We start from the raw sequence: 141,932 nt of genomic DNA, 5'->3' as shown, positions 1-141,932 counted from the left end.
TCATGAACCTCATTCCATAGTTCATCTGGCACTCTATCAGATCTAGGCCCTTAAGTCTATTTCTCACTTCCACTGTATAATCATAAGGGATTTGATTTAGGTCATACCTGAATGGTCTAGTGGTTTTCCCTACGTTCTTCAATTTCAGTCTGAATTTGGCAATAAGGAGTTCATGATCTGAGCCACAGTCAGCTCATGCTCTTATTTTTGTTGACTGTATAGAGCTTCTCCATCTTTGGCTACAAAGAATATAATCAATCTGATTTTGGTGTTGACCATCTGGTAATGTCCATGTGTAGAGTCTTCTCTTGTGTTGTTGGAAGAGGGTGTTTGCTATGACCAGTGCATTTTCTTGGCAAAACTCTATTAGCCTTTTCCCTGCTTCATTCCACATTCCAAGGCCAAATTTGCCTGTTACTCCAGGTGTTTCTTGACTTCCTACTTTTGCATTCCAGTCCCCTATAATGAAAAGGACATGTTTTTTGGGTGTTAGTTCTAAAAGGTCTTGTAGGTCTTCATAAAACCGTTCAACTTCAGCTTCTTCAGCATTACTGGTTGGGGCATACATTTGGATAACTGTGATATTGAATGCTTTGCCTTGGAGACGAACAGAGATCATCCTGTCGTTTTTGAGATTGCATCCAAGTACTGCATTTTGGACTCTTTTGTTGACCATGATGGCTACTCCATTTCTTCTGAGGCATTCCTGCCTACAGTAGTAGATATAATGTCATCTGAGTTAAATTCACCCATTCCAGTCCATTTTAATTTGCTGATTCCTAGAATGTCAATGTTCACTCTTGCCATCTCTTGTTTGACCACTTCCAATTTGCCTTGATTCATGGACCTGACACTCCAGGTTGCTATGCAATATTGCTCTTTACAGCATCGGACCTTGCTTCTATCACCAGTCACATCCACAGCTGGGTATTGTTTTTGCTTTGGCTCCATCCCTTCATTCTTTCTAGAATTATTTTCCCACTGATCTCCAGTATCATATTGGGCAGCTACTGATCTGGGGAGTTCCTCTTTCAGTATTCTATCGTTTTGCCTTTCATACTGTTCATGGGGTCCTCAAGGCAAGAATACTGAAGTGGTTTGCCATTCCTTTCCCCAGTGGACCATATTCTGTCAGAATGTTCTGTTTTTTTCAGTTGATCTATATTTCTGTCTTTGTGCCAATACCATCCTGTCTTGATGACTGTGGCTTTGTAGCAGAGCCTGGAGTCAGGCAAGTTGATTCCTCCAGTTCCATTCTTCTTACTCAAGATTGCTTTGGTTTTCAAGATTTTCTGTATTTCCATACAAATTGTGAAATTATTTGTTCTAGTTCTGTGAAAAATACCATTTGTAGCTGGATAGGGGTTGCATTGAATCTAGATTGCTTTGGGTAGTATGCTCATTTTCACTATATTGATTCTTCCAATCCATGAACATGGTATATTTCTCCATTTATTTCTGTCCTCTTTGATTTCTTTCACCAGTGTTTTATAGTTTTCTATATGTAGGTCTTTTGTTTCTTTAGGTAGATTTAGATTTATTCCTAAGTATTTTATTCTTTTGGTTGCAATGGTGAATAGAATTGTTTCCTTAATTTCTGTTTCTGTTTTCCCAATATTAGTGTATAGGAATGCAAGGTATTTCTGTGTGTTGATTTTATATCCTGCAACTTTACTAATTTCATTGAATAGCTCTAGTAATTTTCTGGTGTTGTCTTTAGGGTTTTCTATGTAGAGGATCATGTCATCTGCAAACAGTGAGAATTTTACTTCTTCTTCCCCAATCTGGATTCCTTTTATTTCTTTTTCTGCTGATTGCTGCGGCCCAAACTTCCAAAACTATGTTGAATAGTAGTGGTGAAAGTGGGCACCCTTGTCTTTTTCCTGACTTTAGGGGAAATGCTTTCAACTTTTCACCATTGAGGATAATGTTTGCTGTGAGTTTGTCATATATAGATTTTATTATGTTGAAGTATGTTCCTTCTATTCCTGCTTTCTGGAGAGTTTTTATCATAAATGGATGTTGAATTTTGTTAAAGGCCTTCTCTGCATCTATTGAGATAATCATATGGTTTTTATTTTTCAATTTGTTAATGTGGTGAATTACATTGATTGATTTGCGGATATTAAAGAACCCTGGCATCCCTGGGATAAAGCCCACTTGGTCATGGTGTATGACCTTTTTAATGTGTTGTTGGATTCTGATTGCTAGAATTTTGTTGAGGATTTTTGTATCTATGTTCATCAGTGATATTGGCCTGTAGTTTTCTTTTTTTGTGGCATCTTTGTCAGGTTTTGGTATTAGGGTGATGATGGTGGCCTCATAGAATGAGTTTGGAAGTTTACCTTTCTCTGCAATTTTCTGGAAGAGTGTGAGTAGGATAGGTGTTAGCTCTTCTCTAAATTTTTGGTAGAATTCACCTGGGCTTTTCTTTGCTGGAAGATTTCTGATTACAGTTTCAATTTCCGTGCTTGTGATGGGTCTGTTAAGATTTTCTATTTCTTCCTGGTTCAGTTTTGGAAAATTGTACTTTTCTAAGAATTTGTCCATTTCTTCCACGTTGTCCATTTTATTGGCATATAATTGCTGATAGTAGTCTCTTATGATCCTTTGTATTTCTCTGTTGTCTGTTGTGATCTCTCCATTTTCATTTCTAATTTTATTGATTTGATTTTTCTCTTTGTTTCTTGATGAGTCTGGCTAATGGTTTGTCAATTTTATTTATCCTTTCAAAGAACCAGCTTTTGGCTTTGTTGATTTTTGCTATGGTCTCTTTTGTTTCTTTTGCATTTATTTCTGTCCTAATTTTTAAGATTTCTTTCCTTCTACTAACTCTGGGGTTCTCCATTTCTTCCTTTTCTAGTTGCTTTAGGTGTAGAGTTAGGTTATTTATTTGACTTCTTTCTTGTTTCTTGAGGTATGCCATGTATTGCTATGAACTTTCCTCTTAGCACTGCTTTTATAGTGTCCCACAGCTTTTGAGTTGTTGTGTTTTCATTTTCATTCGTTTCTATGCATATTTTGATTTCTTTTTGATTTCTTCTGTGATTTGTTGGTTATTCAGCAGCGTGTTGTCCAGCCTCCACATGTTGGAATTTTTAATCGTTTTTCTCCTGTAGTTGAGATCTAATCTTACTGCATTGTCATCAGAAAAGATGCTTGGAATTATTTCAATTTTTTTGAATTTACCAAGGCTAGATTTATGACTCAGAATGTGATCTATCCTGGAGAACGTTCCGTGTGCACTTGAGAAAAGGTGAAATTCATTGTTTTGGGGTGAAATGTCCTGTAGATATCAATTAGGTCTAGCTGACCTATTGTATCATTTAAAGTTTGTGTTTCCTTGTGAATTTTCTGTTTAGTTGATCTGTCCATAGGTGTGAGTGGGGTATTAAGGTCTCCCACTATTATTGTGTTATTGTTAATTTCCCCTCTCATGCTTGTTAGCATTTGTCTTACATATTGCGGTGCTCCTATGTTGGGTGCCTATGTATTTATAGTTGTTATATCTTCTTCTTGGATTGATCCTTTGATCATTATGTAGTATCCTTCTCTGTCTCTTTTCACAGCCTTTGTTTTAAAGTCTATTTTATCGGATGTAAGTATTGCTATTCCTGCTTTCTTTTGGTCTCTATTTGTGTGGAGTACCTCTTTCCAGCCCTTCACTTTCATTCTGTATGTGTCCCTTGTTTTGAGGTGGGTCTCTTGTAGACAACATATATAGGAGTCTTGTTTTTTTATCCATTCAGCCAGTCTTTGTCTTTTGGTTGGGGCGTTCAACCCATTTACGTTTAAGGTAATTATTGATAAGTATGACCCCATTGCCATTTACTTTATTGTTTTGGGTTCGAGTTTATACACCCTTTTTGTGTTTCCTGTCTAGAGAAGATCCTTTAGCGTTTGTTGGAGAGCTGGTTTGGTGGTGCTGAATTCTCTCAGCTTTTGCTTGTCTGTAAAGCTTTTGATTTCTCCTTCATATTTGAATGAGATCCTTGCTGGGTACAGTAATCTGGGCTGTAGGTTATTTTCTTTCATCACTTTAAGTATGTCTTGCCATTCCCTCCTGGCCTGAAGAGTTTCTATTGAAAGATCAGCTGTTATCCTTATGGGAATCCCCTTGTGTGTTATTTTTCCCTTGCTGCTTTTAATATTTGTTCTTCGTGTTTGATCTTTGTTAATTTGATTAATATGTGTCTTGGGGTGTTTCGCCTTGGGGTTATCCTGTTTGGGACTCTCTGGGTTTCTTGGACTTGCATGATTATTTCCTTCCCCATTTTAGGGAAATTTTCAACTATTATCTCCTCAAGTATTTTCTCATGGTCTTTCTTTTTGTCTTCTTCTGGGACTCCTATGATTTGAATGTTGGGGTGTTTCATATTTTCCTGGAGGTCTCTGAGATTGTCCTCATTTCTTTTTCCCTCTCTGATTCATTTATTTCTACCATTCTATTTTTTACCTCACTAATCCTATCTTCTGCCTCCATTATTCTACTATTTGTTGCCTCCAGGATGTCTTTGATCTCATTTATTGCATTATTCATTATATATTGACTCTTTTTTATTTTTTCTAGGTCCTTGTTAAACCTTTCTTGCATCTTCTCAATCCTTGTCTCCAGGCTATCTATCTGTGATTCCATTTTGTTTTCAAGTTTTGGGGTCATTTTCACTATCATTATTCGGAATTCTTTATCAGGTAGATTCCCTATCTCTTCCTCTTTTGTTTGGTTTGGTGGGCATTTCTCCTGTTCCTTTACCTGCTGGGTATTCCTCTGTCTCTTCATCTTGTTTATATTGCTGTGTTTGGGGTGGCCTTTCTGTATTCTGGCAGTTTGTGGAGTTCTCTTTATTGTGGAGCTTCCTTGCTGTGGGTGGGGTTGTATGGGTGGCTTGTCAAAGTCTCCTGGTTAGGGAAACTTGTGTTGGTGTTCTGGTGGGTGGAGCCAGATTTCTTCTCTCTGGAGAGCAATGAGGTGTCCAGTAGTGAGTTATGAGATGTCAGTGGGTTTCGAGTGACTTTGGGCAGCCTGTATATTGAAGCTCAGGGCTGTGTTCCTGTGTTGCTGGAGAATTTGCCTTGCTCTGGAACTTGTTGGCCCTCAGGAGGTGCTTGGTTTCAGTGTAAGTATGGAGGCACTTGATGAGCTTCTGTCAATTAATGTTCCCTGGGGTCAGGAGTTCTCTGGTGTTCTCAGGATTCAGACTTAAACCTCCTGCTTCTGGTTTTCAGTCTTATTTTTATAGTAGCCTCAAGCCTTCTCCATCTATACTGCACCATTGATAAATCATCTAGGTTGCCTCTGCACGGCCCACTAGCTCCTCTGCATTTGGGTTGCAGGAAATCAGACGACCATCGGGTCTCCATCTGGGGCACCCTTGGCATGCCTCCTCCAATCCCAGGGGCTGCACCAGCTCCATAAACAGGGTAATTTTTTATGGGGAAAGAAGAAATTTTTGAAAACCCATTTCGGTGACCATCATGGGAAGAAGGGCTAGTTCAAATTTATCCTGAAATGATGCTGCTTATCCTTTTATTATTGTAAAGCAACAGTCACGTATATTAAATCATCAGAGGTCTTTAAAATCCCTCTTGTTTTAACCAAAGGTCTCTTCATTATACACAAGCACAGAATTTGAATTGCTTTCGCAGAGATAGACTTTGCTTTATTTCAAAGTTTCAGTCAATTTAAAAAATAGCCTTTTGATTTTTGTGAGACCTCATAAAATAAATTGCCTTCCCTTGTGGCTCAGCTGGTAAAGAATCTGCCTGCAATTCTGCAACTGCAGAGATACCAGTTTAATTCCTGGGTTGGGAAGATCTGCTGGAGAAATGATAGGCTACCCAATCCAGTCTTCTTGGGCTTCCCTGGTGGCTCAGCTGGTAAAGAATCTGCTTGCAATGTGGGAGACCTGGGTTCGATCCAAGGGTTGGGAAGACCCCCTGGAGAAGGGAAAGGCTACCCACTTCAGCATTCTGGCTTGGAGAACTCCATGGACTCTGTATTCCATGGAACATTGAGAAGGCACTTCTTGACAATTCAAGATGAAAAGCTGGGGTCTCTCCCTAAGACAGCGGAGCATTTTGACTTTTCCAGTGCTCAATGGGGGAAAACATGGTGTGTATGAGACTCGTAATGCTATCATTTCATGAGTAGGCAATGTATTCTCTTGTCTCTTTTCTGATTTTAGGAGCATCAAGCCAATGATTGGAGGAGGAAATATCACAGAGATCACTGAATTTATCCTTTTGGGGTTCTCAGATTTTCCCAGAATCATAGTAGTGCTCTTTGTCATATTCCTGGTGATATACATTTTGACCCTGACTTGGAACCTGTCACTCCTCATCTTAATAAGAATGGACTCCCACCTCCACACCCCCATGTACTTCTTTCTCAGTAACCTGTCCTTCATGGACATCTGCTATGTGACCTCCACAGCCCCCAAGATGCTCTATGACTTCTTCCAGGAGCGGCAAACTATCACCTTAGTGGGTTGCGCTGTTCAGTACTTCGTGTTCTCCACCATGGGGCTGAGCGAGTCTTGGCTCATGACCGCCATGGCTTATGACCGATATGCCGCCATTTGTAACCCGCTCCTCTATTCGTCAGTCATGTCGCCCGCTCTCTGCGGTCGGATGGTGCTGGGATCCTACTTGGCTGGACTCTCGGCTTCTATATCCCAACTGTGTTTCATGCTCCAGCTCCAGTTCTGTGGGCCTAATGTCATCAACCACTTCTTCTGTGACCTGCCCCAGCTGTTAGTTCTCTCCTGCACTGACACATTCTCTGTACAACTCTTTACTGCTTTATTGACAATGATCTTTGGGGTAATAAATGTTTCCATTATCATGATATCCTATGTCTGCATTGTCATCTCCATCATGAAGATCACGACAGCAAGTGGCAGGTCCAAGGCTTTCAGCACCTGTGCCTCTCACCTGACAGCAGTCACTCTCTTCTATACTTCTGGTATGTTTGTCTACTTGAGTTCCAGCTCCGGTGGTCCCTCCAGCTTTGACAGATTCGCGTCGGTCTTCTACACTGTGATGATTCCCATGTTGAATCCTTTGATTTACAGTCTGAGGAACAAAGAAATCAAAGATGCCTTGAAGAGGTTGCAAAAGAAGAGAGGGTGTTGCTAAAGTCATAGGTTGAGATTTTTGACAGATTTGTCTTTTTAGAATCATCTTAACCCTCAATAATATTCCTATGGATGGACTATAAAATTCCTGGTGCCTTTGACAAAGAGGGCTTAATTTGATATGCAACATGCCAATATGGACCAACAGCTGATTCGTTGCCACATGAACACGGTATCTTTACGTCTTGGAGGTTCATAGTTTTCATCCTACATGAGGAGTGGCCTCAACATTTATTAATATATATGTAAGTATTTGTGAAACATTAAGGTTTAGAACCTTGCTGCTTCTTTTTTGTTTGTGAGAGGGAGCCCTGTTCCATCCCAGCCTTCTGACCCTGAAGGAGAGATCTGACAGAGGCCCCAGGACTGAGGAAACCTTGTCCCTCAAATATTTGGATGTAGCATAATCCAGACGTGGTGCTCACTGATGCCCATTCTGGGCGTCTGACAAAAATGAAATGGAACACAGAGGAGAAATGTGTCTTTCGACAGAAACAAGGTATACAATTGGCTTAGTTGTGCCTCCTGGGAAGATCAGTCTGAGATAGTTTATGCTTGTGCAAAGCTTCTTTGGGGGCTTAATATCTACTAAAATTTTGATTACATCCTAGTTTCCACCAGCTGTAATCTAAGGAAGGAGCAGGTGATTTGAATCATAAAGAGAAATGGAATGACGCACGTGGTCCCTTCAGTACCATTTACTTATGAGTCTGATGATGTAATTTCTTGCAACTGGTATCCAGTGGGGATTTCTGATGGGAGATGATATTCAAAACCCATGTCACAGCCAATAGCAATTTCTGCCACTGTGGGACTCAAACTTTTCTTTCTCTTCCACCCTGCTTAGCCTGGAAAAATACTCTGTTTGACATAGCCAATGGGATCGGATCACCCAACTATTTCTGACCTCAAAAGGATCTATTAAAATTTGATGTGAGGAGACTTGTGTGGGAAATTATTGTAATAATAGCACTACTGAATATTCAATATTGCAGGGAGTAAAAACAAATATGGAAATTGGTATACGTCTTTTCCTCCCGTGTGTGTGCCGTGTTTTATCTCCTAGAGATTTATGGCTACACGGGGTGATATGTTGGTTGGAGTAGAATTGATAGTGTGGCTTAATGCTGTTTATTCCCAGAAATCCTCAGGGGCCAGGAGACAAAATAGTGGGATGGGCAGGGTTCCATCAGTTTCATTGTTGAAGAAAGATATAAAGATTTTGGTCATTGAGGTCTCATTCAAAAGAGGAACACCAGGTGTAGCAGCATTCACTATTGATTTGAAACTTGAACAAACTGATATAAACTAGATGTCATTTACATTTACATATTACCCTTGGAGATTCACTGGGCTCTTAATGAATGTTTGGGAGGTCTCATTTTCAATGAGCTGCATGAACTATTCTGTTTAATTAAGGACTGTAAATGCAGGTGTATTTGAAGTCTTTGCCAAATCTTCCATGAGTTTACACATGTATAAGATTTAGAAAGGGGGGATTGTTGAAACTCTGGTGGGTGGGGCTTATCCTATGATAAGGAACCTGTAATACGAATAAAGGATGTTTTGCCCTCCCATTCGGGTATTTGTGGTTGCTGTTTATTCGCTAAGTCGTGTCTGACTCTGCAACCCCATGCACTGCAGCATGCCAGGCTTCCCTGTCCTTCACTATCTCCCAGAGTTTACTCAAACTCTTGTTCATTGAGTTGGTGATGCCATCCAACCATCTCATTCTTTGTTGCTCCTTTCTCCTCCTGCCCTCAATCTTTCCCAGCATCAGATATATATAGGTTTTTCTGAAGCATTGATGTAAGAGTCTGTTCTTAAGGGGCCATGATGACTTCCTTAGGAGACAGAACTCTGTTAGATGTTGGTGCATGGAAATGCAACTAATTTCTGTACATCAATTTTATATCTTGTATGTTTACTGAATTTATTGATTACTTATGCCAGTTTTTCAGGGGAGTCTTCAAGATTTTCTCTGGGTGGAATTATATCATCTGCAGTTAATGACAAGTTTACTTCCTCCTTCATCCTTCAGATCACACTGTTGTAATTCTGACTATAGCACCCCACCCCAATACTCTTGCCTGGAAAATCCTAGGGACAGAGGAGGTAGGCTGCAGTCCATGGGGTCCCAGAGTCAGACATGACTGAACTACTTCACTTTCACTTTTCACTTTCATGCACTGGAGAAGGAAATGGCAACCCACTCCAATATTCTTGCCTGGAGAATCTCAGGGACGGGGGAGCCTGGTGGGCTGCTGTCTATGGGGTTGCACAGAGTCGGACATGACTGAAGTGACTTAGCAGCAGCAGCAGCAGTTACCATTTATCTTGTGTTATATATTTGCATATGTTTTCATGTTACTATTAAGTTGGTCAAAAAGTTCAGTCGTGTTTTACTGTAATGTCTGGAGTTTTCTCCAGTCTTGTATAACTATGCCAACTCCACACACTTGCTTCCCCTCGCAACTGATACCTTAAGCTTGTATGTCTTCTCTGGTTCTTGCAGCTTACCAGGTTGGCTACTGACAACCTTTCTTTCATTTTGCAGTGTAGCAATATAGCTCAAGTTGTGGTTTTTCCCTTGTCCCTAGAGCATGGTCCAGGTTTCTGAGTGTGTTTGTTGTTTACCAAAGTTCATTCTCCTGTCACACCTGAGAATGTGCACAATGAGCTGATGCAGTTGGGGAACACGTGTGTTAGAACTTGGGGCGTTGAGTTCACTTCAGACCAGATGTGAGCATCCTTAGATGAAGTTCTCAGTCATGGTTGGGCTTCCTGCAGGAGTCATGAAAACAGCAGAAAACAAATCCTTTTAATGATATTCTTATCTTCCTCTTTCCCTATCTCTTCCCTCCCCCAGTCACGAAGATCCTGCTTTAGGACTTTGGGTGCTGTGACAGAGAAACACATTCCTCTACAGAACTCTGCAGACGTACAATCACCCTACCCCTCTGCTTCCTGGGAGACACTGTTGCCAGCTAGTTCAGCTCAGTGCTCTGTTGCCTTGTTGGATGGGTGGCAAGGTCCTGCTTCTTCCAATGGACACAAAGTCTTTTTTTCCCCTGCTCCAATGGAGTCAGGGTTCCCCAGTGGCTCAGTGGTAAAGAATCTGCTTTCAATGCAGAAGCTGCAGGAGACTCAGATTCATTCTCTGGGTTGGGAAGATCTCCTGGAGGAGGGCATGACAACCCACTCCAGTACTCTTGCTTGGAGAATCCCAAGGACAGAGGAGCTTGGCGGGCTACAGTCCATGCGATGGCAAAGAGTCAGACAGGACTGAAGTGACTCAGCACATTAGCAGAGCACACATCAGCACACCAACGGAATACTAAAATCTCTCCTTGGGAACGCTGGACTTCTGCAAAGTCTCTCTCATCCATGGATGTCAGACCAACCCTATCATTCTTGCAGTTTTCCCCAATCACAGCCAAGAGGGGTCAGGGCCAGTTGGCTGGCTGTTGGTTCTGCAGCCATGCCAAAATCTGTACGCCTATTATTCGACGCACAGGTGGGAAGGACTCTGCTCAGGTCTGTTGGCATATAGTGCTGGATCCCACAACTCCTCAAAGGCGCTTTTATTCGCGGATGGTGGTGGTGGTCTAGTCACTAAGTAACGTCTGACTCTTGCGACCCCACGGATGTAGCCCACCCACCAGGTTCCTCTGTCCATAGGATTTCCCAGGCAAGGATGCTGGAACAGGTAGCTGTAGGGAGAGGGCAATTTACCCAAGGTGGCGTGGTCAGGCTCTCGCTCCACGTTTTGCAACAGCTGAGCTCCTTTACAGCACTGCGCATGCGCTCAGGAGGTACTGGCTTGGTCGGGAGCGGCTTTGTGCTGTAGGCACCTGCGGGCTCCACCCAAAACCTGCCGCATTACTGCTGTGTTCCCGCCGTGTCCGTTGGGTCAGCCAGAGAGGAGAGAGTGCAGCGTGTCTACCGCTGCGGCTGCTGATCAAACAGGCGAGAGTAACCGTACCTGCAGTTCCTAGGGCACCTCGAGTCTCTCTCCAGCCTCTCAGCTCTCACCTTGCCTGCCCTGGGTCCAGCGAACAGTGCTGACAGTGAGGACAGCAAGACAACCGGCATCAGGAGCAGGAGCAGCGACAGAGCCGCCGTTCCCTTCTCTAGGGCTCTTCCCGACCCGGGGTCAGCCGCGTTTCCCGTGTTTCCTGCATCGCGGGGGGATCCTTCGCTGCTGAGCCACCAGGGGAGAGAGACGCTGCTTTTCCATTGCTGAAAGGGGGAATAAAAAGAAGGAATGTCATGACACAATAATGCCGACTCACTCTGTTGTTTTGTAAGTTTTTAAAGCTTCAAATATGCTGTATTAAAAAACGCGAAACTTTCGACAAGATAGCAGATTTTACCCTGGCATCGTTTTTGTTTACATTATTTATTTTTTAATTGAATGATAATTCCTTTACAGAATTTTGCTGTTTCCTGTCAAGTCTCAACATAAATCAGCCATAGGTACACATATATTCCTTCCCTCTTGAACCTCCCTCCCATCTCCCGCCCCATCCCACCCCTCTAGGTTGATGCAGAGCGGTGTTTGAGTTCCCTGAGGCATACAGGACATTCTCTTTGACGATCTATTTTCCGTACGGTAATGTAAGTTTCCATGTTACATTACCCTGGCATTTTGCTCATTCCCAATTACATTGCACTGAAACGACGTGCAAAACTTGCATATAGTGAACTATCCTTATTACGACTGAAGTGAGAGATAATGAGGGTCCATCTGTCAGGAAATTTGAGTAATTTCTAATGTCACTCTACTGATTGTATGGACTAAAGCATCTTATGTGGCAGAAAGTGGCGCTTTGTAAATTCTCTACAGACTTCCTCTATTTAGAGAGGGAATAGCACTGAGTAGACGTGAGCTGAGGAATAATCAGGAGAACTTCAATAATTTAAAAAACAAAACAAAACGAAACATTAACTAATGCTACTCAAACCAAAAAAAAATTTAAAAAGATGTAGTGTGTGTGAGAGTTAAACTCACTTCTTAGGAAGGGAAATTTTATAAAATTATCAGTTGAATAAACAAGAAAGTTAGGGTCTCACTGGATTAGCAGTGAGCACTGCTGTATAGCAAGGGCTGGAAGGAGTATTTATGGAACCTATGGAATTCACTGGGGCATATCATGATGTTTCTGGGCCTAGAGAAGGGTTGACAGGCAATTGTGGAAACCAAAAGCTATGGCGAGCAAGGTAACTCAGGGCTCAGCCTCTTTAGGAATGTAGGGATGGTCTAACCCTCTAGATAAGCAACCTCAGTTCAGTTCAGTCACTCAGTCGTATCTGACTCTTTGTGACCCCATGAATTGCAGCATGCCAGGCCTCCCTGTCCATCACCAACTCCCAGAGTTCACTCAGACTCATGTCCATCAAGTCTGTGATGCCATCCAGCCATCTCATCCTCTGTCGTCCCCTTCTCCTCCTGCCCCCAATCTCTCCCAGCATCAGAGTCTTTTCCAATGAGTCAACTCTTCGCATGAGGTGGCCAAAATACTGGAGTTTCAGCTTTAGCATCATTCCTTCCAAAGAAATCCCAGGGCAGATCTCCTTCAGAATGGACTGGTTGGATCTCCTTGCAGTCCAAGGGACTCTCAAGAGTCTTCTCCAACATCACAATTCAAAAGCATCAATTCTTCAGTGCTCAGCCTTCTTCACAGTCCAACTCTCACATCCATACATGACCACAGGAAAAACCATAGCCTTGACTAGACGGACCTTAGTCGGCAAAGTAATGTCTCTGCTTTTGAATATACTATATAGGTTGGTCATAATTTTTCTTCCAAGGAGTAAGCGTCTTTTAATTTCATGGCTGCAGTCACCATCTGCAGTGATTTTGGAGCCCCCAAAAATAAAGTCTGAGACTGTTTCCACTATTTCCCCATCTATTTGCCATGAAGTGATGGGACCAGATGCCATGATCTTCGTTTTCTGAATGTTGAGCTTTAAGCCAACTTTTTCACTCTCCTCTTTCACTTTCTTCAAGAGGCTTTTTAGCTCCTCTTCACTTTCTGCCATAAGGGTGGTGTCATCTGCATATCTGAGGTGATTGATATTTCTCCCGGCAATCTTGATTCCAGCTTGTGTTTCTTCCAGTCCAGCGTTTCTCATGATGTACTCTGCATAGAAGTTAAATAAGCAGGGTGACAATATACAGCCTTGACATACTCCTTTTCCTATTTGGAACCAGTCTGTTGTTCCATGTCCAGTTCTAACTGTTGCTTCCTGACCTGCATACAGATTTCTCAAGAGGCAGGTCAGGTGGTCTGGTATTCCCATCTCTTTCAGAATTTTCCGCAGTTGATTGTGATCCACACAGTCAAAGGCTTTGGCATAGATAATAAAGCAGAAATAGATGTTTTTCTGGAACTCTCTTGCTTTTTCCATGATCCAGCAGATGTTGGCAATTTGATCTCTCGTTCCTCTGCCTTTTCTAAAACCAGCTTGAACATCAGGGAGTTCACGGTTCACATATTGCTGAAGCCTGGCTTGGAGAATTTTGAGCATTACTTTACTAGCATGTGAGATCAGCGCAATTGTGCGGTAGTTTGAGCATTCTTTGGCATTGCCTTTCTTTGGGATTGCAATGAAAACTGACCTTTTCCAGTCCTGTGGCCACTGCTGAGTTTTCCAAATTTGCTGGCATATTGAGTGCAGCACTTTCACAGCATCATCTTTCAGGATTTGAAACAGCTCAACTGGAATTCCATCACCTCCACTATCTTTGTTCGTAGTGATGCTTTCTAAGGCCCACTTGACTTCACATTCCAGGATGTCTGGCTCTAGATGAGTGCTCACACTGTTGTGATTATCTGGGTCGTGAAGATCTTTCTTGTACAGTTCTTCTGTGTATTCTTGCCACCTCTTCTTAATGTCATCTGCTTCTGTTAAGTCCATACCATTTCTGTCCTTTATCGAGCCCAGCTTTGCATGCAACCCCACGTCCAAGGAGCGGTGGCTGCACGGGCACAGGAGGGCCTAGAGGAGCCATCCCACTTTGAAAGTCAGGAAGGGCTGTGGTGAGGCGATACCCCTCATCAAGGTAAGGAGCAGTGGCTTCGCTTTGCTGGAACAGCCATGAAGAGATACCCCATGCCCAAGGTAAGAGAAATCCAAGTAAGATGGTAGGTGTTGCAAGAGGGCATCAGAGGGCAGACACACTAAAACCATACTCACAGAAAACTAGTCAATCTAATCACACTAGGACCACAGCCTTGTTAGCTCAATGAACCAAGCCATGCCCTCGGGGCAACCCAAGACGAGTGAGTCATGGTGGAGAGGACTGACAGAATGTGGTCCACTGGAGAAGGGAATGGCAAGCCACTTCAGTATTCTTGCCTTGAGAACCCCATGAACAGTAGGAAAAGGCAAAATGATAGGATACCAAAAGAGGAACTCCCCAGGTCAGTAGGTGCCCAATATGCTACTGGAGATCAGTGGAGAAATAACTCCAGAAAGAATGAAGGGATGGAGCCCAAGCAAAAACAATACCCAGCTGTGGATGTGACTGGTGATAGAAGTAAGGTCCGATGCTGTAAAGAGCAATATTGCATAGCAACCTGGAATGTCAGGTCCAAGAATCAAGGCAAATTGGAAGTGGTCAAACAAGAAATGGCAAGAGTGAACGTCAACATTCTAGGAATCAGCAAACTAAAATGGACTGGAATGGGTGAATTTAACTCAGATGACCATTATATCTACTACTGCAGGCAGGAATCCCTCAGAAGAAATGGAGTAGCCATCATGGTCAACAAAAGAGTCCCAAATGCAGTACTTGGATGCAATCTCAAAAACGACAGAATGATCTCTGTTCATCTCCAAGGCAAACCATTCAATATCACAGTTATCCAAGTCTATGCCCCAACCAGTAACACTGAAGAAGCTGAAATTGAATGGTTCTATGAAGACCTACAAGACCTTTTAGAACTAACACCCCAAAAAGACGTCCTTTTCATTATAGTGGACTGGAATGCAAAAATAGGAAGTCAAGAAACACCTGGAGTAACAGGCAAATTTGGCCTTGGACTGCAGAATGAAGCAGGGCGAAGACTAATAGAGTTTTGCCAAGAAATGCACGGGCCATAGCAAATACCCTCTTCCAACAACACAAGAGAAGACTCTACACATGGACATCACCAGATGCTCAACACCGAAAACAGATTGATTATATTCTTTGTAGCCAAAGATGGAGAAGCTCTATACAGTCAACAAAAACGAGACCAGGAGCTGACTGTGGCTCAGATCATGAGCTCCTTATTACCAAATTCAGACTGAAATGGAAGAAAGTAGGGAAAACCGCTAGACCATTCAGGTATGACCTAAATCAAATCCCTTATGATTATACAGTGGAAGTGAGAAATAGATTTAAAGGCCTAGATCCGATAGATAGAGTGCCTGATGAACTATGGAATGAGGTTCGTGACATTGTACAGGAGACAGGGATCAAGACCATCCCCATGGAAAAGAAATGCAAAAAAGCCAAATGGCTGTCTGGGGAGGCCTTACAAATAGCTGTGAAAAGAAGAGAGGTGAAAAGCAAAGGAGAAAAGGAAAGATAGAAGCATCTGAATGCAGAATTCCAAAGAATAGCAAGAAGAGATAAGCAAGCCTTCTTCGGGGATAAATGCAAAGATATGGAGGAAAGCAACAGAATGGGAAAGACTAGAGATCTTTTCAAGACAATTAGAGATACCAAGGGAACATTTCATGCAAAGATGGGCCCGATAAAGATAAGCAACCTAGACCATCTGAAATAATGGCTAAGAGTGCAGGAAATCTGAAACTGGTTGAGGAGGGATAAGATTCATTATATGGAACCTCAGATCTAGCTGCTGGGGTAAGGAAGGTTACTTGCTTCTTAGCCCTATTGACTGTACCTCCCCTCTTGGGAGGAAGGGATGGCATCTCGTTCCTGACAAAGTAGAGCCTCCGTATTGTAACAGTGGAACTGGACACTGTCAGAGGCTGGGCTGGATGACTCACAAGCTGGAATCAAGATTGCTTGAAGTATCAACAATCTCAGGTATCCAGATGATACAACTCCAACGGCAGAAAGCAAAGAGGAACTCAGGAGCTTCTTGAGGGCGAATGAGGGAGTGAAAAAGCTGGCCTAAAACTCAATATTAAAAAAAATTTAAAATCATGACCTCCAGTCCCATGACTTCATGGCAAATAGAGGAGGAAAAAGTGGAAACAGTGACAGATTTTATTTTCTTGGGTTCCAAAATCAATGCGGACTATGACTGCAGCCACAAAATTAAAAGATGCTTGCTCCTCAGAAGAAAGGTTATGACAAACCCAGACAGTGTATTATCACTTTGCTGACAAAGGTCCATAGAGTCAAAGCTATGATTTTTCTAGTAGTCATGTACGAATGTGAGAAATGGATCATAAAGAAGGCTGAACACCAAAGAATTTGAACTGTGGTATTGGAGAAGACTCTTGAGAGTACCTTGGACAGCAAGGAGATTAAACCAGTCACTCCTAAAGGAAATCAACACTGAGTATTCACTGAAAGGACTGATGCTGAAGCTCCAATACTTTGGCCACCTGAAAGGAAGAGCCGACTCTTTTCAGACCCTGTTGCTGGGAAAGACTGAGGGCAAGAAGAGAAGGGAGTAGCAGAGGATGAGATGGCTAGATAACATCACTGACTCAATGGTCATGAGTTTGAGCAAACTCTAGGAGACAGTGAAGGACAGGGAAACCTGGTGTGCTGCAGTCCATGGGGTAGCAAAGAGTCAGACATGACTTAACGACTGAACTACAGGAGGTATGAACAGATATGAGCAGTGAAAGTGAAAGTCACTCAGTCATGTCTGACTCTGTGACCCCATGGACTATACAGTCCACGGAATTCTCCAGGCCAGAACACTGGAGTGGGAAGCCGTTCCCTTCTCCAGGGGATCTTCCCAACCCAGGGATCAAACGCAGATCCCCCACATTGAAGGAGGATGAGCAGTGAAATTGTTATCAATTTCAGATAGCTCACTTCAGATATGCTGGGATGCACCTATTTCTGGTTTGTTAGTTTTTGTTATAGACCCAGTTGTTGCTGTTGCAGCCAGCCTGCAAGGCTTCTAATGCATCTCACTTGGGCAGGGCCTCACTCCCTCTGTGTGTGCACGCTCAGTCGCTTCAGTAGTGTCCCAGCTCTTCGCGACCCTGTGGGAGGTAGCCCGCAGGCTTCTCCCTCCGTGGGGTTCTCCAGGCAGGAATACCGGAGTGGGCTGCCATGCCCTCCTCCAGGGGGCGGCCCCCACCCAGGGCCCCAACCCTCCTCTGTCTGCTGCGCCTCTTCGTTGCAGGCGGGTTCTTTACCGCTGAGCCACCAGGGGAGCCCTGCTCACTCCCGCTATTCCACACAAAATGGTGACTGTGTCTGTGACCTAGGAGAGAATAAATATCTAAGTAATTGTTCTGCCGCCTTGTTCTGTTATTAGAACAGGTACGAATACATTCTCCAGCAAGAGCCATCTTGTCTTGTTGCAGTGAACAGTGTTAGGGCAAGGAGAGAGAGAAAAGGGACCCATCATATGGCAGGTACACAAGCTTAAAACTAGAAGCCATGTTTAAACAATCAGCGCAAACCCCAGTGGGATTCACTCACTAGAGAGGAAAGTAGAAGCAGAGAAATTCCTTTGAAAATCCACCAAGTAGCAAGTAACAACCAGGAGGAATTTGTAGGACCTGTAAGCATTTCTCACAGCTCTCTATAAGTACTTGGAAAGGCGAGCCAGGTAAAGCACTGGACACAGGTTGGATACATTTGTGCCTTCTAAATCTGGGTATTAAAAGTGAATAGGCAATATAACCTCTGGGTTATAGAGGTTATAGAGCCAATTAGCAATGCTGTCATAGTTTATTACACACAGTGACTCAGACATACATATACATTCCCCCAAACTCCCCTCCTATCCGGGCTTGCAACCATTCTATTGATTAAGTAACTGAGACACAACGAGATTAAGTCAAAGAATCAAGGTCACAGAGCTTGTAAGTAACTAAGTCAGAATTCAATCCAAGCAGTTCCACCCAGAGACGGAGAACATAATCACCACAACTACACTGAATGACTCTTCTGATAAGGCGTGCAAATGTTGGATGACCATACAGTTTGGTTTGCCTGGGCCAATGCTGCTTAATGCTTATTGTCCCTATATGATTATTAGTAACTCCTGCTCATGACCAAGGTGATCCAGTTTTGATAGTGAATAATAAGATCACCCTGCATTGAGAGCCCCTTTCAGATCTCATGACTAAAAATCTAGAAAGGAAAATTGGAGCTTGATTCCATAAGGTTGTGAGGTGTCTGTGCTAATACGGAGGAACGGAATCAGCTGGGATCATTTCTCCATTTCTTCCTCCATCCAGCACTCTAGAGAATAATTAACTGAGAGTGTTGTTTTTTTGTTAATTTCTTCCTCCTTCTTCACACTGGACCCTAAGGAAACATTTAAGGGAATCTTGAGCTGGAAGCGCCTCTCTTACAGCAATGATTAGCAGGAGCCAAGGCTGAAAGCATGGAGCCTAGGGAAGCCAACCTCTCCATCCAGAATTTTCATACTCCATTCATGTCCTCTGATTCCTGAAAGAACTCTGCATGTCTGGGCATCTAGAGTGTCATCAAGATACAGGTCCAAGAAAAGGCAGCTGTAGCAGCAGCATCTCCTAGATTCTGCCAAGACACGCCTGGCAGAAAATCTACAAGAATATCTGGGTGGGTAACATCAGAATGGGACCATCTGGCATGTTCTGTTTTCCTTCTTGCAACCTTGCTCTCCTATGCACTCAACCCAGAGACTTCGCATACCCAGGTGCAGTGGCTGTTTTTATTTTTTCACAGTAACCATGCTTCTTCTCCCTTATCCCAATGGGATTATTTGAATTATAACAGAAACTGAGGTGTTTAAGCCAAAGGAAGAGCGTCTGATGTGGGATATCAGATATTAGCAAGTGGGTGGTGAGAGCAAGGTAGGATAAGACGCCTCCAAGCTGGGCTGAGGAGCCCCAAGCTGTCACCACCAAATACTCCGTCTTCCCTTGTCGAAGATTTTCAGTTAGTAGATACTTTGGGGGGCATAATCATTATGGTTGTTCATTATTAATGTAATAACTCCAGTTTTGGAGAGCTTACTGTGTGACCAGCACTCTGTAGGTGGTTTAGTTGCTAAGTCGTGTCCGACTCTTGAGACCCCATGGACTGTAGCCCGCCAGGCTCCTCTGTCGATGGGATTCTCCAGGCAAGAATACTGGGGTGGGTTGTCATTTATTTCTCCAGGGGATCTTCCTGACCCAGGAATCGAACCTGGGTCTCCTGCACCGCAGGAAAATTCTTTACCAACTGAGCTACGAGGGAAGCCCAGCACTCTACTACATGTTTTTAAAAACTAATTGTATTTGTCTATTGGCCGTGCTGGGTCTTTGTTGCTGTAGGGCTTTCTCTAGTTGTGGTGAGTGGGGGCTACTCTCTAGCTGCCACGTGCGGGCTCCTTGTTGCAGAGGCTTCTCTCGTGGAATACGGGCTCTAGGGCGCATAGGCTCAGAAATTGTGGCGTGGGCTCGGTAGCTGTGGCCCGTGGGCTCAGAAGTTGCAGCTCCCAGGCTCTGGAGCACAGGCTCAATAGTTGCGGTGCAGAGGCTTAGCTGCTCTCCAGCGTGTAGAATCTTCCTGGACCAGAGATCACACTCATGTTCCCTGCGTTGGCCCGTGGATTCCTTACCACTGAGTCACCAGGAAAGCCCTGTATAACATACCTAGTAGGTTTTCACAAGCCCCCTGCGTAGTGATAAATTCTCCCTGACAGATGAAGAAATAGAGCCACAGAGATAAAGTGATCTTCCAAAAATCACGAAGTTGGTAAACGATGGAGCCAAATGTACTGTGCTTCTCCCTAATTCCGCTTATATTCATCAGAGAAAGTTGAAACTGTTCTTAGTCTGAAAGAGAGTAGCCAGAGGGGCTCGAGGGGCTTCCCTGGTGCCTCAGTTGGTAAAGTATCGGCCTGCAATGGTTCGATTCCAGGGTTGGAAAGATCTGCTGGAAAAGGGATAGGCTACCCAGTCCAATATTCTTGTGCTTCCCTTGTGGCTCAGCTGATAAAGAGTCTGCTGGCAGGGCAGAAGGCCTGGATTCGATCCTTGGGTTGGGATGATCCCCTATAGAAGGGAAAGGTTACCCACTCCAGTATTCTGGCCTGGAGAATTCCATGGAGTGTATAGTCCATGGGGGCACAAAGAGTCAGACAAGATTGAGCGACTTTCACTTCCAGAGGGCTTACTGTGATTTTATTCCAAAGCAATTTGATGGTGTTATTTTGCATAAATATACAATTTTACCCACCTTTAAAAATATCAAAAATTATTCTTGGCTGCCATATTTGCAGACCTGAGGGGTATTAATCATTGCAATAGCTGATGTGGGAAATGACTTACTTTAGCTCGAGTTTATACTGGGCCAGTGTGGCTTTTTGACCCAACTCTTCTGATTTTCTTTGTTTATACTTTTAAAATGATCTTGAAACAGTAAACAACTTATAAATTTAATTAGACAGTGCTATAAAAATGGCTAGAAAATTAAGATAGAGACACAAAGTTTTATTTATTTACTTGTGTTATTATTTTTTATTAAAGTGTAGTTGATTTATAATGTGTTAGCAAAACAATTCAGCAAAATGATTCAGTTATACACATAGACAAGCTCTTCGCCATTATGGTTTATTATGGGATAGTGAATATATTCCCTGTGCCACACAGTGGGGCCTTATCTATCTATTCTTTGTGCGCAGTAGCTTGTATCTGCTGGTTTATACCCCCACCCCCCTTTGGTAACCATAAGACTGTTTTCTATGTCTGACTCTGTTTCAGTTTCATAAAAGAATTCATTTGAATCATATTTTAGACTCCATATATAGGTGATATCACATGGTATTTGTCCCTCTCTTTCTGACTTACTTCATTTAGTATAAAAATTGTAGGGAAGGAGGCACAAAATTTGCAGAATAGTATGATTTTTAAATTGCCAGCCCTGGAGCCAGCCTACCTGAGTGGGTTTCCAAGTCTGCGGCTTATGAGCATTGGGGTCCTGCACAAATTCCTAACTTTGTGTGTCTCATGTTAAAACAGAGTTGTAGTGAGGATTAAATGGGTTAATATGTGTCTTAAAAGAATGACTGGGACAGTAAGTGTTCAGTAAGTATCTACTATCATTATCATTAATGAAGACAGAGACAAAAAGGTAGATATTTATGATACTGTGGCTCAGAAGGCAAAGAATCCTGCAGTGCAGGAGACCCAGGTTCAGTCCCTGGGTCAGGAAGATCCCTTGGAGAGGGGAATGACAACCCACTCCAGTACTCTTGCCTGGAGGATTCCATGGACGGAGGAGCTCAGCGGGCTAAAGACCATGGGATTGCAGAGTCAGACACAACTGAGCGACCAGCACTAACACTACCATTCTAAAAGCTATCGTTGATTTTCTAAGTCTGTCAATATCTGGACTCTTCTCATAATTAAAATGAGCATACCTCATTTGACATTGCCTAAGGATTTCAGTAAGAATCAACATTTATTTCACAGTTTGAAGGCTCTTGTTTCTAACTTCATTTAGAGTCACTAAGAGTCAGACACAACTGAGCGACTTCACTTTCACTCTTCACTTTCATGCATCGGAGAAGGAAATGGCAACCCACTCCAGTATTCTTGCCTAGAGAATCTGAAGGATGGGGGAGCCTGGTGGGCTGTCATCTATGGGGTCACACAGAGTCAGACATGACTGAAGTGACTTAGCAGCAGCAGCAGCAGGCTTAAAGGGTACAATATACCCTCTACCTCAAATATGAGGACTCAGTGAGCTAAATATACCTCATTGTGAGTCTTCATGTAAGTGGGTCAGTTTGTTCTTTGAATTTTCTCAGTACGGGCTTCTCTCCTCTTTCTTCCTCTGCCCTTTCCTCCCTTCCTCTGCCCTTCTTCCCTCCCTTCCTCCCTTTCTTCCTTCTCTTTCCCTTCCCTGAGTGCAAGGAATAATAAAGAGAAAATAGCTATGAAAGACAGGACACACTTTCTTTGCTACCTTAAGAAAGGCTACCTTAGGCCCATCCCATGCCCGACTCTTTGCAACCCCCTGGACTGTAGCCCACCAGGCTCTTCAGTCCGTGGGAGGAGGTGGGAGGAGGTCGCCGTTCCCTTCTCCAGGGCATCTTCCTGACCCAGGGATCGAACCCGGGTCTCCTGCATGGCAGGCAGATGCTTTACCCTCTGAGCCACCAGGGAAGCTCGAGAGTCCCATCATAAATCAACCTCCTTGAGAACAACACCCTCAGATTCCAAGAGCTTATGCTAGTCTCAAGATTTCTGAATCCCCTGGTTCCCAAGGCTGGTTTAGCAAAGGTCAAAAGGACAAGTAGTAGCTGCCCACATAAACACTCTGGGTATTTTTCCCACCTTAACTCCATCTATCATCTTAGACAAAATCAAATTCTGCTTCTCATTCTATAATAGACATTTTCCCTACATATATAATTTCCCCTTATAATGGACTGATGATATTTCAGTGAATAAAGGAGCCTTTTAAAATCCTTATTTGTCCCACAAGTGTGATGCTTTCCAATGTTAAAGAAAATCTATCATGGTTTTACATCATTTGAAGATTTATGCACCAATGGACATAATGATAACATATTATTTGGAAGCATCAGGTTCTTACAAAAGCCATGGGATTCCTTCAACAAATGTGTGCCCTCGAGTATCTGAGCCGCTGGAGGTTCTACAAAAAATAGGATTATGGTTTTGCTTTCCTAAGATAGAGCTAAATTCTTACATTTAAAGTGGATACCCAACAAGGACCTACTGTACAGCTCAGGGAACTCTGCGCAGTGTTACGTGCCATCCTGGATGGGCTTGGGGGAGAATGGATGCATGTATATGCATGGCTGAGTCCCTTTGCTGATCACCTGAAAGTTCCATGACATTGTTAATCCACTATATCTTAATACAAAGTAAAAAGCTTAAAGTTTGAAAAAAAAAAAACAAAACCCCAACAGTTCACTGTCTTATGCACACTGAAGTGTGACTACACATTGAAATCTTTTGTAGAGTTTTAGCAAATACTGATATTTGGCTTCCAGCCCCCGAGATGCTGAATTAATCGGTTTGATCAATGGGGCTTTAGAAAGTGTGCCAGATGGTTCTAATGGACAGCCACAGCTGAAGCTCTGCTTTAGAGGAATTATTTTCAGTCTGGGAAGACTGAGCTGCAGAAAGACTAGAGAGAAGCCTGTGCATGTCAGTCCCTGCCCTGCCTTTTTTTTTATTACAATTTATTGTTTGACTCCTGAATAGTTTACAAATATGTAATTAATTTCCAATTATGTTATTTATCATAATTTTATTACTGATTTCAAATTAACCACACTGTAGTCTGAGTCTTATCTGTGTGACCAGCCTTTTAAAATTTGCACTTTAAAAGTTTCTCCCAGGGACTTCATTGGCGGTCCAGTGGCTAAGACGCCACGCTCCCAACACAGGGGGCCTGGGTTTGACCCCTGGTCAGGGGACTAGAGCCCACGTACTGCAACTCAGACCCGGTACAGCCAAATTAATAAAAATAAATACTGAAAAAACTTTCTCACAAACCAAATGGATACTTCAAAATGATATTAAGAAGATATTATGTATTGACTCTGCTTTGTACACTACTTTATCTTCAGCAGTTACCGTATGTAAACAGACCTAATTTAACTTCAAACAAATCTTATAAGTTATTTATTATTTTTATAATAAATAAGTTATTACATTATATAAAGTTACATTATTATAAAGTTATTACATTATAAGTTATATAATTATTTTTCTAGCTTTCTGAAGAAGTCAATTAAGTAGAAGGAGACCAATCTGTTTGGAGTCATAAAGCTCACAGTTGGCAGAGTCACACTCCAGAACACCTATGTAGTATCTAAGACCGTGTTTTTAGTCACTAAACTAAATACAGGAGTTATAATCTCATTAATAATATCCTAAAATTTCCCAAGTATCTTTTAAGAAGAAGTGAAGTCACTCAGTCGTGTCCGACTCTTTGCGACCCCATGGACTATAGTCTACAAGGCTCCTCTGTCTATGGAATTTTCCAGGCAAGAATACTGGAGTGGGTTGCCATTTCCTTCTCCAGGGGATCTTTCCCATCCAGGGATCAAACCCAGGTCTCCTGCATTGCAGGCAGACGCTTTACTGTCTGAGCCACCAAATCACCCATCTTTTAAGAAGGGCTTTCCAAACGTTACTATAGGTTCTTTTGTCTTTGTGATAGGTAGGTGGGTTAATATTGAAAAGTGCAACATACTCTTTTTAAATTTAAAAAAGTTAATTGGAGCATAGCTGCTCCACGATGCGGTTTTCATTTCTGCTGCACAGCAGGTCTCAGCCGTCTGTGTCCATACATCCCTTCCTCCTGAGTCTCCCCAGCCATCTGCTACCCCGCCCTGCTGGGCCATCACAGCGCCAGGCTGAGCTCCCTGGGCTGCCCTCTTGTACACGTGGGAACTCTGGCACACAGAACGATCAGTTAGGGGCAAAGTTAACCAGGGTTATTGCTTTTAAAATTGTTCACTATTTCCCTCGATTCTGTGTTCGGTGTGGGTTGAAGGCAGTTTCTTCCCATGGACACTGGGGTAACAATTGACTTAAAGATTTATCCTTTTCCTACAGATCTGAGGAACCGCCCCCCCCCCCCCCACAAGGGCGATGGCTGGAGGAAGGAACAGTACAACAATCACAGAGTTCATTCTCTTGGGGTTCTCTGAGTTTCCACAGCTCACTGCTGTCCTCTTTTCAATATTCCTAGGGATCTACCTGGCGACAGTGTCTTGGAACCTGGGGCTCATCGTCCTCATCAGGATGGACTCCCGTTTGCACACGCCTATGTACTTTTTCCTCAGTAACCTGTCCTTGCTGGACACTTGCTATGTTTCCACCATAGCTCCTAGAATGCTCTCAGACTTCTTCAGGAAGCATAAGCTCATCTCCTTTCTGGGGTGCGCCGTGCAGTACCTCTTGTTCTCTAGCCTGGGTCTGACTGAGTGCTGTCTGCTGGCAGCCATGGCTTATGATCGCTACGTCGCCATCTGCAGCCCTCTGCTCTACACAGCAACCATGTCCCCTTCTCTCTGCGTGCAGATGGTGGCAGGATCTTGTATAACTGGATTCCTTGGCTCATTCGTTCAGTTGTGTGCCTTACTTCAGCTCCACTTCTGTGGACCAAACATCATCAACCATTTCTTCTGCGACCTGCCCCAACTGCTAGCCTTATCCTGCTCGGACACCTTGTTCTTTCAAGTCATGACATCTGTGCTCACAGTCATCTTTGGGCTCATGTCTGTCTTGGTTATCATGATATCCTATGGCTACATTGTCGCCACCATTGTGAAGATCACTTCAGCTGAAGGCCGGTCCAAAGCCTTCAGCACTTGTGCCTCCCACATGACAGCAGTGGTCCTCTTCTTCGGCTCGGGCATCTTTGTTTACATGTACCCGGATTCTGGCGGCTCCTCGAGCCAGAACAAACTGGCGTCTGTCTTGTACACTGTTATAATCCCCATGCTAAATCCATTGATCTATAGCTTGCGGAACAAGGAAATCAAAGATGCCCTAAACGTGTGGAAGAAGAAACTCTTTTCCTGGTGTTACTGACTACGGGATTTATTTCAGCTGCACGCTGTAGGAGAAATGTCAGCTAAAACATTGATCCACAACTCTCCTAACTGCAGAGTGAGTTATAATTACTATCGTCTTCTGATGTCAACCCACGGCTGGCGCAAGGAGAGGACAACACATGAGAAGTATCTGGAAGTTCATTATCTCCATGCTTCATCAGTGATGGCCTAATATATCAATAGGCCAAGAAGTTCTGGTGATGTGACTCTTCCCCTTCAATGTCCCATCCCTTAGCAGGTACTACCTCACGGACCAATGGTGCCAGTGGACCAAGTCGATCAAGGCTGCCAGGAGACCAGCAAGCCTCCCCACAGCATCTCACTTTAGGCAGGACAAGAATCACTATCAGTACTGAGCTCTTTGAAGAAAGAATTTCCTAACTCATTCTGTTACTTCTCTCATTTAACCTATTCTTCTGAAAATCATGAATTCATCACTTCATTTATGGACTTGTTTAAAGCAAAAGTAAACATAAGAGAGCAAAGATTTGTTAACTTCATACAAAAATACATTTGTTGCAACAAGAGTGCTCAACAGGTCTGTCATATTTGAGATTTGGTTGATCAGTTGGCTTGTTAGAGACACTTAGACAATTTTTTAATCTGTTATTGCTATACAGTCATCTCTGTTCTTCCTTCTTCACTGTGTAACTGGAAAAGGGAATCAGAACATGGCCCTTTGCTGGTGAGATGATCCAGTGCCTGATTTCGGCACATCCAACAATGTCTTTATGTTACTTTTCTTGTTGCTTTTGCTTTTTGAGTGGACCAAGTCTCCACTAGGAAGTTGTTTTTCCCATAATTAACAAGTGGAAAGTGGTTTGTAAAATTAGCTATAAGAAGCTGATACATGAGAAAAGTCTGGTAGATGCACTCTGGTGCTTGAGAAAGTCTAGATTCTTCTATTTCCCTCATAACGATGGTTGGAACTGTTACAAGGTGCAGAGAAATACTCAAGTACTGAGGCTGGGACAGAGAGCACTCTTGTTTATTTTCTGGTAGGATTCTGATTTGCATAATCTTTAGGCCAGAAATAAAAAATATAATTCAGGAGACTATTCTTGGTAAAAGGCATTCTGTTCATTTTTCCTTTTATGTTCAGAAGGGAAAATTCAAAATCCCAGGGAATATTCATGTGGTAAGAACTAAAAGCAAGTGTTGGACACCTGTAGGCAGTACAGCTTGAAGTTTCTGCTTCTAGGACTCCATGTTCCTGAGTCCCAGAAAATTCCGTGTTCCTGAGTTACAGTTATTGGATAGGATTTTGTCAAGGCAAGCTAGATATATAGGATGGTGGACATAGGTTTGATCTAATGTCTTTTTCAGCACTAACATCTATTAGTATCCCATTCAGATTTTCCTCAGCTTTAGCCTAATGACCAAGACTGGACTGGGGTTGAGACTAGACCAGAGTTGACAAAGAAAAGTAACTCCTGAAATGCCACATATTTTCCCCAGTTGGATCCTTAACATTTTTATGGCCAAATATAATTATGATCTCTGATACACCTGCTTAAAATCAATGTCACAGCCAGCAGAGAAGTTTCATTATGTAAAATTTCAAATTGCTTCAACTGCAAAAAACATGATCTTCATGAAAGAGTGATAAGGTCCTTAAATAAGAGGAGCCTATTTACACAGAATACCTGTGTAAATACCTTTTATTCTGCCCTTCAAATTACCAAAAGACATAGGTGTTTAGGACATAGAATCCCCGTGCAGGAATTTCTCAAGAATGATAAAGGTTCTGAGATTAATCAATCATGACAGAGGCTGAGTAATCAGATGAATTCCTAAGCAGTACTCTGTTCTTCTTTTTCTGAAACTACATGAGATGAACATTTTTTGTCTTGATGATCTTTTTAAAGAAACCAGGATAGTTTTCATAAATTTGTACTAGGGGAAAATAAAAGACGCCTGCTCCTTGGAAGGAAAGCTATGACAAACCTAGACAGTATATTAAAAAGCAGAGACATCATTTTGCCAACAAAGGTCTGTAATAGTCAAAGCTATGGTTTTTCCAGTAGTCATGTACTGATTTGAGAGTTGGAGCTTAAAGAAAGCTGGGCACTGAATAATTGATGCTTTTGAACTCTGGTGCTAGGCAAGACTCTTGAGAGTCCCTTGGTGGACTGCAAGGACATCAAATCAGTATTGCTTAAAGGAAATCCATACTGAATATCCACTGGAAGGATTGCTGCTGAAGCTGAAGTTCCAATACTTCCTTCTCCAGGAGATCTTCCTGACCCAAGGATTGAACTTGCTCTCCTGCATTGCAGGTGGATTCTTTACTGAAAACGGAGAGAAAGGCAAATCGAAACTACAGTGAGGTACCACCAGTCAGAATGGCCATCATTAAAAAGTCTACAAATAACAAATGCTGAGAAGGATGTTGATAAAAGGGACCCCCTCCTGTATTGTTGATGGGAATGTAAGTTTGTGCAGCCACTGGGAAAAGAGTATGGGGTGTCCTCAGAAAACTAAAACTAGAATTACCACATGATCCAGAAATCTCCCCCCTGGGCATATATCCAGACAAAATTATAAGTAAAAGAGATACATGGACTCCTATGTGCGTAGCAGCCCTATACACAATAGCCACGGCATGGAAACAACCTAATTCCCATCAACAGAGGACCAGGTGAAGAAGACGTGGTGCAGATACAGCCTGGAATAGCACTCGCCATGAAAAGAACAGAGCAGCGCCACTTGCAGAAACATGTGGGCAACCAGAGAGCACCACCCTAAGCAAAGTCAGTCAGGAGTAATGCCCTGTGATGTCACTGATATGTGGAGTCTAAATGTGACACAGATGAGCCTATCTATGAAACAGAACTAAAGAGCCTCTGGATGAAAGTGAAAAAGGACAGTGAAAAAGCTGGCTTAAAACTCAACATTCAAAAATGAAGATCATGGCATCCGGTCCCATTACTTCATGGCAAAGAGATGGGTAAGCAATGGAAATAGTGACAGACTTTATTTTCTTGGACTCCAAAATCACTGCAGACAGTGACTACAGCCATGGGATTTAAAGATTGCTCCTTGGAAGAAAAGCTATGACCAACCTACACATCATATTAAAAAGAAGAGACATTACTTTGCCAACAAAGGTCCGTCTAGTTAAAGCTATGGTTTTTCCAGTAGTCATGTATGGATGTGAGAGTTGGACCATAAAGAAGACTGAGAGCCAAAGAGCTGATGCTTCTGAACTGTGGTGTTGGAGAAGACTCTTGAGAGTCCCTTGGACTGCAAAGAGATCTAACCAGTCCATCCTAAAGGAGATCAGTCCTGAATATTCATTGGAAGGACTGAGGCTGAAGTTGAAGCTCCAATACTTTGGCCACCTGATGTGAAGAACTGACTCATTGGCAAAGGCCCTGATGCTGGAAAACATTGAAGGTGGGAGGAGAAGGGGACAACAGAGGATGAGATGGTTGGATGACATCACCGACTCAATGGACATGAGTTTGAGCAAGCTCCGTGAGATGGTGAAGGACAGGGAGGCCTGGAGTCCTGCAGTCCATGGGGTTACAAGGCATGCATGCTAAGTCGCTTCAGTTGTGTCTGACTGTCTGCAACACTATGGATTGCAGCCTGCCAGGCTCCTCTGTCCATGGCATTCTCCAGGCAAGAATACTGGAGTGGGTTGCTGTGCCCTCCGCCAGGAGATCTTCCCGACCCAGGGGTGGAACCCACGTCCCTCAGGTCTGCCTGCATTGGCAGGTGGGTTCTCTACCACTAGCATTACCTGGGAAGCTCACTTTAGCACAGAGAACTAAATTCAAAATCCTATGAGAAACCATAATGAATATTCCAAAAATGTATATGTATATATAACAGAATTGCTTTGCTGTACAGAAGTAATTAACACAGCAGTGTAAATCAACTATATTTCAATAAGTGAAATGTATGAGTTTCAGACCCTTACAGTCTATGCTTAGCCTAGCACCTTGGGCGTGGACTCCCCAGAGAGAGACTTCACAAGCACTTTGTCCAGCCCAGCAGCACTGACCAGCTCCTCTCCTTGGTGAATGAGGTGCAGAGTTCTCACAGAGCCTTAGGGAGTGGATAATGGGAGATCACTTGTGAGCTCCCCTAGAAAGTCAGTGGTATTATTAGCAGCTGCTTCTGGTGCCAGGATTTTGTGCTTTTTTTATTGCACTCTTCTGCGTTCTTCTAGCTTCCCTTGTATTTATTTTAAATTAAGTTGAAAAGAATCAAGGGCAGAGAAGTGCCTGAGAAGGGTAGAGTGGAGCTAGAAAAACAAGCCCCTGAAGCCTTGCTTACTGTCTACCCGCTGGCTGCTGTACTGTGCTTAGACAGGATGTTCAGATTCCTTTTAGCCGTTCAAAAGTTGCCAAGAGCATCTTCTGACTATGTCTTATAAATTCACCAGAGAGATTTATATTTGGAGTTGATGAAAATAACCTCTGATACATAGTTGAAGAGAAGCCTCCAAAGCATGCAAAGCAGGACCACGAAGGCTCATTCCATGAACACACATGCCTTGTGACTGCAGTAATAAAGGTGCTCTCTTATTTAGATCATTCTGTCTGATCTCACCATTGGGAGAGAGGACTGTCCCATCCAGAATGGATGGATAAAGATAAAAAGGAAGTCCGTGACATGGGTATATTCATAAACAGAAGCAAGACTTGACAGGTAGCCTTGGAAAGTAAATAGCAGAAAGGGAGTTACTGATGGAGCCACACCCTGATGAGATTGCAGGTGAATAGCTTTATCCTTGGAAGGGAAGACAAATTATTTATTTGAAATAGGCATGACTGTTGTAAGAATGAGTACCGGTACTGATAAACTTAGGGGCCAGAATAAGCCTAAGGGACTTGATTGTCATGGAAAACAATGGTAAAGGCAACCATTAAGAGCAATACATGTGCTCCAGTCTGGAACTGCAGAATTAAGACTCCGTACACCGTCTGCAGCAGCGCCGGTTGTTCCAGGTTTTCCCTGACGCTGTCTCCGTCACCACAGGTACTTGGGGGAAAAATACAAAACCCTGAACTCCATAAGCATGTGTTACTCTCCTTTATTCTCACAGCTGTGACACTTGTGTCTCTTTGTGGGGGATCAAGGACACATGTCATCCCAAATAATAGACGAGGGACCGCGCTTAGAGACCGCAGCACACTGTCCAAAATTACAGTGGGAATGCAAGGAGACCTCCAGTGTGCACAGGGGATCTTTTCTTGAGTGATGGAAATGTTCTAAAAGTGGATTGTGGGGAGGATGCCAGTCTACTAAAATTATTACACACTTAAAATGGATGGATTTATGATTTGTGAGCTATACGTTAACAAAACTCTTGAAAATAAAAATAAAATGAGAAGAAAAAAAAATAAATTTCTTGAAGCAAGACCTGGTTAAAAGACTGTGACAATGTCCTGTTCTATTCTGAACCACAGAAATGAGCTTAGAATAAGTCTTCAGTCAGCAGGCCCGACAGGTATTCACACATTCTTCTGTTTAGCCAGCATTTAGTGGACACTTCCTAACGGGCTAAGCGATGAGAGAGAATGGGTAATCACACTGGGGCTTCCCTGGGGCCTCGGTGGAGAGGAATCCACCTGCCAGTGCAGGAGACTTGCAGGAGACCAGGCTTCGATCCCTGGGTTGGAAAGATTCCCTGGAGAAGGAAATGGCAATCCACTCTACTATTCTTGCCTGGAAAATCTCATGGAGCCTGGTGTGCAGTCACAAAGAGTCAGACATAAGTGAGTGACTAAACAGCAACAACTTCCCCAGGAATTTCACTCTCTAGTAGGAGACATGATGTAAAAATAAATAATTTCAATGTGATGTAATAAAATGCAAAATTAACAGTACATGTAAAGAATGTGACATTTTTGAATCCTGCCTGTGATGTTCAAGGAGTTCATGATCTGAGCCACAGTCAGCTCCTGGTCTTGTTTTTGTTGACTGTATAGAGCTTTTCCATCTTTGGCTGCAAAGAATATAATCAATCTGATCTCCATATTGACCATCTGGGGATGTCCACATGTAGAGTCTTCTCTTGAGTCACTGGAGAGGGTGTTTGCTATGAGCAGTGCGTTCTCTTGGCAAAACTCTGTTAGCCTTTGCCCTGCTTCTTCCAAGCCCAAACTCGCCTGTTATTCGAGGGATCTGACCTCCTGCTTTTGCATTCCGGTCCCCTATGATGAAAAGAACAACTCTTTTGGGTGTTAGTTCTAGAAGGTCTCGTAGATCTTCATAGAACCATTCAACTTCAGCTTCTTCAGCGTTACTGGTTGGAGCATAGACTTGGGTTTCCATGATATTGAATGGGTTGCCTTGGAAACGAACAGAGATCATTGTGTCATTTTTTGAGATGGCATCCAAGTACTGCATTTCAGAATCTTTTGTTGACTGTGATGGCCACTCCATTTCCTCTAAGGGATTCCTGCCCACAGTAGTAGATATAATGATCATCTGAGTTAAATTCACCCATTCCAGTCCATCCTAGTTCACTGATTCCTAAAATGCCAATGTTCACTCTTGCCATCTCCTGTTTGACCATTTCCAATTTGCCTTGATTCATGGACCTAACATTCCAGGTTCCTATGCAATATTGCTCTTTACAGCATCGGACTTTACTTCCATTACCAGTCACACCCACAACTGGGCGTTGTTTTCACTTTGGCTCTGTCTCTTCATTCTTTCGGAGAAGGCAATGGCGCCCCACTCTAGTACTCTTGCCTGGAAAATCCCATGGATGGAGGAGCCTGGTAGGTTGCAGTCCATGAGGTCGTTAAGAGTTGGACACAACTGAGCGACTTCACTTTCACTTTTCACTTTCATGCATTGGAGAAGGAAATGGAAAGCCACTCCAGTGTTCTTGCCTGGAGAATCCCAGGGACAGAGGCGCCTGGTGGGAGGCCGTCTATGGGGTTGCACAGAGTTGGACACGACTGGGGCAACTTAGCAGCAGCAGCAGCAGCTTCATTCTTTCTGGAGTTATTTCTCCACTCTTCTCCTTATTGAAAAATTCAGATTTAAAATGAAGAAAATAGGAAAACCACTAGACCATTCAGGTATGATCGAAATCAAATCCCTTACAGATTATACAGTGGAAGTGAGAAATAGATTCAAGGGATTAGATCTGACAGAGTGCTTGAAGAACTATGGACAGAGGTTCGTGACATTGTACAGGAAACAGGGAGCAAGACCATCCCCAAGGAAAAGAAATGGAAAAAGGCAAAATGGCTGTCTGAGGGTGCCTTACAAATAGCTGAGAAAAGAAGAGAAGCAAAAGGCAAAGGAGAAAAAGAAAGATATACTCATTTAAATGCAAAGTTCCAAAGAGTAGCAAGGAGAGATAAGAAAGCCTTCCTCAGTGACTACTGCAAAGAAATAGAGGAAAACAATAGACTAGGAAAGACTAGAGATCTCTTCAAGAAAATTAGAGGTACCAAGGGAACATTTCATGCAAAGATGGGCTCAGTAAAGGAGAGAAATGGTATGGACCTAACAGAAGCATTTTAAGTATATTAAGAAGAGGTGTCAAGAATACAAAGAAGAACTATGCAAGAAAGATATTCATGACCCAGATAACCATGATGGTGTGATCACTCACCTAGAGCCCAACATCCTGAAGTGTGAAGTCAAGTGGGCCTTAGTAAGCATCACTAGGAACAAAGCTAGTGGAGGTGATGGAATTCCAGTTGAGCTATTTCAAATCCTGAAAGATGATGCTGTGAAAGTGCTGCACTCAATATGCCAGCAAATTTGGAAAACTCAGCAGTGGTCACAGGACTGGAAAAGGCCAGTTTTCATTTCAATCTCAAAGAAAGGCAATGCCAAAGAATATTCAAACTACCACACAATTGCACTGATCTCACACACTAGCAAAGTAATGCTCAAAATTCTCCAAGCTACATCCATACCATCTTCCATAGTGTCTGTATCAATTTACAGGGGTAGGACGGGGAGGGAGATAGGAGGGAGTTTCAAAAGGGAGGGATATATGTATACCTATGGCTGATTCATGTTGAGATTTGACAGAAAACATCAAAATTCTGTAAAGCTATTATCCTTCAATAAAAAATAAATTAATTAAAAAAATTTTTTTCCAAGCTAGGCTTCAACAGTACATAAATCATAAACTTCCATATGTTCAAGCTGGATTTAGAAAAGGCATAGAAACCAGAGATAGAATTTCCAACATGTTTTGGGTCATTGAAAAAGCAAGAGAGTTCCAGAAAAACATCTACTTCTGTTTTATTGACTATGCCAAAGCCTTTGACTATGTAGACCATAACAAACTTTGGAAAATTCTTCAAGAGATGGGAATACCAGAACACCTTACCTGCCTCTTGAGAAATGTGTATTCAGGTCAAGAAGTAACAGTTTGAATGGGACATGGAACAACAGACTGGTTCCAAATTGGGAAAGGAGAAAGTCAAAGCTGTATATTGTCATCCTGCTTATTTAACTTATATGCAGAGTACATCATGAGAACTGCCAGGCTGGATGAAGCACAAGCTAGAATCAAGACTGCCAGGAAAAATAGCAATAACCTCAGACACATAGATGACACCATCCTTATGGCAGAAAGCAAAGAACTTAAGAGCCTCTTGTTGAAAGTGAAAGAGGAGAGTGAAAAAGTTGGCTTAAAGCTCGACATTCAGAAAATGAAGATCATGGCATCTGGTCCCATCACTTCATGGGAAATAGATGGGAAAACAGTGGAAACAGTGGCTGACTTTATTTTTGGGGGCTCCAAAATCACTGCAGATAGTGACAGCAGCCATGAAATTAAAAGATCCTTGCTCCTTGGAAGGAAAGTTTTGACCAACCTAGACAACATATTAAAAAGCAGACATTACTTTGCCAGCAAAGGTCCATCTAGTCAAGGCTATGGTTTTTCCAGTAGTCATGTATGGATATGAGAGTTGGGTCATAAAGAAAGCTGAGTGCTGAAGAACTGATGCTTTTGAACTGTGGTGTTGGCAAAGACTCTTGAGGGTCCCTTGGACTGCAAGGAGATCCAACTAACTTGACCTTGGTTGATCAACTTAACTTGATCCTCTAGTCAATCCTAGAGGAAATCGGTCCTGAATAGTCTTTGGAAGGACTGAAGCCGAAGCTGAAGCTGAAACTCCAATACTTTGGCCACGTGACGCAAAGTGCTGGTTCACTGGAAAAGACCCTGATGCTGGGACAGATTGAAGGCAGGAGGAGAAGGGGATGACAGAGGATGAGATGGTTGGATGGAATCCAAGAGTCAATGGACATGAGTTTGAGTGAGCTCACCTGTCAGAATAGCTCTTATAAAAAAAAGGCAACAAATATCAAGTGTTGATGAAGATGTGGAGAAAAGGGAACCTTTGTGCCCTGTTGGTGGGAACATAAGTTGGTGAAATCCACTATGGAAAACATATGATGGTTCCTCAAAATATTAAAAACAGATCTACCAAAAGATCTAGCAATTCCACTTCTGGGCATTTTTATGAAGAAAACAAAAACATAAAGTCAAACTGTTGCATGCATCTCAAAGTTCATGGCAGCATTATTTACAGTAGCCAAGATATGGAAGCAAGCTAAGAGTCCATCAACATATAGGATATATTGAATATACTGGATATATCCCAAATATTGGATATATTAGATATATCTAAAATGTAATGGATAAAAATGTGACATATATATGCAAATATGTGTAATGGAATAGTACTCAGTCACAAAAAAGATGAACCTTTCATTTCACGACAACCTGAACGGACCTAGAGGGTATTACACTTAGTGGAATAAGTCAGGGGAAGACAAATACTATATAATTTCACTTACTTATAAAACCTAAAAAAAAAAACAAATGAACAAATGTAAGAAAACAAACAAAAAAAAGACTCATAGATACAGAGAACAAGTTGGTGGTTTCCATAGGAGGGGGATGAACCGAATAGATGAGGGAGATTAAGAAGTGTAAACTTTCAGCTATAAAATAAGTGTCATGCTGTGTAATGTGCAGCGTTAGGAATGTAGGCTTTAACATTGTAATGACTTTGCATGGTGACAGGCGGTAACTAGGCTTCTAGCGGTGATCATTTTGCAGTGTTTAAAAGAGCAAATTATTATGTTGTACAACTGAAACTAAAATAATATTGTAAATCAATTATATTTCAATAAATAGTAAAGAGAAATATTATACAATATTCATGTTTATGGTGATGATTGTAAATCACTTAAATATGCATTATAACAAGCTGAGTAAGACATATATATACATATAATATTCTGAAAACACAATGTTCAGAAAAGACAGCAGAAATCCATCCATAAAGAAAGGTTTTAGATTAAGGTGATGCAAGATGCATTCCTATTCTAGTGATTCATTGGCTTAAAAAAGCTTTCTAAGCTTGAATCACCCGTGAAGAGGAGGTGGAATCAGCAGGAGAATCTGCCATGATCTCCACTGCCACATGCGCCAGGGAACAGTTGCCTGGACAGGTTAATCAGCCGTCCTCTTTCCACTTTGGATCCTAAGGCGGCGTTTAAGAGAACGCCCGGTGAAAGCGCCTCTCTTATCAAGGCTGGCCAGGAGACTGCACGGACAAAGAAGTCTGGAGGGGGATGGTCCTCCCGTAGGAATGTTCCTTTAGAAGACGGTTGATAATAAGTGTTCAATGCCTTTCTTAGGAATCTAGGGCTTAGAAAGTGTCCAGACCAGGAAGGGGCAGCGAGTTCTGCCAGATTTCCCAGATGCCAGTGAAATAAACAGCCACCAGTGGCCACCCGTTCTTCACAAACATCTGGGTGGGAATTGTGGTCACTGGCAGCCTGGGGCACAGGGTAATGGTGCTCAGTGACCCCGACTCCTGGTTTGGAAGCCTTCTTCCTTTACAGAGCCATGTCTTCCACTATCGGCCTGTCTCTCTCTCTGCTTCAAACTTGCTCAGAGCTCAGGTCCTTTCTACTAGGAAGTAATATGTTTCCCTTCAATGGAGAATTTTAACAGAAACAAGACCATGTAGCTAACTGAATAATATCTTGCATTGGGAACTTGCTGTTGTCTGGAGAGTTTACTGTAACTTCTTTTACTACCTGATGCCCAATGCCATGTCTTGAAAAGTTGGTGTTTGCCAAGAGCTGCATGAGGACGTCCCTGGTGGTCCGGGGTTTAAGACTCCATGCCTCTCTATGGGGGGCTGTGAGTTCCATTCCTGGCTGGGGAACTAAGATCCTGTGCCACAGGGCATGGCCAAAAAAAAAAGCTGCGTGCGTGTGTTAAGTAATAATTAATTCACTTAGGCCTGGGTTCGATCCCTGGGTTGGGAAGATCCCCTGGAGAAGGGAATGGCAACCCACTCCAGTATCTGTGTCTGGAGAATTCCATGGACAGAGGAGCTTGGTGGGCTACAGTCCATGGGGTCGCAAAGAGTCGGAGAGGACTGAGCGGCTGACACTTCCACTGCAATGTAATGAAAACGATGGCTTTCCATCCCTAGCACTGCAGCTCAGTAGCAAGGATTTTGGAGTCTACAAGACTTGGTGCAAACTCACAGCACTGCCACTCACTAGCTGCCCGACCTTGGACAAGTTACTTGGCTTCTCCACACCTAGTCTTCCCGAAAGTGTATTAAAGAAACAGGCCCAGGGGGTTGGGTGAGAGTAAATGAGGTGTGAGTGGATAAGTGACCGTTTACCATCAGTTCAGTTCAGTCGCTCAGTCGTGTCCGACTCTTCGCGACCCCATGAATTGCAGCACGCCAGGCCTCCCTGTCCATCACCATCTCCCGAGTTCACTCAGACTCCTAACCTTTATGCTTTAAACAAGTCACGGTAGCGTAGCAGTTAGGCAGGCAGGCAGTCTAGGGTCTGGAGGTCAGGAGTTGGAATCCCCGTCCATTTAACATAATAAAAGGTAAAGTGCACCACGAGGTAATGTACTTCTAGCCCAAAGAAAGACTCTTGAGCTCTCAGCGATCCTGCGTTATTCTTGTCCTGTCTAAAACGCTGGCATCGAGGATAGCTGCGCAGTCCTACTGTCCACTAGCCCACAGCGTTCATGGTATGCTTGGAAATAATCAGCGGGAGTGGCTTCCGATATGCTTAGGCACCTTTTTAGTTCTTCCTTCTTCAGAATCCCCGATCGGTATTCCAACTGGAAAAATTTATTTGTTTCTAATCTGACAACGTTTTTTCCTCCTCTTCTGTCCTTAGCACACATAGGAAACTGATCACTTTGTGATCAGTCACCATTTCTTAAGACACTGGCTTAGCAAGACCAACTTGCTTGTGTCTCAAACAACCATTTACATGATTTCTTATTTCTTCTGGTTGTTTAGAACATGAAAAAAAATATCAGGGAGAGTGACAGTATTCAGGGAATGTTTATTTCTCCTCTAAGGAAAAAATCTTTGTTGTCATTGTTCATTCGCCAAGTCTTGTCTGACTCTTTGCGACCCCATGGACTGCGGCATGCCACGCTTCCTTGTCTTTCACTGTCTCCCAGAGTTTGCTCAAATTCATGTCCACTGAGTCAGTGACGTCGCCTTTAAGAAAGGCTTTTTAAACAGTAAGTTTAATTATGATTAACAACAATAATAAGAACCCACAGTATCAACTTAAATGATAGTAACGTACAATAACTTTTACCAAGGCTCACTAAATCATTCTACAAAGCCTAGTTGAAAAATAAAATGGCTTACTCAATTAAAAACTAGTCTATAATGATACCAAATATTTTATTTGATTGACTTCTTTTTCCGGAATAGACTGATTGTCTACAGGTTTTAGAGCAATGACTTCACAGCTACAAAATGTTATCATCAACCCTATTCACTTCAGAAAATGCTGGTGAATTTTTATTGGGAGTATTTGATTCTCAGTGGATGCCTATAGAGAATGAGACTTCTAAACTCATCTAATTAACAGTAGAAGCGAGAATAGAAATGAAATATTTGTTGCTGGACACATAAGATTTTACCTCATTTTCAAAAAAGGTAATTCCTAAGTCATTTGAAATAGTTAAGTACATTTTATGAGCTTAAAATACATGTGATGATTATATCATAAAATAATAGAAAAACTCAACTACATCAATTTCTGCACATTCAGTGTTGTCTAGGGACCAATATTTATGGTTAGGGGGCAAAAGTGCATGAAAATATCTGTGGTCTTCAGGAAATTAAAGCCTAGCTTGGGAAATCATTGTATGTTATCTATTTGTCATTAAAAAAGCAAGATAAAAAATTCCTGGAGTTTTAATATAAATTGAGTCATGGAGAAGAGGTAAATAAAGGAACATTTATTGAAAGACTATTCTGTCCAAGATAATTTAATAATAATATTTATTAGTAACCAAAATAAAGCAATTTTCTACCCTGTTCCAAGAACTGTGTAGGGAACTATAGGTATATGAACTCATGCTATCTTTCCTGTGACCCTACTACCACTCATGATATCCATGCAGGATAATGGAGCTATGTTTTCAGGTACATTGCTGTGATATAATCATAGGAAACAACTTTTGTGAACTTACAATGAGTTAGAGAACCAAAAATAAAATGAGGAGAAAACCGAATATATATGTATATATAGTATTTATTTTTAATTTGGATTTTTATGTATTCTGCCAGTTTATAGAAATGCATATTTATATATTGATATAACATATTGACATATTGAGCTCATAGCATGTAAACTTTTCGAATGCATATTAGTTCTAAGAGTTTTTGGTAGACTCTAGACACATCTCCTCATTCCCCGTTAACTGAAGGCACATCCTAGTTTCTTGTTTGGAGAATATAATTCCCATTTCAGAGAGTAAGCAATTTTTGTACACAGTTTCAGAAGGGATAGTTGAATAAATTGCAAGTCCAGAAATATTTGTTATTGCTACATTGCTTGGCTCAGCCACTGAACCAAACCTCAGGGTGGTACACTGTTACGTTAGTGGACACCAGTGAGTCACAACGCCTTATTCCCATGCCCTTGTATAGTCCCCTTCCACAGTGAGTCACTGCTTGGCCATGTGACTGACTTTGATCAAGACAGCATCACCACATTTGACACAAGAGGAGGCCTGATGAGTGCTTGTCCTTGGGACTGGCTCTCTTGGAATCCTGAGGTCACACTCAGAAGAGTCTAGGGTGAAAGGCACGTGGAGAGAGAATCTCAGCCATCTCAACCATTCAGTCATCCCCGGTGAGCCCCAAAACATGTGAGGTCATCTCAGACCATCCAGGCCATTGATGAATGCAGCCACATTAGAGTTCCAAGTGAAACCCACAGATGCGCCAAGAAAAACCGTGAGAGATGATGAACTGTTGGTGTTCAAGTCAATAAGCTTGAAGCGGTTTGTTACACATCAGTGCATAACTGACACATTAGATATTTTTTGCTGCTGTTTAGTAGGTAAGTCCTGTCTGATCCTTCGGCGACACTGGGGACTGTAGCCCCCAGGCTGCCCTGTCTCTAGGACTTCCCAGCGAGAATACTGGAGTGGGTTGCGATTCCTTCTCCAGCAGATCTTCCTGACCCAGGGATTGAACCCACGTCTCCTGCACCGCAGGTGGATTCTCTTACCACTGAGCCACCAGGGAAGTCCATATTAGGTGTTAAAGGAATATTAAAAATACATTTCGTCTTGCCTAAAAGCACAGTTTAAGGCGTATTGGGAAAACTCGTAAAAATAAGAACAACGAGATTCTTACTGAACTAGGAAAATGTGAAGGGGCTGAGGGAGCATAGAAGAAGGAGCTTCACATTCATAAGAGGGACAGATTACCAGAGGAGGCAGGAAAGATACGCTTACCTTTTTACACTGTGTATTTCCCTCTTCATATTCAGTCACCTCCTTTCTTGCATTCCTCCTTGAAAATACGTGAAGAGCAATAGTGAACCAGCCCAGGAGCCATTTCAAATACTTCTTTGATCTTCCTTTTACTGTTTCCCAAATGATGGCCTTACTTGGCGCCTGGCAGAGGTTAGATATTCAACAACATCAGATTATTTGCTGAATAGAGAAACATTTTCTGTGACTTATAAATAGTTAATTAATTTGGGCTTTGCCATTAAAAGGAAATAAAAACACCTAGTTCATGGGATGTAAACTTTATTTTGGTAATATAACATTTTCTTGTATCAAATTAAGAGAGAAACAAAGCAAGAATACGAGACTGACTTTGTTTCTTGACTGAATGTTAAGCTACTCTTGGTAAGTGTATTAATACTAAGCAGATGAGTAATTTATTCTGCTCTTTGTTCTCCAAAATCTTAGAAATGGCATTTCCATGTTGAGTGACTGCTCATCCACTTTGATTTTCAAACTTCTAAGCTGTTTCCCCATAAATTTTATTTTCATATGGGATTCTGAAAACACTGTATATGCAGCGAGTTTCCATAATAAAAGAATCCTGGAAGAATGGTAAGCTTGCCCTTTAAAAGGCTCACTCTGCTGATCTCAAGCCGCCCTGTGACGTCGCAGGTGGCAGGGTTGCACCAGGGCTGCTTGGCCAGTCCACCCAATTCCCATGCTTTCAGGTAAGCGAGGAAGCAGTATTTATTCTGTTCTGAACCTCTTATTCTTAATCACAACCAATGATTCTGATTGCTATATGTTTGGTCTTGAATTAACAATGGGGAGAGAATGCAGATAACAAATGGAAGCGACATAAAAATAATTGAGGAATGAATATGAAGTTTCTACGTACTTTTCTAGTTACGTAAGCTTTCTCTGCTTCTGGGAGTTTTAATCATTATCATCATCATCATTATCTAAAACTTTACTTCGTTTTCTCTTGCCACGGAATTAGAAGACGTATGTTACAATACTTTATCATTTCTGGGCTCCCCTGGTGGTTCAGATGGTGAAGAATCTGCCTGCAGTGTGGGAGACCTGAGTTTCCTGGATTGGGAAGATTCCCCTGGAGAAGGGAATGGCAACTCACTCCAGTGTTCTTGCCTGGAGAATCCCATGGACAGAGGAGCCTGGCAGGCTACATTTCATGGGGTTGCAAAGAGTTGGACACAAGGGAGTGACTTTCACGTTATCATTTCTACCTTGTCGTTAAAAAACTTTTTATTTAAAATGCGTCAATAATACAATGAAAAACTACACAGAGCGAAGTAAGTCAAAAAGAGAAAAATAAGTATCCTACACTAATGCATACACGTGGAATCTAGAAAAACGGTAGAGATGATCTTATTCGCAAAGCAGAGACAGAGACACAGATGTACAGAACAAATGTATGGATACCAAGAGGGAAAGGAGGGATGGGAGGAGTTGGGAGACTGGGCTTGGCATACATACGTCATTGACACTGTGCAAAAAGCGCATGTGACTAATGGGAACCTCCTGCACAGCGCAGCGAGCGCCACTCACGGCTCTGGAGTGACCTCCATGGGAAGGAAAAGAGGGGCCGGGTGTCCATGGATGACTGATTCACTTCGCTGCACAGGAGAAATTAACACGACATTGTAAAGCAATTACGCTTCAATGAGAATTAATTAAAAATAAAACTAAAACAAAGCAAAAAACCGATCAACTTCACTGAAAGTATTTTCTAAAATTTCAAACATAATCTTATGGCCTCAAGATCTCCAGAGTACCAGACCCTTCAGGACAAAGATGGCAACATAAACCATAGAAATACCCCAGTAACTAGTGTTCCCAAAGAAATCTTTGTTTAACTTCTTGAGATATAAACATGTTATAAACGCAGCTGGCGCGCTCATCCGATCTCTACTGAAGGTGTTCTAAAGACATCAACTTATGATTCAGGGCTTACTGCAGGGACATAGTCTGGATCTCGTGCTCTCACTGGGGACATTGATGGACGGTATTGAGTCAACACGATTTTCCCTTTCCTAGTATTCAAATGACCCTCTTTCAGGAGTAAAAACAATGTCTTAGAATATTAGGTTACTTTTCTTTCAGTGTGTTTCTACCATGACTACTGCTCCCTTATGTGGAAAGCATGGTCCCTATCGTATAAGGAGAACCGCTAAAATTACCTCGTTTTACGATGAGGAAACTGATGGCACAGAGAAGCGGTGACAGCGTAGGGGCAGAGCCTGGAGTGACCCAAGTGCTTCACTCAAGCTTAATAATCTTAGATTATAATATTTATTAAGATTGTCAGTGTTTCTTTGGTTATTTATAGAAACAGCTTAGCAAAGGAAAATCATCTGTTATTTTCTCCCAAGTTAATGTAATAATGAAACACAGTAAAAATGTCATTTTATTTTTTAGTTCATCATAAAGGTCTTTTGAAGACATAACTATGAAAACCATCAAAACGATCTCAGAGTGAAAAAGTGAGGAATGTTTTTCTTATCACTTATCAAAATATTCTATTAAATTAAATAAAATATAGTCATAAGCAGTTATAAAATGTGCAGGACTGGACACATAGTACATGGACTATTAGCTTAAAAATTGGGCAGAACAGCAACTCTATAAACAACCTCATGATGGAAGTGACTTTACTCAGTGGAGAAACCATTCAGTTAATTGTGTTGGGAGAGTTTGGAAAAACAAAACAAAAATTATCTCATAATTATACTTGACACTGTGTACTAAAATACTCCAGAAATTTTAAAAATACAAGCGAATTCAAAGAAAATATTAAAGACTTTTGGATTGTGTAAAACAATATTTTTTGTGTGTAATACCAAAGTCAGGTACCATAAATATCATAGAAAATTGAGTGAAAAAAGGGAAAGTGTTAGTCGCTTAGTGGTGTTTGACTCTGCGATTTCATGAATTGTAGCCCACCAGGCTCCTCTGTCCATGGGATTTTCCTGGCAAGACTACTGGAGTGGGTTGCCATTTCCTCCTCCAGGGGATCTTCCCAACCAAGAAGTTGAACCCAGATCCCCTGCATTGAAGGCTGATTCTTTACTGTCTGAGCCACAATTGAGCACCTAAAAATAAAAGAAATCCATATAGCAAAATCCAACATAAAAAATATTGATATTAAATGATACACTTGGAAAAGATTTAGGAAAATATATGAGGGAGAAAGGATTATGATCCTTGATATGTTAAAAGCTCCTACAAATCAAGAATAACCTACTAAACAAATGGGTAAAACATAGATACAAGCAAGTCAATGAAGTGAATGCAAATAAAAACAATGAGAATGTTTTTAACCTGCAAGATTGTCAAGGAGTAAAGCTAAATAATTATGGGCAGTGTTGAATGGGATGGTAAGATATTGAAAGGTTGTTGTTGAATCACGATGCCAGGATTCTTGGCCCCTGGAGGAGAAGAATTCAATCCAGGGCCAGAGACGAGGTTTGATCTCTCAGAGCTTTTGTGTAATAAAGTGTTACTAAAGTATAAAGGGGATAGAGAAAGCTTCTGACGTAGGCATCAGAAGGGGGCAGAAAGAGTACCCCCTAGTTAGTGTTAGCAATGAAGTTATATACTCTCCAATGAATCCAAAGAATGTCTGGAGGTTGTAAAGACCTCACCAGACCTACTCCCATAATTTACATTTTAAGATAACAGAATTAGCCAGAAGGTTTAATCCAGAGACTGTCCTCATGCAGAATACATTATTGGTATATAATCCTTGTAAAGAGCAGGTCTACTCCCATAATTTATAGAATTACGGAAGGTTTAATCCAGAGACTGTCCTCAGGCAGGATACATTATTGGTATATAATCCTAAGGAATGTAGAGAAGGAAAAGAATGTTTGTCCTTTCTTCCTCCTTGAGAATTCCAGACCCCTCTCTCCTTGGGGACCCCTAGACTTCTTATCAACCTGCCTAGGAAATGACTCTCTCAACATTTTATCATAAAATCTTGAATTTGTGTAAACTAGTACCAGTTTTGGAGAAGGAAATGGAAACCCACTCCAATACTCTTGCCTGGCAAATCCCATGGACAGGGGAGCCTGGTGGGCTGCCGTCTCTGGGATCACACAGAGTCGGACACGACTGAAGCGACTTAGCAGCAGCAGCCGCAGTACCAGTTTTCAGACAACAGTCTGGCAACATCTGTGTGTTTATGTGTGCACATGTATGTGCAGAAAAAAGTGCAAAAATATATCACAAACTATCAAGCGTGCTGCGAAATGGGGTCCTCAATGTATTTTTTCACTAATTTTATAGTTTCTTATATTGACTATGAATAATCTTTGTCCAAAAATATGAAACTTTATCCAAAACAAACAGATTTCATGATATTAAAATAGACAATCTTTACAACCCAAGAATCTTTCTGCAGTTTGAAGAAACTTCAAGACAATGGCTGCAGGAAGGAACAATACAACAGTCACCAAATTTATCCTCTTGGGATTTTCGGATTCTCCCAAGTTTAAGATTGCTCTCTTTGCCGTGTTCATGGGGACTTACGTCTTGACAGCGGCCTGGAACCTGGGTCTCATCATCCTGATTAGGACGGACTCCCACCTACACACACCCATGTACGTCTTCTCAGCAACTGACCCTTCTTAGATTCCTGCTCTGTCACTTCCACAACCCCCGGAATGCTCTCAGACTTCTTCAGGAAGCCTGAACTCACCTCCTTTCCGGGGTGCGCCATGCAGCACCTCTTGTTCTCTCGCCTGGGTCTGGCTGTCTCCTGGCGGCCCTGGTTTATGCTCGCTATGTCGCCATCTGCAGCCCTCTGCTCTGCACAGCGACCATGTCCCCCCTCTCTGTGTGCAGATGGTGGCAGGATCGTGTATAGCTGGATCCCTTGGCTCACTCATTCAGTTGTGTGCCTTACTTCAGCTCCATTTCTGTGGACCGAATGTTATCCATCACTTCTTCTGTGACCTGCCTCAATGATTAGTCCTCTCCTGCTCCGAAACTTTCTTGCTACAAGTGATAAAATTCGTGATAGCAGCGATTTTTGCTGTGATCTCCATCTTAATCATCATGGTATCTTACAGTTACGTCATTGCCACCATCCTGAAGATCAGCTCTGTTGAAGGCAGGGCCAAGGCCTTCAACACCTGGGCTTCCCACCTGAGAGCAGCGACCTTTATCTTTGGATCAGGCCTCTTCGTCTACACACACCCCAGAGCCGGCAATTCTCTGGGCTATGACAAGATAGCCTCGGTCTTCTAGACGGTGGTGATCCCCATGTTGAATCCTTTGATTTACAGTCTAAGGAACAAGGAAATCAAAGACGCTCTAAAAGGTGTAAGAAGAAGGGAACGTTTTCCCACTGTCACGGTTAACTAAAGGTCTGGGAGCCTCATGACCTCTCGACCAGAAGCTTCCAGACTATGCAAAGGAAATGAATGTAACATTATTCAGCAGGGTTTCAAGTGAGTCAGTCCATCTAAATCCACACTGGCTCAGTGCCGTGCAAATCCTGCAGTTTCTTTCAGTCTTGATCATTGACTCTCCTTTCTTACACCAGCAATGACTTCACAAAGCACTTAATGTATTAATTTTTATGTCCATATAACCTTCAATTTCTCAGTATTTGACCCTTGCATACTCTTTCAGAATTTCAGACTGCAGGCTGGAGGGGGTGGGAGTAAATACAAGGTCAGGAGAAAATTTTTCTCATACACAACATTGCAAGTAGAACAATGACTTTGTCACAGCCTGCAAACTCTCCAGGCGCCCACGCGACTCCAGGTGATGAAAACACGGATGCGGAGAGAAGCACAGCTTTACACTTTGACATAACTTGCGTGCCATGGAACACACCGTGAGCAGTGTAGGCTAGAATTTGTTTTCTGGGTTACTGTTTTTAGCACCTAACGTCAACAGTTGAATGAACAAGGGGATTTCCATGCTACTATGCTGACCCGGGAGAGCTAAAATACAAAGAAAAGAAGTGATCTTTTGAATTCTGAAGTACATTGACAAGATTCTTTTCAATATACTTTCAAAACTGAAAGTCGCTCAGTCGTGTCCGACTCTTTGCGACCCCATGGACTATCCAGCCCAGGGATTCTCCAGGCCAGAATCCTGGAGTGGATAACCTTACCTCCTCCGGGGAAGCCTCCCAACCCAGGGATGGAACCCAGGTTTCCCACATGCAGGCTGATTCTTTACCAACTGAGCCGCGAGCGAAGCCCAATTGAAAAGATTGCGTTTCTGTTAGTATGGTAGATGGAATGGTATAGATGTACCCACCACTGTAAAACAACTAAAGACATCGGACAGAATGGCTTTAGAAAATACTTTTAAATACACTTATGAGCAGGCAAGGAAAGAAAAGGAAATCTCCAACTTTCAAATGTAAAGAACAGTCAGGAATGCTGAGAGTGAAGGCAGCCCTGCATATGACTTTCCCTTTGGGGAATTTGCTGAACTCTCGTGATATTTGGCTTGTCCGTTTGTTTTTACTTTCTACTGGCGTATAGCCAGCCGGTGAGGAAGACTGTGATAGTTCCAGGTGAACAGCAGACGCACTGAGCCATGCATTCGCATGTGTCCATTCTCCTCCGAACTCTCCTCCCACCCAGGCTGCCAGATAACACGGAGCACAGTTTCCTGCGTTAGACGGTAGGTCCTGGGTTATCCCTTTCAAATACGTTCCCCAGTGTGTACATGTCCATCCCAAGCTCCCTAACTATCCCTCCCCCCATCCGCCCTTTCCCTGGCAACCGTGAATTCTTTCTCTAAGTCTGTGAGTCTCTTTCTGTTTTGTACGAATGCTCATTTGTATCATGTATTTTTAGATTATGCATGTAAGAAACGTCATATGATATTTTTCCTTCTCTGTCTGACATACTTCTTCATTCAGTGTGACAGTCCATGTCACTACAAACTGGCCTGTGTTTCGATAAACACACAAGAGAGACTTGGGGAGAGAGAGAGAGACCAAGCCCAAACTCTCAGGGAGCATTTAATTGGAGACCCAGACATCCATACGAGAGTCCAGCAGACTAGACTTTGGTACGAGAGGAAATTAAGGGGAAAAAAAAAATTCCTATCTCAGGAAAAAGAGATCTTAACTTTCTGAGGCTTTGTAATCACACACTCTCAGGGAGGTTCGTGGTCTGAATTTACACAACCAGTGTAGATAAAGGAACCTTACCTGAGAATTAATTTTAGAGCAACCTCAGCTTGTTAGTACCCCCAAGTACCAACCAAAAGCAAATGCAAATTCTCTCAGGATTCTTAGGAGAAAATCTGAAACCGAAGCTCAGATAATTCTCCCAAACAACTTTCTGAAGAAAAGCAGGTCGCACCAATCTTAAAGTACAGAAAGAAATAAGACCTAATGGTCGGTCATGTCAAAACTGTGAAGTCAGGAACGGCAACTGTATCAATACACAGATAAATTATAGACGGCTGGTCAAGGATAGGAAGGGGAACTGAAAATATCTTTAAAGATCAGGAGAATGAGGCTAACTGAGGATTTCTGCGTCTGGCAATGTGCTGAATTATATGCTAGAATGACCCTCGTAAGTAAAACAACTGAAATGCTGAATTTGAAATAAAATCATCTTTTAAATGAACTTCCAGTTAACTTCATGAAAAGGAGGAATAAGCTAAGCCCTCAGATGAAGTGAAACCAGGAACCCAGGAAAGTAAACAAGCACTAAAAATAGCTTTCACCCTGGAGAGCCCGCTGAGAGCTGGCCCTGACTTCTGCCACGGAGACTGCGAGGCTGCTGAGGATTCAGAAGACTCAGCTCACGTCCCGGTGAACTGGAAGGCTACACCCTCAGGATAAAGTGGCAAGGATCCCACAGGTTACGTTCAAGAACAAAGAGAGCAGTTCAGGGGGAAAATAAAGCACAAGCACAGACCTCTATACAGAGTCAGACCCCTAACACTGAGAGCTGGCGGGGGGAGAATAGTCCCTGTGAAACAGATCTGCAGGACCTTCAGATGCTGGCACTATGGGTAAAGAGGATAAGTCTGGTAGGACTAGCCACGGCCAAACACAGACTCAGTATCAGTCAGACTCCCCAGGTGGCGCAGCGGGAAAGAATCCGCTTGTCAATGCGGGAGGCGCAAGAGATGCAAGTTCGATCCCTGGGTCAGGAAGATCCCCTGGAGGAGCAAATGGCAACATGTTTAAGGACTCTTGCCTGGAAAAATTTATGGACAGGGGAGCCTGGCAGACTGCAGCCCAATAAACAGAACTGCAACATCTTCAGATACTGGCCTTCTTGGTAAAGAGGATAAGGCAGTTAGGACTAGCCACGGTGAGACACAGATGAAATCTCCCCTCAAAAGAGATAGTCCCTCTTCAAAGGGAGAAATACTGAGAACAGATCAGAGACCCGGTGACTCTGAGCACTGAAAGCTGGGGGATTAAAAGGCAGAGAATTGCCATCTGCCGCAACATGGGAGGAGCACGAGGGCACGTGCTGAGCGGGGAAGTCAGAGAAAGACAAGCACATGCGGTCTCACTGCGGGGACTCTAAAACAAGCGCCTGCAGACACAGACAGTAGAGCGGTGCTGCTGAGGCGGGGAGCGGGAGGGGGCAAACGGGCACAGAGAATTGAAGAGTGCGAAATTCCACTTGCAAAGTAAATAAACTATGGGGTGCAGAGCACAGCATCTGGAGGAGGGCATGGTGACCCTCTCCAGTGTCCTCGCCTGCAGAATCCTGCGGGCAGAGGAGCCTCGCGGGCTACAGTCCATGGGGTGGCAAAGGGTCAGACACAGCTGAGCAGCTGGGGAGAGAGAGGGGAGAGAGAGAGAGAGAGAGAGAGAGAGCGCGCGCGCAGCCCGGTGACTATATGACTGCACTGTATGTTTAAAGTATTGTTAACAGAATAGATCTTCAGAGTTTCCATCACAGATTTCCCCGGCGGCCCGGTGGTAAAGAGCCCACCTGCCAGTGCAGCAGACATGGGTTTGAGCCCTGGTCCGGGAAGATTGCACACGCCACGGGGCAACGGAGCCCGCGTGCCACAGCCACTGACGTCCACGCACCCTGGAGCCTGCTCTGCAACGAGAGAAGCCGCTGCAGTGGGGAGCCGGCGGACCCCAGCTGGAGAGTGGCATCCACTCGCTGCAGCTGGACGGAGCCCACACAGCAGCAAAGACCCCAGACACTGAACGGGAAATGAGTTAAAACCATTAAAAAAGCTTTCATCATAAGAAAATGAAACTGTAGCTATGTGGTCTTCGATGTTAACTGGGCGCTGGGGTGAGCCCTTCGCCACGTATGCAAACGCTGAATCCTTATGCTGTACCACCGAAACGAGTATGTTATGTCAATGATGCTTCCAAAAAGAGCGAAAGGGGGTTGGTATATCCATGCAGGGGAATGTTATTTGGCCACAAAAAGGAGTGAGGCACTGACATTCGCTACCACGTAGATGAACCTTGGAAACACCGTGACAAGTTGAGAGAACCGCTACCACGGACCACGTGCTGCGTGGTTCTGTTTCAGTGAGATTTTCGGAACGAGCAGATTTATAAGACAGAAAATAGATTATGGGGAAATAATCTAATAATAATAATAATAATAATAATAGTGGTTGCCTAGGGATAAGGGGATGGAGAGGAATGGGAGGTGAATCCTAGTGAATATACGTGAAAATATTTGATGAAAATTAGATTGTGGGGATGGTTGGAAATCTCAGTGGATATACTGAAAGTCACTGAACTGAATGCTTTAAAAGGATGAATTTTATAATATGGGAAATAGACCTCAGTAAGGCTGCATTTGTTTGCTTGTTTTTTAAAGAAAGAGGCTGGGAAGTACGGGTGACCAAAGGCGGCCTTCTTGGGAAGACACTCTTTCTGTGGTGGGTATTCCTTAAAGATTTGGTAACAAAAGAGAAAAAGCGAGTGAGCAGGGAAATTAAAGGTCCTAAGGAAAATTTTTAAATCAAGCAAAATGCTAACCTATCTCTGTTTCTGAGTAAAGCGACCGTACAAAAGAAATTGCCCTTCTGAGTCAGTAAGATCTGGAGAGGGAAATGGCTGCCCACTCCAGAATTCTTGTCTGGAGAATCCCATGGACAGAGGAGCCTGGAGGGCTAGGCTTCGCCAAGGGATCTTCCCTACCCAGGGATCGAACCCGCGCTTTCCGAATTGATTGGCAGGTGGATTCTTCACTGCTTGAGCCACCCCGGAGATGTCCGGTTAGGCTTTCATTAACCAGTAGAGGGCGATCCATCGCAAGACTCTGCTGTCACGGAGGCCTTGACGCAAGACCGGGAGAGCCGCAGACTGACCTGGACCAGAGAGTGGGGATACTGACATCAGTGTAACTGCTTGCAGTTTGTATCCACAGACGTTTGGTCTTCGTGACAGCTTGGCTTTGAAGCCCTCGTTTGACAGATGAAAAAGCAGGACCTCAGCACATGTTTGCAAAGATGAGCCAGGAAACGGGCCGCAGACGAGGGACAGGGCATGCGTGTGCAACTACGTCATCCAAGGGAACGGAACTTTTCATTAATTCTTACTGGAGTATAGTTGCTTTGCAATGTCTTGTTAGCGTCTGTGTACAGCCACGTGAATCCGATGTGGCTTCCCTAGTAGCTCAGCTGGTAAAGAATCTGCCGGCAATGCAGGAGACCCCAGTTCGATTCCTGGGTTGGGAAGATCTCCTGGAGACGGGATAGGCTACCCACTCCAGTGTTCTTCGGCTTCCCAGCTGGTTCAGCTGTTAGAGAATCCGCCTGTAATGTGGGATACCTGGGTTTGATCCCTGCACTGGGAAAATCCCCTGGAGAAGGGAATGGCTACCCACTCCAATATTCTGGCCTAGAGAATTCCACTGACTGTATAGTCCATGCGGTCGCAAAGAGTCAGACACCACTGAGCAACTTTCACTTTCTAAACAGGAACATCTATATGTATATCTATGTATATGTATAAACCCAAGGCGACAGAATACTACCCCTTCTCCCACAGTGCTCCAAACAGGATACTGTTTCTCCCAATAGTCGCCACTTCAGCTGGAATTATCTCTTCAAATATCTGGGCACGCCGTGTCTGAGACAGGCTAAACACATCCGCCTCTGCTTTGTGTCTAGGAGACAGTTATGCTTCTCTTGAATACTTCCGCTTCACCCCAAGGGTCCACAGCCTCTCAGTCTCTTACAGCTGTGGATGCAGGTAAGAAAACTCTCACTACGAGAAAATTTCTCCTTGAACAAAGCAGCAAGACCTATCTAAGCAGCTTTAACCTAATACCTCTCATCTGCAAAAGGGATGTTGAAGCATCTCCCACCCTCCTTCATAAGATGCAAGAAGGGGAGACACTACTTGAAGAGGTGTGCGCCTGCTCAGTTGCTTAGTCATGCTCAACTCTTGGCGACCCCATAGACTCCAGCCCACCAGGCTCCTCTGTCCATGGGGATTCTCTAGACAATACTGGAATGGGTTGCCATATGGTGGGTAGAGCTGAAAAAAAACAAAAAAACCAATATCTTCTCCCACCCTGTTCAGCAGGAAGACGATAAGCAAAGACCCCAAGGACACTGTGCCCGGGGTCTGACCCACAGAACTGAGAGGTAATGTGCTAGGCCTATAATTTTAAGGTGCTAAGTTTGTGTTAATTCATTTACACAACAATGAGAAACGAATGTTTTCATTTAATTTTAGTTTGCTTCTCTGGAAAACTACCCACCTCTGAGCTTTGCAGCTGATACCCTGATGAAGCTTTAAAAGTTCCCGTGTAGAAAGATTGTCCTTTTCAATTCAGAAAACAGTCTCCGAGCATCTGCTTGGCGCCGGCACTGGGATGCAGGGAGGCTTAAACCCCGAGGGGCCTCAGAGAGAAGTAATACAGGCAGACACGCAGCTGTTATCTGAGTCAGAAAGCGGGTGCCACGCGGGATTAACAAGTAGCAGCTCTGGGAGTTTAGCACAAGGAGAATCCACACCCAGTCAAAGGTAACAAGAAAGGCTGCCTGGGGCTGGCTGCGGGGAATAAGACAGCCGGTCAGCAAAAGACTTGGGAAGGATTCTATGCAGCTGCGAACACCTTTGTGGGGGTGTAGACCTCATTTATTTTTCATTTTTAGATTTGATTTATTTTTGCTGCTTCTGCTAAGTCGCTTCAGTCGTGTCTGACTCTGTGAGACCCCATAGACGGCAGCCCACCAGGCTCCCCCGTCCCTGGGATTCTCCAGGCAAGAACGCTGGAGTGGGTTGCCATGTCCTTCTCCAATGCATGAAAGGGAAAAGTGAAGGTGAGGTCGCTCAGCCGTGATTTATTTTTGTTGGAGTCTAATTGCTTTGCAGTGTGGTGTTCCCTTCTGCCGCACGATGAAGTGAGTCAGCTGCATGTATTCCTGTGCATCCTGGCTTCCCTCCCCCCACCCCCCATCCCACCCTGCAGGTCATCCCAGAGCACTGACCAGAGCTCCCTGAGCTTTTCAGAAGGTCCCCACCAGCTGTCCACATTAAACAAGGCAGTGTACGCACGTCAGTCCTCATCTCCCAACTCGTCCCAACCTCCCCTCCCCCTCTGTTTCCGAATGTTTGTTCTGTACATCTGAGTCTCTATTCCCACCCGGCAAATAGGTTCGTCTGTACTCATTAAAGAAAGGTGGCACCTTTTGAACTCTGGTGCTGGAGAAGACTCTTGAGAGTCCCTTGGACTGCAAAGAGATCCAACCAGGCCATCCTAAAGAAAATCAGTCCTGAATATTCATTGGAAGGACTGATGCTGAAGCTGAAACTCCAATGCTTTGGCCACCTGACGTGAAGAGCTGACTCACTGGAAAAGACCCTGATGCTGGGAGACACTGAGGGCCGGAGGAGAAGGGGACGACAAAGGATGAGATGGTTGGATGGCATCACCGACTCCATGGACATGAGTTTGAGTAAACTCTGGGAGTTGTGATGGACGGGGAGGCCTGGGGTGCTGCAGTCCATGGGGTCACAAAGAGTAGTACACAACTGAGCCACTGAACTGAACTGTACTCATTTAAATAGCTGATCTCATCAGCACCCCACGACTGAGAATAGCACAGGGGAAAAAAGAAGAAAATCACAGGGGTGGTCGTAGGAGCACGTAGAGCCAGAGCGATGGGCTGAAGAACCCAGGAGGGTTTGAGGAACAAGAAGTCCTCACGCGTAGGCTCGCTGTGGGTTTCCCAGTAGAAAAGCAGGAAGTTTTGGTCAAGGGGAATTTAGGCTTTGAGATTAGAAAACTTAGTGGTCTCCCATTATGGTGAGGTCTAGGTTGGGGCTGCCACATGGTGCTGCTGGGTGGCCTAGAGATGGAAGTCAGTGGAGATCTAGGGGTCAAGACAGAGTGCAGCTAGACAAAACCATCTGACTTATGTTTCTGGTTGTCCTTGACCAGCTCAGTTCAGTCGCTCAGTCCTGTCTGACTCTTTGCAGTCCCGTGGATGGCAGCACACCAGAATCTGTTGTCCTTCACTATCTCCCTGAGTTTGCTCAAACTCATGTCCATCCAGTCAGTGATGCCATCCAACCATCTCATCCTCTGTTGTTCCCCTCTCCTCCTGCCTTCAATTTTTCCCAGCATCGGGGTCTTTTCCAATGAGTCAGCTCTTTCCATCAGATGGTCAAAGTGTTGGAGCTTCAGCTACAGCATCAGTCCTTCCAGTGAATATTTGGGTGTTATTTCCTTTAGGATGGACTGGTTGGATCTCCTTGCAGTCCAAGGGACTCTCAAGAGTCTTCTCTAACACCACAGTTTGAAGGCATCAGTTCTTCGGTGCTTAGCCTTTTTTTAGGGTCCACCTCTCACATCCATATGCGACTACTGGAAAAACCATAGCTTTGACTAGATGGACCTTTGTCAGCAAAGTGATGCCTTTGCTTTTTAATAGGCTCTCTAGGTTCTGGTAGAGAGAATGAAGACCAATTCTAGATTTTCAAGACCAATGAATGATTCAGTAAAATAAATAGACACTTGATGTCCCACTGTCTCCTCATTTCCTCTCCCTCTCCAAACCATCAACATCCACGTAGCCTAAAATGTTCCCTATTCATCTGGGTTTTTTATGGCTTCATAGACAAGGCCTTTCCCACCATCTGGGCTCCAGCTGGAGAGCCCTCTCCAGAGAACATCTATCAGCCTGACTGCCCGAATCCAATCCCAGCTGTCTTTGCTCCTTGAAATTCAGCCCACTGACAAACTGCTACTTTTAAACTCAAGCAAATTCAGAGAGGTTGTACGTTTGCCAAGCAACATCAGCTCTGGGTCATTTTAAGTTCTGTTTTTAAGGGACAGCTCCACGTGGCAATACACAGTTAACCGGATGCGTGATTTCTAGTGGCTCCATGCTTGTGTGAATTCTGCGTCCCAGAAAAACTTCTTTAGGGAAGTCTGGGGGTGGGCTCTCTCAGCAGGGGATACCACAGCAATGTGGCTTCCCAGAAGAGCCTCCATCCTTGCCAGCGCTCCAAACAGGATCAGAGCCTCTAAGAGAACAGACAGTAGACGCTGTGTGTGTCTGAAGGGCTACATCTGCCTGACGCATGGAGCTGGGAAACTATTTTCTAGGTTTTACCATGCTGGTTTATAGGTTTTACCATGCCGGTTTATAGGTCTATTCTAAGACTGCAAAATGGATTTCAGAGAGTACCTTCTCCCTTTACCCCGGATCCCCCCAAAATAAACTTCTATGTTATTTTGGGGGCTTCCTGGTGGCTCAGCTGTAAAGAGCCTGCTTGCCAATGAATGACATGCAAGAGACTGTAGGCTCAATCCCTGGGTCCAGAAGAGCCCCTAGAGAAGGAGATGGGAACCTGCCCCAGTGTTCTTAGCTGGAAATTTCCAGGGACAGAGGAGCCTGGCAGGCTATAGTTCATGGGGATGCAAAGAGTCGGACACAGCTGAGGAGGCCCACACGCACGCATGCATGTTATTTTCAATGAGCTAAAACAGTTATGGGCGAAGGCAGACAAGACCAGTTTTAAGCAAAAACATAAAGTCCTACCATGGTGTCCTCTGTGCCGCCTCTTCCCTGTTTAAGCCCCTCCCTTCCTGATTCTGGGTTCCCTGTTCCTCCCATCTTGCTTGCCTCTGTGGTTCTCATCCAGCCTTTCTGTGTCTCTCATGGTTGGAGGCACAGGCTTAAATTTTGGTTCTGCTCATGACTAGCTGTTCTATGAGCAGCCACGACTGAGGCCCACTGCTGCAGAGAATTCCTCTCCAAGGTCTTTCCTTCAGTCTGCAAATCTATTCCAGTTTCTCCACCTTGAGAATTCTTTCCCTTGACATTGCCAGCTGTGGCTCCTGCTTTCCCATTCCTTTCTCTTCTCTTGCCGCTAAACTGGGATCTCATTCATTTCCACACGTGGCTTTACTCAAAGCCCCTCTGGAACCCCACTCTAGACACCCCATCTGGGATTGATAGGCTCCTATTGAGACTGTGCTTGGAAGATCACCACTTTCTTCTTGCCCCATCCAAAGGCCTTTCATTTATATTTTTTCTTTGACTTCCAGGACAGGTTCCCCAAGCATCACTGGGTGGTAAGGGCTTTGAGGATCAGGCTAAGAAACTTGAATGTCATCAAGCTATTAATGAACAGCAGTACTGATGAATATTCTTGGGCAAGGCATGACATGATTGGACCTGTGTTTAGGGAGGACCTTCTTCAGGTTAAGGAGGAAAGGGTGAACTAGAGAGAGTCTGAAGGGAAAAAGAAGGCAGTTGGAAGACTTTGGTAGACCATGAACAATCAGGTTCAAATGGTCTGACAAAAAGGGGCTGGTACGGAGATGCCTTGAAAGAAGAATTTGCTTCTATTGATGATCTGCTTATTCTGCAAGTATCAAAAAAGAAAAAGAGTCCTTTCTGAAATTTTGCCTTGACAAGGAGGGAGGGAGATAGGCAGGGATTTTTTAAAAACGCCACACTCTTCCAGTATTTCATCCTTATACCCTTCACTCTGCAACGAGGAGTAAAAGGCTAGAGGGGTTTGGGGATTTTATTCACATATCTTTTTAATCTAGAAAAGAGTAACTACATACAAACTACTGCATTGCCGCAGTATTAAGCCTTAAAGGGTCCCCAAGAACGTAGGTCGTAGGCTAAGAGCTGGGAATGTCGGGAAGGGGCGTGATTTTTTTTTAACTTCACAGTGGGAGGTTTTGACCCTGAAAAAAGAGCAGTGGGTGGGGTCTGGGAGTGGAGACAGGAAAAGGGAGCAGATTTTTCTCATCTGGATGCAGCTTGAAGAGCTGCCAGCAAAAACAGGGTGCAGCTGCCATCTTGCCCAAACCCTCGAATGAGGCCACAGGGCCCCATGGGTTTGCACAATACCCACTTCCTTCTGGTTTTTTTTTTTTTTTTTGGCATGTTCTTTCACCAGGCACACAAATAGACTTCAGATCTTTCCAAGTGGGACATTCCATAAACCATAAACAAAGCATGGACATGAAGGAAATCTGGTCTTAGTCAAACACCAAACTATTATTTTTGCATTAAACTCCCTGCACATAGATTTTTTTTTTAAATGAAGTCTATCAAGTGATGCTCCCCATTGCCATCCATTTCTCAAGTCCTCATGTTGGCAGGGCAGGGATGGGCCCAGGGTGGCGCGCAGCCGTGGGGTGTGGAGGACTGAACGGGGACGGATGGGCCAGGGGCGGCCGCAGCCGTGGGTTGTGGAGGGCTGAACGTGGACTTTGGATTCTGGAAGACTTTCGTGCAGATTCCAGCTCTACCACAGCCTCTCCGCAGACCTTATCAGGCACTTCTCCAAAATGCTATTTTCACATCTGAAAGTGCATTTAAGGATGCTTTTCACTGGGAGCTACTATGAGGATGTTGCGAAATAAAGGATATGAAAGGAGCGATCCACACAGCCCAAAACGGTAGTACCTGTTGGTCTTCTTTCCTCTTCCTCCTTATCGTACAAAATCACAGAGTTTAGAATTTTATGGAACCAATAAGGTCAACTAATTCAGATCCACTCTGTCCCTCTCACTGCTGCTGTTCACTCCCTAAGTCATGTCTGACTCTTTGCGACCCTATGGACTGCAGCATGCCAGGCCCTCTGTTGTCCATTGTCTCCTGGGGTTTGCTCAGATTCATGTCCCTTGAGTCAGTGATGCTGTCTAACCATCTCATCCTCTGCCGCCCCCTCTCCTTTTGCCTTCAGTCTTTCCCAGCATCAGGGTCTTTTCCAGGGAGGTGGCCAAAGTATTGGAGCTTCGGCTTCAGCATCAGCCCTTCCGATGAATAATCTGGAATATATTCTCTCTCATAGCCTGTTCATTTTACTTTTTTCCAGTTTTATTAAGATACAAATGACATACAACTTTCCATTAGCTTAAGGTGTACAGCATAATGGGTTAGTGTATGTATATTTTGTGAATTGATTACCACGTAGGTTTATGTAGTTAAGATACATCGACTCACATAGTTACACAATTTTTCTCGCGAGGAGAACTTTTAAGATGTACTGTCTTAGCAACTGTTAAATATATGATGTGTTTTTGTTAACTTTAGTCACCATGATGTACATCTCCAGAAATTATTTCTCTTATTGCTGGAAGTCTGTACCCCTTGGTCAGCTTCACCCATTGCTGCCGGCAGCCGCCAATCTGATTTGTGTTTCTATGAGTTTGCTTGTTTTTGGATTCCACGTGTAAGTGAGATCATCACTGTCTTCTCCTCCCTTACTTCTCACTCACTTCTAGTGATGGAGAATTTACTCCATTCCAGAGCATCCTCTCTACCTTTGGACTATCCTATTTGTTTCCTTTTAATCTCTCTGTCTCTTTCTCTCCTTCAGTTTTACCCATTCAGTCCTAACTCCAACCCTTGGAGTCGTCCAAAAGATATTTTTGCACTGAAGAAGTTCTGTAAAATATTTGATGCTACACAAAGGTGACTGTAGTTGATGATATAGTTACCTATTTTGAAGCCAAACGCCACTCTTGGCTTCCCTATCTCTAGGGAAACCTTATTGGGCCCAGATCAGGGACTAGAAATATAATGGAAGCAGGGCCAGTGGAAATCAACTCCACCAACCAAAGCTGGCATCCTTATCAACTCCACCAACCAAAGCTGGCATCCTTATCAACTCCACCCAACCAAAGCTGGCATCCTTATCAACTCCACCAACCAAAGCTGGCATCCTTATCAACTCCACCCAACCAAAGCTGGCATCCTTTTTTCCTCTGAGCCCAGGTGGGCAGCCACGTTGCTAGTCGGCTCTATCTGGGGCCTCTCATCCCCTTAACTAGAGACCAATAGCACCTTGGAGAGTATGGGTCTTGCTTTAGAGTCCTGTTGAGTTCTTCCTTTGGTGGCCAATTTAAACTAGCTACATTCAAATTTTATTTATTTTTTTGACCAACACCACAGTGCTCCAGGTGCCAGCAGAGATGAGTTTTATCCTTGCTACAAGCTTCTGGTCTTTGATATCCGACTGAAACAGAGTTTAAGGAGTTTTGGGTGAGTCTGCTCTTTGCGTTTCTTGAGAAATAGTTCGCAGTGAATCCTTGAATGTCAGAATAGGAGGGTTGGAAAGACCCTTGAAAATGCGCAAGGTAGAGGGGTGCTCTTCCCTCCTGCTCTGACTTTAACTAGAGGAGCTGGACTAGACCTATTTTATAAATCTGAAATTTTACAGGAGATCTTGTTTTTAAAGTTTCTGCTAGTTACTAATGGAAATTAAGATGGAAAGAAAGAAGGAAGGGAAGTGGAGTAGAAGACAATGATCTGAGTTAATTTTTTGTATAAGGAGATTAAGATCCAGAAAGGCAAATATCTTTTCCCAAGGTCACACAGCCCAAAGGTAGGAGTAACAGGACTTGGATGAGCAACTTTCTTTCTCGCCTATTCTAGACTCATGAATATGTGCATGTGTGCCCACGATGTAAAAATATCATCTACAGTTTCCTTGGATTCTCTCTAGGGATCACTGAAACTCCAGGTTTTAGAATAAGGTAAAGCAGAAAGAGCTACTCCTGGAAAATGAGATTTAGGTTCTAATTTTACCTCTGATACCAAACAACTATATAGTCACACTCAGACCACACAAACTAATGTGTGTGTGTGTGTGTGTAAATGTGCATATATATATGCATATTAGTTAAATGATTATGAGGCAATTCAATGTATGCCATGTACTTTATTTCTTTATCTTCACCTTCAGACAATTCAGGTCAAAGTAACCAGGTAATCGATACAGTAATCATATAAAATAATTGGCAGTCGCCATGTATCCCACTCTAAAAATGTAATAGACTAGATATCTTAGAACCTTGAGGCTGAAGTAGCAAGAATCAGGATGAAACTTGCTAAAACATGCCTTTGACAATGACTGTGAATGTGAGACATGAAGCGGGGAGACTAGTTGTCTGGCTAGATGTGGTTCCTTACTGCAGAATGAGTGACGCCATTATGTCTCCAGGGTGGGTTTGTTTCTCCATCTACCTGTTTAATTCGAATCTTCACCAGCTTTCTTGCTGGCCTTGGAGGCAACTTTCCCGTCTTCCTTCTCAGCCTCTTTCACTTTCATCCACCTTCTCCACTGCTTCTGCTCTGCTCTCAGTTATATGGTTAAATTAGTGTTTGACATCTAGTTCCCTGTTTACAGAAAAAGTTAAATTTAAAAAACAAGCAAAAATAAAATGTCCTTGCTTTCTCTTTTGGCCATAGGGAAAAGGTCAAACTCCTTATTATGATATTTATTCAACGAATATGTATTGAATACGTACTTTGTCCAAGCACTGGTCTGGCTGCTTGTGATACTTCAATGAACAAAAGAGACGAAAATGCCAAAAAACCACAAACTTCATTGAGTTTAGATTCTTGTGGAGGGAGCGAGACCGCTGGTAATCAATAGGCAATGAGCTATTTGCTGTGTAGAAGGCGCGCTGTGCGTATGTGCTTAGTCGCTCAGTCATGTCCAACTCTTCCAGACCCCATAGCCCGCCAGGCTCCTCTGTCCACCGGGATTCTCCAGGCAAGAATACTGGAATGGGTTGCCATGCCTTCCTCCAGGGGATCTTCCTGACCCAAGGATCAAACCTAGGTCTCCTGCATTGCAGGTGGATTCTTTACCATCTGAGCTACCAGGGAAGCCCAGAAGAGGAGATGTCTTATCAAAAGAACACAGCAGGGCAAAGGGGACAGAAGTCCAGAAGTGGAGAGAAGGTTGAAATTCAATGTGGACATGTAAATCCATATATATATATATATAGTATGTGCCATTATATATGCAATAAATGTAATTATACATATGAAACATTACAACATATGTCTCATCATCTTCACTTTTGAAGCCCTTTCACAGTTTGTTCAGCCTCTGCCGTCTCTCAAAGGTAGACTTAATTATCTTCTCTTAGTTCTGATTACTCTGTGCTCCGGCCATGCTAACACTGTAAAGGCTCCTCAAATGATATGTTCTCCTGTGCTTTTGCAAATGCTTTTTTCCATTTTTAACACATCTTGAGCGAACCACCTGTCAACCACTCACACACAAAATTTCCATTCTGGTGACTCTTTCCTCATTGTTGGAGTCCTCAAACGCATTTCCTCTCAGATGCGGTGCCCCAGACCCAGGGCGCTGGGCAAGCACTGCTCTCGGCACACCTGGCGCGCTGGGGTGTGATCCGCTTATTTCCTGACTGTCTCATGCAATGTGTTGCATATTTTGAACTTAATAGCAATGTTTTATTACTTTCTACATCATCTTCATTTCTCTGTCAAACACACAGTATTGATAACATTGAGTGTAAACATTTCACAGCATGGAGCTTTTTTCCTTACCCTTTCTTTAATTTCTAAAGGGGAAGCCAGTTTTTCACATCCCTAAGTGCTTCATTACTCTGCTTTAAGGAAAAAGAACATGTTGACTCCATAAAGCCTGGTCACGACAATGATGATAAGAAACGCAAGACTGCCTCTCTAGGAATTTCTTTTCGAAAAAGAAAAAATCTAGTATAAATCTGAGTGGCTCAATAATTGAATCACAAAGCTTATTGTTCAGCCACTCAGTCATGTCTAACTCTTTCTGACCCCATAGACTGCAGCACACCAGGCTTCCCTGTCCCTCACCAACTCCCGGAGCTTGCTCAAACTCATGTCCATTGAGTCAGTGATGCCATCCAACCATCTCATCCTCTGTCGTCCCCTTCTCCTCCTGCCTTCAATCTTTCCTAGCATCAGGGGCTTTTCAAATGAGTCAGCTCTTCATATCAGGTAGCCAAAGTATTGGAGCTTCAGCTTCAGCATCAGTTCTTCCAGTGAACACTCAGGACTGATTTTCTTTAGGATGGACTGGTTGGATCTTCTTGCAGTCCAAGGGACTCTCAAGAGTCTCCTCCAGCACCACAGTTCAAAAGCATCAATTCTTCGGCACTCAGCTTTCTTTATAATCCAACTCTCACATCTGTACATGACTACTGGAAAAAGCATAGCTTGGAGTATACTGACCTTTGTTAGTAAAATAATGTCTCTACTTTTTAATGTGTTGTCTAAATTTGTCATAGCGTTGCTTAGAACAACTGAAAAAAAAAGGGCGGGGGGGGGGTGGTATTTAATGCCGGTGCTATGAATAACTGCCTTTGATAAAGCTGTGATGCGGGCAGTGAAGGTGATGATCCAGATAATGAAACATGCCAGTCTATTCTGGGGCCGGTCACTTTTGCATAAACAAATGAGATCAGGGTGACGATAATTTTTTGGAAAAACCCAACAAATGCTGTAGAGGGGATTTCTGCGTTGGGTGGAGGTAAGACATTTGCCTTTCACCGTCTCTTTGGGCTCTGAGGGTCTAGGGTTCCATGACAGAACCAAATGGTTTCTTTACCTGGATTTTCATTGCCTCAGGAATTGCATTCTGGGGCTCTGAAGGCAGCAGAGAGAAGAGAGATGGCCCTGGGGCAGAACATCAGCCTGATGAGCAATTTCCTCCTTGTGGGATTTTCAGAGCATCCCGACCTTCAGGTTACCCTCTTTATTCTGTTTCTGGGGATCTTCTCCTTGACTCTGGCGTGGAACCTGGGCCTCATCATCCTGATCGCGGTGGAGTCACACCTCCACTCCCCCGTGTATTTCTTCCTCGGTAGTTGTCCCTCATAGACCTCTTGTATACCTCCTCCACAGCCCCGCTCGTGCGCTGTCCGCCCAGTTTCTCTTCGTGGGGACGGGAGGCGCGGAGGCCGCCTGCTGGCAGCCTTGGCGGCCGGCCGGCTCGCCGCCGTCTGCCCCTCTGCTCTGCGCGGCCTCGTGACGCCCCGTCTGCGTGCGGCCGGCCGGCGCAGCACGCGCTGGAGGCCTCCTCGCCGGACTGGTCCAGACCAGCTCTGTGTCCGGCTCCAATGCTGCCGGCCGCGGGCTAGTCCCCACTTTTTCTGGGACCTGCCCGCCTCTGCTGGTCATAGCAAACACCCTCTGCTGCGATTCATGGGGTCGCAAAGAGTCAGACACGACTGAGCAACTGAACTGAACTGATAGAAAATATTGTATTTTTTACTTTGGAAGTTTGTTTATATCATTTCTTTTTAGATTCCACATATAAGGAATGTCATGCAATATTTCTCCTCCTCTGTCTGACTGACTTCACTCAGTATGACACTTTGTAGGTCCATCCATGTGGCCGAACGCAGGGCATGACTTCACTCCTTTTGATGGCTGAGTGATTTTCCACTGTATATATGCAGCACATCTTTATCCAGTCCTCTGTCATGCACAATCAGGTTGCGTTCATGTATTTTTGGTGACACCCCTTAGCTGTATGGCCTTAGGCGCTGTGTGGCTGATACCTTAAGCCAGCTGGAGCATGGCCTTATGGCTACAAACATTCACTGGAGACCTCTTTACAAAGTACCATGCATACCAACCCATTCGTGACTTGGGACAAATGTTTTCTTCCCCTTGCCTTGGGTGCTGATCTATCCCAAGGTGGATCCTGACCGGGAAGGCTGACTCTAGATTAGGAACCTGAGAGCCCTCACTGAGTTGGGTTTAGCAATGGTTACTCAGAGCCAGCAAAGCAATAAGATACATGTAGACTGTGGGTGAAAAGAGATTAAGGTCACATCTGCGGGGTCATGAGGTTCCCTGGGGCTAGAAATACGGACCTAAACCAGCGGATCCAAAGCTGTGAGCAAGTCACCGTGAGCACAGAGCAAAGACAGCGCAGAAGCTCTGAAGGAGGTCAGAGTGCCGTGCGGCCAATGCTCACGGCTGAAGCCACTGAGTGACCGGGTGGGACCTGACTTAAGAGACAGTCAGAGGAGAGAGACTGCCTCTGGCAGCTCTGACTCCACATCTGTTCCCTAGACCGCTTCTCACTCTTGGCCTTGCATGGATGTTTGGCTTACCCTCTGTTCTCATCTCATCTCCAGTTGAATTTCCCTTCATGTACTAGAGTTGGTATCTTGTTTATTGTTTCTCTGGAATTTGACCACGGCCCGGAACATGATTCCGCTAACCCTCCCATCGTTTTCACGAATTGCTTCGGAAGGGGCCCCACGCTGTGACGTGGTCTGAGATAGGAAAGCCGGCTCAGTGAGTCTGCAGCAGAACTGAATGTGGATTTTAATTTGTCTTTGATCCTATTTTACAAGATGGTTCTTGAGCAAAGGATGCTTATGAAGTCTTGCTTCTTTAGTGGTTGTGTGTACAGATCATGGTGAACCATGACAGTCATCCTTAAGCTCCTTTAACTTTGGCTATAACTCTTCTGCTTCAGTCCTTTTAATTCATGCTGGGATTTGATGCACTTTCTGACCACTTGGGTTATTGGCAGTTTATACATAGGAGGGGGCGTCCTGGGTGCTCAGCAGTAGAGAATCTGGCTGCCAGTGCAATAGACGGGAATTTGATCCTTGGTTCAAGAAGACCCCCTGGAGAAGGAAGTGGCAACCCACTCCAGTATTCTTGCCTGGGAAATCCCAAGGACAGAGGAGCCTGGTGGGCTACAGTCCAAGGGCAGGGGTCACAAGAGTCGGACACAGCTTAATGACTAAATAGCAACAACATATACAGGAGGGGCTATGACTTTGAAGTCCCTCTGTGAAGTCTTCCTTGGTCTCTGACTCCTGCAGACGAAGTTACGCATTACTGTGGTATATTCCCATAGCATCCTCTATCTCATCTATCAGCTCCTGTGAGACTGCAGTTTTTCCTTTTTTACTTGTCTGTCTTCTACTCAAGTTGTAAACATCTCTCTACTGTTTCCCTGAAGCATAGGATATGACTGGGACAAACTCTGTGTTAATAAGTATTTGCTTAATTAATGAATAAATCTCAATTCACTTGGCAGATGATTTAAAAATTTTTATGTCAAAGGAAGATATTAACACTTATTAGAAGCTTATTACCGGAGAAGGCGATGGCACCCCACTCCACTACTCTTGCCTGGAAAATCCCATGGACAGAGGAGCCTGGTAGGCTGTGGTCCACGGGGTTGCGAAGAGTCGGACACGACTGAGCAACTTCCCTTTCACTTTTCACTTTCATGCATTGGAGAAGGAAATGGCAACCCACTCCAGTGTTTTTGCCTGGAGAATCCCAGGGACGGGGGAGTCTGGTGGGCTGCCGTCTATGGGGTCGCACGGAGTTGGACATGACTGAAGTGACTTAGCAGCAGCAGCCGAAGCTTATTATATGCCAGGCATTGTTCCCAAAGCTTTTAAAAATTGTATTCCAACTCTATAACATATGTGCAGATTCTCCATTTTAAAAAATTAGAACACCATAGGTAAGGGAATGTTTCCTTTATTTTTTAATTTTTAAAGAAATTTTTTGATCTGGATCATTCTTTGGTAGAGTCTTTACTTAATCTATTACAATATTGTTTCTGTTCTATGCTTTTTGGATTTTGGGCCAGGAGGTATGTGGTATCCCAGCTCCCCAACCAGGGATCACACTGGTACCACCTTCATTGGAAGGCAAAGTCTCAACCACAGGACCACCAGGGAAAAAAGTCCCAGATGTTTCTTTCAAACAGTAACCCTCCATTGCAACCTCTTCCTGCACTCCCCAGGAGGTAATTATGGTTTATATTGGCATGAAAATGTATACTTTTTCTGCTTAATAATATTCTTATATGTACCAGTCAGAAATATATAGTGCTGTTTCATGTGGCTCTATATGTCCTCACATAAGTGAAATGCATATTGATTGGTTTTTCTATATGCTGATTTTTTAAAAAGTCAACCATTACTTCCTGGACCTCTTTCCGTGTTATACATATAATTCTCCCTCAGTCTTTTCCACTGTTTTGTAGAACTGACACACCAAAACCTATGAACCTATTCCTCCCTGGACATTTAGGGAGTTTCCAGTTTTGGCTAATTTATTACAAAGAGTGTTGCAACATACACGTTTATATACACCCTTCCTGCTAATATGCACTTTTATGGTAAAACTGAGAAGTCAAATTGCTGCCTATAGGACATGTATATTTAAAAGTTTTTATAGACACTGCCAAGTTCTGTCTAGAGTGGCTATAAATGGAGCCTCCTGATAGCAATGTGATAGGACAGCTGTATCGTACCCAGATGAAGGGTGACCACTATCAATATCAAACTGATTTTTCCCTCCCCGATGTTTCTTCAAATGTACTCTTTTAATCTTTGAAATGAACCTGTTAGACAGGATTGTTTATTGTCCTCATTTACTACAGAAAGTCTCTGATATACACAATTTTTTCTTTTAATTCTCACAATCAAAGTATGAGACAGGGGTTTTAATCATCTTTATCTAAGAGATAAAGTACGTAAGGCTCAGGAAGGAGGTTACATAACATACCTGAAGGCACACAAGCTAAAATCTTAAGTGTATGTCTACATGATACCAAGTCCATTAACTGAATACATATTCTCACACATATGCTTGGCATCATCCAGAGATGAAGAAAATATTAAAACAAATTCTGTTAAAAAAAAGGAAAGACTAATTTCTCAAGTCAGGCATGATTTCAGGGCATGAAGAGAGAGGAGTACTGACTGGCTTCTGTTAAACAGTTAGGACTAATTTCAGTAAGACCACCACCAGGTTCTGTATGAGAGGTTCTAGACCAGGAGTTTCATTTTTAAACAGCAATTCATGAAGTATTATTCAAAAGCAGATTTGTTAATGGAACAATCTTATAAGTGGCTTTACTCCCAAGTAATTGTGAAACGAGGAGAAACCAAGATGTTAAAATTGAATTAATTAAATTAATATTAGTGAATAACATTTTTCAAAGGTAACAGTAGTAATGAAGCGCCAACTCAAGCTCCCTGGTGGTTCAGAAGGTAAAGAATCTGCCTGCAATGTAGGAAACTCCAGGTTTAATCCCTGGGTTGGGAAGATTCCCCTGGAGAAGGAAATGGCAACCCATTCCAGTATCCTTGCCTGGAGGATTCCATGGACAGAGGAGCCTGGCGGGCTACAGTCCATGAGGTCACAAAGACTCAAACACGACTCAGTGATTAAGACTTTAGCTTTCTGTATTCAGGTAAAGAAAGGACCAGCTGTGCTGCAGGCTCCAGAGTAGGAGAACAGTCTAGAGAGCAATGTATCAGGATACCAGGGTTCAGTTCAGTTCAGTTCAGTTCAGTTCAGTTGCTCAGTCATGTCCGACTCTTTGCGACCCCATGAATCGCAGCACGCCAGGCCTCCTTGTCCATCACCAACTCCCGGAGTTCACTCAGACTCACGTCCATCGAGTCCGTGATGCCATCCAGCCATCTCATTCTCTGTCGTCCCCTTCTCCTCCTGCCCCCAATCCCTGCCAGCATCAGAGTCTTTTCCAATGAGTCAACTGTTCGCATGAGGTGGCCAAACTACTGGAGTTTCAGCCTTAGCATCACTCCTTCCAAAGAAATCCCAGGGCTGATCTCCTTCAGAATGGTTAAGGGCATAATGTTATGGCAAGGCAGGTGGTGGTTGATGCTTTTAAGTCTCCCACTGGATTAAGCCAGACAAAAGAGAGTGATTAAAGAAGAGTTTAGCAGACAACATTGTATCAACATCCACAATGAATGGTTTATACTGGAGGACCCCAGAGGAATTTTACACTCTGACGGCTTTCCTGTCAACAGTTTTACTGTGATGATTCCATTAACACTGTGAACTGTACCACTGAACATGGAAACACAAGTTCTTTCTACTTTGATCACTGAGAAGGTTTGAGTAAAATCTCTGACGTCTGTAGCCGGAATTTAGGTCACTGTGATGAGCGTTTTTACTCCTATTCTTGGCTCTGATCTCTCTTTTTTTCCTCCACTGTTCTTTTAATCTGTTATTTCGTGTTATTTTGTGCAAGCTGCTTGCTCAAACATTTTGGAGCCAAGTAGAGTAGAAAGATGACCAAAGAGTTTGCTTTACCCACAGGTTGGTGCATTAGACAATGAATTCACTTGATTCTCTGGGTCCCGCATCTCTCTAACCTCAGCTGAAGTAAGATTTCTCTCCCTGATCTTCAGCCATCTCAGATGCCCTTGGCCTCGTTTTCCTAACTCTATCTCTCCGCTTCTGTCTCTTTCTCCCTGTGCGTCTCACTGTGACTCTGTCTCTCTGTGTCTTGGAAGACCACCCGGACCCTCTGGTCCAAGCTGAGATGTTCCTCTCTGATCACTTGTCAGCCGGCACTTTCTTTTTCACGTCATTCATCGTTGTTTGGTGTCTGTCCTCCCGCTAGGCTATAATCCCTATGCAGAGCAAGTGGCGCCTGAAACATAGCGCTTGGACACACGATTCTTGTGAACACTTTAATAATTTTCTTCATCTCAGAACATTGTTAGCCATCAGTAACCTCCGAGGACTAGCTTGTTCCACTCCCCTCTTTTCACAAAGAATTGAGGCTCTAAGCGGTGAAATAATTTGCAAATGAGTCACAGCTGGCTATTGAGAACGTTCCTTTTCAGCCCAGCAATCTTCCCATGCATACACAACAGCTGGCCGTTGCCGTCAACAATTCACCCAAAAGGAGGTGAAAGGTTCCCTAAGAAAGAATGCGGTGTGGTCTGAAAGCCCTGGCTTCACAGTTTGGCAGCTCTGACTTCCTGTTTTCAGGAAAATCATGCCGCTTCAGCTCTGCCTTGTGAACTCTTCCCCTTCTAATCATAGTTATAAAACCTCGGCTGGGAGAAGCTGTACATAGACTGGCAGTTTTCAGACTATGTTCCAGGGACCCCATGAAGGAGATGAAGCTACTGGGCGTGGAGGCTGGTCCTTGCTTGTCAGGCTCTCTTACACATTCTGTGGACTAGTTTTCATGAAGTCCTGCATTGGAAAGTGAGGGTTCCACCGCTAAAATCACGTTTACAATCTGCAAATCTAATACAGTCCTCTAACTCGGAGAATTAGAATTAGGAAATGGGAGTCCAGAGAGGAGCATCAGTTTGCAAGAAGTTGAGGCGAGGATTCCACCTGAGTTCTCCCAACTCCCTGTGACTTGACCGAGGCACTTCTTTCTACACATGCACACATATACACTCACAAACACACACATACACATATATACATTCACATACACACTCACACACACATACACACTCACACATACACATAGGTACACAGTCACAAACACACACTAACACATATACACATTCACACACACATACACAGTCACAAACATACACAGTTATACAAACACTCATAAAGCACACACACAACTCACACATGCACATAGACAAGCTCACACACATACACACTCACACTCTCTCACACACATGCACCACATACCAGGTTTGTGAAATGAAGGGGAAGCTGGGACGGCAGCCTGGAGTGCTGCAGTCCTTGGGGTCACAAAGAGCTGGACACGACTGAACAGCAGCAGCATCCTACTGCCTGTGAGGTGGCCTAACCCTGCTCCCCAGGACCTTGGCTTTCTCCCTCTTTCCCGGCCCTCCTCAGCCGGGCCACCCCCGCCCCGGCCCCTGCCCCCCCCCCCCCCCCCCCCCCCCCCCCCCCCCCCGCCTCCCCCCCCACCACCCCTCGCCCCTCGCCCCCGGCTCGCTTCCTGGGGGAAGGGGTATGAGCGGGAGAGTTTGCCTCCCAAGCCCTCCTGCCGCAATGTGTGTGCCACCGCCCCTGTGTCTACCGAAAAGGCAGCTGGGCCAAACTGGCACAGCAAGAGGGGCCTAAGCGGCCGAGCCCACCAGGGGGACTCCCTGTTTCCGAGGCACACTGGCACAGGCACTGTTCTGCAAACACGAAGACTGAAGCTGAAAACCCAGAAAGGGCAATCCGTGGGTGCTGGAAAGAGAGAACTCAAAATCAGAGTAGGAGGTGTGCGGAAGCCTTGTGGCTTGGGGACTTTCTGCGCCAGATGCAGACCTCAGAGCAGGGGTTTGGGGTTTGAGGGGCTCTGGGAGGTCATCTCGGCCACTGGTCCTGAGTGCAGTGCTCATGGGGGTCAAGAAGGGCTGCCTGCACCTGTGGGTGAGGAAACCTCCACCCACACACCCATGAAAAATGACTAGGATGCCTGCCTCTTCCCCGAGGTCAGAGAACCTATGAACTGATCTGTGGCAACAGGCTTATGTTGACACAGGTGTGAGGTCCGAGATCACAGAGACTCAGAACCAAGCAATTAACACAAACACTGGTCCAGGGGTTGTAAGGCTTCAGCAGAGACAAAGTTAAGACCGTCTTGGAGGGGCAACTGAACAAACTGAGGCAAACCAGCCTCCCACAGCAAGCCCCGGTGGAAATGGAGCCCAGGAGTCACAAATGATAAACCGCACAGGGAAATAAGTCACCAAGAGGAAGCATCAGCAGGAGCAACATGTGGGCGAATGTACGTGCCGCGACCAGCACGGAACAGAATCTTCTTAAATTTTTCCAGTTGAAGATCACAGCCACGACTTTCAAGTTGAGGCAGGTTGGGACTGGATTGCAGACTCGTGCAGATGCTGGAAAGGAGCTCGGCACACCCTCTTATTTTACAGGTTGGGAAGCAGTGGCTCCGAGAGGGGAACTGACTTGCCCGTGGTCGCCAGCAGTTTAGATCAGAATGAGGAATAGAATCCAAGTCTCCAGATTTCTAACCCTGGGCTACTTTTACTGCCCCATGTTGCCCTAATTCACCAAGATAGAAATGGAAGGGACTTCCCTGGGGGCCTAGTGTTAAGAGTCCACCTGCCGGTGGAGGGGACACAAGTTCGAGCCCTGGTCCAGGAAGATTCCACACGCTGCAGTGCAACTGAGTCCACGCTCCCCAGAGTCCACGCTCTGCCTCTAAGCCCGTGGGCCCCAGCTGCTGAGTCCACGCTCCCCGGAGTCCACGCTCTGCCTCTAAGCCCGTGGGCCCCAGCTGCTGAGACCACGCTCCCCGGAGTCCATGCTCTGCCTCTAAGCCCGTGGGCCCCAGCTGCTGAGTCCACGCTCCCCGGAGTCCACGCTCTGCCTCTAAGCCCGTGGGCCCCAGCTGCTGAGTCCACGCTCCCCGGAGTCCATGCTCTGCCTCTAAGCCCGTGGGCCCCAGCTGCTGAGTCCACGCTCCCCGGAGTCCACGCTCTGCCTCTAAGCCCGTGGGCCCCAGCTGCTGAGTCCACGCTCCCCGGAGTCCACGCTCTGCCTCTAAGCCCGTGGGCCCCAGCTGCTGAGTCCACGCTCCCTGGAGTCCACACTCTGCCTCTGAGAGACACTGGCACAAGGAGAAGCCATAGCCACAACCAGAGGAGGTCCATGCACGGCAGTAGAGACCCAGAGTGGTCGAAGATTTAAAGATATATAAATAAATAAATAACAAACTAAAATCCTAGTTTTAAGAGAAGACCAGGAGGAAAGGAGGGCAGAAAGGCCTACTTAAGACCGCGGAAGGGAATTCTCTGGTGGCCCAGTGGTTAGGATGATGCCACACTTCTGCTGCAGTGGGCGCAAGCTCAATCCCTGGTTGGGGAACTAAGATCCCTCATGAAATACAGAGAGAGAGAGAGAGAGAGAAAAAAAAAAAAAAAGACCCAGGAAAACCCCAAATCAGGGCTCTGACCTATATTAGCAAAACTCGAGTTTGGTGTTTTCATAAAGAGAATTTTTCAATACGCCCCTCCTATCTCCACTTTGCATTATGCTGACCTTTCTTTCCTGCTCCCCCCTCCATTCTTCCCCTATTTTCCTTAGTCCTTCTCTTGACTGTCAGCTGGTGGACCTGTTATCAGATGGGGCAAGTCAGCTCTGTGATCCTGGCTCCTTCTTGCTCAACCTCTGCCCCACCCTCTGGGCAAGCCCTCCTCTCATACTGTGTAGGAGGGTTCAGTTCAGTTCAGTCGCTCAGTCGTGTCTGACTCTTTGCGACCCCGTGAATCGCAGCACGCCAGGCCTCCCTGTCTATCACCAACTCCCGGAGGTCACTCAGACTCGCGTCCATAGAGTCCGTGATGCCATCCCGCCATCTCCTCCTCGGTCGCCCCCTTCTCCTCCTGCCCCCGATCCCTCCCAGCATCAGCGTCTTTCCCAGTGGGTCAGCGCTTCACAAGTGAGGACCAAGCACCTCCAGGCCCCTCCACTAGATGCAGGCACTTGGCAGGGATGGGGACCGAGGCGGGTATGGAGACAGGTGTGCGTCCAGTCCTGCAGGATCCGAGCTTTACGTACCAGATCAGATATGAATAAGACAGAAGCTCATACAGGGACATCCCCTCTGGGCTCTTATAATTCATGCGTTACACAAGACATTAGGCTTACACTCTCCCCAACTCACTAAGATACAATTATAGACCAGAAAGCCAAAGTAAACTTTGCAATGAGAAATATAAGCAGTACAAGCTAGGCTGAGTGAGTGCTCAAAGATACTGACGCAAATCAAAACAAAAATCCTATAATCATTTGGCTTCAGCTTGAAAACTCATTCTCAACCACTCAGTAACCCTACAATGCATTGCAATGTACATTCAGTTCAGTTCAGCTCAGTCGTTCAGTCGTGTCTGACTCTTTGCGACCCCATGAATCGCAGCACGCCAGGCCTCCCTGTCCATCACCAACTCCCGGAGTTCACTCAGATTCACATCCATCGTTTCAGTGATGCCATCCAGCCATCTCATCCTCTGTCGTCCTCTTCTAGGTACAGACAAATACTGTTTGATTCCACTTGTACGACATACCTAGAAGAGTAAAATTCATAGAATCAGAAAGTATATGTGTGTGTGTGTGTGTGTGTGTGTGCGTGCGCACGCACCTGTGTGTTAGTTGCTGTCATGTTTGACTCTTTGTCACACTATGGACTGTAGCCCGCCAGACTCTTCTGTCCATGAAATTCTCCAGACAAGAATACTGGAGTGGGTTGTCGTTCCCATCTCCAGGGGATCTTCCCAACCCAGGGATCGAACCTGGGTCTCCTGCATTGCAGACAGATTGCTTACTGTCTGAACCACCAGGGAAGCCCAGAGTGAGAAAGTACGTTGGTAGGTGTCAGAGTCCGGGGGTGGAGTGGTGAGGGGAAATGGGGTGTTGGTGTTTAATGCTGACAGAGTTTCAGTTCAGAAGGGTGAAGATTCAGGAGATGGATGGGGAAGAGAGCTGCATAGCAAAGTAGGAAGTGAACGGACTTAGTGCCACTGAATTGTACAGTTAAATGTGGCTAACATAGAATGTTTTAAGTGACTATTATCACAATAAAAATTTTTTAAAAGATCTGATTTACCAGAGAAATGTTCTCAAAGTATTAGCAGCTTTGTTGGCTTTATTCACTTGTTTATTCTTCCAGTGGTAACATATATTGATTAGGCTTTTGCTGTGTACCACATATAGCATTCGCCTTGAGTAATACAGTGACGGACGGATAAAAACCAGTCTCTTCCCATAAGGAGCTTACAGTTTACTAGCAAGTGAAAGTGCTGATTCTCAGTCTTGTCCAACTCTTTGTGACCCCATGGACTGTAGCTGGCAGTCTCCTCTGTCCACGGAATTCTCCAAGCAAGGATACTGGAATGGGCTGCCAGGGGATCTCCTTGACCCAGGGACTGAACGTGGGTCTCCTACACTGCAAGCAGGTTCTTTACCATCTGAGATACCAGGGAAGTCCACAGTTTAAGCTAGAGGAGAGAACAAAACATACATTCAAATAGTGATAAATGCAAGGGATGCTGTGGGGCATCGAGAGGAACAATATAATATTCATTAATCAGTCAGTTCAGTCGCTCAGTTGTGTCCAATTCTTTGCGACCCCATGGATGCAGCATGCCAGGCCTCCCTGTCCATCACCAGCTCCTGGAGTTTACTCAGACACATGTCCCTCGAGTCAGTGATGCCATCCAGCCATCTCATCCTCTGTCATCCCCTTCTCCTGCCTTCAATCTTTCCCACCATCAGGGTCTTTCCCAGTGAGTCAGTTCTTCACATCAGTTGGGCAAAGTATTGGAGTTTCAGCTTCACCATCAGTCCTTCCAATGAATATTCAGGACTGATTTCCTTTAGGATGGACTGGTTGGATCTCCTTGAAGTCCAAGGGACCCTCAAATGTCTTCTCCAATACAACAGTTCAAAAGCATCAATTCCTCAGTGCTCAGCTTTCTTTATAGTCCAACTCTCACATCCATACATGACTACTGGAAAAACTATAGCCTTGACTAGACGGACCTTTGTTGGCCAAGTAATGTCTCTGCTTTTTCATATGCTGTCTAGGTTGGTCCTGGCTTTTCTTCCAGGGAGCAAGTGCTTTTTCATTAACCCTCTGCCTTCATTAGTGTTCCCGTGGAGGTACAATCTCGGTGCAGCAAATGTCAGAAGAAGGAGATAAGGCAGCGGAGAGACAAAGCAAATCAAGGGGTGAGTCTGATCTCAGCAAGGCAGCCGTGAGCAGTGGCAGGAAGTGCGATCTTAACTCCCTGCCCAGGAATTGAACCTGGGGAGCCCATGCCTCCCTTGCAGCTCAGTCGGTAAAGAATCTGCCTGCAGTGCAGGAGACCCAGGTTTGATCCCTGGGTCAGAAAGATCCCCTGGAGAAGGAAATGGCGGCCCACTCCAGTATCCTTGCCTGGAGAATTCCATGGACACAGGAGACTGGTGGGCTGCAGTCCATGGGGTCGAGAAGAGTCAGGCACCACTGAGCGACTAACACTTACTTAGCCTGGATGAAAACCCAGAATCTTAGCCACCAGACCAGCAGGAGGCTAGAACTTATTTTCTCCTGGATCTCTGCCCCCAGGGAAAAATGCATCTATCACAGAGGCAGAAACTGTAAACTGTTAGAAATATACCATAACAACAAATGGGAGAGCGCACAGAGAAATGGTTTGTTTAGCTGAGACAGAAGCAAGGCAGAGATATACACCCAGAGAGAAAGAGTGTGGGTGTCCCCCAGTGAGGAGTGCAGTAAAGAGGCGGCTACGTCACTTTCATAGGTCAGTTCTTCTGGGCCTTTGTTTACTGTTAGCCAATTATCTGGATTCTCTTTCCACGCTGACCTACCCGGGACCCTCCCCTGGGTGTGCACAAACTCCCCAGCCAAGACAGATCTTGGAGTGAAAACTTCCGGGAGGAGCAAGGCTCATCATGGCCTGGTGTTATCCCCTGACGTTAGACCCACAAGGAGCCTTTCTGCACAAGTGTAGCATCTCCTTTTCCCAAAAGGGGCAGGGAGTGGAGATCCCTTAACCCTTTACTCAGACAGGGTTTGTGCCTCTTTGTCCTTGCTGTGACTATCGCCGTGACTATTAACGTAAAGTGTTGGCAAGAGATGAAGACTAGCTAATTACCCTGTGTCTGTCACTTCCCTTTCAGAGGGCAAGCAGGAGGCTGATTGTCAATGCCTTAATGGGACCCCGCCTAACTCTTGTCTCAGGAAATGCTAACAGCTGCAAGTATCCAGGCTGAAGTCCCCATCTGCACACCCCATGAAATGTGGACAGGAGGCCAGCTGCAAATGTCTGATCGGGAGCCCATCTATCTCCTGACTCAGATTCCTGAGCTGATCACAGTCTGAGGAAAGACACAGACAGTTGCTGAGTCATGTATGTGTCTGCCGGGAGCCGCCATGGGAGATCCCACCCATGACAAGGTCATGTGGAAGAGAACTGTTAAGCAAGTCTTCAGAACTCAACGGGCTCCCTAGGCTTTCTTGAGCATCTGCCCCCAAAACCAGAATCTGTCTGTTTTACTATTTCATGACTTTCACTAACTCCTCTGACATTAACAGGGGGCTAACCTTGATCACCTTTCTCTGGAGAAAATCAACTTACAGCTATAGCTAATAAGTCTCCTGGACATAAGAAGAATATTTCCAATCAAAACCCCTATGTTAGCATTTTAGTTTGCTTGGCAGATATATCCAGACTCTTGCAGCTACACATATGATTATTTCTATCCTCCCAACTGTGAGAGGCACAGAAAGCCTAAAACATAGAGCCTTTCAAAGAGTTAAAAGTTATTAGAGTAGTGTTAATGTAGGATTTCATTATTGGGCCAATGCTTGTTGCTAAGTTCCCATGTCTCTTATCCACTCTGCACCTGGGAGTGCATTAGTTAACATAGTTGAAAAGTAAGAAAAACAAGTGTAGCCTTGAAATTAACCACATCAGACTTTTGAGCTAATTGGTTCTTTCTTGTAATTTACTGCACCTTTACTCCGTGAGAAATGTAGCTTGTTTAATACTTTTTGAGGCTGATATAGATTAGAAATATAAGAAAAAACATTTCAGGGGAAAATAAGTCTTCTGGTTGAGAAGCGTTTATCAAAAGAGGGTTATAAAATGTTCTCAGGCCTCCAAGGCCAAAAGATAATGTACACAATATTGTTTATGAGAAAGGTTTGCAGAAAAATCCTGGTTTCGATAAAGGCGAAACAGATGTAATGTTTGGGCTGACTCTGTATGACTTTGCATCTTTCATTTCCCTCTATGTACAAGTAAAGGTATAAAAGACCCTTTTGAAAACAAAAACAATGGGCCTCGCTTGAAGAAGCTTGGTCACCCCGTGTTTTTCTTTTTTTCTCTTTTTTTCTCTCTTACTTTCTTTTTTCAGGCTGATCCCTTGGAGCACAGAGGCTCCCTGCGTTCACTTATCTGCCCGGGTTTCTAAGACCTGAACGGGAAGACGTTCTGCGTCTTCACTCCCTCGGGAGACCGGGAAGGCACCTGTGGCCTCCATGAACAGGGCAAACTTCTTGTCTCGAAGTTTTATTGGCTTTCTATGTAAACCAAGGAATATCAGCCTCTTTCTCTCCTCTATTTTCTCATCTACAATATTCTTTCCTTATTTCTCTCTCTGAATCATCTGCCGATGCCGTTTTTCCTTCAGGTTCCCCTGGATCCTGCGGGGGCTGGACTCCAGCGTGTGTCTTCCGACAGAGCCTAGGAAACCACCAGTCTTCACCATGGTCCGCTGGAGGGAGAAAGGAGGAACAGCTCACGCGCCCAACTCCTCCTGCCTGTCCGTGTTCACTAGTGCAGAATCCTCTGTATTTCTGGGTTGTGTTCTCCAGCATCCTCTGACCAACTACTGGCGGAGCCATGGCCCACATCTGGTGGCTTGGGGCTTCACTTGAGTTCAAAAGTGAGGAAGGAGCCAAAGTCTTTTCGGATTCAGTCATGTTTATTATTTTTTTAAAATATGTATTTATCTGCTTCCGGCTGTCCCAGGTCTTTGTAGCTGCTCTTGGACTTTCTCTAGCTGCGGTAGGTGGGAGCGGCTCTCCAGCTGTGGCGCCTGAGTTTCTCTCCCTGTGCTCACCAGCTCTAGAGTTCACGGGCTCAGCAGCTGTGGTCACGGGCTCAGTTGTCCCACGGCCTGTGACATCTTCCTGGACCAGTGACTGAACCCAGGTCCCCTGCATTGGCAGGTGGAGTCTTAAATGCTGGACCACAGAGAAGTCCTTCACAGTGTTTAGAGTCTCCAGACACAATAGGGTATTCAGTCAAATTCGGATGTCATTTATTGTTTTTTAAGTAATTTATTTATCTGGCCACGTGGCTTGTGGGATCTTCATTCCCCGACCAGAGATCGAAGCCCACCCAGGCTTATGGCAGTGAAAGCACCAGGTCTTAACCCCTGGACTGCCAGTGAACTCCCAAATTTGAATGTGAGACAAATAGTGAATGTTTTCCTTAGTATAAGTATGCCCCCAATGTTGCACAAGACAAACGTCTACTAAAAAATTACTTGTTGTTTTCCTGAAATTTAAATGCAATTGGACATCTTGTATTTTCATCTGCTAAGTCATGCAACCTTCCTCTCGTGGGGCGGGTGGAGGCCACGGCAGAGTCTGGACCCCCTCCTGGGAGAGGTCGAGTGCCCGTACAGGTGATGGATTGGACGGCCACTCAGCACTCTTCACAGGGGAAGCAGTGGAGGGCTGGGGTGGCTGATGCAGCTGGAGATATCTAGAGAGGCAATAAATTCACCTGGTACAACCTAAGCCTGTGGGTTCCGGAGGCCTTTAGAAGGAAATCACATTTAAACTGAAATATTAAGGACCGGCAAGAATCCGCCTGGATAATTTGTGGAGTAGTTCCATCTGAATAAACAGCATCCACTGTCCATCCAGTCCATCCTAAAGGAGATCAGTCCTGGGTGTTCACTGGAAGGACTGATGCTGAAGCTGAAACTCCAATATTTTGGCCACCTCATGCGAAGAACTGACTCACTGGAAAAACCCTGATGCTGGGAGAGATTGGGGGCAGGAGGAGAAGGGGACGACAGAGGATGAGATGGTTGGATGGCATCACCGACTCAGAGGACTTGAGTTTGAGTAAACTCTGGGAGTTGGTGATGGACAGGGAGGCCTGGCGTGCTGCAGTCCATGGGGTTGCAAAGAGTCGGACATGGTTGAGTGACTGAACTGAGTTGAACTGAAGCTCACCAAGTACCCTATCCATCCTGATGCTTGCCCTGGAAATCCCTGAAATTCCCCACAATCAAGGGATGAAGGAAGCTTCTAGGACTCTTGCATTGAGCATAGCCTGTATCCATCCTCATTTTGTCATTTAAACAGGATAGAAATAGTCACCCCCTCCAGGACCTCCAGGCTGGCGAGTATGTAAATCAGCCACCTTCTCTCGCTTGCATCTGGAATATAGCATTGCTGCCAAGATGGCCGCAGCACAGAAGTGCGACCTCAGCCACAGAGGTCACAAAGACAGTTTGGGCTCAGCTGAAGCAACAGCTTTTTAAGAATCAGAGCCGTCCAGAGACAGTAGGTAGGGAGCCACCCTGCCATGGAACATCCAAGCCAAGGGAGGATGGCCAGTTTGCAAGACAGTCCGGGAGGACGCTGAAGCCTTGGGCTGAGAGCGCCTGTCCCTTCCAATCATGAGACTCCATAATTCTTGTTTCTAAATTAGATGTCAGTAAGCTATGGAGCCCAGGAAAAACCCAGCGTCCGCCTCTTTCTGTAGAGACTTATTGGAACACAGGCATGCTATACAGTTAGTATCATCCACACGTAGCTCGCACTCTGATGGCAGAGTTGAGCACTCATCACAGACGCTGTTTGGCTGCAAAGCCTAAGACATTCACTAGCTGGTGGCCAATTATAGGAAAAGCTTGTGAACGTCGTTCTAAGAGACTCCTGGGATGAAGCCTTTGATAAAGCCTCCAATTATCTCCGACCTACCTGTGCCGTTTATCTGTATGGCAAGGCTGCTAGACTGCTTTCCTTAAAGATACGCGTGTGTTTGTTCAGGATATTAACAAAAAATATTCAGGGGCTCCCTCTGAGTCAGTGTAACTTCCCGACCAGTGCTATCAAATGGATCGAGAGAAAAAAAGGCTCCTGAGGTGCTCCAACATGGCTTTCCTTCCCTCCCCTCCTGCGAGAGTTGAGCTGCAGAGTCAGCGTGAAGACTGCAGCAACAAGCTCGGCAGAGCTGAAAGCTGATACACACGGAGCTCCTAGCTGGGTTGTGCAGAGCTTTACATGGAGAGTTTCAGTCAATCCTCTTAACAACTTCATCTACTGCTTAGAAGGACGTCACAGTTGAGGACATGGAGGCTTAGGGAGACTCCAGAACTTGCCCTGAGTCACCTATGGAGGCAGGATGCTGCTTCTATTTCAATGCTGAAACCTCTATTTCGTATATACATATGTCAGTCTAGCTGTTGAGATATTTTGAGTGACTGTACAAAGCACAACAAAGTCTAGAGACTGAATAGACTCACAGCCCAGCCCATGCGCTTAATCTCATATTTAGATCACAGAAAAGTAGTCACGACAATGGGAATATTTCATTGGAAGATCCAAAGCTCCCGATTCTGCATAATTCCACGATGGCAGAACCACCTCCCCTAACTCACTTGTTTTCATGGTTATTTCAAACAGAAAGAAAAATGGTGGCGATTTTCACTTCATCTCTGCTCGACGTCTGTCTGAAGACCCTGCAGCTAAAGAGGGAAGGACTGAATACTAGATGGGGTTTGTATTATCCAAAAATAAAACAAATACAGAAATATGGACTCCTGCCAGCAGTTAACCCAGAGCGGCCAGATGCCACCCAGTCACTTCTTTTGGTCAAATCTTCCTCCAAGAGGGAATTACATGACAGGAAAGACTCTGGGACTAAGAAACAAGAGCGTGAGAGGAATCCCAGGTGTTTCTGACCCTGCGGTGGACAAGCTCTCTGTTTGTCTTCAGCTGAATGCGAATGCAAGAGGCGCTCTTCATATTAGACTGGTGTTATTAGGAAACCTGAAAACTGATCGGAGAGGGAGTAAGGCTGGTCTTAACTGCTCAGTCCAGTGGAGCTTAGCTTCAGTTCAGTTCAGTTTAGTTCAGTTCAGTCGCTCAGTCGTGTCTGACTCTTTGCAACCTCATGGCTGCAGCAGGCCAGGCCTCCCTGTCCATCACCAACACCCGGAGTTTACTCAAACTCGTGTCCATTGAGTCAGTGATGCCATCCAACCATCTCATCCTCCGTCGTCCCCTTCTCCCGCCTTCAATTTTTCCCAGCATCCGGGTCTTTTCAAATGAGTCAGTTCTTCGCAGCAGGTGGCCAAAGTATTGGAGCTTCAGCTTCAGCATCAGTCCTTCCAGTGAATATTCAGGACTGATTTCCTTTAGGATGGACTGGTTGGATCCTTAGCTTGGATCTTAGCTTGGAGGGTAGAAAAAAAGGAAGGAGTGATTCCCAGGGCTCATCTGGTCAGCTAGACTCTTAAAAGAGCGTTAAGTTTGACCTTGGCTACTCCAAAAATGGCATGTACAAAGGGTACTGATGAATAGATGCTCAGTAAATGCTTGCTTAAGGGGCGGATGAAATAGGTTTCCTGTAGAACATCCTAGGGAACTGTACTGAAAATGATACTTGAGGCAGCTTCAGATCTCAGTGGAAATTAATGCTGCGATTGATGAGTGGTGATTGCTGTGACTGTGTCGTAGGGAATGGGTATCCTAAAGACGAAATCTCTGACACAGTATGACTTCCTTTTTCTTTAGGGCAGTGGAAGTATCACTTTAAATCACAGACTTGTGTCCTCCAAACCTAAATATGGACACAGCAAAGAGGAAAAAAAAAACCCAGCAAAAAAGGAAAAGTTGATAAGGATAAAAAGAATTAGGAAAAAATGTGAGGGGCACGTGTTGATAGAGAAAAGAAATGAAATGACCACAGTTGCCACTTTCTGGTATATCCAGTGGGATCTGCAGAATTTCACACGGGTCTCCTGTTTTTACCCTCAAGATGAAAAAGAATCAAGAAACCACTGTGGTCAGGACACAAACAGTCCTGCTGGGAAGAATAGTCTCTGAGGAGAAGGAGCTGACAAAGCAAGGATCAAAACACCAGCTTAGCCATCAACTGCTCAGAAAAGAAAACAGTCACGTTGTGACAAATTCCTCCTGGATTTCCCAGAAACAGGTTTACTCCAGAGTCTTTAGAAGTCACAGACCTTTGATCCATTTAGACTATTTGGCTTTCAGATTTCAGACTCCTGATACATCCATAGATTTCTGCTAAACTAAGAAAGGGGGCCGCCACTCCAAATGCAGCCAAATGTTTGTCTCTATTTCAGATTGCAAGTGAAATGCAGAAACAGGGAACACCTGGATCGGCTCCAAGCCCACACAGAACTGAACCTCAGACACTGAGTCATGGCGTGGCTATGCATAAGCTGGTGTCAGAAAGCACGTGTTCACACTGAGAAAGAAAGCGGACCTGGGACTTCCCTCTTGCCTCATTTTGGAGGAAGTGAAACCACTCTGCTGCAAAGCAGGTGCCCGACTTTTGTAGAAAAGTTGCCTTTTTCTTTTTAGAAACTAAAGTTGGGCTTTTAGGCACAAGCCCTTGAGAGCAGCCTTCTGGAGAGTTTATGGAGGTGCCTGGGCCTTTCAATACAAGCAAAAGTGGAAGCAATCACTGGTGAGCAGAGCAAAGCAAGAAAGGAATGGGTGAAATGCTCTGGTCAGGCTCTGGAGGTCGCCTCCTCCCACCTGACCACGATGAGCAGCGATTCCTGCTGGTGGCCTGCAAGCTTCGGTTGAGCCGAAATTCCCAGATTAGCCCTTCTTCTTTCATTGCTTCTCCGTAAATTGAAAAGAGAACTTCCTTGAGCGTAGCAGACACAGTCATAGGCTTCGGATCATCTCAGGTGTATGGAAATTCCGGAACTACTTCGTTTCTTTTGGTTTTTAAATGTACATTTGTTGCTTAGTTTTCTGAATATGAAAGTAATGATTACTCCTCATGTTTGGGACTTGGTAGATTCTCAATAAAGTTTTATTATATGAGTGAAAACATGCTCATTGTTGAAAGCTCAAAATATGTAGAAGAGTGGAAAGAAGTAAATAATTCATGAAACCTACCTACTAGATATAACTACTGTCAATGGGTCAGTTGGTGTATAGTCCTCACTATATTTGTACATAGTTGAGATCATATTGAATGCTAAACATTATGGCATAAGAATTTCTTATGTTATTAAAACTGTTTGAAAATATAATTATGATGGCTACAAAATGTTTTGTCATATGAAGGCGATGTAATTTCACTCTTTTGGGCTCTTTTAGCTATTTCATTTTTTTCTTTTTGCTATAATAAAAATGAAGATGGAGGTGGTCCAGAAGTAAATGACAACGACTAGGTGTTTAGAGATAATAGGAACGCCCAGATGTAATCTATATTCACCTTACTTGTATTCTCATTGAAGAAGAGTGAGATTCCAGCAGGATCTATTACAGCCAAAAGGAAAAATAAGAAATTGTCAGCATGTCTTCAAAACAGGGTAAGTGAGTTTTCTGATTCTGATGAACTAGCCTTGAAATAGTTTGAGGAAAAGTATATGGATATTTCAGCAAACTTATTGGAAGTACTCAAGGGCATTCGGTTCTAACTTTTCTAATTCTAAATCTGTGATCACTCTGCTGCTGCTGCTAAGTCGCTTCAGTCGTGTCCGACCCTGTGTGACCCCACAGACAGCAGCCCACCAGGCTCCCCCACTGAGCGATCAATTTATAACCTGGGCAGAAGCTTGCTTCTCTAGTCAAGTAGAAGCCGGGTGCCTGTTCGCTCAGGTGCTCTTTGTGACCCCATGGACTGTAGCCCTCCAGATTTCTCTGTCCATGAAAATTTCCAGGCAAGAGTACTGGAGTGGGTTGCCATTTCCTCCTTCAGGGGATCTTCGTGACCCAGGGATTGAACCCACATCTCCTGTGTCTCCTGCACTGGCAGGCAGGTTCTTCACCAATGAGCCACCTGGGAAGCCCAGAAACTGGTTCATAAACTAAACCCTTAAAAGACACTTACTCCTTGGAAAGAAAGTTAGGACCAACCTAGACATATTGAAAAGCACAGACATTACTTTGCCAACAAAGGTCCATCTAGTCAAGGCTATGGTTTTTCCAGTGGTCATGTATGGATGTGAGAGTTTGACTGTGAAGAAAGCTGAGCAATGAAGAATTGATGCTTTTGAACTGTGGTGTTGGAGAAGACTCTCGAGAGTCCCTTGGACTGCAAGGAGATCCAACCAGTCCATCCTAAAGGAGATGGGTCCTGGATGTTCATTGGAAGGACTGATGCTGAAGCTGAAACTCCAATACTTTGGCCACCTGATGCGAAGAGGTGACTCATTGGAAAAGACTCTGATGGTGGGAAAGATTGAAGGCAGGAGGAGAAGGGGATGACAGAAGATGAGATGGCTGGATGGCATCACTGACTCGATGCATGTGAGTCTGGGTGAACTCCAGGAGTTGGCGATGGACAGGGAGGCCTGGTGTGCTGCAGTTCATGCGGTCACAAAGAGTCAGACATGACTGAGCCAGTGAACTGAACTGAACTGAACTTGAGTGTAAGTGAATTCCCCAGAGTATGATAACTGAGGCGTTAATAGAGCCAGAGTGTGATATTTCTGGGTTACAGAACACCATCAAGGCTTTTTAAATTTTATTTTATTAAAATGTAGTTGATTTACAGTGGTGTGTTAATCTCTACTATACAGCAAAATGACTCAGACACATATATATGTATTTTTTCATATCTTTTCCATTATGATTTCACAGTATACTGACTCTAGTTCCCTGTGCTATACAGTAGGGCTTTGCTGTTTATCCTTCCTATATAGAATAGTTCGCATCTGCTGACCCCAGCCTCCCAATCCATCACTCCCTCACCCACCTTCCCCCTTGCCAACCACAAGTCTAGTAAGTTTATTTGTATTTTCTTTAGATTCCACAAGCAAGTGAAATCATATGATTTTCGTCTCTCTCTGTCTGACTTACTTCACTTCCTATGATAATCTCTAGGTCCATCAGTGTTGCAAAATGGCATTATTTCATTTTTTTATGACTAGGAAATATGGAGAAGGAAATGGCAACCCACTCCAGTGTTCTTGCCTGGGGAATTCCATGGACAGAGGAGCCTGGTGCTACAGTCCATGGGGTCGCAAAGAGTCAGACACAACTTAGCAACTAAAACACAGTATTCCATTACATGTAAATCTACCTGGCTTCCCGGGCGGCTCAGTGGTAACGAACCCACCTGCCAATGCAGGAGATGCGAGTTCGATCCCTGGATTGGGAAGATCTGCTGGAGGAGGAAATGGCAACCCACTCCACTATTCTTGTCTGAAAAATCCCACGGACAGGGGAGCCTGACAGGCCACAGGCCACGCAGTTGCCAAGAGTCAGACACGACTGAGTGACTGAGAACACACGCAAAATCCATATAGTTTATCCCTTCATCTGTCGATGGGCACTTACTGATTCCATGTCTTATCTATTGTAAATAGTGCTGCTATGAACACTGAGGTGCATGTATTATTTGAATTAGAATTTTCTCCAGATATATGCCTAGGAGTAGGATTGCGGTATCACATGCCCACGCAAATCAGGCTTTTTTATTTTTTTAATCGTGGCAAAGTGTTAGTTGCTCGGTCATGTCTGACTCTTGGCCACTGCATGGACTGTATCCTCTGTCCATGGAATTCTCTAAGCAAGAACACATTCCCTTCTCCAAGGGATCTTCTCAACCCAAGGACTGACGCCAGGTCTCCTGCACCGCAGGCAGATTCTTTACCATCTGAGCCAGCATGGTGAAAGTCACAGAGCATAAAGCATACTACTTTATCCGTCGTTGCCTGTGCAGTTCAGGGCACTAAATGCGTTCGCGTTGCTGCGCAGTCTCACCATCATCCATTTCTGAAATGTTTCACCCTCCTAAACTGAAGCTCTGTCCCCAGTAAAGACTAACTTCCCACCCCGCTGGCAGCTACCAATGTACTTTCTGACTGTGAATTTGACTGCTCTAGGTCCCTCGCATCAGTGAAATCAAGCAGCATTTGTCTTCATCTGGTGTATATCGGAGCGCGCTCCTAAGGTTGGCTGGTGTCTGTCCTGCAAACGGCCTGCATGTATCTTCCCTTGTTCCCTGCTCTCTTCAGCTGGTTCCCTAGCGATCTACCTGACGCACGCACGTGTGAGTCCCAGACGCCCCGTTCACCCCACCCCATTTCCCTCTTCGGTGCCCGTGCATTTGTTTGCTATGTCTGTTCTCTAAGCAAACAGGTCCATCTGTATCGTTTTTTCTAGATTGCATCAAGGTTTTAATAGCAGCTAGTGACGCTCCGCCTGTAAAGCTAAGCAACTGGCCTCATTATTTCTGAAAACACCTGTCAGCTGCATCAGTGACAATCCTGTGGTGATTCAGTTCCTTGAAATTGCCTTTCCTGAATGCAGACAGGAGGCCTGTGAATTGAAACATGGCTTTTGCAGCCTCAGTCCTGCGTCTGGTTCACGGTGTAAGGGTGCAGTTGGGAGCCATCAGGGTGACATAAGGGTGCAATTGGGAGTTTCCATTAACTCCTCTGGATTCCCCAGCTTCCACTCAGTGTGCTAGTTGTCTCAAAGAACCAACAGAACTGGGCTCCAATCAAGCCTGGTTTTAGGTCAATGGGCCTGAAAAGACTGCTTTAAATGAAGAGGTTTAATAGACTTAGCATTAGTACACAAATGCAACTTCATGAAGTTATCTTCTCCTCATGACACAACAAATGAATTGCTGCTTTAAAAACCTGAGTGGTGAAAACCGGAGTGGTGAAGACCACATTCGTTTTTACACATCTGTCTAAGTTACATGCACTCAACCATGGAATGGAAAAATTAAAGTCATAAGAGCAGGTACCAAGTTATTGCCAACTATACACAGAGGAAAAGGACAGTGATCGTGAAGTCCCAGCAGAGAGTCGTTAGGGGAAAGCAGAACCATCAAGAGAGTGAGCAAAAAGTGAAACGAAAGCTTTCTTTCAAAGCTGGAACGCTCTCATGGGGGTAACAGTAAGGTGTGTGGTTGTATTTTTTCTGAGTGCCCACTGCTGCGCAGAGTAACCAGCTGGGTGCTGGAGGAGGTCGGGGGGCAGCTGACTGTTAAGGATACAGGGCTGTGTTTTCACAATTGTGTGGCTGTGCCACACAATTTTTTCAAAGTCCTGATGGACCTTAGTGTTTGAATCGACTCTCATTTCCCCGTTTCGAGATTAGACTAGCCCAAAGAGGAACTGGTGGCTTTAGGAGAACTGCTGAACTTTGTGTTTCAGCAACAGCTTTCTTTCCCATCAGTTCAGTCTGCCCCAAGCCCGCTGGCCGCAGCTTAGGACGGGTGGGTCAGGCCAGGGCTGTCTGAGCCATGAACAGCTTCAGGGGTGCCCTTCTAATCTGGGCGGTGGCAACATGGGCTAAAACGGACACATCTTGGGGGGCGACCGAGGAGGCTGGGTTTCAAAATTGCAAGAATGCTTTAAAAGTGCCCGTTCTGCCTGTCTTGCCCGGAGGCGGCTGGGATAACCTGCGGAATGTGGACATGGGACGGGTGATGGAGTTGGCTTACAGACACTGCAGGACCACGGAAGACGGGCAGTACATCATCCCGGACGAGATCTTCACCATTCCCCAGAGGCAGAGCAACCTGGAGATGAACTCCAAAATCCTGGAGTCCTGGGTGAACTACCAGAGCAGCACCTCCAACTCCATCAACATGGAGCTCTCTCTTTTTTCCAAAGTCAACGGCAAGTTCTCCCTTGAGTTCCAGAGGATAAAGACCCTTCAGGTGAAGGACCAAGCTGTAACTACCCAGGTTCAGGTAAGAAACCTGGTCTACACAGTCAAAATCAACCCAGATGCAGAGCTAAGCTGGGGGTTTAAGAAGGCGCTCATGGACATCTCGGAGCAACTGGAGAACAACCAGACCCGGATGGCCACCTACTTGGCAGAACTCCTGGTCCTCAACTACGGCACCCATGTCATCAGCAGCGTGGACGCAGGGGCTGCGCTCATTCAGGAGGACCACATCAGGTCGTCCTTCCTGCAGGACAGCCAGAGCAGCCGCACCGCTGTGACCACGTCCGCTGGGATCACCTTCCTGAACATCGTGAACTTCAAATTCGAGGAGAACTACACCTCGCAGAATGCCTTCACCAGGAGCTACCTCTCCAACCGAACCAACTCCAGAGTTCAGAGCATCGGGGGACTTCCATTTTACCCGGGCATCACCCTCCAGGCCTGGCAGCAGGGCGTCACCGGCCACCTGGTGGCCATGGACCGAGCTGGCCTGCCTCTGCATTTCTTCATCAACCCCGAACGACTGCCTGACCTGCCGGGGCCCTTGGTGAGAAAGCTGTCCAAGACGGTGGAGGCGGCCGTGCGCAGGTATTATGCGGTCAACACCTACCCTGGCTGCACGGATCTCAGCTCGCCCAACTTCAACTTCCAAGCCAACACTGACGATGGTTCTTGCGAGGGGAAGATGACCAATTTCTCCTTCGGGGGAGTTTACCAGGAATGCACCCAGTTCTTGGGGAATGAGGTTGTCCAGCTCTGCCAGAACCTGGAGCAGAAGAATCCGCTGACCGGCAGCATGTCCTGCCCCCCTGGTTACTCCCCAGTCCAGCTGCTCGCCCAGACCCACGAGGAGGGGTACAACCACCTGGAGTGCTCACGCAAGTGTACCCTCTACATCTTCTGCAAGACCGTCTGTGAAGACGTGTTTCGAGTAGCCAGGGCTGAATTCAGGGCTTTTTGGTGTGCAGCCAGTGGCCAAGTATCTGAAAACTCGGGGCTCCTTTTTGGCGGGCTCTTCAGTGGTAAGAGCATAAATCCTCTGACCAATGCCCAGTCATGCCCAGCCGGCTATTTTCAACTGAGACTTTTTGAAAACCTTAAGGTATGTGCCTCTCAGGACTATGAGTTGGGATATAGATTTTCTGTCCCCTTTGGTGGGTTCTTTAGCTGTGTGGTGGGGAACCCCTTGGTGGATTCTGCTGCATCCAAAGATATGGGGGCACCTTCTCTAAAAAAGTGTCCAGGGGGCTTCAGCCAACACCTAGCCCTCATCAGCGACGGGTGCCAAGTGTCTTACTGTGTCAAAGCTGGGCTTTTTACGGGAGGGTCTCTGCCTGCTGTCAGACTCCCTCCTTACACCCGACCACCTCTCATGAGTCAGGCGGCCACCAACACTGTCCTGGTGACTAACCCTGAGACGGCCAGCTCCTGGATTAAAGACCCCCAGACCCACCAGTGGAGGCTGGGGGAGCCCCTGGAACTTCGCAGGGCCATGAGAGTTATCCACGGAGACAGCGAGGGTCTGTCTGGAGGAGCAGCCGCGGGGCTCACCCTGGGGGTGACCGTCGCCCTGGCAGGGGTCATCTCCCTGGCCATCTATGGCGCCCGGAAGTCCAGGAAAAGGGGATACCAGGCCCTCCAGGATGAGAAGCAGAGTTTGGCTGCAGGCGCTGCCGTGAATGGAGATGCCCTTGACCAAGAGCGGGCACAGAGCCCTGCTTAGACTCTCCCAGGACACCGCTCCCCTCCTCCCCGGCCAGACCTTCAAGCATGGCTTTCATCTCTTTCTCTCTCCACTCTGCCCTTCTAAGTACTGCTGGGTCAAGTGCGACAGAAGGCCTTGTGGGACTGGGGCTTTCTAGGTCTCTGGGCCAGGAAGTAAACAGAGCCACATGGACAACGTTGGGAGAGGGGTTGGAGGGCAGTTGTGACTTTTTAAGCAAAAGTCATCCTAAAACTTGAGGGGGTCGTCTCTTCTCAGTGTGTGCCATTTGCTTCACCTGAAAGCTTATGTATGAGAAGGACAAAGGGAGAATGTTCATATTTGGATTTGAAGATGTATTTAATATGAGGTCAGCCATGGTTTCCAATTCATGAGCTCTAAAGATGTCTTTAAATGTTACCCTCCCACTATTTTGTGTTTTTTGAAAGCTGTCTGGATTTCACACTCCCAGAAAAGCCCCTGGAAGATACAGGAGGTCCTGCCTGGCTATCGCATTCCATTTTTGAGGTACTGATGGCTGTGTCATCTCCTCTGGACCATCTCAGCATCCTCTGAACCAGGAGATGGTGTCTAGACCAAGCCCACTCTTTTCAAGCTCCCCACAATTAAGACTTACTGAGACCAGGCCACTCTTGGGCTTCAGACTAGTGTCGTAAAGCCCTCAGAGAATACTTTAACATTTAAACTTCTCTTAGGAGGTCAAGGGAGAAGGGGTGGTTTGGAGACCAGCAGTGAATGAAGGGTGAAAGCTAGAAAAGATTCTGGTGCTCTTGGGGAACTGGAATTCTTACCCACAACCAGCTGCTTGGCTTCGTCCTCTCAGCTTATGCTAAGCGGGGCAAAGAAAAGAGCTGCAGGTTTGGCTAGATCAAGCATGACTCTCTCATGTTCTGTTACCCAGGTACCATCCCTCCCTCATCCATAGATGACCATCCCCCCTTTCTATTCTCCCATCACATGCACACACCCACATCAATGCACACGTACACACACCCCACATTCCAAAATTTTTCTGGGGGTAGAAGACAAGAAAGATGCAAGAAATCAAAGTGAACCTACAGCTAATTATCACTTCATCCCCCAAATCTGAACAAGATAGGAAAAAACCCAATTGTGTACCCCGTTCTTTTCTTTTCTCCAGCAGAAAGGAGGTTGGCATGATCAGATAAGTGTTCTTAAATGAAACGAAAAAAGACCCCCAGCATCATCTGTGGCGCGTTTATTTCAGTCCCACGCTGGCTCCCCTGGGACACCTCATGAAATGCATGATTGTCACCTGACATTTGATGCTTTGCCTAATTTTAAGAATGGTCTCGCCTAATTGTAATTATTAGGGTGACTCCATTAATAATCTGCACCATATTTTTAAAGCTATATATTTCTTCACCAAATCGAATGTCATGGGTGAGTTATCCTCTATGAAGGATAATTTGTCCTGTCCTCATTTAACACCTGCAGTCACAAGTTTGGCTTCTACCAGGTCCTTTTTCTGGGAGCTTGAACTGTCCCAGATCGTGGGAAGACAAGAGGGAAGTCATACAGTCACTCCCACTACGATACAGAGGCATGACTCACAGAACTGGAGCTGAGCTCTCAGCCAGACAGAGATTTCTACAACTTCTGTACTAAACCTCTGCGTCTTAAGCATTAAAATGCCTTCCCTTACCTCTGGGGGTTTTGTGGGTATGTTTCAGCCAAGCTGACCACTTTCCTGCTGATACTGACTTGCCTGTGAGTTCTTGAAGATTACTGAGTGGGATAAACAAAGTATACCTTTAACCTCTGAGACTTTTCACGTGCTAACAGCCCACTGAAATGAAAAGTTCTTCACCAACTTACACTTCTAACAATGTTGCACATAAATATGCATTAAAGTGTGTACGTGAGGAGCGCGTTCTCTATTCATCCACAGGAAATCAGGAGACAGCCTGAGGTTTGCATTCATCAAGTCCCTTTACAAAATCCAAACCCTGATGGGGTTGCATAGGTTCTGCTCTCTGAGTCCTGCTTTCTTGACTGGCTAGCTCAGGTTGGAGTCTGTGGAAACACTGACCCAGACTTCCAGGAAAACCACACTCCACAGGGTGTCAGCAACAAGGACACATTGGGGTGACAAAAGCCCCTTTGCAATTGCATTTTATCTTTGTGTTCTCATTCAAATCGGGATTTGAAAAACTGGAGGAGGAAATGGCCACCCACTCCAGTATTCTTGCCTGTGAAATCTCATGGACAGAGGAGCCTGGTGGGCGACAGTCCCTGGGGTCGAAGAGCTGGACACCACTTAGCAATTGAGCACATCTGAAAAACACAGCCTGTAAGCTACTGAAACATACCCGATATTGTGGCCAAGTGAAGGGAACTTCAAGAAGCAAACACTCATGGTTTTTAAGACGGTCTTTCCCCTACCGTTTCACTTGTTTCCGCTGCCAGGTCATGTTTCTTTGGAGGAACAAGAAGTCAAAGTAGGTTACTTGGTCAAATGTGTGGGTAAAGAAGAGGTAAATAGGAGTAGAAAAAGGGACGCTCCCATTCAGTGGAAGCGCTTGCGGTTGCTCACGGACTGGGGGAGGTTCCCCAAGTCCTCACCTGTAGGCGATGGACGGAAAGCAGGCTGAGGACAGTTTGCGGTTGTTGTTTGCCGTTTATTGTTCCGCACATAAACCTCATGAGCACCAGGTGGCGATGTCCACTCACAGAGCAACACCAAGGACTTCAGAACACACCAGTTACAGTGATTTACAACAGGACAGTCACCCGCTCTCCCCCAGAACCACCCCCCCGCCCCGCCGCCCCCCATCAATGCCAGGGACCACAGACCAGGAAAAGAGGACAGGGCCCTCCCTTGTACCACACAGGACCTCCCCCTCAACCATCTCATGCCCACAACACCAGGACGAGCATTGGACCAGGCGTGAAACCACAGAGAAGTCCAGGCTTCCCAAAAGGGGGATGAAAACAAAGGCAACTACACACACACACACACACACACACACACACACACACACACACACACACACACACACGATCCACCTTTCAAGGGATGGGCACTAACAGGGTTTGTCTCCAGTCCCACGCGTCCTCCCTGGAGACTCAGGAGGGGAGAAATGAGGCTGCTGGTGCTGAGACGATGAGAGGGCGGGCGTGGGATTCCCTGCAAGGGGCAGGGGACACAGCAGGGCTTCCGGTGGGAGGACTTCCTGCATCCGAGTGATGGATGCACAGGACCTCTGCCGGCGGGGGTTCTCGCCCAACCCAGGGCTGTACCTTTTCAGGTTGGCATGAGAGAGAGGGCAGAGGCATGCCCCTCCCACCCCCTTTGCCTGGCACAGTGTTAGAAGGGACATGAACAGTTCCTTCTGCCCAAAAGTCCCACTAGAAGAGCAGCAGATGAGGTAGCCCCTACGAGCATCTTGGGAAGAGACACAGGCCATCAGTACTCTCAGCATCCTGAGAGGGGTAGGCTGGAAGGTGTGAAGATGACTCTCAAAGAGGTACCGCCTGCCTGCCTTTCCCCTGCAGCCTCTTCTCTCTGCCCTGGGCCCGGCTCCTTCTCCACCCGCACCTTCTTCTGCCCAACCCAGGGAAATGAGTCTCTCCGCACGGCCCTCTCCCAGTTATCACCCTCCCTTCTTTCACCACCTCTCTGTCTACCTGCCGGCTCCGGGTCTGTTTTCTCATTCCTGTGGGTGAGGAGCCCGGAGGATCCTGGACAAGGATGCTGAAGGAGGGTGGGGGTGTAGCCAGGCTTATGATGAGGCCTGTCTCTGGCACAGGGTGGTCCGGCAACGGGCATGGGCTGACGTCAAACGCTGAGGGAGGGAGAGAGGCCTTCTCCCGTTGAGTTCGGATGTTTCCTTCCCGGCTGCGGCAGGAAACTGCCCCGTGGTGCGGTGGGCTGGGGGCCAGTCTCCTGGTCTGCTGGTGAGATAAAGGGCTGATGGGTGAGGCTGGAAGGCCTCCTGCCAGAGCGCCCTTCGCTGGAGCTAACTAATACCCCCAAAGCAACTTGGCAACTAACACTTTCAAGTCTTCTGCCACGTGGAAGAGGAGGACGAGCTCAGCACCAGTGCCTCCCCTCCTCAGAATGTCTGCAGGCCTGAGAGCAGGACACTCAGAGCCGACCCTTGGAAAAGCTTGGCTGCGCTTCTAACTTCAGTACGGCGTCTGAAGGCTTTTCCATTCCCATTTTTCCAGCATCGAAAACCTTCCAAATACTATGAAATATATGTGCATATATATATATATATACATATATATATGTCAGACCCCCAGACACGAGGTATACAAATTCGAGTTAGGATCCAGAGCAACTTCCCCCAAACACGGAATTCAGAGAATCCACTTTCAAAGGGGGCAGAATTGGGGTTCCCTTCTTCATCCCCCATCTCTCCTCCCTGACCCCCAACTGTCTCCTTCATGGGTGCCGAAGGGAATGTGGGGGACAGGCAGGGTCTTGGGCCACAACCCTGACACAGGTTGGACTGGACCCCAAGGTGGTCCCAACCCTGCTGGGAAAGGGCTAGAGGCTCCCTCATGTGCTGGGCCAGCCTGTCATTGCAGAGGAAGATGAGGGTCCCCGCACACCTCCAGGCTCATTAGACAACGTGCACGGAGACCCGCTGAGGTCCTCGTGGACCAGCTCAGATCCCACCTTGCCAGAGATATACAAAGGGGCCCGACCCCCCCCCCCCCCCCCCCCAGCCCCCAAGCACAGCCCTGTCTCGGTCTGGGTTCATGTTGACTAGGGGACGGGTGTCAGACAGTGAGACACGCCGACGAACCGCTGCCTGGCTGTTTCAGTCCCATCAGAACTGGGGTCTGACCGTTTGCAGAACCAGAGTGTGAGATCACGATGGGACCCTCTGCCAACCTGGCCCAGCGGCAGAGCCTGGTCCCGCGCGGTGCACTCGCGCGCGCGCGCGCACACACACACACACACACACACACGCGTCCACGGATGGCACGGAGCCCAGCCTGGGCTCCGCTCACAGTGGCTGGATGAATCACGGAATCTTTGAGCTGGTCTGGGATGAGTTGGAAGAGTTGGGCTCCTCTCCCTGAGGACTAATTCAGATGCTAAGTGGGACGCAGGCTCTGGTCTGATCAGAGAGAGGCGGGAGACATCGCGCCCCAGAGAGGAGTCCCAGAGTCCCTCCGTCTGCATAAGAGAATCGGGTGCCTCTTTGGACAGGGCAGAGGGGTGAGCGGGAGGCGGGAGCAGCCCGGACCGCGATGGGAGCTGAGATGCTCCCGGAAGCCCTCGCTGCCCTCGCCCCCTCTTGGTGAGAAGCACTTCCTCGCTGCACATCGAGGCATTGGTTGCCGATGCCGCAGCGGCTCACTCCTCTGCCCCTCAGTCTTGCACAGTGAGAGCGCCTCACCTCCAGGGGATGAGAGAAAAGTAGAAACCCCGCTCTCCAAGCAGAGTGGCAGCAGCGAGAAGCCGGCCAAGGCGGGCGCCCCTGGCTTCACAAGGCCAGGGAAGAGGTGCCCGTGCCCCACGTGTGCTGACAGTGCCCCCTGCTGGGGGCTGGGGGTGGTGTGAGGGGGGGAGTCCCTGCCCGCCCAGCACCGACGCTCCACGGAACAGACGCTCCACGGAACAGACGAGGGCGGCCCTCACCCCGTCCCGCGGCCCCTGCGCCTTGGATGAGGTTTGTGAATGACATCCCCTTATTCACTCTGGCTCCCCGCTGTGGCCGGAAGGATGGGAGATGGAGACGGCACAAGGGGCTCGGGAGGGCACGGCACCAACTTCCACCCTGACTCTCCCTCCTTCCTGCCCTGTGGTTCCCACACCCCTGCCACCCCGAAGCCCCATCCACCCCCCTCCCCCAGCTCAGTCCTTCTCCTGGGCAGCGCTGTCCTCGGAAATGCCCTGGGCGGCCAGCTCGGCCAGCACGTTATCCAGGTAGTTGGCATCTGGGTAGCCGTGGCCAGTGAGGTTAGAGCCGAACTCTGTCTTGTGATGGACTTCATTCCAGATGACGGTGTCTGACTCGCCCGTGGTGCTGGACGTCCCGATGGCGAAGATAAGGCGGCGGTCCCAGGCCACGAGAAGCAGCTTCAGGACCTGAGAGAAAACAGGGGAGATCAGTGCCAGACAGGCTGTGCTGGTCAAAGGCCATCCGCAGGGAGAATGCCTCCCCTGCCCTGGGGTCCCAGCCCTGCCTGCACGACAGTGCTCCAAGAGGCACAGGGAATGGGCAGGAGCTGGGAAGTGGGCTCAAGGACCTGGCTCCCCTGCCCTGGGGTCCCAGCCCTACCCACACCACGTGCTCCAAGAAGCACAGGGAATGGGCAGGAGCTGGGAAGTGGACTCAAGGACCTGGCAGGTTCACTCTTGACTCTGTCACGGACAAACTGTGTGGCCTTGGGCAAGTTAAATGACCTCTCTGAGCTTCCAGTGGTACCGCTTACCCCCAAAGGTTGTGAGCGTCTTAGGGGGCCCCACATGCAGAGTGCTTTCACAGCAGTGCCTGGTATATCCACTCAACTAATGTTAGGGCCCAGCATCACGCACGCTGTCGCTTCAGTTGCGTCCAGCTCTTTGTGATCCCATGGACCGTAGGCCACCAGACTCCTCTGTCCATGGGATTCTCCAGGCAAGAATACTGGAGTGGGCTGCCATTTCATGCTCCAGGGGAGCTTCCCGACCAGGGATCGGACTCACATCTCTTACATCTCCTGCACTAGGTAGGTTCTTTACTGCAAGCACCACCTGGGAAACCAGCATCATAGCTGCATTTTAAAAGCTGGGATCTAGGAATCTGAGGCTCTTAGGAGCGATCTGAGATCTTCTGAGCCGTGCCCACCGCCACCAGCACCGGAGTGTCGCATTAACTGACTCACAGCTAGCGCTGCGCAGCGCTTCTCCAGGGCATGGCAGGCAGGTCTGACCTCTTCCAGGCCATTTCATAGTTATTTTTTCATCCGGTCCTCATATCCACCTGTGGCTGTGAGGCTCAGATGGGAAATCTAGCACCGGGTCTGGCAGGTGCTGTCATCACCTCTGAGTCATGGATGAGGCTCAGAGAGGCGCGAGGACGTGCGGAATGTTCCAATGCAGCTACACGGAGAACAGCCTTGGTTGAGGAGGACGAATGCCTGACACCCTGACCAGTGTGAGGAAGGCACCTGATAACAATGCATTGGGTTCAAAACTGAACGGCTGTAAACAGGGTGTGAACGGGAGGTGAGGAAACGTCATGAGATCCGAGTGGCAGGGGCTTCCTAGTGGCTCCGAGGTAAAGAACCCGCCTGCCAGTGCAGCTGATGTGGGTTTGATTCCTGAGCTGGGAAGATCCCACAGGCCTCAGAGCTCATGAGCCACGACAATTCGGAGCTGCAACTGCTGAGACCTTGTGCCCCAACGACTGCAGCAACGGAAGCTCCTGCACCCCAGCGCCCATGCTCTGCAACAAGAGAAGGCACTGCAGCTGGAGGAAAGTCTGTGTGGCGAAGAGCCGGCTTGAAGACCCAGCACAGAAAGAAAGAAAGAAAGAAAAGGCTGGAAGATGCTGAAGCTAAGAGCCACCGCTTCCCGGCCGCTTACTAGCCGAGTGCCAGGCTCTGGTTCACCTAATGGTCCTAAGCCAGGCTCTGGGTCACCTGATGGTCCTAACAGCTGGCTACGACAGGTGCTCACTGTCCCTTCTCCGCGGAAGAAGAGAACAGATGTGTCTGGGTCATGCAGCTCAAAAGTGCCAGAGCGGGCCCGGACTCAGGACTGCCTGCCTTTACACTCTGGTCTCGGGCACGACTCTGCTGACCCGCAGGTGGGCATCAGGATAGATTTCACGGAGGGGATGCTTGTGAGCTGAGTCGCAGAGAGCGGGGAGGATTTGAGGTGTATGAATAGAGAAGAATGTACAGGTGCAGGAAAGACATATGGTCCAAGGCGTAGGTCACTGTTGCCAGCACACCGGGCATTTCACAAAATGCTTATTGTTATTGCTGGTTAGTTGTTAACCTGCATCCGGCTCTTCGGTGACCCCACGGACTGCAGCCCGGCCTGGCTCCTCTGGCCATGGAATTTCCCAAGCAAGAACACTGGAGTAGATTGCCATTTCCTTTTCCAGGGAATCGTCCCAACCCAGGGGTCAAACCCACATCTCCTGCCTTGGCCGGTGGGTTCTTTACCACTAAGCCACCAAGGGAGCCTTTCACGAATGCCGCGTGTGCTAGCGGCTCAGCCGTGTGCTACTCAGCGACTCCTTGGACTGTAGCCGCCAGGCTTCTCTGCCCATGGGATCCTCCAGGCAAGGATACTGGAGTGGGTTGCCGTTTCCTCCTCCAGGGGACCCTTCCGACTCAGGGATTGAACCCAGGTCTCCCACACTGCAGGCAGATTTTTCACAAATGCGAAGAAACTCTTCACAAAAAAGAATTCTTCATTTAACTCTTACAACATCCTGCCCACAGAGCTAGAAATAATCCCACTCTTTCAGAGATTAGGAGACTGACACTTAAATCAACCCCATGTCCATTTCCCACACGCGCTAAACAGCAGGACTAGGATCCGAAGCCAGGCTGGTCTGGCTTCAAAGCTTACACTCTATCACCTCGCTCTGCAAAGGAACCCAGGGTGAGGGTCTGAGAACAGCAAGCATGGGGGGTTAAAGGCGAGGAGCTGGTGGAAAGGGAAGATTCAGACCCAAACTGTGGAGGTCCCGTCTACTGAACTGAGAAAGCCGTCCTTGTAAGGAAAGCCATCCTAGCAGCTTCGCGTTGTTTTCTCCCACTTTATTTCTGTTAAACGAAGGACACTGACGTGAGAAACTGTGTTTTAGAATCACTATTCTGGTGACAGATAACTAGTGTGGAGGATTAGGAAAAGATTCAAGTGGTTCGGAGGGCAGTGTAGAGAGGAGTGTGTGTCTCAGGGCTATGTTTATGCGCCCAATGTGGTTCCAGGGATACAGAGCACAGTAAGTCCCTGAGATATGAGTGAGTTCTGTTCTGACAGCGCATCCGTAAGTCCAATGCATTTGTAAGTCCAACCCAACTAACACAAACAGCTATACAGTACTATACCATAATGTTAGCTTATAATACTTTTCACACAAATATTACATAAAAAACAACAAAAAAATAAGGAAAACATTTTTAATCTTACAGTACAGTACCTCGGATGTGACAGTTGGACTATAAAGAAAGCTGAGTGCCAAAGAATTGATGCTTTTGAACTGTGGTGTTGGGGAAGACTCTTGAGAGTCCCTTGGACTGCAAAGAGATCTAACCAGTCCATCCTAAAGGAGATCAGCCCTGAGTGTTCATTGGAAGGACTGATGCTGAAGCTGAAACTCCAATACTCCAGCTACCTGATGTGAAGAACTGACTCACTGGAAAAGACTCGGATGCTTCGAAAGACTGAAGGTAGGAGAAGGGGACGACAGAGGATGAGATGGTTGGATGGCATCATCGACTCAATGGACATGAGTTTGAGTAAACTCGGGGTATTGGTGACGGACAGGGAGGCCTGGTGTGCTGTGGTCCATGGGGTTGCAAAGAGTGGGACCCAACTGAGCAACTGAACGGAACTGGACAGCACCCTGAAAAGCGTAGCACGACAGCTGGCACACAGAGGCCGGCATCGAGTGGACAGGCAAGAAGAGTCCCTGATTAGAGGAGGGAGAGGACGTGGGAGGTGGTGGAGCTGAGGGACCATCAGCAACAGGAGACGGGGGGCGAGCTGCAGCGTCACTCACGCCTGATGCTGGTGGAACCCACACTCGCATCTTGGAAAGTTCACAACTTGAAGGTTCCCATGTAGGGGACTTAGTGTATGTCATTAACACAAAGAAGGAGATCTGGCGGAGAAACAGCTCTTGGCAAGGGGATTCACATTTTAACCACAGGACTTGATGGTGGCTGCAGGTCTCGGGTGTAGAGACTTGCTGGCTCTGGGCAAACGGGTACCAGGACTGCCCCTGAAGACTAATCTGGGGACACTGCACTGGGCACCTCCTCAGGATGATGTGGTTGACTCTCTTGTTGTCCCAGACTCTCCGCTTCTCCAGCTGTGAGTGACTGTAGGCCCGCTTTTTGCCGAGGAGCCTCCTGGTAAGCAGGACACCAGCTCCTGGTCTGGCTTGCTCATGACTTGGGGGAGCCTATGAAAGGCACAGGGCTTCCCTGGTGGTGCAGATGGTAAAGAATCTGCTTCCCAATGCAGAAGATGTGGGTTCAATCCCTGGGTTGGGAAGATCCCCTGGAGGAGGAAATGGCAACCCACCCCAGTATTCTTGCCTGGGAAATCCCACGGACAGAGGAGGCTGGCAGACTATAGTCCACGGGGTCACAACTTAGAGTTGGACACAACTTAGCATCTGCACAGCATGAGCAGAAGTGACAAGCTTCAGGGGGAAGCTTTGATGGCATTGCAGAATCCGCTCGGATTCTCTCTTGGTCCTCTGCCCCATTCCATGGGGAGGGAATGGACCTGGGAAGCAAATCTCTTTCCCCCTGAATTTTAGAACCAGATCCTTGAAAGCTGACCCACAGCAGCCACTGAGCCATAGTCAGTAACACGCAAACTGTATGAGAAATAAACGCTAGCTGGAGGAAGCCACCGAGATTTTGAGGCTGTTTGTTACGTGCCATGACCTAGAGAGCTAACCAAGACGCACCTCTTGGCCAATAAATCAACAGTTCTTTTCGCTTTTGAGATCAGGAAAGGTTTTAAAAAATCTAGCGATTTTTCTGGGCTTATCCGCAGAAAAAATGAACATGAAGTTGTAATTCTAACTTTCAAGTTCATAGAACCACTGAGGCCTCCCCCGGAGTCACTAGGAATCCAGAAACCCAGAGACTTTTCCCTCTGCTCTTCTGGGGAAAGTCAAAGTATTCACTGACTGAGTCCCTGGTGGCTCAGTGGTAAAGAATCTGCCTGCCAATGCCAGCAACTTGGGTTCAATCCCTGGGTCGAGAAGATCTCCCGGAGAAGGAAATGGCAACCCACTCCAGTATTCTTGCCTGGGAAATCCCACGGACAGAGGAGGCTGGTGGGCTATAGTCCATGGGGTCACAAAAAGTCAGCCATGACTTAGCAACTAAATAACAACAAAAATCTTCATTACAGAAAACATTAAAATCCCACAGATTAAGATCCCTGCCCAGAGCGGTGCTTCCCAAGCACTCAGGTGCTGTCAGGCCCCCTGAGATCCAGTTAAATGAAGTAGTTCTAAGGTCCTGTATTTACATCGAGCTCCAAGGTGTTGCTACTGCTGCTCTTCCCAGGACCTGCCAGTAAGCAGCAAAGCTCTAGAGGAGGAACCTAAAGTAGATGAATTATTGCCCGTAAAATCCAGGGGAGAAAAAAGCCAAAAGTCCAGCCCCCATCGTCCTACAAAATCGAAACTGTAATCACATCTCTTCACTCCTCTAGCTAACTCCACTACGACTTGGGACCTTTTTTTTTTGGACCCAGACCATTTGTAAAGTCTTTATTGAATCTGTTACAATATTGCTTCTGTTTTCATTTTGTGATTTGACTGCAAGGAGTCAGGGATCTTAGTTCCCCAACCAGGAGCCACACCTGCACCCTTGTGTGAGAAGGCAGAGTTTTGATGCTGGACCATCAGGGAAGTCTCTCTACGGCACTTGATTACACAGGCATCTAGAGCTGAGAGACCAGGCTCTGCTCAGCACCACTGGGAGCAGAGCTGGGGCCGGGACACCGACACCTGTCCTCACCTTTCTCCCTTTCTCGCTGTCCGGGAGGTAACAGTGTCGAGGGAAGCCACGGGCGCTGAAGCTTTTCCCAGGATTTGGGTGTTCCGGCCCCTGAAAGCAGCAAAAAGAGAGCAGAGAGCATTTTTTAAAGTTTTCCAGATAAGGGTTGTGACTGATCCAAATACTGATGGATCCAAATATTACCCATATAATAATAGCCATCGAGTCTAGACAGAGAACAGACCCAAGGAGCGACGGGGTGGTGGTTTAACACATACTGGGGTCCTTGGACCCGGGTCAGGACTCAGAGCGGGGGCCTCCCAGCTGTGTGAGCCGGAGCTGCCATCGCTGAGGCTGTCGGTGTCCCAGCCCTCAAGGAGGGAAGATATGCAATGCTCGCCTTGTAGGACGCGAGGTTAGGCGAGCCTGGCGCACTCTCAGAGCCCAGGAGCTGTCTATTTCATCTCGGTCAGCATCTCCTCCGGCTCTTTTGTTTCACAAAAGAGGAGAACTGCAGCCCAGAGGTTAAATGACTTCCGGAACGTTAACGGCTTTGCCAGAACCTCAGCCCAGGTTTCCTGGCTTGCACTCTGGATTGTTTCACCGCTGAACTGCTCAGAATGACCCAAGTGCTTCTGAGCTCTGAGCCAAGAGCCGAGAGATCAGAATGACATGAATGGCTCTCGGGGATTTTCTCCTCGGTCCTCATGGGTGTCAGTCTGTTTCCTTATTGAACAATATGTCTTGGCATCTGCTTGACTAAAAATCTCCTAAGATCTCAACTGTTACCACCCAGCATCCCTGTGAAGCAAGCCGTCACAGGCCACCGGGGGGAAAGAAACTGAAGCGGAGTTTAGCCAAAAGCCAGTGCTCCTAATCAGGGTTAGAACAACCTACAGGCCCGTTTGAGAAGCTCATGAAAAATGAAGGATTTCCTCCCAGTGCCAATACACATATTTCTCCCTACACACACGGGCTTGTGTATCATTTCTGAGCAGCCCGGCCCCTCCTCAGAGGGCATGAAACCCTGTTTTAAAATCCCTTCTAGACGAAGCCAATAGAATATGGAAGATTCCACACCGCTCCTGGCACAAGCTGTCACACAGGAGACCAGCAACCATCTCCCGGCTGAACAAACGAATGAGTGAGCAAATGGGTCGTAACCAGACTTCGAGAAAACACAGATTTCCAATTTTCCCTTACGATACACGACAGCTCCAAAACAATTTAAAAATTATGTGATTAAAGCAAAAATGAATCCCATGGTTCAGACTGTCTGCGATTTTGCAAACTGAGCAGCAGGAGTCCAGTGAAGCCTCAGGGAAGGAGAGGTTACATGGATCGGAGAGAGGCAGCAGTGTCTTCTGGGAGACGCAGGACCGGAAGTTTCTGAATGTGATGTTCATGTGGAAACACACTGACAACATTCCCGCAGCCAGGGCTGTTTCTGAGCCAGGCTGGATGACTGGTGGCCCATTCTGACCGCGGCTCCGCTCCCCTCTCCCGCCCAGGACTTGTCTGTCGTGTGGCCAGAGCAGAATCCTGCCTCGCACCAGCTAAGCTCAGCAGTCACAACTTGCCCTGGGCCTCCTCACAGCTTCTCCCCCAGAGAATCATCTCCGGCAGGCAAGGCAGAGCTTACAGGTCCTCACTTCGCACAACAGCCCAAGCCCACGTGGCCCTTGGAGTCTCCAGGGATGGACATGGCATGGAGGATATAGCCACTGACTCTCGGGGGAGGCCTATGGGCCGGCTGCCAGGATAGCGCCCTTCGACACAAGCCTGGGCTTTCCTGGGGGAGCCGTGGCGCCTACAGGGGCGGCAGGCGGGTGCCTCTGGACCCTTGTGCGGGCTCTCCACCCTCTGGTCCTGAAGCCTGGAAAAACACCGCGTCCTCCCACGTGGTTTCCCCACCCCAAACTCTGCCGCCTGCAGTCTGTCCCGCTTCCCACCAAGGCCACGGGCTATTTCTTGGGATTTCCATATTTCCATTCATTTCCCCAGCAGCCCCCTCGGCAGCCCTAGGGTCACCCCTGAAGTCTTGTTTGTCCTCACATCCAACTGTGTTGCCCTGGTCCAGAGTCCTCCTGGGGTCACTGCCGGAAGCAGTGGTCCCCTAACTGGGTGGTGACGTCATCTCGACTCTTTGGCCAGACTGGCTTTGCTAAAGCATCATCCCAACCATGTGACCTCCCATGATCCTAGCCACCCGCCCAACGACCTTCAAGGACCAGCCGTGCCCCCGGCCTGCCAAGCAGAGCCCGAGGTCCCCACCCCAGTGGTCAGGGCCTCCCCAGACCAGGTCGCTGTCTCCACCCCCTGCCTGCTCCCTCCTCCTCCCCATCACTCAGGCAACTCAACCCAAATTAAACTTCTTTACGGGCCTCCTACAGCCCTCCTGTCTCTCCTCCAAATCTCCGCTGTGCCCGCCAACTAAAACATGTTCTCCTTTATGGTCGCCAGGGGGAAGGGATGGAGGGAAGGGCTAGTTAGGGAGTCCGGGATGGACTGCACACACTGCTGTATTTAATAGGGACAGCACGTGCAGCTCTGTGCAACGTTATGTGGCAGCCTGGACGGGAGGGGAGAGTGGATGCCTGTGCGCGCACGGCTGAGTCCCTGTGCTGCTCACCTGCAGCTATCACAGCACTGTTAATCGGCTGTATCCCGGTGTGGGTTTCCCTCGTGGCTCATCTGGTAGAGTCCACCTGCAATTCGGGAGACCTGGGTTCGATCCCTGGGTTGGGAAGATCCCCTGGAGAAGGGAAAGGCTACCTACTCCAGCATTCTGGCCTGGAGAACTCCATGGATAGTCCATGGGGTCGCAAAGAGTTGGACAGGACTGAGTGACTTTCACTTTCACTTTCTATATCCCAGTATAAACTAAAAAGTCAAAGAAATAATAAAACGCTAAAAATTTTCTCTTCCATTTCTTCATCTTTGCTCTACTACCGAAGGCCCTGCCCCAGAAAGGCTCCTCTGACTCCCCCAGACAGACAGGCAGGCATAGGCCCCCTTCCTTGCCCTGACAAGTAGGATGCTCAAAAATGATGGGGCCCAGGTACTGAGCACCTTGGTCCTGTGCCCGGGACCTTCATATGCACACACAAACATTATCGCCCATCTTTACAAAACCCCTGCATATTGGCCTCATGGTTGTGCAGATAAAGAAACACGGCTCAGGAGAGTCCAGCGGTCAAGGCCCAAAATCCCTTGCAAAGGAGGAAGTCACCTGAGGATCAGAGCCCGGGCCCAATGGAGGCTGAAGGCCTTGTCTTGTCCCGGTGCCTCTTTGCACCCTGCTTCCCACGGCTTGTGCACATCAGTTTTCACTCTAGAGCTCAGTGACGTGCACTTATTTCTTCTTGACTAGTTGCTAATTCCTCCGAAGGAGAGCCGTGGTTTTCACCCAGCTCTTCTGCAGGCTGTGGCGTTTCCCCGTTTTGTTTCTTCCCGGTCCCGCTAGAATGGGGCTTCGCAGGCGTAAAGACTGTGTCTCTGTCGCCCATCACTCTTGCTCTAGCCCCTGGTTTGGCCTAGAGTTGACGCTCAGATATTTGTAAATAAAAGATAAAAGGGAGGAAGGCAAGGAGGAAGGAGGAGAGGAGGGTAAACTAACAAATATCTGGTAAATAAAGGGATCCAGGGAGCCCCCTAGAACATTTAGAAAAAGCTTCAGTGTAGGAAGGAAGGGCCATTTGTATCTGTTGTTCAGTCGCTCAGTCATGTCCTACTTTTTACGACCCTGTGGACTGTGGCCCGCCAGGCTCCTCTGTCCATGGGATTCTCCAGGCAAGAACACTGGAGTGGGTTGCCATTTCCTTCTCCAGGGGATCTTCCTGGACCAGGAATCAAACCCACATCTCCTGCATTAGCAGGCAGAATCTTTAAGCCACCTGGGAAACCCCACGTTTGTATTTACTGCCTGGGAAATTGTTCAGTTTCTTCCTATGGGCTGTCTTTAGAAGAATCACAAGAAGAAAGACACGCCCACAAAAGTCAAGGACTATCAATTTACACACGCAAATACCGCCTGACAAAAAAGATTCTACTTCTAGAAAATTATCCTATGGAGGCACTCACAGGCGTGAGAGGTTATTCATTATGGCATTATTTGTTAAAGCAAAAGGTTGGAAACAATCCATACGCCCATCACAAGGAGACTGCTGAATACAAATTACGGCCCTTTATACAAGGGATGATTATGCAAAGCTAAGCAAGAATGCGGAAGTTCTCTTTCTATGGCCCCGGGAAGATCTACAGACTATATTGTGCGTTGAAATTACAGCTTGCAGAACAGTGTGGCTGATACGTCACCCTTTGCGTGAAGCTGGGAGGAGCGGAAGAAGTCTTTGTTGCAAATGCACAAAGGACCCTGGAAGGTGCGTAAGAAAGTAAGGATAGGGGTGGCGAGGGGGAGGGGGAGGCTGGACGGAGGGGCCTCAGAGTGGGAAGGAGACTGTCCACAGTGCAACATCGTCTTAGCAGCGCAGGCTGCTCTCACAGAATGACAGCAAAAACAACAGAAATTCATTTTTCACAGTTCCTGGGGCTGGGGAGCTTAAGACCAAGGTGCGGGCAGACTCAGTGTCTGATGAGACTCTAGCACGCAAATTGCTTGCTTTCACAGGTTCACAGCTGGAGCTGAAGAGGCCCTAAGAGGAATTATACCTTCAGCCTCATCTCGCTCTGGTTTAGATGATATTTAAAAAGACTTTGGACCTAGATTTTAAAGTGCGTGCTGGAGCCCTTCCCTGGCAGTCCTGGGGCTGCTCTGCACTGCCAAAGCAGGGGACCTGAGTTCGATCCCTGGTCAGGGAACCAGATCCCACATCAGGGAGCTAGATCCCACATGCCACAAGGAAGACCCGGAGCAGCCAAATAAACAAATAAACACTTTAAAAAAAATGAATGAAAGTGGGTGCTGGACTGTGTGAAGAATTTGAGGACTACTGGGATGTGAGAGTTGGACTGTGAAGAAGGCTGAGAGCCGAAGAATTGATGCTTTTGAACTGTGGTGTTGGAGAAGACTCTTGAGAGTCCCTTGGACTGCAAGGAGATCCAACCAGTCCATTCTAAAGGAAATCAGTCCTGGGTGTTCTTTGGAAGGACTGATGCTAAAGATGAAACTCCAGTACTTTGGCCACCTCACGTGAAGAGTTGACTCATTGGAAAAGACTCTGATGCTGGGAGGGCTTGGGGACAGGAGGAGAAGGGGACGACAGAGGATGAGACGGCTGGATGGCATCACTGACTCGATGGATGTGAGTCTGACTGAACTCCGGGAGTTGGTGATGGACAGGGAGGCCTGGCGTGCTGCGATTTATGGGGTTGCAAAGAGTCGGACACAACTGAGCAACTGAACTGAACTGAACTGAACTGGGACAGAATGAATGTATTTTGTGGGTAGGAAGGACACAAATTTTCAGAGGCCAGGGGCAAAAAGCTATAATTGAAAGTCTGGGTTCCCACCAAAATTAATACTCTGAAATCTCACCCCCAATGTGATGGTATTAGGAGGTGGGAGTGTTCCGAGGTGGGCGATTAGGTGAAGCCATTATGAATGGGGTCATGTGTGTGTGTGTGTGTGTGTGTGTGTTAGTTGCTCAGTCGTGTCTGACTCTTTGTGACTCCATGGACTGTAGCCCACCAGACTCCTCTGTCCATGGGATTCTCCAGGCAAGAAGACTGGACTGGGATACTGTTTCCTTCTCTGATGAACATGGTTAGCACCCTTATAAAGCAGACACTAGACAGCCCCTCACACTACTGTCACGTTAGGACACAGTGAGAGGATGGTCTACGAACCAGGAAGAGGGTCTCACCAGACCCTGAGTCTGCCAGCACTTCGATCTTGAACGTCTCAGCCTCCACAAGCATGAAAAGTAAATTTCTGTTGTTTAAAACGGAGAGATTGGGATTGACATGTACGCACCACTAGCTATAAAACAGAGAACGGCTGCATAGCACAGGGATCCCACTCAGCACTCGGTAATGACCTATATGGGAAACGAATTTCAAAAAGAGTGGATATATGTATATATGTATAACTGCAACCATGAAATTAAAAGATGCTTACTCCTTGGAAGGAAAGTTATGACCAACCTAGACAGCATATTAAAAAGCAGAGACATCATTTTTGTCAACAAAGGTCCATCTAGTCAAAGCTATGGTTTTCCCAGTAGTCATGTATGGATGTGAGAGTTGGACCATAAAGAAGGCTGAGTGCCAAAGAATTGATGCTTTTGAACTGTGCTGTTGAAGATTCTTGAGAGTCCCTTGGACACCAAGGAGATCCAACCAGTCCATCCTAAAGGAGATCAGGCCTGGCTGTTCATTGGAAGGACTGATGTTGAAGCTGAGACTCCAATACTTTGGCCACCTCATGCGAAGAGTTGACTTATTTGAAAAAACCCTGATGCTGGGAAAGATTGAGGGCAGGAGGAGAAGGGGATGACAGAGGATGAGATGGTTGGATGGCATCACCGACTCAATGGACATGAGTTTGAGTAAACTCCAGAGGTTGGTGATGGGCAGGGAGGCCTGGTGTGCTACGGTTCATGGGGTCACAAAGGGTCGGACACGACTGAGTGACCGAACAACAGCCGCAACTGAATCCCTTTGCTGTACAACAGAATGTGGGAAACCAACTGTACTCCAATCATTTTTTTTTTTTAAGTGTGTGTTTTTTGTTCTCTTTAAAAATTTTATATTGGTGCGTGTGTGCTGAGTCACCTGTCATGTCCGACTCTTTGTGAGCCCCAGGACTGCAGCCCACCAGGCTCCTCTGTCCATGGGATTCTCCAGGCAAGGATACTGGAGTGGGGTGCCGTGCCCTCCTCCAGGGCATCTTCCCAACCCAGGGATCAAGCCGGGGTCTCCTGTGGCTCCTACACTACAGGCAGATTCTGCATTGCCGAGCCCCAGGGAATAGCTGATCAACCATGCTGTGTGAGCATCAGGTGCACAGAACGATGGGTTAGACATGAACACATTCCATGTTTTTCCTTGGTCACAGCAGCCTGAGTGACCAAAGACAAACACCGACCTGCGAACATTTAAATACGAAGTCATGAAAGCCAGTGGCCAAGGGCGGGCTGACCTGGATGCCGGGGGGGATGCTGTAGATGATCCGGATGGTTCTGCAGTCCGGGTGGCCAGGCAGGGAGTGGGGGATGACGTGGTACTCCATCTTCCCTGGAGGCTGGGTGCCCGTCTTCACCCCGTAAATGGTCTTACAGGTCGGACACTGCAAACTCCCATCCTGAAGAGACAAGGCCCGAACTTCCAGTGTGGGAAACAGGTTTGGTCAGGACCACCCCACCCAACCCCAAAAGGTACCAGAGATAAAGGGCTGGTGTGTTAGTCACTGTCGTTTCCGACTCTTTGCGACCCCAGGGACAGTAGCCTGCCAGGTTCCTCTGTCCATGGGATTCTCCAGGCAAGAAAACAAATGGGTTGCCATGCCCTTCTCCAGGGGATCTTCCTGATCCAGGGATGGAACCTGGGTTTCCTGAATTGCAGGCAGATTCTGCACTGTCTGAGTCACCAGGGAAGCCCCAAGAAGTTGGGGTCAGGGGCAAAATGCACCCACACCAGTACTAAATCTTAGCTGCTCCCCTGCCTGCTATCGGGGCCAGTGAAAGGTGAAGTTTCCTCCAAAGCAACAGGAGGAACACTCCATACCAGCCCCGGGCTCCATGCTCAGGGACATATAAGAAAGACCTCATCCTTAAGAGGGAGAAGGAAATGGCACCCCACTCCAGTGCTCTTGCCTGGAGAATCCCAGGGACGGGGGAGCCTGGTGGGCTGCCATCTGTGGGGTCGCACAGAGTCGGACACGACTGAAGCGACTTAGCAGCAGCACCATCCTGCTGCTGGTCCCCTGAAGAAGGGGACCAGGATTATTTTGCTTATCAGGGCTCTGGGGGGCTCCCCGGGTGACTAAGCGACTAGCACCTCCACTTTGAGGGTTCTGTTGGGGCAATGGCAGGGGACTCTGGACTCAGTGAGGTGAGGAGTCCTGGTTTCACAGCAGGACCTTGTGAAGTGCTGTCTGGGGGGAGAGCCTGGACAGTAAACCCTATTCCCAGGCTTGAAAACAGACAGGGGGTGGGGAGGAGCCCATGAGTGGGCAGGGAGTGACGTGTGTACAAAGTGCCGTCACGCAGCTGGGACCAGAGCTCTCTAGGACATCCGGGTCTCCTCGGGGAAGACGGGGACCCACTGCAGGGCTATTTAAGGACGCTTCCACCCCAACTCCACTCATTTAAAGAAACAGCTTGCTTTCAGCTTGTGTTCGTGTGATCAAAGGGTGGGAAGCCAAGGTCAGGGTTCCACTCTCTGCTCTGGTCTCAACTTGCTTCATGACCTTGGATGAATCACCCCGTTTCTCTCTGGACCCTTTTCACTGCTTTTAAAGAAAATAAAAAAGGCATACTTCAAAGTGTAAGTGCAAAAGAGGATAAAAGATCATGTCCGCACCCTTTTTGAAGCACCATGGAAATAAACGCAAAGGTATGAGATTATTCTTATACGCAGTTATCAAAAGGAGAACGAAGGTGCTAAGAAACCCCTTTAAATCCAAAATAACCTCTTCAAAGGCCGAGTCCCAGTGAAACTTTTTATTGCAGGGTCAGGAAATTGAGCAGGGAATCAGGGGATCCAGACACACAGCGTCCATCTAAAACTGAGCTCTCTGAGACACAGAAAGATCCCAACATCGGCACTTTGGGAATTTCAACCATAGGGCTACATTAGGATGAAGGGAAAAAAATAGTCACAGTACAAAGGAGGTGTCAATTTGAATAAAAAGGGTTGAAAGTGTTAGTCACTCAGTCATGTTGGACTCTTTGTGACCCTACAGACAGCAGCCTGCCGGGCTCCTCTGTCCATAGAGGGTTCTCCAGGCAAGGATACTGGAGTGTAGCCTTTCCCTCCTCCAGGGAATCTTCCCGACCCAGGGATCGAACCCGGGTTTCCTGCATTGCAGGCAGATTCCTTACCGTCTGAGCCACCGGGGAGCCCCTTTCCCTTTTCCTTCACACTTTCAGCATGTTAGGAAGTAGGGATTGTTGTATCTCCATTTTCCAGACAGGAAATGAAATCTCAGAGAGATTGAAAATCTTGCTGCCCGCACTCATTGGCCCCTCAGCCAAGGTTTGCGCTTGGGTAGGCCGCCTTTACTATTTTCCCCCAGCGGGATAAGGACAGGGCAGCCCCTGAAGGCCAGACATACTTTTGGATGAATAAATGGCAGGAGGATATCACAAAAATCCCAGACCCTGCTGCAGTCCCAGCTGGGCCTGGAGAAATGAGAATTCGGAATCCCATAGACGGGGTCAAGGTGACCCAGGCCTGGGACAGAACATGAGAAACGCCAAGGGCTTTAGGCGCTGGTGGCTCAGATGGTAAACGTAAAGCGTCTGTCTACAATTCGGGAGACCTGGGTTCAATCCCTGGTTTGGGAAGATCTCCTGGAGAAGGAAATGGCAAGCCACTCCAGTAGTCTTGCTGGAAAATCCCATGGATGGAGGAGCCTGGTAGGCTACAGTCCATGGGGTCGCAAAGAGTTGGACATGACTAAGCGACTTCGCTTTCATTTTAGGCGCGGTCCGGAGAGACTTATCATCTGAGGACACACCCAGGTTCCTGGAAACCAGCTCTAACAGGGGACTGACGCTCCACTATCATTGGTGGGTAAGACAGGATCACACAGCCCTCCCCTCCAACAGCGGACCTTAAGGGCCTTCCAGCCATCCTTTGACAAAACCTTTAGTGCTTTTGAAAGGACAATGAAAGGTGCCAAAGACCATGAATGTAACTGAAAAGCACCACGCCTGGGAGGAGGAAGGGTGCCTGGGGAGTCCTGTGCCAGCACGAACGGACACTCACCACGGGCTCATCACTGCAGAAAACTCCCTTCCAAACCTCAGGGACAGACGTCTACACCTCAGACCACCACGCAGTGCAGACACTGGGAGGAGCTGGGTTGCTCGTTGTTGCTGTTTAGCCATTCAGTCCTGTCCAACTCCTTTGCGACCCCGTGGACTGTAGCCCGCCAGGCTCCTCTGTCCATGGGATTATCTCAGCAAGAATACTAGAGTGGGCTGCCATTATCCGTCTCCAGGGGATCTTCCTGACCCAGGGATAAAGCTTGAGTTTCCTGTATTGGCAGGCGGATTCCTTCCTGCTGAGCCACCAGGGAAGCTCTGGGAAGCTAGGCAGCATAGCCCAAAAGGAAGGTGCAGACAGATTCTGCCAGCATAGTAATTTTGGGGAAAACTGATCAGGCTGAGAACAACCAAGCTCATCACTCCTGCTCCTCCGGGGTACCCCTGTTTGCAAGCTCAGTCGCTTGAGTCATGTCTGACTCTTTGCGACCCTAAGGCCCTTAGCCCGGCAGACTCCCCTGTCCGTGGGACTCTCCAGGCAAGACTACTAGAGTGGTTGCCATGCCCTCCTCCAGGGGATCTTCCCCACCCAGGGATTAAACCCGCGTCTCCTGCACTGCAGCTGGATTCTTCACTGTTGAGCCACCAGGGAAGCCTGGGGGTGCCTCTAAGACCCCCCGAAGCCCCTGGGTGCCACTCCAATAAGGCCTCCAGGCTTGGGTGCTGCCTGGGAGGCGGTGGCACGCCCTGAGCTGGCACCCACCTTGTTGCCGTTGTTGTACATGGCCACCAAGCAATAGACGTGGTAGACATGGCCGCACCGGGACAGCTTGCCCACCAGGTCCGGCTTGACCGTGGGCTGGGGACCCTTGTAGCCGGACGGGGCCGTGAGACGCTCCATGCAGATGGTGCAATCCTGGGGGCGGAAAAGGGGGCAGAGGAGGGAGACTGTCAGCCCCACTCGGCCTGAGGCCCCACTTGGCCTGGGGCCCACAGCGCCTCCACGGGCTTCCGGCGTGATCTCAGCGGCCAAGCGGGCTGCTACTGCTGCTCCTCCAGAAAGCCCACAGACTGGGGAACACGTGCTTCTGAGAATCTAGACAGAATTCTGCTTCCTTGGCACAGCAGAGTAACTCTTGAACTAACTAATACCTGATGGTGATACATGTTAACTTAGGCTGCGAAAAAGAATGATAGCCCCTCCTTGGGGGCTGTGACTGTCCTTCCGTGGGATCCCTCAGTGGTCTGTGGAGGAAACCAACACTTGCTGATTTGGCCCACTGACCATTTGCTTATTTAAGTGGGACGTTTGCAAAGGAACTGTATTTGAAGTGCCCTGGAGAGGCTGCAGCGTGTCTCAGCATCTGGGGCTGGATGATTCTTTGCTGAGGACTTCCCTGCTGGTCCGGTGGATCACAATCCACCTGCTGATGAAGGGGACACGGGTTTGACCCCTGGTCCAGAAAGATCCCATACGCCGCAGGGCAACTAAGCCCGCACACGGCAACTACTGAAGCCCTGTGTTCCAGAGCCTGTGGTCCAGAACAAAGGAGGAGGCAGCAGAGAATGAGACGCCAGATGGGTCGCATCGCCAACTCAGTGGACACGACTCCAAGCAAACTCCGGGAGGCAGAGGAGGACAGGGGAGCCTGGCAGGCTGCAGTCCATGTGGCCGCAGAGAGTCAGGCCTGACTCGGCAACTGAACAAGAACAGTTCTTCGCTGCAGGTGCTGTCCCAGGCCTTCCTGAGGAAGGTGCTGGTTTAGCAGCACCTTTGGCCTTGGCCTGCTGGATGCCACCAGCATCTCCTCCTCCCTTCAGTTCTGTAAAATCACCTCTGGTTGAGAATCTCTGATCACCATCAAGCCCATTTTTAAGTCGGTTCCCATAGCTTATCACACCACTTTGCTTAAATTCACAGTAAGGCAGTTGAGCATCAGTCAGCGGTTTGCTGAACAGGCAGGTGTGAGAAGTTAAGCCACAGCTGTGGCCTAGGACATCTAGTCTGACCAGCTCTGCGTCGGTCGGGACCCAGAAAGCAGCGCCGGCTGCCTCCTGCAGAAAGCTGGCTGGGGGGATGACTGGGGGGCGGGGAGGGCGAACCCCGTCCCACCGGCCCTGGACTCACCTCGTCTGGCGGATGCCGAAGTTTCTGCAGATACTTCTTCAGCACTTCTTCCGGGGTTTTCCCTGCGGGGACAGGGTGATCAGGGGCCACCAAGACAAGCTGGACATGCCAGAGAGGCGGGCGTTGTTAGGCAGGCTCAGAGCTTTCAGAAAAGATGAGGAACCATCGCGCAGTTGGGCTTAAGGATGGAAAGGGGACACGGGGAGGACGCGGGAGCCAGCTGGTCTGAGGCGGGGGTGCTAACGTTCGCCTGTCTCCCGCCATCACCTCCCTGACCCCGGCCTGCCTGATCGCAGCCAGCCCACTTGTTCACCGGCGCGGGCCGAGCGGGCTTCCCTTCCCCAATGTCAAAGAGCCTGGACCTGCCCAAAGGCTGCATGAGCTAACAGTAACGAAAGCTCTCTGGACACAGTTTCACATTTTGAAACATTGGGCCGGTTTATGGCATTCCTTTCACAATGTGCAAAGGACTGTCTTGATCTGTAGCGTGGCGTCGAAGCGCCATGGTTTTTGCGGGAAACCGGGACTTGACGACCGCGGCTTTCTGACGGCCTTCCTCCGGTCGACGCTGCGGTCGCTGCCCAGCAGTAGGGAGAGGATGCCGTGTCCTGGCAGGGGCAGTGACTCTGGGATTTGTGGGGAGGGGGAGCCAGGCCCCTAAGAGGCAGCCTGGACTAAAAGCAGCGGTTGGCATGAGACAGCCCTGCCAAGGGGCAGGAAGGAATAAAGGGTTGGAGCCTCCTTGCCAACTCCCTGAACTTCTCTGAGCTTCTGTTTCTCACCTAGACAGCAGGCAAGAACAACAGCACCTGCTCAGAGGGGCGCTTGGACAATTAAACGCGACGTCCAATTAAATGGACCTACAGCCCTGCGGCACTTTGCCCGCTAAGAGTCGGGTAAGTGCTGTTAATAATAACAGGAAGAATGGGAAAGCGCAAAATCCCATCGTTTCCTATGAGACCGCCAGGAAGACGAGCAAGTTCATTTAAGCAGAGAAATGTCGACAGGCTGGAAAAGCAGGACAAGGGCTTCACGAAGTGGGTCCTCCAACGTCCAGAAGCCGGGGCGCAGGCTCTCCCTTCCCCCTGCCCTGCTCCGCTAACAAGAATTAAGCTTCTGGCGGCCGAGAGCCTCTTGCTCGCTGAGCTAAGCTATAGCATGCATATGATCCTACTGGAACGTCTCCAGTTTGAAAGGGAAGGGCTTACGGCTGACGGTCGAATCCTTTAGAAATGATACTAGAGACCAGAGGTTTCCCAGATGGTCAGTGGTTAAGAATTTGCCTGCCAAGGCAGGAGATGCAGGCTCAATGCCTGGGTCGGGAAGATCCCCTGGAGGAGGAAATGGCAACCCACTCCAGGATTCCTGCCTGGAGAATCCCCTGGACAGAGGAGCCTGGCGGGCTACAGTCCACGGGGCCATAAAGAGTTGGACATGACTTAGCCACTAAACACACACACACACACACACACACACACACACACACACACACACACACCCCAGAGCTAGAGAGAGCAGCCACAGAGGTCAGGCTGGGCCCTTGGGGCCCAGGTAGGCACAGGTATTGACCTCTTAGCTGCGGGACTGTGAGGAGGGGTATGAGCTCTTGAAGGAGGGTCTAGCAGCCAGAGCTTCTGGAGCATCCCGAGGGACACGGAAAGTGGCGACCTCCACTGCCTTCCAGGACACACCTGCTGGGTACCGGCTGTGTCTGTTGTAAAGGGGAGAAAACTAAGGCAGGCTGGGGTCTCGTGACTTGCAGGGGACAGAGTTGGGGTCTGAATCCAGGCTGTTCAGGCTCCCATGCCGGAGCGCTCCATCTCTCTGCCGTATTCTTTGTGTCACACGCTGTATCTTTACGTGCCTGTACTGTTGCCCTGAACTTCTCTGTTTCTCAAAGGGGCTCCATCAGATCCAAACCTCTCCACTTTACTGTAATCCTCAGGGTGGGGATTAGTTAGCCCATTTAGCAGATGCAGAACCCGAGGCACAGAAGGCACGGGCGAGACCCTCAGAGGTGGAGACAGAGCTGGGCTGGGAGCCTAGTCGATGACCCACCCCCACCCTCCCAGGACTCCTTTTGACAAGGAGGCTGATACCTTTCTTGGCTTGCTTCTTGGTGGTCTTGCGGCTTGTGTTGGAAACCCCGGGGATGGATTTTATTTCACTCTTGCTGACGGGGGGTGGGTGAAGGACCAGCTTTGGTGGCCGGGTGAGACACACGGGCAGCCCTGCCGCGCTCATGAGGATCCCAGTGATTCCTGGAAGACAAGGGCGCCAGGGAGGAGGGCGGAGGGTCAGCCCCAGCCCGCTCCACACTCCCCTCCCAGTAACCCGCTCCACCCTCTCCCTCCCCGGTAACCTGCTTGCCCCTTCTCCACGCTGATCCTCTTGGCCTCTGAGGATCCTCTTAGCCTCCTTTCCCCTCTTCTCAACAGTGAGCTCTGCGTTTTGCAATCACTTCACCCAAACTGTTCCTGCCCTTCCCGTCCACCCTCTGAGGTCCTCGTTTGTGTCAGTCACCACCAGGATTCTCTCTCTTTTTACAAACGTCCATGACACCTGTTGCTTTTGCTCTTCTTGTTTTTAATTCCTTTTTGTTTATTTTTAAGCTTTTCATTTTGTATTGGGGTTCAGCGGATGAGCAATGTGGCGACAGTCTCGGGAGAACCACGTTTCCAGGCATCCATCCCGCCACAAACTGCCCTCCCGCCCGGGCTGACACGACACTGAGCTGAGTCCGCTGAGCTCTGCAGCAGGTCCTTGCTACTTGTCCATTTATCATAGACCAGCACGGACCGTACAGTCCACGGGGTTGCAAAGCATCGGACACGACTGAGCGATTTCACTACACTTAGTGCTTACGCGTCCATCCCAAAGGGCCTCCTAGTCTCTCCCTTTTCTCCCTTCAGCCGGGGCTTCCTTACCTGCCAGAGCAGGGTTGACGGGGCTGGACCCACTCAGGTTCTTCACGGGGACAGTGGGCACCCTGCGGAAGCACAGAGCAGACACGTCACGCTTCCGACAAGCGGGAAAAAGGGCCACAGTGCTGGGTGCCTCAGAACGTCGCCCACAGAGGGGCTCCCCTGTTACAGGAGCCACTTGCTCCTACTAAAGCCGCAGTCAGCCCACAGCCAGAACGGAGCCCTTCAAACCCCAGCAGAGCATGTTACAGCTCTGCTCAGAACCTCACAGCTCAGAACGGCCCAGGGCTCCCTCAGATTCCCAGCGAGGCCTGTCCCACCCTGCAGAGCCACTGAACAGCCCTCCCGAGCAGCCCCCGCCAGCTCCCTGGTCTGCCCCGAGTCACTCATTGCCTCTCGTGATGTCGCCGTTCCGCTGCAGGCCGGGTACACCCCAGCCTCAGGGCTTTTGCACTTGCGGTTCCGTCTGCCTGAAGTGTTTTTCCACCTGACCCCCGCTCGGCTCCCTGCTACAGACCCTTCAGTCTGGGCTCTGACGTCCCCGACTCGGCGATGTCCCTGCGGCCATCTCACTTAACACGGCTACCCACCCCTCCACCCCACCCTGAGACGCCAAGTTCTCTTCCTTTTTGCTTTTTGCCCACACTGGCCGACCTGCAGGACCTTAGGTCCCCGACCAGGGATTGAGCCTGGGACCCCGGCAGTGAGGTCCTAACCACTGGGCCACCAGGGATGTCCCACTTAAGGCCTTTTAAACTAAATTGTTACTTCTTATTTCCCCTCTTGAAATCTACGCTCTATCAGGACAAACACTGCTGTCTCATTCAGAGCCTGACACTTAGAGGCATTTCATGAATATCAGTGGAAGCAATGAAATTTAAAAAAAGCAGCAAGTTCAAACCCACAGAAGCTTCTGGAAGTCACCTCAGAAGCTTCTGGAAGAGAAAGCCCCTTGCCTGAATCAGAAGCGCCAGCTGCAGGGCGCGAGCATTTGCACTTTGAGGAGCTTCGGCTGAGAGGTGGGCAGAGGGCGCCCACCCCCAGCCCAACAGGCGGAAACCATTGCTCTAACAGCTGCCACCTCTTTACTCAGAGAAACACAGACGGCAAGCAGAGTCTCCTTCCTTGTCCTTCTCCCCAGCAACTCGAGCCAGGCTGGAGACAAGACAGCCCCGCTGCCTGGGAAAGTCAGGGCGTCCCACGGGGCTGAGGACAAAAATACGGGGCGCGTGAGGCTCGGTCTTGCACCATCCCCGGCCACCCAGGCCTCTGCAGCTGGGCTTGGAGAGGGGGACGAGGGCTGGAGATCCTGATGGCCCGGGTCACAGACCGCCGAGAAGCCAGCAGTTCTGCTTTGGGGGAGGGGCGAGAGGGGGTGCTGGGAAAGCAGGGGAGCGGGGAAAGAGCATTTTGCTGGCTTACTGTTCATTCACGCGCTTCGTTGTCCATCCCTATAGAGCCCCCCTTGGTGCTGGACACTGCCGGATGCTGGGGACACAGCGGTGGCCCACACAGCCTTTCATCCGGTGCAGAAATCACTAACGAGTCCAGCCCGCCTGATCCCAGACACCATTCTGAATGCTCAGAATAGACACATCCACTCAACCCTTGCAACGACCTATCTGAGAGGTGTGACTGTCATGAACTCCGTTTTCACAGGCAGGGGCCCTGGGGTGCAGAGAGGGTAAGCTAGCTTCAGGGAGGTCACACAGCGAAGGGTTTGAAGCCCGCTCATCTGGCTCTGGAGTCCACGATCTCAGCCATTCACGACGTATGCTCCTGGGTCTGTGCGGTCCTTACCACTCCCCCATGCTGCAGACAGAAAGCGTGAAGCTGCGAGCCTGGGGAATAAGCACCCCCCAGAGAGGTGAGGCTAGAACGGCACCTGCAGGCTGGGCCCTGGTGCGTCTGAACCCCACGCGCCGGGAGGATGGGCGTGCCCTCCGCCATGCAGAGTCCTCTGGGGCCTCTGTCTCCTCCGGGGGATGGTGACCGTGCACCAGGCTTGTGAGACGATGTGCGAATAACAGACGCGGGAGTGTCTGTATCTCCACAGTGGAGTGGCCTCCACCGAAGGCCACTTGTCCTCAGAAACCGGCCTCAAGATGAATCAAATGCTGATTGGGTGGTGGTGGGGGAGGAAGCTGAATTCAACATGAAAGAAAGTCATAAAGGGGACTTTCCTGGTGGTCCAGTGGCTAAGACCCTGAGCTCCCAGTGAAGGAGGCCTGGGTTCGATCCCTGGTCCGGGAACTAGACCCCACATGCTACAGATGAATATTCCACATGCTGCAGAGAGAAGATGCTGAGGGCTGCAACCACCAGTGCAGCCAAATAACCAAACATTAAAGAAAAAAAAAGTGAAGAAGAAAGTCACCAAGAAAAAGAGGAACCAACTTGATTCCGGACTCTGTAACCTGCCCACACGGCCAGGTGTGGTACAGCAGGTGGGAGTCAGAAAAGCCAGGTTCAAGACCCAACCCCACCAGGATCACGCACACGTGCTGTCACCTCAGGCGTGTCAGGCTCTCTGTGACCCCATGCACTGCAGCCCTCCAGGCTCCTCTATCCACAGGACTCTCCACGCAAGAATCCTGGAGTGGGTTGCCATGCCCTCCTCCAGGGGATCCTCCCTACACAGGGATGAAACCCACGACTGTTACGTCTCCTGCACTGGCAGGCAGGTTCTTTACCACCAGCACCACCTGGGAAGCCCACCAGTAACAATGTCCGTCAACTTTATTGAGCCTCTATTTCCTTATCTGTAAAACTGTGAAAGTCTTAGGTAGGAGGCTGCATATTAAAAAGCACAGACATTACTTGGCCAACAAAGGTCCATCTAGTCAAGGCTATGGTTTTTCCAATGGTCATGTATGGATGTGAGAGTTGGACTATAAAGAAAGCTGAGAGCCAAAGAATTGATGCTTCTGAACTGTGGTGCTGGAGAAGACTCTTGAGAGTCCCTTGGACTGCAAGGAGATCCAACCCATCCATCCTAAAGGAGATCAGTCCTGGGTGTTCAGTGGAAAGACTGATGCTGAAGCTGAAACTCCAATACTCTGGCCACCTGATGCAAAGAGCTGATTCAGTGGAAAAGACCCTGATGCTGGGAGGGATTGGGGGCAGGAAGATAAGGGGATGACAGAGGATGAGATGGTTGGATGGCATCACCAACTCAATGGACATGGGTTTGGGTGAACTCCAGGAGCTGGTGATGGACAGGGAGGCCTGGCGTGCTGTGATTCATGGGGTCACAAAGAGTCGGACATGACTGAGCCTTTCACGACTGAAAGGCTGCCGGGAGAGACGTCCTGATGATTCTCCACCCCAGAATCTGACGACCCCACCTTGGGGGCAGTCTCCCTGCTGGGTTCCGCACCGGGTCTGGTTCCCCTCCAGCCTCTCCAGGAGGTGCCCGAGTGCCTGTTCCCTGGATGCCCACTGGGGACGGCAGGCACGGCCCAGCCCTGCACCTGCCTACCCCTTTCACCACCTCTGAGGCCCCCACTCTGATAAGCAGCTGCAATCTGCAGGACAAAAGCCACCTTTGTTCCCACAAACTGGACCAGCAGGTTTACCTGGTCTGGTGAAGGAGGAAATAGTCCAACCTCCCCAGAGGGCATGCCCAGGGTGGCCTGAGAACTGGGGGCTGGGGGGAGGGTCTGGAGAGACAGGGAGGGTGTGCCCTCGAATGCTGGCAGACTGGTGGGCGTCCCTACCACTGCTGGACGGCAGGAGAGGTGGAAGGGCTTGTTGGCGGCACTGGACGCTGGGAGCAGGGCTGGGGAGGGGGTACGTGCTTGTGAAATGCAGAAGCGTCCAGGGGAAGGGCCTGCCAGGGGGTCGGGAGGCCTGGCTTCTAGGCCGACCCCGCGGGGCCTTTCTGAGAACCCCACAGTCTCTCTGCCAGCCTCAGCCACGTCTGCGCTACCGTGGCAGTACACAGGGCGCCCCAAATCTCAGTCCCCGGGAGGAATGCGGATCTGGGTCACATCTTCTGTAAACAGCCCAGCCCTATGCGAATCTGGGTGATGGTTTGCATTCTTGCCTCCCAGGGTAAGAGGAAGCGGGATCCAGAGAGAGCCTTTTCCTGCCTGATGGGTGGTTTACTCACTCAGTCGCATTGGACTCTGTGACCCCAGGGGCTGCAGTCCACCAGGCCCCGCATTCTCCAGGCAAGAATTCTGGAGTAGGTTGCCATTTCCTCCTCCAGGGGATCTTCCCGACCCAGGGATCGAACACAGGTCACCTGCATGGCAGGCAGACCCTTTGCCAGCCGAGCCACCAGGGAAGCCTTTCCCCCTCCTCGCTTAATATCCCAGTTTTCTCAGATTCTTGAGGCGGTCAAGGGTTAAGCATCAAGCTGAGTGCTGGGCAGACTGTGGAGCTGGAAACACCTGATCACCCTCCAGCAGTGTTCCTGGTGGAGGTGAAAACCCAGGAGAGCAGCCTCCAGGGTCCACACCAGTCACACCCCGTTGGGGCCCCCGGGTTCTAGGCGCTTGAGCCCTTTGTCTAGAAATCAGCAGGACAGACAAAGGGCGGCGAGCATCCATCCACCTCCTCCAGGAAGCGTGGCTCAGCCAAAGCTGCAGGACCCGACCCTCTGTCGGCCAGTCGGCAGACACTCCGGCCTGCGTGCTCCGGGTGCACGTTTTAATTTCAGTCTCGAGAGTACAAAACGGAGAGAGGAGTGGCAGGGTGGTGGGGAAGGAGGGGTTGTTGAGGGGAGAGCCCCTCTGTAGATGCCACTGGGAGAGGCAATGTTTCTTCGGGGGTTCTGAGCCAGCCCAGGGGTGGTCAGCAGAACCGCGTTCTTGTCTCTCCAGCGACTGAGGTCTCGCTGGAGACGGAGCCGCCTGCATCTGGAAAAGAGGGGGACTCCCGCCCTCGGGGGCACAGCTCCCCCCTCTTTAGAAACCGCCGCTCGCGTCTCTGAATAATTCACAGGGTCTTTCGTTCCCCCAGACCCTTCTCTCCAGGGCACCCCTCCCACCCTGCCGGGTCTTCCTCTTTTCCGGGGGGAAGTTGCTGGGAGAGGTCACGGGCAGAGAGGGGAGGGGCCGGGGCCGCTGGAAGACAGCAGGTCGATGGCAGAGGCAGACAAAGGGAATCGACATGCTCATTAAGTGGCCGCGGGGGTGAGGGGGTGGGGAGAGGCTGAGAGGCAGGGGCTGGGAGACGGAGAGCGCTGCGGAGGGGCCAACGCTGTTGGGGAGACAGCAGAGAAAACCAGCCACTTTCTATAGCCCTTTCCAAATTGAACTGCCCGGAACTCCGCCCTCCTGGGTCGCTCAGATTCCATCAGCCCTGCAGATGCTAAAGCAGAGAGATAGAAGCTGAGATGTAAGGCGATCTGGGCTTCCTTACCCTCTCACGGCAAGGAGGTCACTCGGCTTTTGCCTAGGGCACCAGAAATGAAGCGGTGGAGTCAGCTTAGATCTGACTTCAGCAACCACAGGCAGCAACTGTCCGCCTCGCTCAGACAGTTCATAGTAATCATAATAGCAGCCTGTGACCAAATTCTTATCACGTGCCCAGCATTATGGTGAAAAACTTGAAAACCCCCTATAATCCCCATGGCAAATCCTATAAGCAAGGAACCATTCCTACCCCATTTTACAGATGGATAAACTGAAGACGGATGGTGCACAGCGTGCCCCGAGTTGCACAGCCAGAAACCTGGGTCCCAGCGCAGGTGCTGAAGCTTCTAGAGGGTGATCTCTTACCTCCACAGGAGCGTCCCTCTCCCACGGTGGCATGCACCAGGAACTCCTGCGAGGGGCCCCAGGAGGCTGCCTTACGCCAGCGTGGAGACAGGACCAGCAGCATCTCGCCGGGTCCCATCCCTCTGCCAGACACCCCTGCAGGCCCAGAGGAGGTCATAGGAAAAGCCATGGCACCTGACCGGCATCTGACCGTTTGTTTATAACTCGCCTTTGAATACAGTGAGGAGCTGGGCTTTCACCAAGAGAGCACTGATCGGACGAAGGGACAAAGACCTGGGCCCCAGCCCTGACTCTGTAACACGTGGAGTGTGCAGCGCTCCCTGTGTCTGACACTTGGAATGGGTCCCTGCTGGCGAGGGCATCTGGGCAGCTGTTAAGGAGCGCCCTCTCCTCGCTGAGGGTTACACGTTGACTCGGGGTGGGGGGCAGGGCAAGCCTGCTACCCCAGTCCACACAGGCAGGACCGCGGAAGTGCAGAGAGTCTAGAGCTCGCCCAGCAGCAGAGGCAGGGGTACGCTGGGCCACCTCCCAGTCCTCAGCATCCCCTCGTCTTCTCTCTGCCCAGGGCCGAGCCCCCCGGTGCAGAGATCCTCCTCCTGGCAGCCCGATCTTCGCAAGCGGGTGTCCACCCTAACTCTAAGCCTTCCTGAATATCTGCGGCTAGGGCCGACCGCCGGGTCAGGCTCCTACAGAGAAAGGCAAGACTGGCAGGTACGAGAGGCCCAATCTCACATGAAATCCGTGGCCAGCAGCCAAAGGCAGTGGGTACCATGTGGACCTGGGTCTCTCTGACTTTATGATCAGGAAGACTAAGAAGGTTGATGGGACACAGGGATAACAGAACGGACAAGTGTCACGGGAATGACTGACACCGAGCCCGGAAGCGTCTGGCATACGTAAGAGGAAGCGTGTGAGAGCGAAGTCGCTCAGTCGTGCCCGACTGTTCGAGACCCCAAGAACTGTAGCCCACCAGGCTCCTCTGTCCATGGGCTTCTCCAGGCAAGAATACCGGAGTGGGTTGCCACGCCCTCTTCCAGAGGGTCTTCCCAACCCAGGGATCAAACCTGAGGCTCCTGCAGGGCAGGCGGATTCTTCACCATCTGAGCCACCAGGGAAACCCCACAGTAAGCACTTACTAAACGTGGGCTGTTATTCCAGTCTGGAGTCCCTGGAGGCGAGGGAGTAACTCTCACGGGACACCTGTGCTTGGTGTGCGACTGCCAGGGAGGCAGCGTGGCACGGTCGGAAGGAGTCTGGGACTTAAACTTTAGGTTATCGTCTCTGCTGATAACCAGATACGCACCGTGGAGCGAGTGAGCCTCCCGGGTCTTCCAAGGTAAAATGGGACCAAAAACACGTGCTTTGCAGACTTGCAAGGATTAAGAAAAGCGATGAGGCCTGCAAACTAGTAGGTGGGGGAGCCCACGAGTGGTGTCTGCTCCTTCTTGGCAGGTACAGTCCTCACTGCAACCCTGACACCACGGCCGGGTTTACAGATGAGCAAGTCAGGACTCTACAGTGTTAGGGAACGGCTCCTAGCACAGGGCTGCTGCTGCTGCTGCTGCTAGGTCGCTTCAGTCGTGTCCGACTCTGTGTGACCCCATGGATGGCAGCCCACCCGGCTCCCCTGTCCCTGGGATTCTCCAGGCGGGAATGCTGGAGTGGGTTGCCATTTCCTTCTCCAAACCATGCAGGCATGCTAATTCATGTCCGTCGTGTCCCACTCTGTGCGACCCCATAGACGGCAGCCCAGCAGGCTCCTCCGTCCAAGGGATCCTCTAGGCAAGAGCACGACTGGGTTGCCATTTCTTGCTCCTAGTAAGAGGCAACGTCTCCTTCAGAATTCAGACCTGCCGGGACCCCACAGACCAAAAGGCTCCCCTCCGCACCACACCACCACACCACTGCGGGCCTTCCCCCTGCAACCAGAGGGTCTGGAGAAGCCGAGGAGGAGCTTAAGCCAGAGCAGCCCCTGGGTCCTCTCTGGCTCAGGCGATCCTCAGGTCTGAGGCCCGGGGCTCCGGAAGCGCTCTAGGGTGTCGCCGCAGAAGCACTTACCCAGAGGCGATCAGCACCCGGGACTGGGCCAGGGCCAGTCGCTGCAGGCTGGTCCGATCCAAGGTCGCCAGGGCCACACGGCCGGCCTTGCCGGTGGCCCCCGGGGGGCTGGCGGGGCAGCCCGCGGGGCCCGCCCCTGCCGCCGCGGGGGAGGCTTGTCTCCGGATCGCCTGCGACGACGGGGCCGGCTTCCCGGGGCCCTGGCCGGCGCCCGCGCTGTCGGGCGGCGTGGCCCCGGGGCCCTGGGCCGGCGGCCCCTTGACGGCCGCGGGCGGGGCGGCGCTCCTGCGGGCGGCTGGGGCGGGCGGCGCCGCGGCCTTGACGCTCCTCACCAGGACGCACTGCGGGCAGGAGCAGGGCGGCGCGCGCGGCCCCGCGGCGGCGGCGGCGGCGGCCCCGGGGGCGGCCGGCCAGGACGCGGCGCGGCCCGCGGCGCCCGTGGCCAGCGGGTAGACCAGGTCCAGGCGGCGGCGCACGCGGCGCTGGCGCTGCGTCTGCCGGTTGATCTGGCCCATGGTGCCGAAGTCAATGACGTAGCCGAAGCCGACGGGGCTCAGGTCGATGCAGGGCCGCTGCGTCTCGAAGGCGCGTTGGATGGCGATGCCCACGTCCATGTCGTAGGGCGTCCAGGAGCCGCGGTCGCTCTCCCACTCCCACACCACGCCCTGCCCGGGCGCAGAGGCCGCGTCGTAGTAGTTGCGCCGGACGGGCCGGAGGGTCCCTGCCGGAGAGGGCCGGAGGAGGCTGTCAGCGGCACCCAGGGCTGGAACCCAGGGGTGCTGCCTTAGGAGGCTCGCGGTAAGCGAGTCTACCGCGGGGCCGGCCCTTGGCTGCCTCGGCTTCGAAGGAGGCTCCTTCCTGCCGTTTTAAAGTCGCCGTGAACCGGGAGGGCTCAGGGCTGCGGGCTGGGGTGGGGGGCAGGGTGGGAAGCTGATGAGCTGCAAGGGAAGGATGTGGATGACGCTGCAGGGCACCCCAAAGAGCACTGGCTGGTTTGGAGCCCGAAGACCCTAATTTAGATTGCAGCCACATTCGTTTGCTTAATATAACAGCCCACAACCTCCTTTTCTCCCCAGGAGAAATACGATAATAGCTCCTTTGCAAAGTTTTTGCCATAATTAAATGTTGCTCTCTCACTCAACATGTATGTATTTGTGCCAAGTCCTGGGTTTCTCAAGCGCCCTGTCCTTTGCACTAAGGCATAACACCTTTGACACATAGCAGGTGCTCTTAAATAATCTCTCTTCTTCCCTGACTCTCTAAAGGCCTAAGCCCCCGAGGGCTAAGAGGAAAAGAACACAGGTCAGGGAACCCTAGAGAACGCAGGAAGACTCTGTCCCCACCCAGGAAGCCTGCCCAGGTGGTGATGGAGCTGGCATTCTGGACTTTTATGGGTGTGGTAAAAAAATAAAAGATCAGGGTGGGAGAACTCTCTCATATTTCCCAGCATTAAATCTTATATCAACAACAGTAATAGCGATCCTAAGAATAACTTTCTATTTATCTAACATCTTTTATTCAAGAAGCTCAACCTTCCTAAAGATAGGGTTGTGGCTGTTTAGTTGCTGTTTAGTCAAAAGTTGTGTCTGACTCTTTGCAACCTCATGGACTGTAGCCCACCAGGCTCCTTTGTCCATGGGATTTTCCAGGCAAGAATACTGGAGTGGGTTGCCATTTCCTTCTCCAGGAGATCTTCCCAACCCAAGAACTGAAACTGCGTCTCTTACATCTCCCGCACTGGCAGGCGGATTCTTTACGCGCTGACCCACCAGGAAACCCAAAGTTGGCATGAAAGTGAAAGTGCTGCTCGCTCAGTCCTGTCTGACACTTTGTAGCCCACTAGGCTCCTCTGTACATGGAATTCTCCTGGCAAGAATACTGGAGTGGGTTGCCGTTGGCTTCTCCAGGGGATCTTCCCACCCCAGGGATCGAACCCGGGTTCCTGCATTGCAGGAGGATTTTTACCATCTGAGCCACAAGAGTGGTCTCATTTATAGTGCCCAATGAGACAAAGTGTAGAAATACACTTCAAGAATTGGAATCCAGATGTGTGTGAGCAAAGATCATGTTCTTCAACCTTAGATAACTCTGCCTGCTTCCTGAATAATAATAAAAAGAGGTCCTGCAATTCTAAAACAAAAGGTAGGAGAGTCTCAGTCTGGATCGTCTCAGGGTGGGTGGGTAGGGGGTGGCAAGGGCAGGGGAGAGATCCAGGTTATTGCAGGCGATCAGTTAGAGCAGAGATGAATCTTCAGGGCTGGTGGGGAAAACTAAGCCTGTAACTTGCCTCTTTCTCCTCTACCTCCCGGAACCCTGAATGCAGACCCATGCCCAACCCAGGCTCATTTCATGGGTATTAAGCTCAAGGCGGAGGATGCCTGGCTCGGGGCAGGAGGGGGAGACTGGGAGAGCTCCTAGGATGCTGGAATCTCTGCATCTGTCAGCTTAGGCTCCATCAGAGCGGTGGGAAAAGGCTCCCCTCCGCTGGCCCCTGACCCATCCCCTCCTCCAAGCCAGAAGGAGATACCAAGACCGGGGACAGAATGCCATTCAAAGGGGGAAGAAAAGGAACAGTGACTATTGAGGCCTTTGCCAGGTCGTCACCCGCCCTCCCGCCCCGTCTGCAAGCCCCTTAATGACCCAGAACATCAATATGCAGAGGCTGGAGGGAGAGACAGAACAAGCCCCTTATTCAGGCCCGGGAGCTCTGCTGGGGGACGCGGGGGGGCGCGGGAGAGGAGGGAGAAGGGGCACCCAGGAGGCCCCCGTCATTCCCCCGGTTCCCCCCTGAGGAGCCAGCTCGCTGGGGGACAAAGTCGCAGCCTTGGGATCCAACGGCGGAGCTTCCGGCCGCATCAGCCCCTTGGTCCAGCCTCGTTTCCCCACCTGCTTGCTCCCTCGCCAGTGCCTCCCCCACGCCTCCTAGTCACCAGGGCTGGCCTCTGGGGACGCCCTTCTTTGCCGTTTTCATCTGCTGAAATGTTCCTTACCGTTAGGCTCCTGTGCCATTTGTCACCCATTTCTGGACGTGCCCTCCCGGCCCGGGCACCACCCTCAGGGAGCCTGGGGAAGCAGGGCGCCTTCCGTCTGCTGGGTACCAGCATCCCAGCCTCTTTCACACACCGCCTCGCGCGGAGGCGGAGATGCTTCCGCAGAGCTCCCTGCCCTCCAGCGGCTAATGCAGCGCGGATGCCAGAGACGCGTCGCGGTGCGTGGAAGACACACCTCTGGGGACGCTGGCATCTGATCACAGATGTTGCTGAGTGTGTATCAGCGGCTGTGAGGAAGGGCGATTCATGTGCTCCTCGAGCGCCTGGAGTTTAAAACCAGGCAAGGAAGTTACGAGACACAGGCTGCCCGGAGAAGGCTGCCAGCAGGGCAGTGTTAACAGGAAACCACACGCCCTGGGAGCTCCGGTCCCGGGCACGACTACCTCGAAGTCAAGACCGAGAGCCGCTCCAGCCGCCCCTCTGTGGCCTCCACACACCCTGATACTCTCTGCCCACACTTCCGCCTCACCGGCCTCTGGCACCCTCTTAGGTGCCCATCCTTCAGATCTCAGTTCATTTTCTCAAGGAAACCTCTCTGGGCCGTCCAACTGGCTCAAATTCCTGCTCCTATTATTATTATTTTTAACACTGATCTGGAGGTGTAGTCACACACTTCTTTGTATGACTCATCTGATGAACATCACTCTAATCCATGGGACTCCCGGTCTCACAGAGTGGGTATCCAGGAGTTTGCTCACAGCTGCGGCCCCCATGCCGGGCATGTCCTAGGAGCTCTGTACTTATCCATGGAACACATGAGGTAATAAGCACTTGGAGAACATTTCAAGAGGTGGAGAGCATGACAAAGAGCCTAGGGCCTGGGGGAGAGGGGGAATCTCAGGAGGTGACAAGGCCGAAGCAGGGCAGCTCAGGAGAAGCAAGCTGCTGCCGTCGGGGAGGGGGTGTGGGTCCCAGGGAATGTCTGAATGAAAGGCTTGCCTGTCTGGCCGGCCTAGGGGAAAATATGGGCAGAGAGCAAGCTAAACCTGGAAGGGCGTGTGAGAGGCAGGGCACAGATGGTCGGAAACGCTGGGCCGTGAGGGCTTTTATTTACAGGTCTCGAGGAACCACTGAGGCTCGTGACACAGAGAAGTGATGGCCCGGGTGTGTCCACGCTAACTCGCTTCAGTCGAGTCTGACTCTTTGCTACCCCACGGACCATAGCCCACCAGGCTCCTCTGTCTGTGAGGTTCTCCAGGCAAGAATATTGGAGTGGGTTGCCATGCCCTCCTCCAGGGGATCTTCCAGACCCAGGGATTGAACCTGCATCTCCTGTGTCTCCTGCATGGGTAAGGGGGTTCTTTACCGCTGAGCCCCTGGGGAAGCACAGTGACACCAGAGCTGCTCTGTTTATTGGGTACTGGGGCCGGGCCGATGGTGGGGGGGCAGCGGCGTGGGAGGTGGTGAAGGCATGGAGGTGGGAGAGGGTGCTGGGAGCAGAAATGAAAAGCAGGTGGCGGACCACAGACCCTACAGAGGGGCACCGGGCAGGGCGTGAGCCTGAGTAGCTGAATGCTTTCTAAGTCATCCAGGGTCATCGGCTTCTGAGTCTCCTGGGGGAACAGATGAGTCACCGACGGTCAGCCTGGCCGGGGGCCGGGCCCAGAAACCTACACGTGAGCCCCTGCCGTGTTCATCGTGACTGCTCAACTTTCAAATCCCACATGTCCGTATAGATGAGACATCCAAACGCAAAGCTGAAACGGGTCAAAGACTCCTGAGGCTTCGATTATGGGCAGGCCATAAGATGGTGATGCCATTCACCAAGCAGAGAGGTGTCACAAGGAAGAGCTGGCTTTTGGAGGGAAAGATGCTGTGTTCAGTTCAGCCTCGGAGGGCAAGTTAAAAACAGGAGGTGGACCTCCGCACCAAAGGTGGGGGACAAGAGGGATGGTGGCGTTGCGTTCTCTGAAGATTTTCAGAGACTGCTCCATGAGGAACGGGCGGGTCCTGGACCTGTCTGTAGTCCTGGACCTGTCTATAGACCCTGAACAAGATGATCGGAGAAAATCCACTGGGTCCCAAGGTGCAGTGATGGAAAGACAGGGATAAAGGATTTCACAGACTAAGCAGGAAGAAAGAGAGAGAAATGAAAGGTTTCCCTGGCAACTCAGATGCTGACACCCCAAAACACCACCCAAGTTGTTGGCTCCTGGGAAATGAGAGACAACGCCTTCCAGGAATGACCCTAGGATCCCAGGGCATTTCATCCACATCTCTGTGGTTCTGTGCTCAGGACGTTCCAGGCTTCTTGGACCAGCGGCCCTCATCCGCACTCGAACGTTCCACGAGGGCGAGGACGTGGACGGTTTGCTGTTGCAACGTCCCCTGGGCCTGGGACGGGGCCTGCGTGAAGCAAGAGGTCCGCAAGCGTTCCCCAGAGGAGGCAGGGCACGCGCACTTGACTGGGAACCTCAGCTCTGTCGTGCACTTGCTGTAAAACTCTGGGCAACTTCAACTTTTCCAAATTGCTTCCTTTACTACGAAACCAGAACAGCGGGTCCTTCATAAGAGGACCATGGAGGATGGAACCAGGAACTGCACACCGGGTGCCTGCTGCCGGCCCCACACCGCAGCACCCTGTGGTCATGACGCTCACCCCCAGCACTCCTGTGCTCACACACGGCGGGGAATGTCGCGGGGGAGTGGGCCTAAAATCAGCTCCCTTGACTCACGCTCCATCTGACCTTTCTCACTGTGTTAAAGACATAAAAGAGACTGATGTCGCCTGGAAAACTGAGCTGGAAGGAATCCTCCCTCACACCCTGTTACTTCTCTCAGCATCTTCAGTGGTGCAGGCTTCAGACTCATCCACCCACTGACCTGCATGATGGGAGGCAGGGAGCCAGAAAGAACCTTAAGGCTGCCCTTCATTCTACAGATGAGAATGACGCTTAAGCAGTCAAGGGACTCAATGGTAATGATCCGGTCCGCTGAAACATACAGGGGAACAGGGGACAGTGATGCTGGAAGATACAGGGGGTGAAGTTCCTGCCGCTGCCCTACAACAGGTCAGCCTGGTCAAGGCGAATGGTCAGGGGCAGAGAGGACCCAGCCAAGGCTTTGGGAAGCAGGCAAGACTCCTTCACCTCCACCCCCCTGTCTGTTTCCTCCTTCTCCCTTCACCTCGAGGAAGAATGACACTGAATGCAAGTAAGCTCAGAGTCTGGGAGGAGAGGGGCCCAGGGCAAACAGAGGCGGGCGAGGTGTCTGCGACCCCCTAGCCATCTCCCTGGAGACAGACTGGATGAGGCTGGAGCTGGGGGACTGGAGACGCTGAGGACTTACTTGGCAGCAAGGCAGGCAACTTCTGAAAAAAACAAAGCTCCCGTGTCAGGAAACGTCCCCACAGAGTGGAGGCAACAACAACAGAAAAAAAAAAAAAAAAAAAAAGAAAGAGGAATCGCCTCTGGGCAAGGGGCTTCCAGCTCCCCTTTGTTTATGGAGATGTTTCTGGTTCCCAGCTTCAAACTGTGGCTTGGGGATGGTGGGTGCTTTAATTAGACATCGCTGGGGCTTGGCCGAGGTTGCCCGGGAGCCAGTGGGTTCCAGTCCCTACCTTGTCACGGCTTCATGCATGAGCTATATGGAGAAGAACTGTGTGTCTGTTGGTGGGGAAGACAGAGGCGGGGGGGCTGCAGACACCCCGAGATGCTGTTCTGCTTTGGCCAGCTCCCTGACAGACCCAGCACTCCCGGGAATCCAGCCCAGGGCCTTCTGCACTGGGTCTGGCGCGGAGGATGGTCTGCTGCAGAGGATGGGTTGGCCAGCCGACCCTTAGCATGAGCGGGTGAAAGCAAAACAGTCTCTAAAAGGAAGAGAGCAGCCGGACAAGTCCCCCGAGGCAGTTAGACCAAGGCTCCAGGGCCAGCTCAGGCCTAACCTGTGGGGCGCCCCAGCCCCCAGGTCCCTGCCCACCCCCAGGCAGTGGTCAGCTGGTTCTCAGGAAGAGTGGTCAGACCTGGGGAGGAGGGTGTGTCCTTCCACCGGGTCTCCTCCAGACTTCACTTCTGTACCAAGGACCTGTACCAGGCCCACTACAGACATCCCTGAACACTGAGTAAGCTTTCCTCCTTTCCAAACGTGGGACCAGGCCTGGGACCTCTATGTCGCTAAGGTGTCCCTCCACCTGCAGCTGAGATTTAATCTGAAATAGGACAGCTCATAGGCCTCCCTGGTGGCTCAGCGGTAAGGAACCAAGACACAAGTTTGATCCCTGGGTCAGGAAGATCCCCTGGAGGAGGCCAAGGCAACCCACTCCAGTATTCTTGCCTGGAAAATCCCATGGACAGAGGAGCCTGGCGGACTACAGTCCATGGGTTGCAAAAGGCTCAACAATGACAACTGAACAGCTAACCCCTGTCCATGAATTCTGAGCAGGACTGGAGTTCCCTGTTGCTAGGTGGCTTGACTGTCAGCCTCGCTCTGGACCCACTGACAGGGATAGACCTTTCCAACCGCTACCCTAAGTCCACAGTTAACTTCTCCCCGTCTCCCCATCCCCAGGCCGCACGATCCTCTGCCCCAGTCTCCCCACTTCCCTCTGCCCCAGTCTCCCCACTGTCCTCTGCCCCAATCTCCCCACTGTCCTCTGCCCTATTCTCCCCACTTCCCTCTTTAGCCCCTCCTCCCCCAGTCTCTCTCAGCTCCACCTTCCCCCCTCTCTCACCAAGGCTGAAGCCCCCCCAGATGCTAACACTTCTGGAATCCTTTCCCCAGAAGGCTTCCCTCAATAGGCGAATGCCTGCAAAATCCTTGGCAGGGAGCTTGTTGGGAGTCGTGGCTACAGATGAAGACAGGGGGGTGGAAAGACACCCCTTTCCCATGACCATCCTAATTAGCGCTCAGGCCGTGGGGGCTTTCCAAGGCGGGCGGACATGCCCTGCTCGGGCAGCTGTTGTCCGGCCCTCTGGGACTCTCCCGGCCCCTCTCCGGCCCCTCCTCCCCCACACCTGCCTTTCCGGGGGCTCCTCAGTCAGGGAGGCCTGGGGAGCTGAAGTCCACGGGGTGGCAAAGAGTGGGACATGACTGAGCAGCTGAACTGAACCAAGCTCTCACCCTCGTGGGGAAAGCCCAGCCAGAATTCCAGAAACTCCCCCCAGAAACACCGCCTCCCTGAAGAGGCTCTTCAGGGATAGATGCGTCCCAGACCAGCTGAGCCCCGGCCGGGGGCCTCGAAGAGAGGCAGGTGTCCCCAGCTTCCCCACCCTCACGCCAAGGACCGGGCACCCTGATTGCCATCCTCACTGGGGCTGGGAAGCCGGGTTGGTGGTGGCCACAGCCGCGACTTACTGCTCACCAGTAGATGGGAGCTCAATGTGTCCCCCTCGGGGCCTTTGTGCGAGGAAGCTGGGGACAGTTTCCTTGCAGGAATGCGCAGCCCCGGCCGCCTCCGCCCCCAGGGACAAACACGCTCGGCTTCCCCGCTGGCATTCCGGAGCGGCAGGCCTCCCCGTCCCCCGTCCATCTGCGCGGGCCTGTTGCTTCCACCCTCGGAGCGCCGGAGCAGAGGCGCTCACCGCCCAGCGGCCGCCAGGGCGTGTCCGGCCCTGACAGCCCCCGGTCCACCGGTCTCTCCGGGGAGGCCTGTCCCTTCGCAGGATCGACTACAGCGCCGGCCTCCCGCGCATCTCCACCCTCCCGCGCGCCCGGTGCCCACCCCCAGGACGCGGCTGGGGAGACCGCATGCCCCCAGGAAGGGCCGAGGCGGCGAGGTGGGCAACCGAGGGAGCGGGTGGCAGGCCCCAGGGTGCCCGAGGCAACGAAGGCTCAGCCCACGTGATGCTGGCGAAGGCGGGCAGGTAGTCTTGCCCACTGGCCGGGATGCTGGCACGGCCCCTCGGTTCCTACAAGAGCGGACTTGGGGTACCGAGCGTTTAAAGAGAGGGGGACGTGAAGGGCTTTCTTAGGGGCGAGGGTAAAAGTCGGCCGGCCTAACCAGATCTGCACGGACGTTTATTGCAGCAGGTACGAGAGGATCGCTGGGCGGGGGCGCACCGCGCCCCCTCCTCGGCAGCCTGTGGGGGACCCGGAGGTCTGGAGGGGACCCCGGCGAGCGAGGGTGCGCGCTGGGCGGGGACGGCCGGCTCACCCGTGTCCTGGCGAAACTGGTTCATGGAGTGCAGGTCGATGATGTAGGGCGCGAGCCGGCGGTCCACCTGGCCCAGCACCACGCTGCCGCCGGCGCGCGGGCCGGCGCGCACCGCCGCCTCGATGTGGTGGCTCACGGCGGGGCTGTAGGGCCGCCAGCGCCCGTGCTCGTTCAGCCATTCCCAGACCACCACGGCCGAGGCCAGGAGCATGGCGCGCCCGGCCGCCCGCGGGCCCCGGCCGCGCACCCCGCGCCCCCGGCCGCCTCAGCCCCGGGCCGCGGGCCGCGCCGCCGCCGCGCGTCCGCTGGGGCCCCGAGATCCCGGCCGCCGGGCTCCGATCGCGCGCCCCGCGGGGTCGCGGGGCCGCATGCACACGGGCGCGCGGCCGGGGCTCCAGCCCTTGCACCGGGCGCCGGCGGGATCGGGCGGGCGGCGGCGCTCGGGGCGGCTGGCCGGGCCCTCCTCCCCGCCCCGCGGCCCCCGCCGCTCCCCCGCCCGCCCGCCGCGCGGGCCGAGAGCTCCCCCTCCCTGCGGCTTCGCGCCGCCGCCTCGGGGAGGAGCCGCCCCTCCCGAGCCCCGCGCCCGGGCAAACCGCGCCTGCGAGGGGCTCCGCGGTCCCGAGGCGCGAAGGAGCGACACCCCCGCCCCCCACCAGGACACGGCCCCGGGACCGCCGCTGTCAGCATCCTCAACTTGGCAGGCTCCCTCCTCGAAAGGGAATTTTTTCTTTCTTTCTTTTTTTTTAAAGTGCAGTGTGATCGCTGTCCGCACCGCGAGCTCCGGGACCCGCAGCGCCTGGCACACTCCCGGTCTGCACGCTGTCGCCGCGGGGGCCGTGTTCCCGCATCTTCGCCGGCATCCTGCGCTGTCCGTCAAGGACGCGGGGCCACGCCCCCGGGCCCACCGCGGCCCGGAGCCCCCCGCCCCCTGCTGGCCGAGTGCGCGCCTGCCGGCCCGGCCACGGCTCAGCCCCTGCCCCGCCGCCCGCCCCGGTGTTCCTGCCTGGAGGACCCCGGGGACAGACGAGCCTGCGGCCTACGGTCCATAGGGCCACACAGTCGGATACGACTGAGCGACTCAGCACTTACCAGCCTCTCTGCTGAGACCCCCTGCAAAGGCGTGCAGAGATTGGAGAGATGATGGATTAACCCTGTCGGTGCAGAGGGCAAATGTGGGTTAGCTGGCCTGCTTAGACTACCTTGGGCTTCCCTGGTGGCTCAGATGGTAAAAAATCCACCTGCAGTGTGGGAGCCCTGGGTTCAGTCCCTGGGTTGGAAAGATCCCCTGATGGAGGGAAGGGCTACCCACTCCAGTTTTCTGGCCTGGAGAGTTCCATAGACTGTATAGTCCACGGGGTCTCGCAGAGTTAGACACGACTGAGTGACTTTCACTTTCACTCTAGACTACCTTACTGAAATAAAGGAGGCATGTGTTAAATGGATTTATTTTGCAGAATTTCTGTGACGCAAATAATGAGACTCCAGGGCTTCCCTGGTGGCTCAGATGGGAAAGAATCTGCCTGCAACCGGGTTCAGTCCCTGAGTGGGGAAGATCCGCTGCGGGCGGGGGTGGGGGGGGGTGGTGGTGCCCACTCCAGTCTTCTTGCCTGGAGAATTCCGTGGATAGAGGAGCCTGGCGGGCTTCAGCCCATGGGGTTGCAGAGAATGGGACCCTTCTCAGGACAGGCAAAAGTTAGACTTGGTTGTTTTGGTCATCAACAGTCAATGTGGAAATCGTCTAAAATGGATATGTTCTGACTAAAAGATTAGATTGACATCAGGATTACATATTAATCTTTCCAGAAAGCACAAAACTTGCTTTGCTAAAGCTGCAACCACATGAAACAGTGCATTCATATGATCAAGATCCAGGATAGGATCTGGAGAAATGAAAGCAGTTTCTGTAATTAAAATGGGGATTAAGAAACTTTCTGAAATAATCGTTTTCTGCCAAAACACCGTATGACCTCTTTTGTTTCGGAAGGTCTGTGTTCCCTCCGCTCCTTACTCCCCGTTGAATTATATCTGCCCTTTCTTCCATCACTAGTACTTTCCAAATCTCTTCGTCCCTCTTCCCTTACCTCCCTCTTCACTGGGTCCTAAGTATGAAGTCAGCGAGAAATACCAAGCACACTCTTCGTCGGGCTTCTGAAAGCGCCAGATGTGAGGCTGCCTCTGAGCTTTGTCCCTGCTGGCCCCCTTGCCCAGAAATCTCCCCAAGGCCACCCCCAGAGTCTCCAGTAAACCTCTTCCCCAGGATCAGTCTCCCAATCCAACTCAATCAACGTCACTCATTAAAGAATTTTAGAGTTTGAAGGACAAAAGGAAAAGGAGCTAAGGATACCACAATCCACCAAGAGTCACTATTATTCCCATTTTATAAATGACACAGTTTTGGGAATGTGAGCAGTTTGCCCCAGTTACATGTTTAACAGAGGGGAAACTGAGATTCAAAAATTCAGTGGACAAAAAGCCAAATCAAACCAAGAACAACAACCGCAAAAAAGACAAAATAAAACCCCATATTGTTCTGTGACATGTTATATGATGAGGAGATGGTGTGATGAGAGGCAAGACATATAGCAACATGGAACTGCCTCAGTGTGAAAGAAAGGGAGTGAGACAAACAGGGTAGAATGTTCTGGAAGGAAAAAGTAGAACTGAATGAAAATGAGTATGCACTTGTATCGAGCTATTTTTACTTTCAGTCATGAGACCGGGAGTATGAAGACCCTGGGAACTTTCCTATGGTCTGGGTAGGCAAAGATCCAGAAATTCACTAGAAAATATCAGTAACAATTTAAGGGGAGTTGGAAGTATCAGAGAAAAAAAAACAGCACCTGACCAACTAAATGAGGAATTCCCAGGTAGAAAAAGCCGAAGCCTGGTACCAGAGGTATGTTCTGCGGGTGCTTAAATGGAGCCTGTGTTCTGCTGTTGAGTGGAGTGTTCTACCAATTTTCATTAAGTGCTATTGGTTGCTGACTTTATTTAGCTCTTCTTCTCTGAGGCTGATTGTCCGTATAGTTGTTCTATACATTTTTGCAAAAGGCGAACCGGAGTGTCTAGCTGGACTTGCGACTTTGCCTGTTCTTCCTCTTGTTCTCTCGGGCTTCACGTCACAAACGTTGCCCCTTTGTTGCTTATGCTTTTGCACATTTACGATTACTTTGTTTTTTGATGGACTGGCCCTTTAATCGTTATATAGTAGCCCTGTTAGTGGTGATTTTCTTTGATCTGAAGTCGACTTTATCTAGTATTAAGCTGGGCACTTATGTTTTCCTTTTATCGGTGTCTTCATTATGCATATATTTCCCCCGTTCTTTCTCTTCAGTCTGCCTCTAAAGCTATATCTGAACTGAGTTTTTAAAGACAGTTTGTAACTAGGCTATGTTTTAATCTACTCTGGCAATCTCTGCCCTTTAACTGATACACTTAAACCATTTACATTCACTGTAGCTATTAATATGTTTGAGGTTAAAGAAAGAGAGAGATAGAGGGAAAAGAATGAATAGGCAAGCCACGAACTGAGATGAAAGGTTTGTGTGTCGGGCAGATGTGGGGAAAGCAAACATCCTCGCCTTGTGTCTGATCTTGGCAGGAAAGCATCCGGTTTCTCACCATGAAGTATGATATTGGCTATAGGACTTTTGTAGATACTCTTTATCAACTTGAGAAAATTGCCCTCTGTGTCTAGTTGGCTGACAGTTTTTACAAATGGGTGTTGGGTTTTGTCAAATGGTTTTTACTGCATCTGCTGTTACGATCATATGGCTTTCCCTCGTTAGTCAGCTCATGGGATGAATCACATGGACAAGGCTTTGGATGCTGAACCAGCCGTGCATGCCTAGACTAAACCGCTTTCATTTGCTGGTTTTTGTCTGTATTCCTTCACTGTAATAAAACATGGCGTGAGCATAATGGTTTTTTGAGCTCTACTAATCTTTTAGCAAATTATTGAACTGAAAGGTGGTCTTTGGAAACTTTTGAACTTATACATTATAACAGTCTTGCCCAACAGGAGGCTAAGAAGCTAAAAATGGTCAATCAGAGATGCCTCACATTTACCATTTACCAAATAACATATTCATCAGTTCAGCTTGCAACCCCATCACCATCTCCTGGAGTTCACTCAAACTCATGTCCATTGAGTCGATGATGCCATCCAACCATCTCATCCTCTGTCGTCCCCTTCTCCTCCTGCCCTCAATCTTTCCCAGCATCAGGGTCTTTTCCAGTGAGGCAGCTCTTCACATCAGGTGGCCAAAGTATTGGAATTTCAGCTTCAACATCAGTCCTTCCAATGAACACCCAAGACTGATCTCCTTTAGGATGGACTGGTTGGATCTCCTTGTAGTCCAAGGGACTCTCAAGAGTCTTCCTCAATGCCACAGTTTAAAAGCTTCAATTCTTTGGCACTCAGCCTTCTTTATGGTCCAACTCTCACCTCCCTACATGACTACTAGAAAAACCAAAGCTTTGATCGGAGGGACCTTGGTTGGCAAGGTAACGTTTCTGCCTTTTCACAGGTTCCAGGAGTGCGGCCACGGATGTCTCTGCAGGAATGCCCCCCACGGTGCCCATGCCGCTCACTTGTGATGTTTTCTCTCGCTCACGCTCAGCTCTGGGTACACCACTTCCAAATTACAAGAGGGAGGTTTTGGCCACACCTGAATTATGACTTGGCAAACCTGCAGAACTCACCACACAACGGGCCGTTCTGAACGAATCGTCACAAGACGTCTCACGATCAGGTGCTCCATTTAAGCCAGGGTCCACTAGAACACCAGAAGGTGTTATTCTGAAAACTTACACCTTCCACTGAAAATGGCGTGGCCTTGCTGCAGAGCCACAGGGGTCTGCACTGTGACTCTCCCACAAGTGCTGTGAACTCCACACAGAATCTTCTTCCACATCTGATACTTCTAATACCACAGGGTCAGCTCGGCTGGATCATCCAAGTAGCAACGCTGTTTTCACCACAGACTGCATCTTGTGCAAAACCTGTCCCTAATCTAAGTCCCACTCAAAGCTGGCAGCCTATTTTGTCACTGTACAAATGGGCAGAAGCAGTATACCCAGCTGCAAAATATGCTACCCCCAGGAACCAGAGGCACTGTGGCCCCCTCCTGTACAGTGGGATATACCATTGTTTAAAGAGGAGACATCCTGGCGTGCCCCTGATTTAGCAGGTTCTTCATAGAATTACCTCCCAGCATCTGAAATGCATGTGAGCCAGGGCCTCTAAAGTGGTGACTACTTCAGCTCCTCTGGCTTGATTAGCACGATACCATTGATCAGTTCAGTTCAGTTCAGTCGCTCAGTCGTGTCCAACTCTTTGTGACCCCATGGACTGCAGCATGCCAGGCCTCTCTGTCCATCACCAACTCCCGGAGTTCACTCAAACTCACGTCCATTGAGTCAGTGATGCCATCAAGCCATCTCATGCTCTGTTGTCCCTTCTCCTCCTGCCCCTAATCCCTCCCAGCGTCAGGGTCTTTCTAACCATCATTGATAGAGCTGACTGATATGATGGTCTGTGGGAATTACACATCACCCGCACTCTCTCACTAACAAAAGGAAAATGTGTTAATACAGTTTCTTGGGGCAAAACTAAATAACATATACTGTTGTCTCTTTGTGTAAGTTCAAATGTTTCTGATCCCCTTTTCTAATAGTGAAAGGGGCGAAAAAAAAAAACACACCACACTCATCCAATCAGTGACCACAACCATATATCCGAGACCATGCTCATTTCTTTTGCAAAGATGCTGCATCTAGCATAGAAGCTATAGCTGGACCTGCCACTTGGCTGACTTGTAGGAAAGAGACTTTCATTCTTCAGGACTTGGTAGGTTTCTGCAGGGGACAGACTGACAAGTCAAAGGCCTACGTGACAGAGGCCGCTCTTTCTGTGCTCTTCAGGGCCTTAAAGCTTGCACTAGTTTCCCGGCTGCCCTCCCACTCCAGTGGAGGTAGGTAAGTCAGCAAAAAGTTTCCTCAAAGACTTACGGTGCTGATGAGATAAACAATGGGGCTCAGAATTTGACACGGGAAGGACATTAATAAACATCCCAGGCTCTCGGCTGGACCCCCAGAAGGTTAAACTCTAGAGTGGAGTGGACCAGAGGTAGACAAAGCCTTAATATTTTGTAACTCCATTTCAAGTCAGTTTCATCTCTCACAAGATGAAGATGATTTGATTTCACACTATCAGAAGACAGAGTGACCTTTCCCTGGAGGGCAAAAACAAAACAAAACAAAACAAAACATGCTGATGGGGAATGAAGTGGGGGAGAAGTTTTCTCCCAGGAAGGCAAGTGCCATTTTTTCACGTTAAATCCAAAGTGATGCCTGTGCTGGGGGCTGACGGAGCTCCTGAATATACCGTTTGCATTTGACTGCTAGTGTCTTTGGATCCTTCCGTTGACAGTCCGAGATTCAGAGCTGGACAGCTCCGCAAAGGAGACAGCAGATGGAAATTCCCCTGGTCAGTTTCAGCGTCTTCCGGCTGCAAGAGGACCGCGGCCTCGGTTTGGAAGGTGTGCGTTTTGCGGCTCCGTCCAGCAGGTGGCGATGTGGTACCGGGAAACTGCGCGTGCAGGCCAGCTTCCAGTGTTTTTAAGCTAAACTGGGAACTCCCGTTCTCCTTTAGGGATTCTGGATTAACTTTTGCTGGAATATCCAGACAGGACAGGGAAATGGTTTGGAGACAGTCTACACGTCTCACGTGAAGTAGTTCCTGAGAAATCTGTCTGGTGTTTATGAGATGGGAGTTCAGGCGTGCAAGGCACCGATTCCACAGCAGTTCACAGGCGGCGCTAGCGGTAAATAATCCGACTGCCAACGCAAGAGAGGCAAGAGATGCAGGTTCGATCCCTGGGTGGGGAAGATCCCAGAGGAGGAAACGGCAGCCCACTCCAGTATCCTTGCCTGGAGAACCCCATGGACAGAGAGCTTGGAGGGCTGCAGTCCATGGGGTCACAGAGTCGGACACGCCTGAGCGCACATACGCAGACACAGCGGACGAAAGTGTGCCGAGTCCATCCCAAGAGCTCCTCCAGGAGCTCACAGTTCCTTCCCCACCCCACGTCGTACCGGAGCCCCACCGAGCGGATTAGGTGTCTTTCCTCCTACAGAATCACAGTGCAAACCAGGGGCGCAATGAAAGCTGCCCAGGGACGTTCGGGGCGGCGGGGGGAGCTGGCGGGGGCCAAAGCACTGGCGCTTCAGCGTCAGTCCCTCCCGCGGACGTTCAGGGCTGATCTCCTTTCGGAACGACTGGTTGATCTCCTTGCAGACCAAGGCACTCTCAAGAATCTTCTCCAACACCGTGGTTCAGAAACACCAATTCTCTGGCACTCAGCCTTCTTTACGGTCGAACTCTCACATCCACACGCAACTACAGGAAAAACCATAGCTTTGACTATGCGGACCTTTGTCAGCAAAGTGATGGCTCTGCTTTTTAATACACTGTCTAGGTGGGTCATTGGAGAAGGAAATGGCAACCCACTCCAGTGTTCTTACCTGGAGAATCCCAGGGACGGGGGAGCCTGCTGGGCTGCTGTCTATGGGGTCGCACAGAGTCAGACACGACTGAAGTGACTCAGCAGCAGCAGGTTGGTCATCGCTTTCAATTCAAGGAGCAAACGTCTTTTAATGTCACGGCTGCAGTCACTGTCTGCAGTGATTTGGGAGCCCAAGAAAATAAGAGCTGCCGCTACTTCCACCTTCCCCCCTTCTGTTTGTGATGAGCTGATGGAAAAGTCTGGCTTGGGTGGAAGAGAGAGGACAGCGGACGCAAGAGAGAGAGAAGCGAACTGTCGGTCTCTTCCTCCGTTAGCCCCTTTCTGCAGGATTATTGGAGAAGGCAATGGCACCCACTCCAGTGCTCTTGCCTGGAGAATCCCAGGGACGGGGGAGCCTGGTGGGCTGCCATCTATGGGGTCACACAGAGTCGGGCACGACTGAAGCGACTCAGCAGCGGCGGCAGCAGGGTTATTGCCCACGTGCCACTGTTGGTTGCTCTCTCGTGCACCTCTCAGTGTCTCGTGAAAACCAGGTTCAGGGACTTCCTTCTGACTCCACACACGTGCCTTCATGCCACCCCTCAGTCCTTGGTGCCTCTGACTGCCTGCACCTGGGCCAGAATCTTTCCCCTCTCAGGGCAAGAAAGGGACTTGGGTACCTGGAAGTTTAACTCCTCCCCTCCCTGAAATCCCCAGTACATTCACACAAGGGGGTATGGTCTTTGGTCCCCTGGGGGAGACAAAGAAGTCTCAGCTCCATCTCTAAGTTTCCCCAAAGGCATCTGAGGTTGATGGAGACAGGCAGGGAGAGACCAGGAGTGACAGCATGCATTTATTTCTGTCTCTGTGTGGCTGGTGGGTAGTTTGGGTTCAAGCAAAAGACTCCTGTTTTAGTTCACTCAAAGGCAGACAGCAAACAGTAAGGTTTAAAGGAAGGCACTGTCAATTTCAGCTCTGGGGACTCCTGCACTCAGAAGTCAGAGCTGCCAGGAGCCAGCATGAGGAATTCCACCCGTGACAAGGTCATGCGGCAGAGCTCTGATGGCAAGGCTAATCAGACGTCAGGTTTTCCCCCTGGAATTTCCTGAGCATCTGCACCCCCCCCCCCCCCCCCCCCCCCCCCCCCGCCAAATAAGATCTGCCTGCTTTTCCACTCTTCTGACATTCTCTGGAAAGTCAATTCAGGGCTTTAGTCTTCTGCATGTGAAAGGGTGTTTCAATCCAAAAACCCCTCTGATGGCTTCCTAGCTTGCCTGCAGGACTCATACAGCTGTGCGTGTGATTGTTTGAGGCCTCCTGACCGCAGGAGGCACAGGAAGCTTAAAACATCCTAGGAATGTAGGAGCTTCCGAGGAGTCAAAATCTTTAGAATAGGACTGACTGAAGGTTTCATTTGTTGAGCCAATGCTTGCTGCCAAATTTTCATATCCTTTATTTTTAGATATAGTTGGTATATAGAAAAACAAGTAGTAGACCTGGTATTAGCAACATTAGATCTTTGAGTTAAGCACCTTCTTTGTTATAACCCACTGCGCCTTTGTTCCGTAGAGATGTAACTTTAACGCTTTAAGGAGATGCAGATTAAAGAAAAACACTTCAGGGGAAATGAAATTAACATTCATTAAGGAAGAGAGCCAAAAAGTGTCAACAAGCCTCTTGGCCAGAAGATAATGTAAATCACCTGAGACCTTTTGTATACAAAAAATATGCAGAAAGAGTCTGGGAGGCAAATGCTACATAATTTTGTATTACCCACTGATCTCTATGTATAATCAAAAGCATAAAAGGCCTTGAAGGACAATAGAAGGAGAGCCAGTCGCTGGACTGGTTTCCCCCGTGTCTCCTCTTTACTCTAATTTCAGGCTGAATTCCCATCTGGGACGTGGAGGCTCACTATGTCTACTTATTTGTCCCAGCTTTTAAGATCAGTAAGAGAGAGAGCCCAAGGCGGGGCACTCTCCGATATTCAAATGGACGCCGGCGGCCTAACATAGACGGTGCAAGCTCCTTGTCTGGAGCTTTATTGGTCTTCCACGTAACC

The 141,932-nt window shown here is 48.4% G+C and overlaps 5 protein-coding genes, 3 long non-coding RNA genes and 1 pseudogene across 10 annotated transcripts; 6 read left to right on the top strand and 3 right to left on the bottom strand.

Annotated features, from left to right (window-relative positions):
- Positions 1 to 6,195: 6,195 nt before the first annotated feature.
- LOC101110173 (olfactory receptor 5AN1-like) lies at positions 6,196 to 7,137 on the top strand. The gene has a single exon (XM_027979089.1). The coding sequence runs from the start codon at positions 6,199 to 6,201 to the stop codon at positions 7,135 to 7,137; it is 939 nt and encodes a 312-aa protein (XP_027834890.1). The 5' UTR covers positions 6,196 to 6,198.
- Positions 7,138 to 24,902: 17,765 nt separating this feature from the next.
- Positions 24,903 to 25,847, top strand: LOC101110869 (olfactory receptor 5AN6-like). The gene has a single exon (XM_027979088.1). The coding sequence runs from the start codon at positions 24,903 to 24,905 to the stop codon at positions 25,845 to 25,847; it is 945 nt and encodes a 314-aa protein (XP_027834889.1).
- Positions 25,848 to 39,412: 13,565 nt separating this feature from the next.
- LOC132657891 (uncharacterized) lies at positions 39,413 to 40,801 on the bottom strand. Its single transcript, XR_009596680.1, has 2 exons — positions 40,644 to 40,801; positions 39,413 to 39,973 (listed from the first exon to the last, which is right to left on the bottom strand). It is a non-coding gene; the product is annotated as an uncharacterized LOC132657891 (long non-coding RNA).
- A 4,285-nt stretch (positions 40,802 to 45,086) lies between these two features.
- On the top strand, positions 45,087 to 46,031 carry LOC106990286 (olfactory receptor 5AN6-like; annotated as a pseudogene).
- A 1,180-nt stretch (positions 46,032 to 47,211) lies between these two features.
- On the top strand, positions 47,212 to 50,608 carry LOC121816731 (uncharacterized). Its single transcript, XR_009596568.1, has 2 exons — positions 47,212 to 47,312; positions 50,465 to 50,608. It is a non-coding gene; the product is annotated as an uncharacterized LOC121816731 (long non-coding RNA).
- A 21,834-nt stretch (positions 50,609 to 72,442) lies between these two features.
- On the bottom strand, positions 72,443 to 74,056 carry LOC132657847 (uncharacterized). The gene is made up of 2 exons (XR_009596567.1): positions 72,793 to 74,056; positions 72,443 to 72,718 (listed from the first exon to the last, which is right to left on the bottom strand). It is a non-coding gene; the product is annotated as an uncharacterized LOC132657847 (long non-coding RNA).
- A 12,539-nt stretch (positions 74,057 to 86,595) lies between these two features.
- LOC101109907 (macrophage-expressed gene 1 protein) lies at positions 86,596 to 90,699 on the top strand. Its single transcript, XM_004016500.6, has one exon. It carries the CDS (start codon positions 86,660 to 86,662, stop codon positions 88,811 to 88,813), a length of 2,154 nt encoding a protein of 717 aa, XP_004016549.2. The 5' UTR covers positions 86,596 to 86,659; the 3' UTR covers positions 88,814 to 90,699.
- A 735-nt stretch (positions 90,700 to 91,434) lies between these two features.
- On the bottom strand, positions 91,435 to 132,612 carry DTX4 (deltex E3 ubiquitin ligase 4). The gene is made up of 9 exons (XM_042233590.2): positions 132,363 to 132,612; positions 123,222 to 123,942; positions 115,438 to 115,499; positions 114,610 to 114,771; positions 112,511 to 112,572; positions 111,146 to 111,298; positions 107,592 to 107,753; positions 100,511 to 100,600; positions 91,435 to 94,886 (listed from the first exon to the last, which is right to left on the bottom strand). The coding sequence occupies exons 1-9, from the start codon at positions 132,571 to 132,573 to the stop codon at positions 94,653 to 94,655; spliced, it is 1,857 nt and encodes a 618-aa protein (XP_042089524.1). The 5' UTR covers positions 132,574 to 132,612; the 3' UTR covers positions 91,435 to 94,652.
- Positions 127,017 to 133,804, top strand: LOC121816730 (synapsin-1-like). Of its 3 annotated transcripts, none has more exons than XM_060399591.1 (2): positions 127,017 to 127,560; positions 133,112 to 133,804. In XM_060399591.1, the coding sequence occupies exons 1-2, from the start codon at positions 127,557 to 127,559 to the stop codon at positions 133,501 to 133,503; spliced, it is 396 nt and encodes a 131-aa protein (XP_060255574.1). In that variant the 5' UTR covers positions 127,017 to 127,556; the 3' UTR covers positions 133,504 to 133,804. The 3 variants fall into 3 exon arrangements, 2 of the variants coding, with proteins under 2 accessions (XP_060255574.1, XP_042089525.1); XR_006056441.2 differs by lacking the exon at positions 127,017 to 127,560 and adding an exon at positions 129,679 to 132,238; XM_042233591.2 differs by lacking the exon at positions 127,017 to 127,560 and adding an exon at positions 129,679 to 131,985.
- The last annotated feature ends 8,128 nt before the right edge of the window (positions 133,805 to 141,932 follow it).

This window comes from Ovis aries, chromosome 15, assembly GCF_016772045.2.
Source record: "Ovis aries strain OAR_USU_Benz2616 breed Rambouillet chromosome 15, ARS-UI_Ramb_v3.0, whole genome shotgun sequence".
Taxonomy (NCBI): domain Eukaryota; kingdom Metazoa; phylum Chordata; class Mammalia; order Artiodactyla; family Bovidae; genus Ovis; species Ovis aries.
The sequence above is the reverse complement of the archived record's forward strand: the minus strand, read 5'-3'. Positions and strand labels throughout refer to the sequence as shown.

Coding starts and splice junctions, on each gene's coding strand:
- LOC121816730 (XM_042233591.2), top strand. CDS start 131,577: ATGGGAGCTCAATGTGTCCCCCTCGGGGCCTTTGTGCGAGGAAGCTGG. Junction 131,986..133,111: donor GGAAGGGCCGAGGCGGCGAG/GTGGGCAACCGA, acceptor TTTTTTTTAAAG/TGCAGTGTGATCGCTGTCCG.
- LOC101109907 (XM_004016500.6), top strand. CDS start 86,660: ATGAACAGCTTCAGGGGTGCCCTTCTAATCTGGGCGGTGGCAACATGG.
- LOC101110869 (XM_027979088.1), top strand. CDS start 24,903: ATGGCTGGAGGAAGGAACAGTACAACAATCACAGAGTTCATTCTCTTG.
- DTX4 (XM_042233590.2), bottom strand. CDS start 132,573: ATGCTCCTGGCCTCGGCCGTGGTGGTCTGGGAATGGCTGAACGAGCAC. Junction 115,500..123,221: donor CGGGTGCTGATCGCCTCTGG/GTAAGTGCTTCT, acceptor GTGCTTCCGCAG/GGTGCCCACTGTCCCCGTGA. Junction 112,573..114,609: donor CAAGAAGCAAGCCAAGAAAG/GTATCAGCCTCC, acceptor CTGTCCCCGCAG/GGAAAACCCCGGAAGAAGTG.
- LOC101110173 (XM_027979089.1), top strand. CDS start 6,199: ATGATTGGAGGAGGAAATATCACAGAGATCACTGAATTTATCCTTTTG.